At 44.8% G+C, this 142,714-nt stretch overlaps 5 protein-coding genes and 1 non-coding gene across 9 annotated transcripts in view; 5 read left to right on the forward strand and 1 right to left on the reverse strand.

The window, feature by feature from the left end:
• Rmi1 (RecQ mediated genome instability 1) overlaps window positions 1-1,992 on the reverse strand; it is a 5,064-nt gene extending 3,072 nt beyond the window's left edge. Inside the window, exon 1 of the mRNA XM_051194169.1 lies at window positions 1,912-1,992. The gene's annotated coding sequence lies outside the window, so the exon portion shown is untranslated. The remainder of the gene's footprint in view (window positions 1-1,911) is intronic.
• A 4,347-nt stretch (window positions 1,993-6,339) lies between these two features.
• On the forward strand, window positions 6,340-16,939 carry Hnrnpk (heterogeneous nuclear ribonucleoprotein K). Of its 4 annotated transcripts, none has more exons than XM_051194174.1 (15): window positions 6,340-6,362; window positions 8,080-8,164; window positions 8,327-8,424; window positions 9,071-9,127; window positions 10,492-10,535; window positions 11,389-11,461; window positions 12,683-12,796; window positions 13,071-13,199; window positions 13,528-13,835; window positions 13,927-13,981; window positions 14,093-14,176; window positions 14,381-14,396; window positions 14,475-14,557; window positions 14,815-14,984; window positions 15,761-16,939. In XM_051194174.1, exons 2-15 carry the CDS (start codon window positions 8,107-8,109, stop codon window positions 15,789-15,791), a joined length of 1,320 nt encoding a protein of 439 aa, XP_051050131.1. In that variant the 5' UTR covers window positions 6,340-6,362; window positions 8,080-8,106; the 3' UTR covers window positions 15,792-16,939. The 4 variants fall into 4 exon arrangements, 1 of the variants encoding a protein (XP_051050131.1); XR_007835114.1 differs by lacking the exon at window positions 14,381-14,396 and adding an exon at window positions 12,112-12,183 and having other exon boundaries at window positions 6,341-6,362; window positions 14,093-14,192; window positions 15,701-16,939; XR_007835116.1 differs by lacking the exon at window positions 14,381-14,396 and adding an exon at window positions 12,112-12,183 and having other exon boundaries at window positions 6,341-6,362; window positions 14,093-14,192.
• Window positions 16,940-23,785: 6,846 nt separating this feature from the next.
• Window positions 23,786-28,825, forward strand: Qng1 (Q-nucleotide N-glycosylase 1). The gene is made up of 4 exons (XM_051194175.1): window positions 23,786-24,116; window positions 25,338-25,597; window positions 27,253-27,448; window positions 28,493-28,825. The coding sequence occupies exons 1-4, from the start codon at window positions 23,786-23,788 to the stop codon at window positions 28,723-28,725; spliced, it is 1,020 nt and encodes a 339-aa protein (XP_051050132.1). The 3' UTR covers window positions 28,726-28,825.
• A 10,026-nt stretch (window positions 28,826-38,851) lies between these two features.
• On the forward strand, window positions 38,852-102,620 carry Kif27 (kinesin family member 27). Its single transcript, XM_051194179.1, has 17 exons — window positions 38,852-39,032; window positions 42,428-42,811; window positions 46,699-46,899; window positions 47,820-48,778; window positions 51,492-51,635; window positions 58,613-58,819; window positions 62,444-62,613; window positions 63,188-63,291; window positions 65,833-65,988; window positions 69,480-69,685; window positions 71,866-72,063; window positions 78,448-78,561; window positions 80,297-80,473; window positions 92,745-92,951; window positions 97,206-97,404; window positions 99,155-99,319; window positions 102,098-102,620. The coding sequence occupies exons 2-17, from the start codon at window positions 42,514-42,516 to the stop codon at window positions 102,556-102,558; spliced, it is 3,966 nt and encodes a 1,321-aa protein (XP_051050136.1). The 5' UTR covers window positions 38,852-39,032; window positions 42,428-42,513; the 3' UTR covers window positions 102,559-102,620.
• Trnak-cuu (transfer RNA lysine (anticodon CUU)) lies at window positions 94,013-94,085 on the forward strand. The gene has a single exon. It is a non-coding gene; the product is annotated as a tRNA-Lys (tRNA).
• A 25,234-nt stretch (window positions 102,621-127,854) lies between the features above and the next one.
• Window positions 127,855-142,714, forward strand: part of Gkap1 (G kinase anchoring protein 1) — a 23,594-nt gene continuing 8,734 nt past the window's right edge. The window contains exons 1-5 of the mRNA XM_051194184.1: window positions 127,855-128,104; window positions 128,563-128,706; window positions 131,506-131,583; window positions 133,418-133,541; window positions 138,402-138,424. Of these exons, the coding sequence (XP_051050141.1) occupies window positions 127,889-128,104; window positions 128,563-128,706; window positions 131,506-131,583; window positions 133,418-133,541; window positions 138,402-138,424 (585 nt within the window). The 5' untranslated portion in view covers window positions 127,855-127,888. The remainder of the gene's footprint in view (window positions 128,105-128,562; window positions 128,707-131,505; window positions 131,584-133,417; window positions 133,542-138,401; window positions 138,425-142,714) is intronic.

Here is a 142,714-nt window from a genome sequence, read left to right on the forward strand (position 1 = left end):
CATTTGAGAGACACTCAGTCACTACTATATCTTAAAATTTCCCAAAATAATGATCATTTTATTTTCTTACCCCTCACTTTAGTCCATACATCTTTACTTGCAAGTGTTCACTGCAATGAGTCACTGGTCTGGTTCAAGGCCTGTGGCTTCTGCTACACTGTCAATACTGGATCCTCATTCAGACTCATCTCAGACACTCTTTTTGCTGTGTCTTAGGGACCCTTTAGCCTTGGATCTGCAGGTCTGGCCCCTTCACATGCTCCAGCAGTTCACAGATGGGGGTGGATGTTGGGATGGGCTAACTCAGCCCTGGATCCAGACCTGGGTGGTAGCTTAGTTGCTCAGCCCACCAACTCTCCCACATCCTCACCGCCCAGCTAGCTCACCCAATGCAGGCAACCTGGGTGAGGCCAGAGTGCCCTCAGGCTGGCTCGCCAATACCCTCACCACCAGTGCCAGCTCTACTGTGTTGCCCAGGTAAGGTCATGACCCACTCTTCTGCTCTTAGGACTGCAGAGCCAGGTCTCCTGCCTGACACAGGGGCAAGGAGTGAGGGAAGCAACGTCCCTCCCTCGCCCCTACCACCGCGTGACAGACGAGCAGCAGGACCAGCAGGACGCACACGCACACCCCCACCCCCACCCCCAGGGTCTGTCCTAGTGAGAGCCCAGGTTGACAGGAGAGCGGGCATCACTCTCACCCCCACCACTAGGGCAGTAGCCCAGGCAGAGTTCAGGGCGCTCTCTGCAAGTGCTGCAGACAGTGAGGGGTGGAGCCAACTCTGTGCAGTCCTTGGATATCAACATGGCCTCAGGCAGCAGCCCAGACCAGGGACATCACACAGCCTTCGGTGGTGACATGGGCCACGGACATCGACACACACCCCTGTTGCTGCATGGCCGCAGACGCAGACATGTCCCTCAGCAGACTTCACAGGCTCCTCCTCTCCACCCTCATATCCCCTGATCTCCCTCTCTTCATAGTGCTCACGCTGTTGTGTTGAGTGAGGTCTCTAGGTGTCTTCTTCCTGACTCTGGGTGTCTTCAAGTGTTTGCGCTACCCAAAGCTTCCAAAGGAAGTAAATCTCTCGCCACAGTTAGATGCAGCACAGAAGAACTGTAATTCAATGGAGTTCTCCGGTCTCATAGTTGAACCAGCACCACAATCAATGGGAAGAAAACGTAGCAGGACATGTCTAGTCGGTGTGGGCCTCCATTCTGCAGTACTGCTCTTCTGCCTGGGCTACGATGCAGCTCTGGGACCTACAGCGACTCACGCAGTGGCCGGCTTTCTCAAAGGAAGGTGGCACAGGCCCTTGAGTTTGTTACTGGCTCTGTTGATGGGCAGTGAAGTTAATTCATCTGCCTCCAAGTCTCCTGTTCAGCTAACTTCACAGCACACAAACCGCCGTCTTCTGTTTCTCTACCACCTATTTGCTCCCTTCTCTCTCTCCCATCACGCCACCGTCGACTTACTCACTTCCTACCTCGTGGGGCCTCGGTGTTGTCTCGGTGCTGTCCAGGACAATCCCAGTCCTGTACCTGCCAGGAGCTAGCACTGCTCTCAAGCTGTTCCTCACAGCCAGGTCCTGCCTGACCAGGATGGAGAGGCACCAGAACTCTCATTCTTTGGAGACAGCAAGGCCCTGGCCAAAGCTACAGCAGCCTCAGCCAGTGCGGAAAGCCTGCAGCCTGGGGAGTCTGACATTCAGGTTGCAGCAGTCACTACCCCATTTTGATCCTAGCTCTGGGTTGGTACTGAGAAGTCTTACCTGTTTGCCTAACTATTCTCAACCGTGCTGTCAGGAATACTTAAACTTGACTCTCAGTATAGCAAAGCACAGCAAAGCACCAGGAGGGCACTGAAGACACAGAGCTTACTAAAGCTTAACATGTCCTTAAGAAAACTCACCACTTCACAGGACAGCATGCGGTCTGATGACAGTACTTCAAGCTGGTGGTCAGTGGAAAACTCAAAGCCTCTACTGCAGAGAGATGACCTTGAGAGGTAAGAGGCAGCAGTAAGTATATGAATGAAGCCTATTTCCACAAATATAAGAGTATGATTGTAAGGTTCTGGGGACTCCTTAACAGTTAAGATAAACTGGAAACAATATAGGCTAAAAATCTGGAGTATAGCCAAGGGGTGGTAGTACTCGCCTTTAATCCCAGCACTCTGAGAGGCAGAGGCAGAAGCAAGCGGATCTCTGTGAGTTCAAGGCCAGTCTGGTCTACAAAGTGTGTTTCAAGACAGCTAGGGATACACAGAGAAATGCTGGGGGGTGGGGGGGACAGCATAGAGTGAGATAAATAGAACTGTTGAGAGAAGGTTACTTTTTCTAAACCCATTTCCTTACTTCATTACTAAACTCACTGAGCTACTATAAAAACTAAGGTAGAATGGAATAAAGGTAAATTAATGTAGTGTGTGATGGCCCAGTTCAGAGGAAGCTCTGGTAACATATTACCATTACTTGTGTGTCTGCAGGAAACACATGCATATCACGGTACCCATGCAGAAGTTAGAGCACAACTTGCGGAGTTGGAACTCTCCTCTACCAGGTAGGTTCTGAGGTCAAAGCTACGGTTAAAGGCTTGGTGGCAAGTGCCCTTATCTGCTGAGCCACCTTGAGGAAGGCAAACATAGGAGATAGTTTAGCCTGGGATCCCACTTGCTTTTGTATTATCAAGTCACAACAGATATCAACAGCTCAGAAGGAAAGGTTAGCTAGGACAGAACAATTTCCCATTTGCTGACACACAAATAGCAGCCTTGGGGTTTCAAGAACTCCTCAGTACTAGAAGAAAAACAACTTTGAAAAGATATCTCTTAAACTGAACGTTAACCTGTAACACACATTTTTATTTTCAGGCATGGTGGCGCACACCTTTAATCTCAATACTCGGGAGGCAGAGGCAGAGGCAGAGGCAGAGGCAGAGGCAGAGGCAGAGGCAGAGGCAGGTGGCTCTCTGAGTTCCAGGACAGCAAGGGCTCTGTTACAGAAAAACAATCAGAAGGCAAGAACAAAGTGTAGCCCTGAGGCCCTGAATGCAATCTCTATGACTTAAGGGCAAAGGGAAGGGCAAGACGAAAAAGAAAAGATGTTAGAACATTCACATCAATATTTATCTGTTTTTATATTAGAGGGGTTTTGAATGTTATCTATAAAAGAGATCTACTTCAAGTCCATGAAATAGAAGGTTGTGTAATCTTGGAAGAGTTAAGTGTATCTGGGTATATGTACATGAGTGCAGGTACCCAAGGAGGTGAGGTGTCAGATCCCTTTGAGTTGTAGTTACATTTAGTTATGAGTTAAATTCCAGTCCTCTGAAAGAGCAATATATGTGCTGAGTCTCCAAACCATCCCTCCAGACCTTGAAGGGTTTTTATTTTCCTTTTTAATTATTTTTTTTTATTATTTTTGTTTTTGTGACAGGGTTTCTTTGTGAAACAGAGCCCTGGCTGTCTTAGGACTCTTTGTAGACCAGACTGGCCTCAAACTCAAGAGATTCTCCTGCTTCTACCTCCTAAGTGCTGGGATTTAAGGCGTGTGTCACCACATTCAGCTGTGAAGGTTTTTAGGGACTTTTTAATGATGGGAAAATATGTTCATCTTTTCTTAGTGTAAACTGCTTTTATGGTAAGAAAAGTATTTCCATCAGCCTTTGTGCCTGATAAGACTTGGCTGTTCACACAGATCTTAATTCTAAATCCCAGCTACTAACAAAGAAACAAGAGAACAATGTAGAAAAGTTCTATCACTTGTCACATATCTGCCCCAGTGATTAATCTTCAATCAGCCTCAAATGTTTTGATAGAGAAGTACCATCCCTAGATAGTCTATGTGACATCCAACCAATAGCTGAGATTCTAAAACACTGACAAAAAAATTATATCCATTTTATGTATATTATTTTCATCTAAAAAATAAAAGTTGGGCCAGCAAGATGACTCAGCAGTTAAAGGTGTTTGCCACTAAATGCAGTGAGTGAGTTCAACGCTACAGTCCCACATGGCAGAAGAGAGAACCAACTCTACAAGGCTGCCTTCTGATTCACACCTGAGCGCATTCAGTCACAGGCTCTCTCACAAAATCAAGTTCAGTTTAAAAGAATCTTGAGAAGGTAACCCCCCAAAAAAAAATCAGGGATGAAAAAATGTTATACAGCTGGGCAGTGGTGGCCCACAACTTTAGTCCCAGCACTCGGGGGACAGAGGCAGGTGGATCTCTGTGAGTTCAAGGCCAGCCTGCTCTACAAGAGAGTTCCAGGACAGACTCCAAAGCCACAGAGAAACCCTGTCTCAAAAAACGAAAAGGGAAGAAAAAATGTTCTATTATAGTTGACATAAAATAAGGAGTGTGTATTCTCCAAAACCTCATATAAGGAAAAGTGAGAGAAAACTCCATCTAGGAGTCTGCAAACCCAGCTTTGTAAGGTGGCCTTGGATCTGTGGAGATTAGGGAGGTCGATCTGTCAGCTCTCTCCCACCACAGGGTTCCAGTGATGGAATTTACATCAAGCCTGGCCTTGGCAGCAAGAACCTTTACCTACTGGACCATCACACCTGCTCCTCCCTTACCGTGTGTGTGTGTGTGTGTGTGTGTGTGTGTGTGTGTGTGTGTGTGTGTGTGTGTGTGTGTGTGTGTGTGTGTGTTTTGTTACTTGAGACAGTTTTACTATATAGCCTCTGGCTGTCTTTGAACTCACAAACCCACCTGCTTCTGCCTCCCAAGTGCTAGGATTAAAGCCATGAACAACCACACCCATAAAACAAAGATAATCACAACTTATTCAAAATATTGTAATAAGCATTAAATTGCCAGCACAAAGTGTGGCATGAAGTAGAGAACTCTGGAATACCTTCCGTATTTTAAATGTTATTCCAGCTAGCTACTGTACAGTTCCAATTATGTTAAACCTCAGTGAAGTAATACCGGCTCCAAACTGACACTAAGACATTAGACTATAACCATTAACTCGTGGTGTACCCGGGAGTCACTAAATGGAGCATCTGACACAGGCTTCATTGTGCCACCCATAGCCTAAGTGCCACACATCCACTCGGCTGAACACCCACTCCTGAGCAGAGGTTTTGATAATCAGCTGGAAATTTCCACCTTCAAATAGAAAATGAGGAGACAAACTTCCAGTTACTCAGAGGAAACCTAAAAGAAGACGAAACCTGGATCAACTCGAGAGAAAGTGACTTCACTGGAGTCTAGTCAAGACGGCTCCCACTCCCCACTGCTCACGAGGGGAAAGTTAGGCGACACTGACTTCAGCTGGGTGAGGTGGTGCTCGCCGTTAAGCCCAGCCCTGGGAGGCGGAGGCAGGCGGGTCTTTGTGAGCTACACAGTGAGACCCCGCTCCCAAAAGCCAAAGGGGTAGACTCTGGGCCAGGCCCGGAGGCATCCGAGAGGCCAGGCTCATCCGTGTGCACAGCCGTTTCCACTCAGCCAGCCCGGGCTACCGCGGGTCAAAGCGAACCATCCTGACACCAGCCTCAGTCCGTGCCTATCAGGCCCTCGTCCCGGTTTGGTCAAGTAAGTAAGACACCCCAACCGCCCTGTCACAGGCCCACGACGTTAGAGACCGCTGCAGTTAGGACACGGTGGACACCCTGGCGCTTCAGGAAGGTCGGGGCGGAGGACAGAGGGCTGAGGGCGAGTGAGCGGAGGCCTGGGCGGCCGGGCTGCTGAGAGCGGGAGGGGGAGGGCAGGGGCGGATGCCCACGGCCGCGCGCTGCGTTCGTTACCCTGGCAGAGCCTACGTCGAGTTCTGCGGTCCGCATTTACGGGACCCACAGGGGAGACTGCAAGTTTCTCTGAGGATAACTCACAGCGCTGGGCAGGCGCGCAGAGGGGGAGCGGGGCGGCTCTGAGCCTCTGAGCGCCCCGCTCCCCCCTCCCCTCCCCTCCCCTTCCCCCGTCCCGCGCGCCCTGGCACAGCGGGTCTCCCGGGCCGAGCGCAGGGGCGCCGACGGCGTGGGGAACCGGGCCGAGCACCGACCTGGCCCCCGGCCTCCCGCCTCGAGCCGGCGCCGCCTGCGGGCGTCCGTGCGTCCGCGTCCGCGCGTCCGTCCTGCCCTCCGCTTCCCGCCCCGCCCCGGGGCTCGCGGAGACCCTAGAGCCGCCCCGCGCCGCCGCACGCCGACTCCCGCCTCAAATCTCGCGAGAGGCGCGTCGCCCCCCCCCCCCCCGCTCCGGAGTGCGCGAACGAGAGAGGAGGAGGAGGAGGAGGAGGAGGGCGCTCCGGGCGACAGCGCTGCAGACGCCATTATCCTCTTCCCCGCTGCACGGACGTCGGCGTCGCGCTCGCCTCTCGCCTCTCGCCTCGCGCTCGCTCGCTCGCTCGCGGCCTGCAGGTACCGGGGCGGCCGGGCCCCGGGTGTGGCGGGTGCGGGCGGCGGGGCGGCGGCCCGAGCCGAGCCGGCCCGGGTTTCCTGCTCAGGCCGCGGCCCGCAGGGAGGGAGGGAGGGAGGGAGTCGCCGGCGGAAGGCGGGGTCCTCGGCGCCGTCACTGACGCGGCCTCGGGCCAATGGCGCGGGCCTGGCTCGGCCGCCGGGGCGCGGGCAGCCAATGGGCGCGGCGGCCGGGGGGACGGAGGGCGGGCCGGGCCGTCCTCGCTCGCTGTGGCAGCAGGGACCGGCGGCGGCGCGGCCGGGAGGCGACGGCGGACCCGCGGGCGCGGTGAGCGGGCCGGGCCGGGGCGGCGGGCGGGAGGCCGGGGGCCGCCGCCGGGGTCGTTGCTGCCCGGCCTCCCCTCCCCCCACCGCCGCCGCCATTTCCCCGAGCGTGCGGGCGCGGGGGCCGCGGGGCCCGGGACGGAGCGGGGGCCGGGGCCGGGGCGCTCGGGGTCCGCCCGCTCGCCCCGCCGCCGCCCGCACGCCCGTCCCCGGCGCGGGCTCCTCCGGGCAGGCCTGCGTGGCGCGGGCGGCGGGCGGGCGGCGGCGGCGGCGGCCGCTTTGTCTCGCGCGGTGGGGGTGGGGGAGGTGCGGGGCCCGAGCTCGCGGCCCGCGTGCTGGGCGCGGTGGGGGGAGGGGACGGGGCCTCGCGCGGCTCCGCCTCGGCGCACGTAGTCGCCATTACGCGGGCCGCCATTTCCTGTCGGATCCGGGTGAGGAGCGGCGGCGGCGCCGAGCGAGCGGGGCCCGGGCTCCCCCTGCGTGCGCCCCGCTGGCTGCGCGGGCGGGCGGGCGGGCGGCGGGGGCCGGGGCGGCGGGGCCCGGATGCCTTCCCCGGCTCCGGCCTGAGCCAGCCATTGGCTCGCAGCCGCCACGGGTTGGCCGCACCGGCTCCGCCGCTTTGCGTGCAGGCTTCGAGCGTGGCGCTGGCGGTGGATTTCTACGTACTTTTTTTTTCGTTTTTTTGTTTTTGAAGCACCATTTTAAAAGTCTAACGGTGCTGTTGGCGGTTGAAGGCGCCGCTAGCTGTGAGCTCTGCCGGACAATGGCGGTCGTCTGGGTCTGCGCCTCGGTTGGGGTTTTGGGTTTCTCCCCGTGGACGTTGAAAGCGGCTCGTGTGTGTTTGCCTTGGGGTCTGCGGGCTTGGCAGGGTTCGTGGAAGTGATGTTGTCGGGCGCGAGCGAGCAGGACGCCCTTCCAATTACACCGGTCTTACAATGGCACTGCTCTTGTGATAAGGTGCTTCTTTTCAAGAGTTAGCTTTGTGAGCGAAATTTTGGGTCGGCTGGCTTTTCAGTTGTGATTAAACGAAGTTGAGGATGGGATTGCTGACTCCTTGGGGGAAATAGGCTCTTCTTCATGGTAGGTAGCTGGGCCGTCGTGGTTCATTGAGACGTCTCAGTCTGAAAGCAATCCACCACACCTGGCTCTTCTGCTGAATTTTAGGCTTAAAACAGCCCGTTACCTCAAATCGGACCTGTCACCCAATATTAGTATTGAATAATAAAAAGGGAAACATAACTGGTTTGTGCTGGGCTTTATAGACTACTATAGCATTAGGGTGTCTGTCGGTTCTGTTCTGAAAGGATGTGTGTGAATGTTCTGGAAGCAGAGTCTCTTTAGAGATTTTAAGCAAAAATAGCCAAATGTACTAGCTTCTTTACTTTTTTACAGATTGGTGTATCCATTTAATTCAAGAAAATGGAGACCGAGCAGCCAGAAGAAACCTTCCCCAACACCGAAACCAATGGTGAATTTGGTGAGAAGATATTTCAATTATAAGTAATTTGTGTGTGTGTGTGTTGACTTCACAATACTTTTGGTTTATAATTATTTCATAATTATAAAATTCCATGGTCTGAGATTGTGTTCTTGGGTTTTATGAACAAGAAGTAACCTTGTATAATGGTTTAATTTCCAGGTAAGCGCCCTGCAGAGGACATGGAAGAGGAGCAAGCCTTTAAAAGATCTAGAAACACCGAGGAGATGGTGGAACTGCGCATTTTGCTTCAGAGCAAGGTACAAAGGCTGCTTTCTTGTCGTTAGAGTAAAATGTTTCACTTTAAGCCCGGATTTTGCTCCCTGGAAAGCTTTTAGAGTTTTGTGAAAGATTTGTTCTGAGACAGGCTCTCAGGTGCGGCCACTTGAATTCTGGATCAGTCCCCCCACCTCACCCCCCCCCCCTTAAGCCAGTAGTTGGCTTGATTCTTTATGAACAGATTCCTGAACTCCGGGTAGCCCTGGAGTGGAAAGGTGTGAAAGCCCTATTACCAATGTCTCCAAATATAAATCAGAAGAGTGAGCAGCACTCTAGGCTTTGATGGGTTTTAGATATTGGTTAGTGTTTTATTTACCCATGGAACTAGTTTGCTTATGTTTACCTCATAACCTTGTTCAAATCATTAAGATATTTGCTGCATAGATTTTGCTTGGTTTTCACAAGAGGGTACTTGTAGAAGCATCTATACTTTTTAGGAATTTAGGTGGTCTAAATATTCTGAAGATTATTATAAAATTATTCATACTCAGTAAGTAAAATCTTGGTTTCCCCTCATTCTTAAGTAAATTCCAACTCCTGTGAAGACTTTGTTGTTAAAGGTTAAAAAATACAGGTAGAACTGTTAATTTTATATGGAAATGCAAAGTAATTTTTTTTCTATTCTAGAATGCTGGGGCAGTGATAGGAAAAGGAGGCAAGAATATTAAGGCACTCCGTACAGACGTAAGTATTAAACTACTGAACAAGTGAATTCGTTGTTATGTTTCTAGATTTTTTTTTTAAAGGTTCACATCTTAGAAATCACTGAATGTAACTACAAACCATTTGTAATGATTAATGGTTCTATAGATGGTTCCTGCTTCTTTTTTTTTTTTTAATCCCTGATTAAGGTGGAACTATATAATTAAATCTTTCTTTTCCGATAAGACCCTTCAAATAAGATAAAACATCTTAATTAGAAATAAGAGACAAAGTGTAAAAGCCCTTAATTGCATCATTCCTCTTGTGTGTATGTGTGAGAGAGAATCAGGCATTACTGACAGCCATTGAGGATGGCTGATTAAAAAAAAAAAAACCAACCTTTATTTTCAAAGTTCATCTGTTCCACAGCTTTCAACATGGAGCTAATGCCGATTTTTAAACGTGGATAAAAAATAGCTTAATCTTGGCGATCGGGGCTATCTGCCTAGAATTTGAGTCTTCATAATTTATAGTGGGTTGACTCTTGTGATTAGACACATTAAATGTTGGCAGTGCCAGAAGTGTGTGTGTTATTTCTAGTACTTGACTACACCAAAATTTCTCAATGTTTATCTTGGTAAAATTGAGGCAAATAACTGTGTTAAGTACCTAACAGTATTTCATTTCTCTCGGTAACAGATCTTTGTGTTTCTCTTGATTGCTACAAACTTTAATTTTTAATATTTACAAACCTGCTTATGAGATACAGGAACGTGTTTTACACCTCATGAAACCAAATCAGTCTTACTATTTGGGTTTGGTGTGGGAATTTTTGTTTTGTCTTTGAACCTCTTTTTCCTTCTAATCCAGATGTTCTGTATAATTATCTGGGTTATTTCCCCGTTTTCCTCAAGGATTTCAGTAAACTTTTGAGTCACGACAGGTTTTGTGTCTACCCTCACGAGCCAGCCTGCTACTGAAACATTAAAAAAAAACAAACAAAACAAAAAAACAAAACTAGAACCATCATTTAAGGTCCTTAAATGTTAAGCCACAGTCAGATATAGAGAAGTCCATTATTGTGTTAGTCTTCAGAGCAACTTAAGCTTGTTTCATTAATTGAGAGTATGAGTATAGTCTGTATTAAATTAAAATTTATTGCTTTTCCCCCTTTTCCCTCTCCTTGTTTTTTTGGCCATATATCTCCGTTGCCCATGTACTGGATCGACTTACCCCTGCGTTGCCCACCATGACGTTGGCCCATCCGCCCCTGAACGCCCATGTGAAAACCCTGGTTGGCTATGCCCAAAAATGTGCTCGTTGCCAAACGGGTACAATACTTGACAACTTCTGATTGAATGCCCATGCCCAATGCCAACATCCACGAACGCCAATGACCAATGCAGTACAATGCCAGTGTTTCAGTCCCAGACAGCAGTGGCCCCGAGCGGTATGTCCCAACAGTTTATGCCTCACTGCCTGATTAGAAAGAGAGAAATGTATTTTATTACCTGCCTTTTATATAATTAAATAGTATCCCCTTTAGACGGTGTATTGTTTTTCAAGTTTCTGTCTTATTTTCCCCATTAAGTCCTTTTGTCACTGAACTTTTACCGTGAGTTGCCCACCCAAACGATCCACTAATTTTATTTCAATGGAAGGAGCACAGCTTCAAGTGTTGCATATTTGCTGCATTGTAAATCAGACTGTTACCAGATAGTCTCTCGCTCTGTCTTTGTGGCCCACCTTGCTTCCCAACATTGTCTGTTCATAATTTTTTCTGAGAAACGCTAACTGGTTCACTTTCCTTCACTTCTCATTTGTATTGTCTTTGTTTTGTCTTGCATTTGTATTTGTTTTCTTGCAGAGCCCATTAGTAGTCTAATTTCTAACTGGTATCCATAACCTTACTCCAGATACGATGTTCACCACTTGCATATTCCCCCACTTTACCCAAGAGAAGGTGTGCCAGTATTGCCAATGTAACAGCGAGGGTGTCCTTAACTTGGTGGCGGGGAACATGAGAATTCAACTCTGCTTCAATTCTGGTCGATTATTGCCACTTAATCTGAGCCCTTCCAACAGCCCATTCTCTCTGTCTCTCTCTCTCAAAGTCTTCTAATAATGTTATGTCTGTATTGGGCATAAAATAAAATGCATGTATGACATTCATAAATAGGCTACTTTAAATGGGGACTATTAAGTGATTGTGATGTTACTTCTCTAAAAGTTGATGCTGGCTGATGACAAAACTCACTTTTCTTTTCCACCTTTTGTATTATGTGGTATTTGATGTTTGGCAGCATACTGAGTATCAGTGCTGATATTGAAACGATTGGAGAGATTCTGAAGAAAATCATCCCTACCTTGGAAGAGGTAGGTTTCTTTTTTGTTTGCTTTTTAATAAAATTTGGCAAGATGGGTGTACTTCGGGAGGGGACAGAAATGTGACAATTTTGTAGCAGCAAAATCTTCATAGTGTATTGCATCTCGTATTTGTCTTTAAAATTTATGCTGGCCACTCCTGAGATCATAAATATCTGTGGTCTTGTATCATAATTTAGTGTGTATTTTAAAGGTCTTGGTTTTAGAGTCTCCTTTCTTAAACTAACAATGTTCATATATAAGGGGTAATTTAGATATAATTAGGACAGGTTAAAATTTTACTTTTTTTCCCCCCCAAGTAGAGAGACTGGGTTTGTTTATAGTTCATTTCCAGGTGACAGTCTTAAAGAAGTTACAGCTGCAGGAATCTGTCATAGTGCTTCTGTAAACAGGAAGCAATGGACCCATGGGTGCTGCTGATTGGTTCGCTTTCTGTACTATTGACAATAAGGGTCTGTGTAAACGTTGATTTACTGCCTTTTGGAAAGGTGATTTTATGTTGACTTACTGTTAAATAAGCTGTTTTCTGGATTAATAATAGATTTGTTTTAAAATATGTTGTAGTAGCTTTACCAATATATGCGACAATAGCCTGATCACGCTAGACACTTAACCTATTATTCTTATTTTTCTACTTTCAGGGCCTGCAGTTGCCATCACCCACTGCAACCAGCCAGCTCCCGCTCGAATCTGATGCTGTGGAATGCTTAAATGTATGTCATAGTGCCATTGAACCCCACTGAAGTATGGAGCCTGGCCCATAGGATCGATTTATTCTTAACATAGTGTGCTTTTCCCATCTCTATAGAAAAAGGCTTAAAACTATGATAATGAATGGTCTTACAACTCACTGTTGACCCTGCTCCATGCTGCAGTGGGAACTAACTACATTTGCAAAGTGCTTTGCAGTCATTTTTATTATGGTGTTATTTGAATGTTAATAATTTTGTGGTAACAGCGACATGCTAAATGGCTGCAGTGTGGGTATGGTGTTGCAGGACCTGAAAATAAAATAGTTTTTTAAGGTGGTGCAGATTGTCCTTTTTGGGCCTGGCTATTGAGGATAATAAGCACATAACTGGTAAAGTTATTGAGATATAAATTCAGGTTGCTTACTGCAACAGTGCATTATATTGTGCTTAAACATAAGCTGATAGTGTGTTGGGAAGGTACTTAACAAGAGAGTAAAATTGTGTGTTTTCCCTTCCACAGTACCAACACTATAAAGGAAGTGACTTTGACTGCGAGTTGAGACTGTTGATTCATCAAAGTCTGGCAGGAGGAATTATTGGTGTCAAAGGTGCTAAAATTAAAGAACTTCGAGAGGTAAGGCATTATTTTGTTATTTTGTTCTTTGCTGGATTTAATAATTTTCTGTACAGAGATGGCTCTGGGCTAGTCTCTTAAGATAAACCCATCACTATTTAGTTGGGTCTTAAAGTAACAAAACTAAGTTTTGTTTAACTTAATGCCATTTCTAGGCCCTGTATAGTTGGCCACATTTTTCCTATTGGGTTCATGTGTCTGAACTAGAGGGCCTGGACTTCATTTAATGTGTTAACGTCCTCTAATGAATTTTCTTCTTGTGAATGTGTTGTAGAACACTCAGACAACAATCAAGCTTTTCCAGGAATGCTGTCCTCACTCTACTGACAGAGTTGTTCTTATTGGAGGAAAGCCTGACAGGGTTGTAGAGTGCATCAAGATCATCCTTGACCTTATATCTGAGGTATCTTTAAGATGGTTTTGTTTGTATTTCATCAGACAGAAATGTGGCTGTATTCAGTTTTGATATTTCCCTGGGAGTTTTGAGTTGCCTGCTTTGATATTGAGAGCCCTTGGTCATTTATGCAAATGTCCTTACAGTTCTGCATTGCTTGCTTCTTTCAGACATACCTGGGGTAATGATCTCCTTTGTCAGTGTTTGTAAATCCTTTCCACCATTGCCTCTTCCTGTCTCTGCCTCTCTTACCTTTTGAGATTAGTAATTGTTGGAATGTGTAAATCAGACCAAGGCTCTTACTTCCATCTTTAAAGTGCTGTGTTTTTGTTTTTAGTCTCCCATTAAAGGACGTGCACAGCCTTATGATCCCAACTTTTATGATGAAACCTATGACTATGGTGGTTTCACAATGATGTTTGATGACCGCCGTGGACGTCCTGTGGGATTTCCCATGCGAGGAAGAGGTGGTTTTGACAGAATGCCTCCTGGTCGGGCTGGGCGCCCCATGCCTCCTGCTAGAAGAGATTATGACGATATGAGCCCTCGTCGAGGACCTCCACCACCACCTCCTGGTCGAGGTGGCCGGGGTGGCAGCAGAGCTCGGAATCTTCCTCTTCCTCCTCCTCCACCACCCAGAGGAGGGTAAGTTTTTAGCTAAGCATTAATATAAGCAGTCAATGGTGTGATCTTGATGTGAGTATATAAACATTACAACACATGTTTATGCTTGCAGAGATCTAATGGCTTACGACAGAAGAGGAAGGCCTGGGGACCGCTATGATGGCATGGTAAGAATTTTGATTTATTGAGGGGGTGTTGTAAGAGACCTTATCATCAAGCATTTTGTGCAAGATTACACAGCTGTCTGAATAGTTTGGTGTTTCTGTCTCTTAATACAGGTTGGGTTCAGTGCTGATGAAACTTGGGACTCTGCAATTGACACATGGAGCCCGTCAGAATGGCAGATGGCTTATGAACCACAGGTTGGGTATTAATAGTGTTAATGTAATTATCAGCAATCTAACTTGCCTACTAATAATTGGTCTCACCCAAATCTTCAGTTTGCTTACTGTAATAAACTGGGTGTGGGTGGACAGGGAGCTTCACCACCACCCCCAACTAAGCTCTGGGATTCCCCCTTTCCTTGGAATATTAAAATAAGTAATTTTGTTTTTCTTTGTTTTTAGGGTGGTTCTGGATATGGTAAGTTTCTTCTTTGTGAAATCAAACATTAATTTGTACATATTTTTACATGAACTTACTGCTCATTATTTAAATCAGATTATTCCTATGCAGGGGGCCGTGGCTCATATGGTGATCTTGGTGGACCTATTATTACTACACAAGTAACTATTCCCAAAGATGTAAGTATTTTTAATTCAGGGAACTTTTAATTTTTTAATTTCTTGTTAATTGCTGCTTCTGTAAACTGGGCAGACTTTCTAATTTATGATTGAGATAATGTTTAAGGGCTTATGGGGAGTGTGGTAAATCTCACATCAGATGGTGGTTTGGGGTTCTTAATTAGTATGTTCTATAAAGTTACTACTTTTGGTCATTGATAACAGATACAAGTTTTCCTTAGAGTTGTCATTAAGCTTCTATTTAAAACTCTTTTCAGTTGGCTGGATCTATTATTGGCAAAGGCGGTCAGCGGATCAAACAAATCCGTCATGAGTCGGGAGCATCAATCAAAATTGATGAGCCTTTAGAAGGATCTGAAGATCGGATCATTACCATTACAGGAACACAGGACCAGATACAGAATGCACAGTATTTGCTGCAGAACAGGTCAGTTTAAGCTTAGCTTTGTGTTAGCATATACATACTAAAACCTTTTTTAAAAAAACCTTTTCTTCCCAATTGATTTTTCTTTTAGAAACCATGGTGTTTCCGTCACTTGGGGATTCTAACTTCTTAAACATCCTAATTAATAGCTCTGCCTTGATTTTCTTCTGTTTTCTTACTAAAAAATGAAGATATTCAATACTAATCTTGCTGGAAGAAGCCTTAACCAAGCAAACTTCTCATTTCTCTGGTGAAAACTGCTGCCAAAACCACCACTTGTAATAAATTATACAGAGCCTGTAGAAAGTGTAGAAGAGTCATTGGATGTTGGCCTAGTTCTGTGTGGAAGACTAGTGATTTTGTTGTTTTTAGATAACCAAAACGACAACAAATCACAGTCTGCCATATGGCACAGGCCACCTCTACAGGACAGTAATGATGGTGCTGTAACACGCAGCATTTCACACCTTCCTCGCATTCCTTTGTCTTTTCTACCAAGTATTAACACTTCTAGTTTCATTTTCTTAACCCTGCACTACTACTGACATTTCTTGAGTTTTACATTGCTTTTAATTCATAGTTGCTAGTGCTCTTTAAAGTTCTTCTAATTATAATGGACGTGATTATCATTTTAATTTAGCATTGAAATTGTCTTAATGTTGATTAAGATGTTTCGAACAAAAATTCTAATTCGCACTTTTTTTTCTTTTCTTTTATAGTGTGAAGCAGTATGCAGATGTTGAAGGATTCTAATGCAAGATATTTTTTCTTTTTTATAGTGTGAAGCAGTATTCTGGAAAGTTTTTCTAAGACTAGTGAAGAACTGAAGGAGTCCTGCATCTTTTTTTTTTTATCTGCTTCTGTTTAAAAAGCCAACATTCCTCTGCTTCATAGGTGTTCTGCATTTGAGGTGTAGTGAAATCTTTGCTGTTCACCAGATGTAATGTTTTAGTTCCTTACAAACAGGGTTGGGGGGAGGGCATGCAAAAACTAACATTGAAATTTTGAAACAGCAGCAGAGTGAGTGAATTTTATTTTTTGTTCATTGTTGGTGGTTTTAAAAATTACCCCCGTGTAATTATTGTGAACCCTTGCTTTGTGGTCACTGTAACATTGGGGGTGGGACAGGGAGGAAAGTAATAGTCCACGTGTCCCTGGCATTTGTTCAGAGCAGTGTGCAGAATGTAACGCTCTTTTGTAAGAAACGTTTTATGATTTTTAAAATAAATTTAGTGAATCTATTTTTGGTGGTCTTTTTTTTTTTTTTTTTTTTTTTAAAGACAATTTTCAAATGGTGGTTTGAGTTTTCCAGCCCACCCCTAAACTAAACACTAAGTTTGATTTTCAGCTCCTCTGTTGGATATGAGTGCACCTCTTGGACATAGGCAAAACACATGGGCAATTTAAGTTTGGGTGGTTTCTTCATGGTTGGAAAGATGTGGCTTGATAAATTTCCATCACATAGTCATGCTTATAATAAGCTTGGGATTTTGTTTTTGCAAATGTTTGCCACTACTTTTCAACAGTTTTCTATGTTAGTTGTGGAGAACTAAGGTGGGGAGCAATATTAGAAGTTAACCATCTTAAGTATATGCCAGAATCCTGATGGGCAATGAGCTTTATTAATCAGAATAACACTTGGTTATGGAAGTGGCTGATGCTGAGTAAATCCTGGTTATTTTTGTTAGATAACCTCTCACCTATAGACAAACTGTCAACCTGCTAGTGTCTTGTTAGTTGAACTTTGTAAAAATATATATATACTTGTTTTACCATTGTATGCACAATGAAAGAAAAAAAGATGTACCATTTCTCTGTTGTGTGTTGAATTATGTAGGAAATGTTTGTGAACGATTCAAAAAAATGGAAAAAAAGTTCCTGTGGCTGTTTTGTGTAGTAATTTGGCATCTGTATTGATAGTTAAAAATACGCATCTAAATAAAACTTCCATGATGTTAGTTTTGATGTGTGCCCAGTTTGAAAGGGGGTTGACTGATACATGTAAAGTTTGTTGACATGTTCCTCTTGTAAGGAAATATAGTAATCTTAAATTATGTGGGCTTTGGTGTGAAATGTTTTCTAGCACATAGAGACAATGTGTGGTTAAATATAGCACATAGAAAATTCAGGAAGCTACTGATGCTAATTGGCCTTAGTGCTTAGAAATTTTGAATGAATTGAGCCTCAAATGTGTAATTTATTGGAGATGCTATAAAATGACTGCAGTAGCAAAGTTTAGCTGGTTCATAACTATCCTCAGTACTTGATTTTAGCTCCAGTAAGTTTGAAAGTGTTGGTGTTAAGAATGTGAAATGGGCAGGTTTTGGTTGTGACTCAAGTTGAGTAGTGCTTGCCAAGGGATTTTTAACAGGATGAGGTGCTTAGTTTGTAAAAGGACATACAGTTTTGTTAGGGAGCCATTAAATGAATCCCTCCTTTAAACCAGCAACCTGAGCTTTTCCCAGAAGGCTAAGGCTTGGCTGACTGCATTGTACCCTAGGCAAAGCCTGGCCTAAGCATTTAAGTGAATTGAGGGTTGGTTTTTGGATGGAGCAAAAAAGCTCCTAAGAGGAAAGAGTTCTACTAGAGGGAAGCGTTCCTTAAGACTGTCTCTGCTTTCACAAAGTCACTGGGAGAATATGACATAAGTAACAATACCCGGATGCCTAGAGAGTTACTCTTGCATAGTTTTGGAAAGGTAGGGTTTTTGCCTAATGGTATAACCTAAGAACTAGGAAGTCTACAGGGTTAAAGAAGTGGCTTAGCTGAGGGCTTGAGGCCCTTAGGATCTGTCCCCAGTACCACTAAACTAGGCAACATTGGGCATACCTATAGTCCCAGGACAGCAGAGGGAGATGGATTGCTGAAGGTTTAGCCCAGCCAAGGGTTACATAGCAAGACTTGGACAGAAATGAAACTGAGATAATCCCTTAAATTGTATATGGAAGTTTTCCAGGAAGCAACTGGTGTATAAGATTTGAAGCTTGTACACGTGTCTGTTCATGAGGGTTGTTACATGGGGTTTGGGCCAGAGGATTTCCTGACTTCACTTTACTTGAAACTGGTTGCCCATTGAATCAATTCAACAGTTGGCCTCCTCTTCTGCCCGCAGCACAGCTTTCAGGCTTCTGCCCTGGCTTTCGATGGTGTTCGGGGAACCCTAACTCAGTTGTACAAGCATTTTCACCAACTGAACTGTGTCTAGCCCCTCAAAACTAGGCTTAAAAACTCAAATCACAAGTTTTACTATATTATTTGTGTGTGTGTGTAGGTCAGAGAATAAATTGAAAGAATGAATTCTCTATGGGAGACCATGGATGAAACTGGTCAGAAATGGCACCTTTAACCCATGAGCCCAAATGAACTTCTAATGTGACTTTGGTGGTTTGCTGTAGACAGGCTAGCTGTGTGCCCTGCAGTCTGACTGGCCTTCAACTGTGGCTCTTCCTGAGCCTCCTCAGTGTAGGGATTATAATCTTGAACCACCACACCAAGACTGACATAGCAGAATTCTTAGCAATATTGCCGTGTTTCTCAAATTGCATTATTAGAACCAACAAAGACACCAAGGGTACTGGTTAATCAAATCCAGGGGCCAGTCGACACTTGTCACACAAGCCTTGTGACCTAAATTCAATGCCCACAACTCACAAAGCTGTCCTCTGATCTTGCAGAAAGGATCAGAGAGCCTACCCATGTCATACACACTGAAAAAAAAAAAAAAATGAAATTTAAATGTTCGTTTAAGGAGGTATTAAACCTGGGGTGGTGGTGTATTCCTTTAACCCAGCACTTGGGAGGCAGAGGCAGTTGTGGGTGTGAGTTAGGGAAAGCCAGAGCAACACACACAAAGTCTCAAAAAAACCCCAAGGTTTTAATGCAAATTAACAGCAAGAGAGAAGCTGCTGGAACAGGAAGAACTCAAAAAAACCAGCCATGGCTGTGTGAGACTATCTGGAGGATACTCCTTGGTGGTGAATATTGCCTATGAGAGATGATCTAGATTCAGTTAATTGAGGTGAGGTGCGACCTTTCTGTGGACTAGGTACTGAGATTGAATAAAAGAAAGTGAGCTAAGCTCAGCTTCAGGACTGCAAATTGTGACTAGCACAAGCTCCTGCTGTCATGGTAATGGCCAAAATAAATAGACTCAGGTTTCCTTGTCAGGTGTTTCTGTGACTCCTATAGGGACAAGTAACTAATACTAGGTTACTCAACCTTGTCCTCAGTGGGAATGAGTGTAGGCGTTAGGGGCTCCAAAGGAGGGGGCTGGGACTATTTCAAAGTCATTTCTCTCTTTCCACCTTGATTTTGAGGCAAGGTCTTCCTGTCTATATGTTGCGTATATGTATATGTGACAAGTTACATGTGAAGATGCATTCTCAAGCATGTTGGGACCCCAAACTGGGGTCTCCTTTTAGTAGATCCATAAAAGTAAGCATTGTTAGTTTGTGTGCACAAATGGATATGATTCCTCCAAGTTTAGTAAATTCCATTTGAGAAAGAAGTCTGGCGGAAGGAAAAGTTCAGACACTAAGTCTGAGGACTAGGCCCTTGAACACACGGAACCCTTTGTTCTGTAGTGTATCTGACTTAGACTATTGCTTTATGTTTCCTTGTTACTTTACAGTGTAAAATGAAGTGTAGTACTAACGTTTTTAAAATGGGGAACTTATCTGAGTTGCGGTCCTATATGCAAATACAATGGAAAATATAAAATGTTAATTATTGATGTTTAATAAGGATCAGGATAAACAAATAGGCCGAATAGATGTTTATTCAGGGAGAAATAACTTACAACATAGACAGATGAACACCAGCAGGTTCCTGGTCCCAAGGATGCCTCCGGATGTACCCCTGTCCCCGTGCTGCAAGCAAGAGAGCTCTCCGAGCCTCTCCTCAGCCTTAGTTCCCCCAGGTCACGACCGGCCCTGTCTCCACCCCCCAATGGGCGTGGTCTATTCCAAGGTGCCCACTACAGTTAATAGTGATGACTTATTTTCTTCAATTGGATAAAGAGAAGTCTAGGTGGGTATGAATAGACATGGACAGTGATAAGACTGGAAGATACCTAAGTGGCGAAAGTTGACCACCTTGGGGGAAAGAATATGCATGCAGGCCTTTGAACTTAGTTTGTAACTAAGGATGACCTTGGTTAGCCTACCTCTGCCTCCTATTAAACTGCTTCTTTTAGTCTCTTCTGTTTGTTTTGCTTTGTGAGATAGGGTCTCTACATACCCCTGGCTGTCCTGAAACTATGCAGACCACCAGGCTGGCCTTGAAGCCACAGACATGCACCTGCCTTTCTCTAGTTCTGGGAGTAAAGTCAACACTGCCACACCCAGGCGCTCAACTATTTAAGTACTTGTCATAGTCTATCATTGCTGAAAATAGAAACAACAGCAAAAGTTGTTATCAAGAGATAGATATGTAGTGCTTCAGAATTGTGATTGTCACTGAGCTAAATAGCAAGACCCTTTCTCAAAAACCAAGTCATCTATGGCAGATAAACGTCTTGGTCAACTGTAGTTAACCCTGTGTGCGCCGGGTGCCCTCCCACCTGTAACCCTGGAACTCAAGTTACAAACAATTGTGAGCCACCCTATGGATGCTGGAAAACGAACCCAGGTCCTCTAGAAGAGCAGCCAGTGCTCTTAAGTGCTGAGCCATCTATCTCTGTAGTCACCTCTCAGATTATTTTAATGTACACTCATGTTATATAAACTTAGGAGGGCTGTCGTGGCTGTGCTCCAGAGGTTCTAACAGGCTGTGTCCTCTTCATTTGACTCTTTTATAAAACGTCCTTTGATTTCCTGGACGATTCACTGTTCAATACGTATTGTGTAATCTTAATTTTGTTGTGAGTCTTTGTGTCCTGTGATATTATTTTTGGAGATTTCAAGTTTCAGTGAGGAAAAAAAAAGTGTATTTGATATCTGGGGTGGGGGGCGGTGTTCTAATTGATCCATAGTGCAATTTAGCTCTGGTCTTTATTTGCTTAGTTTTAATGTGAGAGACCTATTTAAATATAAGAGTGTAAGGAGTACGGTTTTTCCGCCTGCCGCCACTGGTCTTGTCCCGCCGCCGCGCCAGCCCCAAATAATACACAGACTCTGTATTTGATACAATGCTATTGGCCAGGTGCTAGTTTCTTATCGGCTAGCTCTGTCTTAAGTATTAACCCATTTCTATGTATTTCCACGTGGTCTTACCGAGAGCAATGGTGGTTCTGCTTTCTCCAGTCTCTCCATCTTGACTCCTCCTTACTACTTCCTATTTCCTCCTTGTCTCCTAGTCCCTCCTGTCTTCCTTTCCTATTGGCCAACAGTGCTTTATTCATTAACCAGTATGAGAAACACATACAGAATGACATCTCCCATCATAAGAGTCGGGTATTCAAGCCCCCCACTATTCCTGTGTGAGGACCTGTGAAACATTGTATGCCTCAAATTAGTGTGTTTTAGTATGAAATCGGGGGCTCCAATATTCAGTGTGTGGAATATTTTTCTTGAATTGTTCCTTTAGTAATATGTGGTATCCATTTTTATATTTTTTCATATTTATTTATGAATATAAGTGCATGACAGAAGAGGGTGTCAGACCCCACTATATAGATGGTTGTGAGCCACCGTGTGGTTACTGGGAATTGAACTCAGATCTCTGGAAGAGCAACCATTGCTTTTAACAGCCAAATCATCTCTCCAGCACTCCTTTTTATATTTTCTAATTAGCTTTGGTATGACATTTACTTTATCTGATACTTGCTTGGTAAATTCTTTTCCGTTTTTTGATAGTTTTTTCCTTTGCTAGTTGAATGTGTTTTAGGAGACACCATATTATTGACTCTTGTATTCACTACTGAATTCTATTAAATTTTCAAGGAAGATCTCATACCAATTCGTAACTTGCTCCACAAAATAGAAAGGAAAACAGCATTTCATACCCAAACCAGGGAAAAGCAGAGCAACTGAAAACTACAGGTAAATTTCTTCTTTTTTAATGGCTACAGACAAAAATTTCAACAAAATGCTTACAAATTGGGGTCTGGACAGATAGTTTGGTGGTTAAGAACAGGAGCTGGTCTTCCAGAGGTCCTGAGTTCAAGTCCAGGATCCACCTGTAATGGCTCACAACCATCTGTAATGAGATCTGGCGCCCTCTTCTGGCCTGCAGGGATACATGCAGACAGAACACTGTAGACACAATAAATAAATAAATCTTTCAAAAAAAAAATTTGCAAACTAAATTTAGGAACACGTTAAGATCATACATTATGAGCAACTGGGCTTCATTCTGGAGTGGTAAGTTTAGCTCAACATAGATAATCAAAAATATAATATACTATATAAACAAACTTAAAGGCAGAAACCACATAATGTCAAAAAGGCTTTGATAAAGTTCAACACGCCTTTGTTCTGGAGATGTTAGGAATAGATGGATTGGATCGTACCTTAAAATAATAGGGGCTAGAAACAAAACTATAGCCTGTGTCTGGCCCCTGGCCTCGTTCTCTCCTTTTCTTGATCCTTGCTTGCTCTTTCTCTAGCCTAGACTTCTACTATTTATTCTCTCTGCCTGGCAGCCCCCTATTTCTCTCTCCTGCCTTGTTATTGGCCATTTGGCTCTTTATTAGACCAATCACGTTTTAGATAAGCAAAGTAACATGCCTTTACAGAATTAAACAAATACTACATAAAAGAATGCAACATAATTTTCTACCATTAAACAAATATTCCACTGCATAAATGAATGTAACACATCTTAAAATAATATTCCACAACAAAATCGATATTTAAAAGAATACAAAGCCAGGCATGGTGCCCCAAGCACACCTTCTTCTATCCCAGTACTCAGGAGGCAGAGGCATGCAGAGCTATGTGTTCATGGCCAGTCTGATCTACATAGTAAATTCCAGGTGATCCAAGTCTACCCAGCCTTGCCTCAATAAATAAACAAAAATAAAAAAGTGTGCATCCCCAGGCCACTTTGGATCACCTCTAACTTGACCAATGTATCTACTTTAATAAGTCTGTTAAAGTTTGGTGGAAAGTGGGGTGCTATTGCATTTCCTATTTATAGTTGCTATTTTGTTCTGGCTACCTCACTAGAGATGACCACTTAAAAGTTTTAGTGAGTTGAAAGTCTTTATTTCAGCCCCCTGGGTCCACACCCAGGCATTTAGGGACCTGGGTGTATTCCTGAGTGTCCAGATCACCAGATTTTTAAAGGCAGCAACCGGGTCACCTCGCTCAACAGCTTCAGCCAAGTTTTGGAGCAGCAGAAGAGCAGTTAGCTGGAGGGGTTTCTGCACCAACAGGCAGTTTAACAGAAGCCAAGCTTGTTGACCTCTGGATCCTGATCAGAGTAGGTGATCTCCTGTGAGATCCTCCACCCATGGCCTCAGCAAGAGTTCATCAATTTCAGCCTAGGTCATGGCTGGGGGTGGGGAGCTTCATCACTGAGGTCCCTTTATTTGCAACCCCGGGGGTCACCACCACTCCCGCCACATGCACGAAATTCAGTGACTGAGCACAAGGTCAGACGCAAGGTTCCAACTACACGTGCGGGGCTCCCGCCGACGCCCTGACCACACCCGCCCCGGGCGGCGCCGGGCAGCAGCCGTGGTCCCCAGGGCCCGCGCGACCCCAAGTCGTCCTCGGAGACCCCCGGCGTGCGATGGGCCGGGAGCCCGAGGCCGGCCGGAAGCGGCCCGGGGCGACTTCCGGACTTCAGACCCGGAAGTGGGCGCGGCCCGGGCGGGCGGGCGGGCGGGCGGGCGTGGCCGCAGGGCTCCGAGCTCCCGCATGGACGCGCCGCTGCCGCCGCGCGAGTCGGCGAGGCTCGTGGCGGAGAAGAGCCGCGACGTGCGCGTGGCCCCCGAGGGCGTGCGCCGGGCGGCCGAGCTGCTGCTGCCCGCCGCCTCGGCCTGGCGCGTGCAGCACTGGCGGGCCCTGCACGAGCTCAACCCGCGCGGGGCCGACGAGGCCGCGCTCGCCTGGGTCTTCGTGGTGGACTCGCTCAACTTCTCCTTCTGGGCCGAGCAGGAGGAGCGCGGGTGTGAGGTGCGCTACGGCGGCACCGCCTACACCGGCTACTGGGCCCTGTGCGCGGCCGTCAACCGCGCGCTCGACCGAGGTGGGTGTGGCCCGCCCGCCCCTGCCGCCCCTGCCGCCCCTGCCGCCCCGCCCCGCCCCTGCCGCCCTGTGCGCGGCCCCAGGAGCCCCACCCGAGGGAGGAAGCAGCAAGTCACTCAGCAGAGGTGACAAAGCCAGAGCCGAGGAGGGAGGGAGGAAAGGAAGGAAGGAAGGAAGGAAAAAGGAACTCAGTTTAGAAAGAAAGGAAGGAAGGAAGGAAGAAGAGAGAAGGAAGGAAAGAAGAAGAGAGAAGGAAGGAAGGAACTCAGTTTAGAAAGAAAGGAAGGAAGGAATGAGGAAGAGAGAAGGAAGGAAAGAAGAAGAGAGAAGGAAGGAAAAAGGAACTCAGTTTAGAAAGAAAGGAAGGAATGAGGAAGAGAGAAGGAAGGAAGGAAGGAACTCAGTTTAGAAAGAAAGGAAGGAAGGAAGGAAGAAGAGAGAAGGAAGGAAAGAAGAAGAGAGAAGGAAGGAAAAAGGAACTCAGTTTAGAAAGAAAGGAAGGAAGGAATGAGGAAGAGAGAAGGAAGGAAGGAAGGAACTCAGTTTAAGTTGGACGCACTGGATCCTGTCTGCAGTCCCAGCACTCCGGCCCTCAGCAGAACGGATCGCTACGGTGTCTAACCCAGCCTGACCAAACGTAGGTAGTTTCAGGCCACTCAGAGAGCGAGACCCTGTCACAGAAAAACAAATGAAAAATGAATGCCGCCCGAAGGAGAAAAGGACAGATTATAGGACGTTTTATGCAAGGAAAGTACACGTGTCACATGGCTACTCTAAGTGCACAGCCAGGGCTGGCATCCCCCCAGATTGTTCCTTGTGCACCTCTGATTCGTGTCTGGAGCACTCGTTTGGTTATTCGTTTTAGAGTTATTTATTTTGTTTGTATTTCTTTGTTTTTTTTTTTTGTTTGTTTGTTTTCGCCTGCATGCACGTCTGCACCGTGTGCATGCAGTGGGCATCGATCCCCTTAAACTTCAGTTACAGAGGGTCTTGAAGCACCATGTGGGTGCTGGGAATTGAACTCTGGTCCTCCGAAAGAAAGGCAAAGAGGATCTGTCTCACTGAGTAGCCCTGGCTTGTATAGAATAGACTACTCCCACCCTGCTTCCTCTCTACCTCTGAATGCTCGGATTAGGCCAGCGCCACCACACCCCGTCTTTAACACACATTTGATTCCATGTGATTTGCAACTTCTAGAAATCTGTGCATTTCCTCTTTAAAGGGATACCAGTAACCAGCGCCTCCTACTACGCCACGGTAACTCTTGATGAAGTTCAGGATATATTTCGTTCAGACACGGCCGTGCCCATGCCTTTAATAGAAGAGAGGCATCGCATTCTCAACGAAACTGGGAAAATTCTGCTGGAGAAGTTTGGAGGCTCCTTTCTTAATTGTGTCCAAAAGAGCAAAAAAAGCGCACAGAAGCTAATGCACCTGGTTGTTGAAAATTTTCCTTCTTACAGAGACGAGACAGAATTTGAGGTGAGTTTGTTTGATTTTAGAATTAATAATAATTCCGAGTTAATGCTTTTTTCTCCAGAACTTTTTTACAGGGTTTCTCTTGTGTCCAAAATTTGAAGCTTGTTTACTGTGGACCAGGAGAAATAACAAAATTTGCATTATGTTGTGTTTTCCAGTCAGAGATTTCCTTTCTTTTGTCTTTTATTCCTTTACAATGTTTTGATGCAAGCAAGCCTTTAATCCCAGCATTTGGGAGGCAAAGGCAGGCAGATCTCTGTGAGTTAGATACCAGCCTGGTCTACTAGCTAGTTCCAGAACAGCCTCCAAAGCCACACAGGGAAACCCTGCCTCGAAAAACAAAACAAACAAAAAAAAAAATTTCAACCCTCAACACAGTGCTGTCACTTGATGACAAAGAAGCACTTTCAGTCACTTATAAAGTTCACGGAGCTGTGTGAAAATCAGAACGTGGAAAGTATAGGTTTTTCTCTTTGAAAAAGTATTTCTTGAAAAGCTTGGTTTGTTTTTGTTTTTTTCCTTACACACTGTTCTTCTATAATAGTTTGTTCTGCAATAGAAAACAATGCACATTTGCTTTATGCCCCCCCCAGTACACAGCTAGGTTTCATGTTTGTAAAGTCCCTTTGGGGTCCCCGTCACTGCACACTTTCTGATTTATGTTTTATGTGTGTGACCTGTGAACTCAGCTTCCTGTGCTCTGCCATCCGCCATGCCCTGTCGCATGTGTCCACTCCCCTCCGCCTCCCAGAGACTTTCCGTCTCTTCTTTCTACACTGCTCCAGGCCATGGTGCAGCTTAGAAAGACGCCACACAAAAGAATTAAATGTTCCGCCCCCACAAGTGCCTTCTCTGTTTTGGGTGTGTTTATTTTGTGTGTGGATGTTTTACTTGCCTGTGTATATGTGTGCCGTGTGCATGCCTAGTACCCAGGGAGTTCAGAAGAGGGTGCTGGGTCCCCAGGAACAGGTTTTAGGAATGGTTATGAACCATCACATGGTTGCAGGGAACCAGCCTCCTCCTGTCCCAAAGTCCTTAATAGCGGCTTTAGAAATGTTTACTTCATGAAAGTAGGTAAACCGTGAGGGTTATTTATTTATTATGTTTTCAGGTCAGGGTTGTATGCTGTAATGCACAGTGTGAGTGTGGAAGTCAGAGAACATTTGGGGTTCCATTTTACCATGTGGGTCCCGGGAACTGAATTCAGGTCATCAGGCTTGGCAGCACCGACCTTAGCTTGCTGAGCCATCTTGCTGTTAGTTAGGTCCTTTTATTTTCTGTAAAAGGTTTATAAAATCTTTGTACAGATTAAGATACATGGGACAAGGATAAAACATGGGTTATATAGTTTATTCTGGGAGAAGTCACTTAGAGGAGAAACCAAGGACCACAAGTTCCCATTCCAGGGGTCCACACTCAGGCTGCTCTCTGTGACCTGGCCAGAACTAAGCCTGTCCTGGACCCCACACGCTCCCCGTGTACCTGTTTGGGCATGGTCAGTGCCACAGGTGCAGCTGGGTGGCCTCTCAGTACATAGCTTAAGAGGAGGACCGTTGCACCCTTGATTTGTTTTTTGAGACAGTCTATGTCTCTGTTGAGTGTCCTTTTCAAATGCTCTCAGAAGGCACTGTGGGTGATATGTATCCTCCAATCACCAGGGCAAAAGGATATCTTTTTACAAACGGGCCCAGATCCTTGTGGCGGACACGTGGAGTGTGTTGGAAGGGAGGGGTGACGGCTGCTTTGAGGACATTTCCAGCATCACCATGTTTGCTGACTACAGACTGCCTCAGATCCTCGTGCACCTTGGCGCCCTGAAATACTCGGATGCACTGCTAAAGAGGCTCCTCAGAGGTACGCGGCCTACACCCTTGCCTGCTTGCTCTTGTTTACAAACAGCACTGTGTGCCGGGGCAGGCAGGGGCTTTCTTCACTCTGGAGGTAGAAACGCAACAGTGTGTGTTCCACAGCAGCCTGGGCTACAGGGGGAGACCCTTTGTTGAGTGGGACATGGTAACTCACACCTTTAATCCCAGTACTCAGGAGGCAGAGGCAGGCGGCTGTCTGTAAGTGCAAAGCCAGCCTGGTCTGCAGAGCGAGTTCCTGGACAGGTTCCAAAGCCAGGGAGAAACCCTGTCTTGAAAAACCAAAAATAAATAAATAAATAATAAAATTGTAATGCTCATGTCTAATAAATGATTAATTATTGGACACCTTAAGTTTTTAAACAGTGCCCAGTATAGCAGAAGGTGCTCTGCTTTGAAATTTAGCTGAAGAACAAAAACAGAAATTAATTTCAATCAATACCACCGGTCACTCTAAGAAAAAGGATGAACAGAGTGACTGAGTCAGGGCGATGTTGAGACTGAGCAGTTCAGCGGTTTACCCCGATGGAACACTACAGAATCAGACAATGAATGAAAGGTAACGTGTTCATAAAGATGCCGTGGTTACTTTAGGTTCAGGGCTGTGCTCGTGGTTGTGAAGGACTCCAGCAGGCCCAAGCATAGCAAACATGGTGCCAGCAGGTTTTACCTCTTCCCCCCCTTGGTAAAAACCATTAGATTATTCCAGGTGGTGGTGGTACACACCTTTAGTCCCAATACTCAGGAGGCAGACACAGGTGGATGTCTGTGAGTTCAAGGCCAGCCTGGTCTACAGAGTGAGTTCCAAGACAGCCAGGACTGCACAGAGAAACCCTGCTGGGGGGGGGGGGGAGCCCTTTAAATTTATGACTACAAATTTACTTGAGGAACTAGTAAGTGCCAAGTGTAATGCTCCATCCTGCGGGTACTGAGATAAGCCAGGCAGAGCCTGTGTCACTGAATTTAACTTGTCATCTTACATCAGTGCCTGGGTTTACAAATGATTCTTCTTTCCCTCCTTTAACCCTTGCAGGAGAAATGCTCTCAAATGGAGAGAAACACGAGGTGGAAATTCGAGGCTGCTCGATTTGGTGTGTGGAGTTGATCCGGGACTGTCTTCTGGAGCTTCTGGAAAAAAGGGGCGAGAAACCTCAGGGTGAGATCAACTCCATCCTTGTGGATTATTACCTGTGGGACTACGCCCGTGACCACAGGGACGACTTGAGAGGGGTCCCATTCCATCGCACACGCTGCATTTATTACTGACCCTGAATGTAAATGGATCCCCTGGAAATAATTGCACTTTTAGATCATACGGTCATTTGCACAATTTTGATTTGATATAAAGATTGAAATGATAAGCACAGGTAATTGATTATCCGGTCTTAGTTTCTTTTTCCTTGGTGTAGCGTTGTGCATCCCCACAATCTCATAGTCATACTGTGTAGTCTTCAACGATAATACCCATTAATACCCATGCCTTTCGTTGGTAGCTTTTCTCAGCTTGTAGTCATCTTCTTCCCTTAACCTTTTTTGTCCTTTTATGGTCCTGGGGATCAAGCTGATGGCTTTGTGTGCTAGGCAAGTGCTCTACCACTGACTCACACCCAGCTTAGTTATTTTCTGCGTGCTATAACAGTTTAACACTAGATGGAGATAGTCTTTGGAGTGCTGCTTTTACTAAGATAACTTGCTGTACGTGGTTTGACTGCACATACACGTAAACCCAGTTCTCAGAAGGTGGAAGCCGAGGGATCGGGAGTTCTAGGCCATCCTGGACTGTCTGAAAAACCAAAAGTAAGTGCTAGAGAGGCAACTCCCCAGTTGTGGACATTTGCATCTCTTGTAATTTGCATCTCTTATAGAGGACCTGAATTCGGTTCCCAGACATACACTGGGCACTAACTTCCAGGAACTCTAGTTCCAAGAGATCCAGTGCCCTCTGCTGGCCTATACTGTACATACACGTTAAAAAAAAAAAAAAAAAAAAAAAAAACACCTGGATGGAGTACAGTGAGTGCCTATCATGAGCAAGGCCCTGGTTCAAGTCCTAGCACTAAGCCTAACCTAGAATACTTAAGAACTTGTATTTTTAATACAGCATTTTAATTAATCCTGAGAATTTCATATCATGTACTTTAATCATATTTACCCCCTCAATCCTCTCCTAACAACCTCAACACCCCCAAGACCTTGTCTTAGAAAAAAATTAAAAAGGTCAAGCTTGGCGTTTTATTCTGGGCTTATTATTGGTAATACTGGTGGGTTTTGGACATAGTGGCTTTTCAGTTTTGAATATCTGTTTGCCTAAGTTTGTTTTCGGAGTTCACTGGAATTGAGATCTTTGAAACTTTTCTTAAGCCTGGAGTGGAATATTATTAAGATACTTTTCAGGTGTGATTTTAGGAGACTTATGGTGGGATGCTTTCCTGTCACAGAGATGAGTGCTGAAGCTCCAGTAGTGCACGGAGATGAATGCCTTCCCAGTCTTTATTTTACAAACCAATCCCAGTTCCCACTTTCTTCCCCTTCCACCCTCCCATCCCGCCACAACCCCCAACCCTAACCCTCACTGTAACCACATAAATCAGGGGTGCTCTGCACCCAGGCACCTTACTGCCATCTGCTGGACACGTGACCGACCGTGACTGCCTGTGGGAGGGTCTCCTGACTTGAGCAGTACACAGCTTACACGCCTGTCCCTCCTTGTGTGATTGGGGCCGTGACCCTGTGCCCACCCAGGGGTAGGTTCAGTCAGCCACTGTCACGGTCTCCTTGCTTGTGATCAGGAAGGACACAGGGAAGCCCCTCTTCTTGGAGAGTCTGTCAAAGCATGGCAGCTGAGACAATAGTAGCCTTTGTTTTTGTTCTATTCAGGGTTGGGAATGTGACAGGGGCCTCTGTATTCTGTAGGCAAGCATGTTACCACAGAGCCACACCCTCCCCCACAGCAGCCATATTGAGGACACAGAGCTCTGCGGCACCTTCGTCTGTGTGTGAGCTCCGTGAGAGATAAAACACATCTTCAGTTTGTTTCTTGCTCTGCTGTTTGCTGTGTATGCACATGCATGTGCTTGCCATGGCACATGTGTGGGATTCAGAGGGTGGCGTGTAGGTGTTGAGTGCCACTGCCACCATGTGGGGTCCCAGTGACCCAGTGCCTGTCACCTGCCGAGCCATCTTTACCGACCCTCAATTAGTGTTCTGTAACTTATACTCAAAACCATGGTAACCGATAGTTTTCACCTTAATCTTTATACTACTGCCACCGTCTGTACAGGACCTGCACACCTCAGACAGGGTCTCATTACTCAGCCCTGGCTGGCAACTCATGTAGAGAAGGCTGGCTTCACACTCACAGAAATCCACCTGCCTCTGCCTTCTGAGTGCTGGGATTAAAGGTGTGAACCTTCATACCCAGTATAACTATTTTTAAAAGATTTAATGACTGTGTGTATGTGTGCACGCGTGTGAGCCTGTGTGTGCGCGCACATGCATGTGCGTGTGTGCATGTGTGTGCCTGTGTGTGCACTCCTGATGGGTCTGTGTGCACCATATGCACACAGGTGCCCTTAGAGGCCAGAGTCATCAGATGTCTGTGTAATTAAAGTCACGGGTTTCACTAATGCCTCTGCCTGCCTGCCAAGCTCCATCAGAGCAGAGGGCACTGTCCAAGCTACTTTCAGACACTGTTTTCTCTATGTTACAAACACACTTGTGCATTTGGAAGCCAGGCCACCGCACATCTCTAGTAGCTTTACACATTTTCTGTGGCAGAGCTCAGTCTGTGGACAAGAACATCTGTAGTCTCAGAACTCTAGAGGCAGAGGCAGGAGGATGGCTGTGAGTTTCAGGCCAGTGTGTGCTATAATGAATTCTACCACAGTCCACCCTGAGCCATAATATAAGGCCCCATCCAAACAGTAACAACAAAAACCTCAGTCAGTCAGCATATGGGGAACAAAAATTTCATATTCAGGTGGTGACCTCCAAGTTTCTCTTGATTTTTATAATCTAAAGAGCAGCTGTTACAGACCCCATCACTCTCTGCCCATTTCACTGTCCTCAGGGTGGACTAACCAGTATCTGTGTTGTAGGGCTGAAATTCAGTTTTTAAAATTGGATTAAGTTGCAATTTTTTAACTTTCATGTGTATGAGTGTTTTGCCTGTGTGTAGATGTATGGACCATGTGTGGTGCCCAGGGCCTGCAGAGGTCAGCAAAGGGCATCAATCTCCTGGAGCTAGAGTTGCGAACCGTTGAGAGCCATTGTGTGGGTGCTGCGAACCGTACTCAGGTCCTCTGTGAGAACAAGTGCGCTTAGCTGCTGAGCCACCTCTCCTAGTTAATTAAGTTCCATGAAGCCTGGGTTAGGATGAAGTGAAGTAATGGGTGATGAGGCTGGAGAGAGATGGCTATGAGTCAGGAGCGCCGGCTGCCCCTGCACAGGACCCGGGCTCTATTCCCAGCACCCACGTGGCAGCTTACAACCCTCTGTGACCCCAGTTCTAGATCTGATGTCTTCTGCAGGCTTCCTCAGGCACAAGACATACATGTGGTACATAAAGATACACGCAGACAAACATACAGACATATAAAAATAAATCTTTTTAAAAATAATAGGTGATAATGGTATCTGAGAAGCCTAGAAACTCTTTAAGAACTGGATATAGTATTCAGTATAAATGAATAACTGCACATAGTCTAAGGAAAGGAACTATATTTGGTTTGGGGATGTTGGTAGGGACCAATTAATTCATCACTGTCAAAACTGACAAGTAAGAAGGGGAAAGCTTTTATCCCTGCACAAACACCGTTTCAGGGAGACGGGGGTGGGGGGGTGGGAAAGCCTTCATCGTAGAGTAATCTGAGCTAATGGATGTAAAATGACTATTACTGAGCACTACTGTTCTGCAATCTAATGTACTTAACATAATTGAACGATTATCAGTGACCACTAAAGACGCTAGCTGAAATATTGATGAGGGCTGGGGAGGTGGCTCAGAGGTTGAGAGCACTGTCTGCTCTTCCAGAGGACCAGGGTTCGATTCCCAGCTCCCACATGGGATCTCACAACCATAGGAATCTCCACTTCCAAGGAACCCAGTGCCCTCTTCTGACACAGGCACACATGTGCATGGACATACATGCAGGCAAAACACCTGCCCACGTAAGTGTCTTTAAAAGCAGGTTGTGCGACACCAGCCATCTGGTATGCTGCAGCAGGGGTGCACAGCCACCCCAATGTTGCCATGAGCTCTGGGCGTGGCTCTAATAAAGACCGTAGTTTACAAAAGATGCAGGCCCTAAAAGAAGTGAAACGAAAACACAGATACGCTGGACCAACTCTAGTTTAAGAGATTCTGCTGGGCAGTGGTAGCACATTCCTTTAATCCCAGCACTCTGAAGAGAGAGGCAGGCAGATCTCTTGAGAGTTTTGTCAAGAGTTCCAGGACAGCCAGGGCTATAGAGAAACCCTGTCTCAAAAAAAAAAAAAAAAAAAAAAAAAAAAAAAAAGGGGGGGGGGGGAGAAAGAAATTCTGTAATAAATGATGTACCTTCTTCCCTCACCCTCCTCTCTTCCCTTTAACGGGCTCTAATGACATATCCAAATCCGTCCTCATACTTGTGATCCTCCTGCCTCAGCGTTTCCAGTGCTGGATTACATTTCACCAGACACAACATAAGATTCCATTTAACAAACAAATGGCAAAACAAACAACCCATAAAGAAAGTAGGAGCATTTGGGAGATTGTCCACAAATATCCTAAATTTCTGGAGTTTGGGAGATTGTCCACAAATATCCTAAATTTCTGGTCTCCCATTAAATCCCTTTCATCAGGGAAAACATAAATTCTGCCAGGTGGTCAAGAAGAACCTGGGTAACAACTAGTGAAAAAGAGTAACTGAAGCGTATCTAACTATTCTTTTATCAATTATAAAACCTGGGAGTCAGATGTCGGGGTAAAAACCTGAATGATGAGAGAAGCCATAGAGAAGCAGTCACCTGAGCCTGGGCCCTGCTTTCCCCAGGAGAAGTTAACCACAGGCTCTGCTCTGCTTGCTCCTGAAGGAGTGGTTAACGCAGCCCCAGCCCCAGCTCTACCAGCTGGAGAGAGAGACCCCTGAAGCACAAGCTCCGCCTCTGCCGATTAGAGGAAGAGATGCATAGACACCAAGGTAAGAGCACACTCAACAGCATAAAGAGCAGTAAGGCACCACTAGAAACTATGGTGCTACTCCAGCAATACCTGAACATCCCAACACAGATGAAGCAGAAGAAAATAACCTAAAAATAACTTAATTGAGATGATTGGGGCCCTTAAGGGGGAAATTAAAAATTCCCTTAAAGAAATGGAGGAAAAGACAAGCAAGAAATTGGAAGAAATCGACAAACCTCTTAAAGAAAACCGAGAAAGCTTTAATCCCAGCACTCAGGAGGCAGAGGCAGATGGATCTCTGTGAGTTTGAGGCCAGCCTGGTCTACAAAGCAAGTGCCAGGATAGGCTCAAAAGCTACATAGAGGAACCCTGTCTCAAGAAAGGAAGGGAGGGAGGGAGGAAGGAAGGAAAGTAGGAAAAAAAAGCGTAAACCAAGAAAAAAACAAGTGAAGGAAATGATTCAAGACTTAAAACCTGAAATAGGTAGAGGAAATAAAGAAAACAACCCAAGGGAATTCTGGAAATGAAAAATCTGTGTAAACAACCAGGAACCACAAATGCAAGCATAAACAACAGAATACAAGAGACGGAAGAGAGAATTTCCAGGCATTGAAGATATGATAGAGGAAATAGATTGATTCATCAATCAAAGAAAAATTTAAATCCAACAGATCTTTAACATAAAACATGCAGGAAATCTGGAACACCATGAAAAGACTGAACCTAAGAATAATAGGGAGAGAAGAAGGAGAGGTTCAGATCAAAGGAACAGAAAATATATTCACCACAATCATAGAAGAAAACTTTCCCAACCTAAAGGACATACTTATGAAAGTACAAGAAGCTTACAGAACACCAAATAGACTGGACTGAAAAAGAAAAGTCCCATCACCACATAATAATCAAAACAATAAGCATATAGAACATAGAAGTAATATTAAGAGTTGCAAAGGAGAAAAGCCAGGTAACATATAAAGGCAGACCTATCAGAATTACACCTGACTTTTCAATGGAAACAATGAAAGCCAGAAGGTCCTGGACAGAGGTTATGCAGATAATAAAGGATTCACAGAAGCCAGCCCAGACTACCCAGCAAAGCTGTCAATAACCATAGATGGAGAAAACAAGATGTTCCATGATAAAGCCAGATTTAAACAATATCCACAGATCCAGCCCTACAGAAAGTACTAGAAGGAAAACACTAACCCAAAGCTACATCCACAAGAACAGGCAATTGATGAGCTGTTTACAGCAGCAAATCCCAAAGAAGGGAATTGAATACATAATGCCATCACCACTAACAAAAACAAAAATAACAGGAACTAGCAATCACTGGTCATTGACATCCATTAATATAGATAATCTCAATTCATCTATAAAAAGACAGAGGTAATTGTATATGAAAACAGAATCCATCCTTCTGCTGCATACAAGAAACACATCTCAGCTGGGCGTTAGTTGCACACACCTTTAGTCCCAGGACTTGGGAGGCAGAGGCAGGCCTGGTCAGGTATACAAAGCTAGTTCCAGGACAGGCTCCAAAACAATACAGAGAAACCTTGTCTCAAAAAACAAAAAGAAAAAAAGAAAAAGAAACACACCTCAACCTCACAGACAGACATTACCTCAGAGTAAAGGGTTGGGAAAATTTTTTCCAATCAAATGGACCCAAGAAACAAGCTTATGTAGCTATCCTAATATTTAACAAAATAGATTTCAAACTAAAATCAATCAGAAAAGATAAGGGCATTTCATATACATCACAGGAAAAATACACCAAGAATAAATCTCAAATCTGAACATCTATCCCCCACACACAAGGGCTCCTGCATTTGGAAAAGAAATATTACTAAAGCTTAAATCACAAATCAAGCCCCACACACTAATAGTGGAGACTTCAACACCTCATGCTCACTGCTGAACAGGCAGGCCTGCAGACAGAAGCCTAACACAGAAATGAGTGAATTAATAGATGTTATGACTCAAATGGACTTAACAGACATCTATAGAACATTCCACCCAAACGCAAAAGAATATACTTTATTTTCAACACCTCATGGAACCATCTTAAAAATAGACCACATACTCGGTAACAAAGCAAGCCTCAGCAGATACAAAAGAAAACCCAAAACAACAAACACATTGGAATAACCCATGTAGTCTATTGCACCGCCACTAGAATTCAACAGCTAGAATTCAACAGCAGCATGGACTTCAGAAAGCCCAACAAGCACTGGAAATTGAACAGGGTCAAGGGAGAAATGAAGAAATTAAAGACTTCCTAAAATGTAATGAAGATGACCACACAACAAACCCAAACTCATGGGCCACAACGAGAGCAGTGCTGAGAGGAAAGTTCACACACTAAACGTCTGCACAAAGAAGCTGGGAAATCCCACACTAGTGAGTTAACAGAACAGCTGAAAGCGCTAGAACAAAACGCAGCAAACTCACCAAGGAGTAGACGGCAAGAAACAGTCAAACTGAGGGCTGACATCAATAAAATAGAAACAAAACAATGCAAAGAATCAATGATGAGACAAAGTGTTGGTTCTTTGAGAAATTCAACAAAATAGACAAACCATTATCCAAAATAACCAAAAGAGAGTGTCCAAGTTAGCAAAGTTAGAATGGGAGGTGGGGAGACATAACAACAGATACTGAGGAAATCCAGAGAATCATCACGTCATATTTCAAAAACCTGTACTCCACAAAACTGGAAAACTTTAAGGAGATGAACAATTTTTTAGATAAGTACCACATACTAAAATTAAATCAAGAACAAATAAACAACTTAAATATACCTATAACCCCTAAGGAAATAGAAACAGTTTATCAATAGTCTCCCAACAAAAAAGCCCAGGCCCAGATGGATTCAGTGCAGAATTCTATCATATCTTTAAAGATCTAATACCAATTCTCCTCAAATTATTCCACACAATAGAAACAGAAGGGACATTGCCAAACTCTTTATGAGGCTACAATTACCCTGATACCCAAACTACACAGAGACACAACTAAGATGGAGAATTACAGACCAATCCCTCATGAACATAGATGCAAAAATACTCAATAAAATACTGGTAAACCAAATCTAAGAATACATCAGAAAAATCATCCACCATGACCAAGTAGGATTTATCCCAAAGATGTATGAATGGTTCACCATATGAAAACCCATCAATGTAATCCACCATATTTTTTTTAAATGAAAGAAAAAAACCCACGTGATCATCTCACTAGATGCTGAAAAAGTCTTCAACAAAATTAACTCCCTTCACAATAAAAGTCTTGGAGAGAGCAGGGATACAAGGAACATAAAGGCAATATGAAGTAAGCCAACAGCCAACATCAAACTAAATGGAGAGAAACTCAAAGCGATCCCACTGCAATCAGGAACAAGACAAGGCTGTCCACTCTCTCCATATCTATTCAACACAGTAGTCTAAGTTCTAGCTAGAGCAGTAAGACAACAAATGGAGATCAAAGGGATACAAATTGGAAACGAAGTCAAATTGTCACTATTTGCTGATGACATGATAGTATACATACAGTACACCTTCAGCACAGTGACAGGATACAAGATAGACTCAAAAAATCAGTAGCCCCACTATATACAGATGACAAACGGGCTGAGAAGGAAATCAGAGAAGCATCACCCATCACAATAGCCACAAATAATAACATAAAACATCTGGGGTAACTCTAAGTAAACAAGTGAAAGAACTTTAAGTCTTAAAGAAATTAAAGAAGATATCAGAAAAAGGAAAGATGTCCCACACACATATGGACACCTAATTTTTGACAATTGCCTGTAACTCCACTTCTGGCGGACCAACATTCCCACACAGACATACATGAAGGCAAAATACCAAAGCACATATAATAAAATTTAAAAAAGAAAACTTAGAATATGATCAGAGCTAACTCTTGTTTCACGAAAGCTGTTTTTGTCTATGAACTTACCCATATGTATTGAGTCATGTGGCAGATTTCTTTTTTTTCATACTGCTTCAGTATATTGGGTTATCAAATTTATCTCTGTGAATGGAACAGGTCAAAGTGACAGCCATTGTTCCACCCCCCCCCCTTTATTTGTTTTATTCCTGAGGGGACATCATTAGTAGACCAGGCTGACTTTGAACTCAGTGGTGTGCACCACGCCTCGCATAGACGGAGCCCTCGGTTTCAGGTCCCTGCACGCTACAAGCAAAGGCAGGGGGTAGCCTGGGCTGCCTAAGACCGTGTCTCAAAAGCAGACTACTGAGATAGTGGCTGCCCGCTCAAACCCAGCGTGGACCCCGGGTCTTTCATTCCAAGCCTGGCTGGGCGGTGTAAACTGGGATGCGAAGAGAACGTTCCTGGGCCGAGGCAGCTGGGCGTCCCCGAGGGCGGGGCTTTGTGAACCTGGCGGGGGCGGGGCCGAGGGCGGGGCCGAGGGCGGTGCCGAGGGCGGGGCTTTGTGAACCTGGCGGGGGCGGGGGCCGAGGGCGGGGCTTTGTGAACCTGGCGGGGGCGGGGGCGGGGCCGAGGGCGGGGCTTTGTGAACCTGGCGGGGCGGGGGCGGGGCCGAGGGCGGAGCTTTGTGTGAACCTGGCGGGGCCGGCGGGGTTGGGGGCGGGATTGAGGGCGGGGTTGGGGGCGGGATTGAGGGCGGGGCGGGGCGGCGTGCGGCGGGCCGCGCCGTTGCTGTGAGAACTGTTGACAACAAAAGACGAGGGCGCGGCGGGCGGAGGAGGGCGGCTCAGTGGGCGCTGGCCTGCGCAGACCTGGGCGGCCCGGAGCCCCCACGCTGTACGGCGGCCCCGCTGAGAGCCGCGGCGGGCGGCGGGCGGAGGACGGAGGACGGAGCAGGGTCCTGCGGTAGCAGCGGGGCCGCGGCGCGGGCCGGAGGGCGGGGCGGCGCGCGGGGTGAGGTGGGCGGCGTGAGGTGGGCGCCCCGCGTGCGCGGCCGTCGCGAGGGGCGGGGCGGGGCCGGGGGCGGAGGGGTGGGGGCGGGGCGACGAGGGCCGGGTGGGCGGGGCGCTGAGGGCCGGGGGCGGGGCGGCGCGCGGGCGTGAGGTGGGCGCCCCGCGTGCGCGGCAGTCGCGAGGGGCGGGAGCGGAGGGGCGGAGCTTCGAGGGCCTGGGGGCGGGGCGCCGAGGGCCGGGGGCGGGGCGGAGGGCCGGGGGGCGGGGCGTCGAGGGCAGGTGCCCGCCGCTCGCCCAGTCCCCTTTATGCCGTCGTGGTCCTGCGAGCCCCGTCATCGGCCAGGACGCTTCCCGCCGAGAGCTGGTGACCCGCGGCCCACAGCGTCTGCGCTCCCGAGCGGGCGCCACGTCCGCAGAAGCCGGTATTGAGACCCCGTTCCCGGCCGATGACAGGGCACGAGGCCCAGCGCTTCCCTTGCCTTTGGTCACTTTTCAGAAATCCAGTGGGTGTCCCCAAATGTTAGCGGCCCGTTCGGTTTCCCTGCTGTTTTCTGTTTTTGTTTTTCTGTTTCTGTCTGACAGTGTGTAGGTTTCCTAGGACTAAACTGAATCTGAAAAATAACTTACATACAGGCTTTAAAAAAACTTGACTGAGCATTGTTTATGAGCCATTTGCTTATGCGTCTTTTTATGATTAGAGTGAGTGTGTTTCAACCGCATAGGGTCACACTGCTTATTTCAAAAGTGCCTTCAGAAGAAAACAGGGAGGTCAGAGTGCCCCAGTAACAGCTGGTGTTTTATTTGTTTGGTTGGTTTTTCGAGAGAGAGTTTCTCTGTGTATCTCTGTCCTGGAACTGACTCTAGACCAGGCTGGCCTGTAATTTGGAGATCCGCCTGCTACTGCCTCCCAGGCGCTGGGATTAAAGGTGTGTGCCATCACTGCACAGTTAAAAAATACAGTTGACTTTTATTTTTAATTAGAAATTCCACCGAAAGAAGTTCTTTTGCTTTAACTGAGACTGTAACTGTGTTTGTGTTTGTGTGTGTGTGTGAGAGAGAGAGAGAATGTGGGCATGAGGAAGTCAGAAGACAACTTAAAACTGTCAGTGCTTTACTTCTGTGTGGGGTTCCAGAGGCTGAATTCGGGTTATTAGACATGTGGCCACAACTGCCTTTGCTGGCTGAGCCATCACGCTGGCCCAGACCTTGACTTTTGCCTTATTGAAATGACATTTTTAAAATAGTAATTACTCTGTATGATGGCTGTTGGAAGACTTACGATCGCTGCACCCCTGGCTTTTGAGAATGCTTAGTCTGAGTGCTGCTTTTTTGTTGTTATTGTTGAAGGTTTGATTAGAATCATTGTTCTCCACTCCACCTCACTAGATTGTTGACTCTGGGATGCTGACGCCCAGGGGACCTGAGTTTTTAGTAGTGTGACATAAAAGGTTTCTGTTGTGATCCTCTTGGGACGTTTATTTGTACTGTTGCTCAATTTGTCTTTTAAGGGTTAATTAGTATTCGTTTATCGTGATTAACATTTCCATAGCTGTTAGCTGTTGTGGTTCACACCTGTAATGTCCATGCTGGGGATAAGTGGGGGCAGCAGGATTGCTCTGAGTTCCAGATCATTCTTGGCTACAGAGTGAAACCTGTATAAAATCAAGGTATCATTTGTTGTCCAGTGGTCTTCTAGGTTGGTGATATCTTAAGAACCATTTTTCCAAAGAATATGCCCCATTCCAGGTTGGTGACTTTTGCTCACACTCCTAAAACTAAGTGCTCTGAAAACCAAGAGAGAGATGTCCAAACAAAGCAGGGTCCAACAGCCAGCTCAGAACAAACCAGTGCCCCAGAAAGAGCTCTCCGACACACTTGAGGGGCCACTGCCTGAACATTGGGCATAAGAGGTACCCAGGGCCAAACTGGATGTCTCTTCCTGTGAAAGTAGATCATCCCTGGGGCCCCATATTAAGGCATCGGAAACTATTAATACAAAGTGTCACCGCAAAAAGGAGTAAGAAACAGTTTATCCTGGAGCCAAATATGTGTGATCATGCTGTAGTTCCAGAGTCTGGGCCTGTAGGAGTTTTTTTGTTTTGTTTTGTTTTGTTTTGTTTTTTTGGTTTTTCAAGGCAGGGTTTCTCTGTATTGTTTTGGAGCCTGTCCTGGAACTAGCTCTTGTAGACCAGGTTGGCCTCAGATTCACAGAGATCTGCCCGGCTCTGCCTCCCAAGTACTGGGATTAAAAGCATGAGCCACCAACGCCCTGCTTGTAGGAGGTTATCTTATGTTAGTTATGTTAGTTGGTGTAAGAAGAGTCATTTTATTATTATTATTTTTTTTACATTGTGTGGGTGTGTGAACACGTTTATGATGATCAGAGGACATCTGTGGAAGCCTGTTCTTCCCCATGAGGGTTCAGGGGTCACTCAGGTGCTCAGGCTTGGTGGCAAGTACCTTTACAATCTGAACCATTTTGCTGTCCCGGGAGACATATCTTTATTTTGGGAAGGACCATCTCCTGGGCAGGGAAACCTGGCCCAAAGAAACTGTAGAAGGCAAGCCCAGCACTAGCTTGCATGCATGCATTGTTCTTTGGTGGCTGTGGGATAACGTGACCAATGTCTTCAGGCTGCTACCTAGATGTCCCTGCCAGGGTATTCTGCACCTTTACAGTTGCTATTGATGGCATGTTTCCATCCCGGCACAGGAGAAGAAACTAAGGCAATGTTTGGAGATAGAAAGACATTTTCCTATTAGGGTCTCTCAGAGTTAAATTCAGTGTGTGTGTTGGGGTCAGGTCATGGAGTTAGAGTGGGTCATGGAGCATAACTCTAGAGTTTTCTCATTTCAGCTGTACATATGTTCCAAGGCTTGTGTGTCAAGTGCTCATAGCTTATAGCTTTGATTACTGTTAGACTAATTATTTTAAATGACACTGACACAGAATAACCCTTAAACCGCTTTCATGGTTCAATTCTGATGTTTGTGAGATGAAGTGCCCTTTTTCAATACCTGCAAATATAATGCAAATAATTTACTTTAAAATTTATTTATTTATTTTGGTGTTTCAAGACAGGGTTTTCAGTATAGGCCTGGCTGTCCTGGAACTCACTCTGTAGAGCAGGCTGGCCTCACACTTGCAACTCTGCCTGCCTCTGCCTCCTCAGTGGTGTGCCTGTCTAGTACTTATTTATGTGGATATGCGTGTACCACACGTGTGCAGGAGCTGGCGTTACTGGCAGCTGTGAGTCCCCTGGTGTGGGTGCTGGGAATTAAATCAGGTCCTCCGGAAGAGCAGGGAGTGCTCCCTGGATGCTTCGCAAACATCTCCCTTTAATCGTTTTAGAACTCCTCAGTTACTTCCTTGCATAAGTTTCCTTTTTTAATTTTATTTTTATCTTATGTGCATTGGTGTTTTGCCATGGATGTCAGGTCCCCTGACACTGGAGTTATAGACAGTTGTGAGCTGCTGTGTGGGTGCTGGGAATTGAACCCTGGTCCTGTGGAAGAGCAGCCAGTGCTCTTAACTGCTGAGCCATCTCTCCAGCCCCTTGCCTGATTTTTCTAACTCTGTTAGAAATTATCCACTATTTAGATTACTGAACTAGAAAACATTACCACTTTATAAATGGAGTCCTTTGTATTTACCCCTTAACTTTATAATTAACTGATTCATGGTCCCCAGTCCCCTCAACTATTTTGAAGCAAACCTAAATGCTGAATTGTTTCATTATTAAATTAAGCACTTTATGAGTCAGATCAACTCTTCTTAATTTAATTTGTACTGGTAAAGAATCTGTTCTAAATGACTTTGCTTTGAGACGTGTGGTTTTATTTTCATAAGTGGAGCCAGTAATTGAACTATACCTTTTTTTTTTTTTTTTTTATGCAGGAGACCAGATCTTCCATAAAATGGATGTTTCTCACACTGTTACTGAACATTAAGTAGATGATCTGTTCAGTGAAACCCAAGCTGCCATGGAGGAAATACCAGTGAAAGTGGCCGTAAGAATCAGGCCTCTACTTTGTAAAGAGGTTCTTCACAATCATCAAGTGTGTGTGAGGGATGTCCCAAACACCAAGCAGATCATCATTGGCAGAGACAGAGTCTTTACTTTTGATTTTGTTTTTGGCAAAAACTCCACTCAAGATGAAGTATACAATATATGCATAAAACCCCTGGTGCTGTCACTCATTGAGGGCTACAATGCAACAGTTTTTGCATATGGACAAACTGGATCTGGGAAGACATACACCATCGGAGGAGGCCACGTTGGTAAGATCCTCAGACTCTTAAACTTAGCATTTTATAGCACGTACCTATGGACTGAGCACTGTGTTGTTGGGTGTGTTTCATTTAACGTTAACCTTGGCTTGTCTCCTGTTCTAGATGCTGCAAACACTGGTATACATCTATCTGTTTGAGTCCATAATAGACCTTAAACTTTTAATTTGTTTTGTTTCTATGGTACTGGAAATAGAGGGAGGTGGTTGTGCTTGCTGGCTAAGCACTGTGCCCCTGGGCTGCATCCCCAAGCCTTCTTTTTACGTTTTTGTTTCGAGGGAGTCACTCAGTTGCCCCTGCTGGCCTTAAACTCAATCTGTAGCTCATATAGTCCTTGAAATTACAATTCTCCTGGCTCAGCTGTCACCAGAGTTGGGTTTGCAAGTATGTGTCACTAAGACCCTGTCATAGTCTTTTAAAATTAATGTAATAGGTTTCCTCAGACACGTTTGTATGCATAAGTCATACTTTCTCCTCCGTCACTGGCTTCCCTGCCCACCCTCTCAATGCCCCCATGCTTTGCATCGTTTCCCTCCCTTCCTTTAGGTAACTCCCATTTCTGCTGCTTACTACATGTTTCATTACATTATTTCCCAACTCCTCTAGGGCCTCTCCCTTCTCATGATCCCCTCTCTGGTTTTGTGACCACACATATGTACATATACATGCTTATATATGATATATACATATAATTTTAAAGCTAGGTGTCATGTGAGAGAAAACATGGTGTTTGTCTTCCCGAGTCTGGCTTATTTTGCTTTAACGAGATGACTTCCAGCTCTACCTATTCCCTGCCCCTATCATGGTTTCATTTTCTGCATGGTTGTATGAATTCCACTGTGTATATGTACCCCGTTTATCTGTTGATGGGCATGTAGGCTGGTTCCATTTCCCGGCTGTTGTGAATAGTGCACTAATCACAGATGTACCAGTGTCTGTGGTGTGCTAGAGTCCTGTGGGCATAAAATAAGATAGCCAAGGCCAGAGAGATGACTTGGTGAATAACATCCCGTTTTTCTGATCCCCATAGTGGTTAGGCCGGTTTGCTTCCCACCAGCAGCGACTCTGTAATCTGCATCTCTGCCTGCATTTGCTGTTTCCTTGACGACGGCTACTCCATCAGTCTTCTTTTGAGAACTGTCTGTCCCATTCATAGTCCATTTTTGATGGGATAGTTTTTTATATTCAATTTTTGAAGCTCTTCGTCCATCCTAGAGATTAATACCTGTGTGTTGTATAGTTGAGGAAGATATTTTCTAGTCATGCATCTGTTCTCTCACGTGATTGTTTTCTTTGCTGTCCGGTACAAATTTTAACTTTATGTGGTTTGTCAGTTTGGGGGATAATTTTCTATAATGCTTTAGTTCTTTACAGAACAACCATGTCTGTTTATCTTTTTTTTATTATTGGGGGAGCATGCCATGGAATATGAATGGAGGTCAGAGGACAAATTTCAAGAATGACGGTTTTGTTTTGTTTTTATTGGTTTGGTTTGTGTTTTCAGATATAGTTTCTAGCCCAAGCTGGCTTGAACTCAGTGTGTAGCCAACCTTTGACCTCGTAACCCTTTTGCCCCACTTCCGGGGTACCGAGGTTACAGATACACACCACTGTGTCTGGAGCGCAAACCCAAGGCTTCTTCACGAACTCTGGGCAAACACCACCAAGTGAGCTACAATCCCCAGTCCCTTAATTAATTTGCATCGTGCATCTTGACCTGAAATTTCCTCCCCTATTCTTTTTTGTTTGTTTGTTTTTTGAAACAGGGTTTCTCTGTGTAGCTCTGTAGACCAGTCTGGCCTCGAACTCACAGAGATCCGCCTGTGTCTGCCTCCCAAGTGCTGGGATTAAAGCTGTGTGCCACCAACACCGCCCAGTTCTTTATTTTATGTACTTGTGCTCTGCCTGTACATCTGCGTGCCAGAAGAGGGCATCAAGTCCTGTTACAGACAGTTGGGAGCCACCTTGTGGGTGCTGGGAATTGAACTCAGGACCTCTAGAAGAACAGCCAGTGCTCTCAACCACCGGGCCATCTCTTTAGTGCCCCCCCCATGCTTTTTTAAAACTCAGTCTATCCCAACTTTACAGCCATTGGGATTTCACCTGCTGAGATTATTCTACGTGACATCCACGCTGCTAAGTTCAGTGGTCAGTTCATTTCTTACCTTACTGCGCATGTAGCACATTGTGCACGTGGCTTCCATGTGACTGGCACACTCTTGGTTGCTGTACTTTCCCGCCCCTTTTCGGTGCTCTGGCAAGCGGACTAAAAGTGCTCCAAAGCTCTGTTTTTGCTCCCTCCACCCCTTTCTCTCTTAAAGATTCTTGTCCTTTGTGGTCACAGCCAGCTTTGTTGCATTCCATGCTGTCGTTCCATCCTGAGATCGTATCAGAACCCACTAGATTTATCTTGAAAGTCCCTCAGTTACCACAGTGCTGCCCTGAAGTGGTCTCTCCACGCACACTCCTGCAAAAGACAGCAGTGACAGTCGTGAAATTTCAGACAGTAGGGCAGGCAGTGGTGGCGCATGCACTCGGGAGGCAGAGGCAGGCAGATCTCTGTGAGTTCGAGGCCAGCCTGGTCTACAGAGGGAGCCCTAAGACAGACTCCAAAGCTACACAGAGAAACCCTGTCTCGAAAAAACAAAATTCAGACAGTAACGTTACTGTCCTACCCTGGTGGCTGTGACCTCAGTCAGAATGACTCCATGTGTACAGCAGTGACAAGGACTTCCATGATGTCGTGTGTCACCCCCCTGACCTCATCTCTCTTCCTCTCTCCTTGTTCCCTGTGTTCTGACTGTGCTGACCTTGTTTGTGGTCACATCAGGTAGTACCTTCGACATTCACCCTTCCAGTCTCCAGTCTCTGCTCATGGCCTTCTTATTTAAAGTTGCAGTTAGAGTCACACTCCAGTCTCTTTACCCTGCCCTCCAAACACTCCCGGTTCCTATTTGTTTACCTTTGAGACAGTTTTGCTCTCTAGCCAGGCTGTCTGTGAACTCCCATCCCAGCACCCAGTGGAATGCTAGGTGTATACCTGTGTGTGTGGCCAGCATTTTAACATACCATACAGCCTACAGATTTCCCTTATTCTCAGGAGAATCCCACAATATTAGAGATTCCCCCTTGTTTTGGTGATTAAGTCTTCCCAGAGCCCTAGACTATTGCATGGCATGTAGTAGATACTAAATTTGTTATGAATAAATTCTGCATGAGGGATACATGTGAAAATGTTTGCCCTGATTTTTTTTTTTTTTTTGTATAGACATATGTGCATGGTATGTGTGCATGGTATGTGTACACACGGGTATGTCTTCATGCCTGTGTATCACTCTCAAGTCTGTTCCCTTGAGGCAGGGCCTTTCGCTGAATCTGGAGCCAGGCTGCTGATCGTCAGGCCCTAGTGATCCTCCTGCTCTGCCCTCTGGAGTTACATAGACTTGTGCCATGCCTGACTGTTTACAAGACTGCTGGGCCTCTTTCCGCAGGTACTTGTGCCTGTGCAGCAAATGCTCTTTCTTGCCCAGTGAATCATGCCCCAACGCTTAGCCCTGGGTTTTATGGTTGTATGAGTTAGCCCTGGAAGGCCTTGGACTTGCTATACAGACCAGACTGGCCTTGTATTCACTAATTCAATTCATTTCTATACATTTTGAGACTATATCTTGCTATATACCCTAGGCTAGAACTCTGTCTGTAGGCCAGTCAGACTGTCTCTGCCTCGAGTGCAGGGATTAAAGGTGTGAGCCACCATGCCTGCCCAGTTTTGAATTTTTATAATAGAAATGTGAAGGAAGATGTTAAGCCTAAGTTTTGGAGTATAGTTTTTCTTATATTTCAAGTCTCAGATATGCTTTCTATTTCTAAATTTTCAGCGTCAGTTGTGGAGGGTCAAAAGGGTATCATTCCTCGAGCTATCCAAGAGATATTTCAGAGCATCTCTGAGAACACCAGCATTGACTTTAAAATCAAAGTGTCGTATATAGAAGTGTATAAGGAAGACCTAAGAGATCTTCTAGAGTTGGAGACATCCATGAAGGACCTTCACATCCGAGAAGATGACAAGGGAAACACAGGTGAAGTAGCTCCGGGAAATTATTGAAGGCCCTCAGTGGCATCAGCATTCCAAGAATTAAAAAATATGTGCACAGTGAATTTGCTTTTACTTTTTGTTCATGTACTTGCCTTGCCATGCTGGAAGTCATCTAGCCAGGGACGTGCTATGCCACCAGCCTTCTTTTCTCATGTTAATTTTAAAAGATTTTGGGACAGAGTTCCATAAAATTCACCTATGCTGGCCTTGAACTCAGAATTTCCCAGGCTGGCTTTGAACTTTAATCCTTCTGCCTCAGCCATATGAGTAAATGGCACCTGTTTGTGCCACCAGGCATGGCTCCTGTTTTCTTGTAATAATTATAATCAAAATATTGAAACAAAGTATTCTGTCTGGGTTTTTGTTTGCTTGTTTGTTTGTTTTGTTTGTTTGTTTGTATTAATTCTAGAGCTTGAACCCAGGGCCTCCAATGTTCTTTGTATAACTCTCCTACTGAGTTCTATAAGCCCAGCTCCAGAGGTTTTGATTGTCAGTCATTTAAAGACATAAGCATGATGTTTGACCTAAAGCAACCATTGGATCTTAACAAATAAAGTACATCTTTTAGAGTTTAGACATAATACTGTTTGTTTTTCTTTTTTGAAACAGCGTTTCTCTGTGGCTTTGGAGCCTGTTCTGGAACTCACTCTGAGACTAGGCTGGCCTCAAACTCACAGAGATCCGCCTGCCCATGCCTCCCAAATGCTGGGATTAAAGGTGTGTGCCACCACCACCCAACTGTGAAATTATTTAATGATACTGACTGATGCTGGTACTTGAAACAACATCACTACTTTTTTTTAAGGGACTATCTTTTTGGGTTGCATAGCAAAGGGTAAGTGTTGTATGGTTAATTGTACTGAATTGTGATGAAAACGTGGTTTTAAAACTTTCTGTTTTAAGTGATTGTTGGGGCCAAAGAATGCCACGTAGAGAGCGTGGATGAAGTGATGAGCCTGCTGGAGGCAGGGAATGCGGCCAGGCACACAAGCACCACCCAGATGAACGAACACTCCAGTAGATCCCATGCAATTTTCACAATAAGCATTTGCCAAGTTGAAAAAAACACAGAGGCAGCTGAGAATGGGGAGTGGTACCCACATCGGCACATTGTCTCCAAATTCCATTTTGTGGATTTGGCCGGATCAGAAAGAGTGACCAAAACGGGGAACACAGGTGAACGATTCAAGGAGTCCATTCAAATCAACAGTGGGCTGCTTGCCTTAGGAAACGTAATAAGTGCCCTTGGGGACCCACGCAGGAAGAGCTCTCACATTCCATATAGGGATGCCAAAATTACCCGGCTTCTGAAAGACTCCCTGGGAGGCAGTGCCAAGACCGTCATGATCACTTGCGTCAGCCCCTCCTCCTCAGATTTTGACGAGTCCTTAAATTCTCTCAAATATGCCAACAGAGCACGGAACATTAGAAACAAGCCTACTTTAAACTTTAGCCCTGAATCAGACCGGATGGATGAGATGGAATTTGAGATTAAGTTGCTTCGAGAAGCTTTGCAGAGCCATCAAGCCAGTATCAGTCAAACTAGCCAGACCCCCTCCGAGGGCGCTTCTGACCAGAATCGGATCCATTCTCTAGAGGAGCAGGTAGCTCAGCTACAGGAGGAATGTCTGGGCTACCAGGACTGCATAGAGCAAGCATTCGCCTTCCTCGTGGACCTAAAAGATGCTGTCAGGCTAAACCAGAAACAGCAGCACAAGCTACAGGAATGGTTTAGCAGGACCCAGGAGGTCAGGAAGGCTGTCCTCACCCCGTTCCCAGGACACCAGGGTGTTGGGAATCTGGAAGAGGGACCCCAGCATGTGACAATTCTCCAGCTGAAGAGAGAACTTAAGAAATACCAGGTACTTAGACACTAATTGATGTGTGTTTGAGATGGTGTCTTGCTTTTAACCCTTTGTAATCAGTGTATAGACTAGCCAGGCTGGCCAGAGCTCTTTCCTCTGTTTGTTGTGTTCTGGGATTATAGTGTGTGGTCCCGCCTGACTAATAGAACACTCTTATCTACTCTAGTAATAATGGGAATTGAACACAGCCTTGCATATTGCTAGAAAAGTACTGTGCCTTCTGAGACACATTCCCAGACCTATCGTATCTTCTTTGAAATAAGGTCTTACTCAATTGTCCAGGCTGGCCTTGAACTCAGGGCAGTTCTCTTACCTCTGCTTCCCGAGTGCTGGGTGGGTTATGGGTGTGAGCTCTCACACCTGGATCATAGACAGAACTTGTTTAAGGACGTTATTTATTTGGACAAGTAAATTCTAACAGTCATTTCTGAATTTCAGAAGTTTTATATTTTAAAAAATCTTTTATTTATTACTGTGTGGGTGGTGTGTGAATGGTATATGAGGAGTGCCAAGAGTAATTTGTAAAGGTGAAGTTTTATTTGGGTCACAGTTTGGAAGTACAGCCCATCATGGCAGGAAAGCCATGGCAGCAGGACCAGAGGTCTGCTGGGCACACACATCTCCCACCACCAGGAAGCCTAGAGAGGTCAATGCTGCTGCGATACTCACTGGGCTTTTTATTCATTCTGGGATGGGGCTTCCCTCTTCAGCTAAAACTTTATCTAATACCTGCATAGACACACCTGCAGCTGGATGTTTCCATGGTGATTATAAAGCTGGTCTAGTTGATAATGAAGGTCAACCATCACAATTCCACCCCTTATCAATTTGACACCCATTCTTTTAGGTCATACCACTTCCTGTCTCTAGGTCTCATGATTCCATCTCAGAACACAAAATGCACTTAGTTAATCTCTAAATATCCCCATAGCCTAACAGTTCCAAGACTGCTCAAAAATCTGAAGTATCTTCTGAGACTCGGACTTAACGTTGGGTCCCTGTCATTCCAGTGTGTGACGGCACCGTATCAACATATACATTACAGGAGGGACTAACGGGGCGTGTGAGGGAGTGGGACCAAGGCGGGACTGAAACCCAGCAAGGGGAACACGAACTGTGCAGCGTCAACCCAGCTTTCTGCCCATTTCTTCCCCTGCTAAACAGTACATTTTTCTGATAAGTGTATGCTCTGCTCCGTGTTTTCTCCATCACTATAGATCTGTGTAAGAGCAGTGAGTAGTATCTATTCCATACCCTGAATGCTATCCTGTTTTGAAGTTTTCTTCACCAAACAATTAGTCAGGAGAATTCTTTGTATTCTGTGTCACTCAAGTTCTCAGGGACAGACTGGAGCCTAAGTCTCTGTCAGCCTGTAGCAGTTCCCATTAGAGCCCTTGCTTCCCTCTGACGCCTCATTAACCGAGTCTCCGCTGTCCACTTTTCTTTTGGGGTTCTGGTCTACCAAACTGCTGCAGAATGGCCCATTAAGCTCTGTGCATAGCATTCTAGGCTTTTTCTTTTTTCTGTTTTGGTTTTTTGAAACAGTGTTTCTCTGTAGCTTTGGACCCTGTCCTGGAACTCACTCTGTAGATCAGGCTGGCCTCAAATTCACAGAGATCCACCTGCCTCTGCCTCCTGAGTGCTGGGATTAAAGGTGTGTGTCACTATTTCTCATCTTATTCTACTGTTTTTCTACATTAATTTTCAAAACTCTTTCGTAGTCCTCTGGCAAACCAGGTCATGTGATTGAGGTTCATCTCAACAGTGGTCCCACATCTTAGTAACAATTCTTTCTGTTACTTATTGCTGTGACAAAATACCTGACAAAAGCAGCCTGGAGGGGGGGGGAGAGAGAGGGAGGAGAGAGAGAAAGAGAGGAGAGAGGGAGAGAGAGAGGAGAGGGTGGAGGGAGGGAGAGAGAGAGAGAGAGAGAGAGAGGGAGAGAGAGAGGGAGAGGGAGAGGAGAGAGCACTCCATTATGACAAAGCAGCCATGACGGCAGGGACATATGGCTGCTAGTCATGTTACACCTGCTGTCTGGAAGAAGACAGGTGAACGCTGATGTCTAGGTCCTTCCCCGTTTTTACTCCCATGGAATGGTACCATTCACATTTACAGTGGGTTTCCCTCTATTAAGTCTCTATACAAACAACCTTAAAGACTTAAAACCAATCAGCCTGGCTGACAGATTTCTTTGTGTTTATTTAGTTTGAAATCTGTTTACTATGTATCTTAAGTTTATGTTAAACCTAACAAAATTAGTCAGAAATCAGTAAAGACATTAAACTTTATTTCCAGGCGTTAGAATCTGCTTCTGCTAGTGAAAGTGTTAAAAAAAAAATCTACAGGGGAACTTTATTTAAATGTCCAACTGGGTTTCTGTCTTATAGGTCCTATAGGAAAGCATGAGAGCTTTGATTATTAAAAACCCACATTAAAATCCCATGACAAGTGTAGCAACGTTACAAAAATCTTACTGATTGCCCTCTGGAGCCTAGGTAACTAATTTTTTACTGAGAGAATCTTGTTTTCATGGTAACTAATTCTCAAGGAGTCACAGCAATAAGCCCCTGTTTCTGTCTTCCTCAGAAAGGATCCGGAAAAGGTGAAGGGAAAGGGTGAGGAGCCGCTGGCGACACTGTGATGCTGTCGCTTTATGCCATTCTGCACTTGAGGGAGTAATTCTGTCCCTGCCTTCTCCCCCTCCCAGTGTGCCTTGGCTGCTGATCAAGTGCTGCTCACTCAGAAGGAGCTGGAGGTGGAGGAGCTCAGGAGCCGGGTGCAGCTGATGGTGCAGGAGAGCAAAGGACATGCCGTATCCCTGAAAGAAGCACAGAAAGCCAACAGATTGCAGGTAGGGCTCACCACACGCATGCACGGTACTCTGCATGGGGTAGGGCGAACGCATCATACAGAGGTGTGTCTCAGGTGGTGGCTGTGGACACTGGCAGCTGAAGACACTGTTGTTTAAACCTAAACCTTAAGGGGAAAGCATTTTTGTTGTTAGCCTGGCATCTATTTCGTAGACAAAGGAAACACCTGTGGACTTGATTTACGAATCATGCACTAACTGTCTTCTCTCCAGACTTTGGCGACTCACGTTTGCCAGGTTACTAGGCAATGTGGTATTAAGAACTGCAAGGCAGGACTGGTTGTGTGATGCAGTGATAACCTACCTAGTTTATGTAAGACCACGGGCTCAGTCTCTCATGACATATACGCTCTCTCCTCTCCTCAAACCCCAATGCAGAAGATAATCATAAAACTTAACTTTTATAATTCATGAGGTTATCTTCTCACACTACATGAGTGATTTGCTCTTTTATTTAAACCTTTCAAGTTCTCTAATTTTTGCAAGAGTAGTGAGCACTCTTAACTAATGGCTGAGCCGTCTCTCCAGCCCTATAATCTTATTTAAAACAAACAAAATACTCCACCAAAAAAAACTTTTTAAAATGATGATGAACTCATCAGGGTTCGCAGAATTCAAATCAACTTGTAAAAACTAGTAGAGCTTTCAAATACGAATAACAGAATTCTTGAAAATGGAACTCAAGAAAATAACCTCATTCATAGTTAACTATTAATTAAAAATTACCAAAAAGTAAATAACCCCACAGTGAAAATTGTAAGATCCTAATGAAAGAAACTAAAAGGGAAAGCCACCGGTGGACTGTTCGTGGACTGGAAGAATAGTTAAATTAATACTCCACAGTACCCAAAGCGTCTATAGATTCAGCGTAGTTCCTATCCCAGTAGCAGTGGTATTCTTCATAGAGGCAGAAGAAACGCGACTAACCTGTACAGGACTACAAAGTAATTCTGAGCACAGAGACAAAACGGGAGCATTAAAAACCCCAACTTCAATCCAAACAGCGTGCTACATGCATAAAAGCACAGAATGCACGTTTATTTAAACCATGGGGTGTGTGAGTTACACAGGACAATGGAACAGAGTTCTTAACAGCCAGGGTGTTTACAGCCAACTGATTTTTTTACAAAGACCATGTGTTGGCTAATCGTATGTCAATTTGACACAAGCTAAAGTTACCTTTTAGGAAGGGAACTCAATTGAGAAAACGCCACTATAAGATCTAGCTGTAGGCCATTTTCTGAATTAGTGACTGATGGCAGACAAGCAGTGGTGGTACACCCTTCAATCCCAGCACTTGGGAGGCAGAGGCAGGTGGATCTGTGAGTTCAAGTCCAGCTTGGTCTACAGAGTGAGTTCCAGGACAGCCAGAGAAAACTCATCTCAGAAAAACAAAATAAACAAATAAATTAGTGATTGATAAAGGGCTCAGCCTATTGTGGGTGGGGCCATCCCTGGGATGGTGAGTAAGCCATGAGGAGCAAGCCAGTAAGCAGCACCCCTGCATGGCCTGTTGCAGGATATTTGGTCACACTATAAACACGAAAATTGTGTTATTTACTGGAAAAAACTCTTTCTCGTTTCTAATCTTTAATCCAAGAGCTTTATGCTTGAATGTTGTAAACAGGATTAAATAACAAACACATAAACTCTATCTTGAGATTTTTTTTATGAGTAACACAGATATGCCTATTTATTCATTTATTTATTTATTTTTCCCAAAGCCAAGTATGGTGGCTCATACCCTTAACCTCAGCACTCGGGAGACAGATGCAAAGTGATCTCAGTGAGTTAGAGGCCAGTCTTGTCTACATAGGAAGTTCTAGACCGTCCAGGGAGTATTTTGTTTGTTTTAAATAAGATCATAGGGCTGGAGAGATGGCTCGACCATTAGTTAAGAGTGCTCACTACTCTTGCCCACATCAGGCAGGTGCCTGACTCCAGCTCCAGGGGATCTGACACCCTCTGGCCTCTACGGGCACCTGAGTACACAGTACATGAACTCATGCAAGAACACATACATGTGTATAAATCTTTAAAAGATCACAGTATCTACAAACAGGACTAACTTGATCTCTCCATTTTCCCCTTTAAAAGTTTTTGATTTTTTTTACAATTATGTGTAGGTATAGAATGTACTGTGATCATATTGTGTCTACAACCCTCTTACCCCTTTCCACTCTTCCTGACACCCTCCCTCTCAACTAGCCTGCCTCCTCTCTCTCTGTCTCTCTGTATCTATGTCTGTCTCTCTCTCGTGCGTGCGCGTGCGTGCGCGTGTGTGTGTGTGTGTTCGTGCGCGCGCGCGTGTGCGTGTGCGTGTGTGTGTGTGTGCGCGTGAGCGTGCGTGCATGCCCGCGTATGCACTTGTGCGGGTAGCCACAGCTGCTATGAGTTTGTGTCTTTAACGTGACACAGTATTTCATAGTACCCCTCTCCATTCTCTGCCTCTTGTGATCTTGCTCACCCCTCATCTGATCTGTGATGTCCCTGAGCCTTGGAGGGGGTGATGAAGACGCCACGTTTACGGCTGAGCACTTAGCACTCACTAATTCTTGGCATTTTGAGCACTGTGAGCCTCTACATTGGCCGCCATCTTCCGTCGAAAGAAACTACTGTTTATAAAACGGAATTGTCCACTTAGCAGAGAGAGCATCAGTAGCATATTCTCTCCTAAGGCCTTCAGCCTCCCCAGCCATAGGCTGGTGACCAAGTTGGCAATGCTAAGTATGAATTTCTTCCTGTGGGGGGGGGTGTGCCTCAAATCCACTTGTGAAGTAACTGGTTGACCCCAAAACATATTTGCTTGGAAAGTCAGATTGTAGCACCAATGGCACACAGCCAGGAAAGACCAGTGTTGCCTCTTCTCTCCTAGCAGTGTGCAGAGCACCTGGACCCTGTGAGAACAAGGCCACAGGGCAAAGGTCCGCGTCACTTCTAGCTTGAGGTCTCTGTTTTGCAACCAGAGTATGGTGCCTTCAGCTTTAGGCTCTTCATCTAGTATTAGTGAGCAACCAAGAACACTAGCAGTGAGCGGTGTGTTGGAGAGGCCCCCAAGGGCTCTCTTGTTAACAGCTCCGTGGGAAGCTCTCACTCTGGGGACCAGACCCTTAACATGAAAAATAAAAACCCAGAGACAGAAGTTGGGGTTCAAGCGTCAAGCTGAAGATTAGAAAAGCAAAGCAGCCGGCCACTAGCTCTCACCTCTACCTCAGCTCAGACCAAAGGGGCCATCCTCAGACTGCTCCTGACGTCACTGCTCCTCAGGTTCACGCAGACTGCCATGCTCTCCTCAATGAGGCTGGAGACTAATCTCTCAGATTTAATGCCAGCTCTGAGACCCTGGTCCTATCTTAGATACCTCCCTAATGCTGGGATTAAAGGTGTGTGATCACAGGTGCTGAGATCATCTTTGTGTGAGCTGTTTCTTTTAGGACTGGATAAATTTTGTGTAGTCAGTGTGGCCTTGAACTAACAGAAATCCATTTACCTCTTAATCCTGAGTCCTGGGATTAAAGATATGTATCACCACTGCCTGGCCTCTATAGCTTGAGGCTGGCTTTGCTTTCAGACTCCTCAGGCAAGCTTTAATAAATCATAAATAATACATCATCACAGGTAGCTATTGTGACAAGGGTAAGATGCTATCTCAAAGTAGATTTAGTTTTCCCTTTCTTGATGATAGGTGATTTTTAAATGCTTTTAAACTTCACAAGGTTAGTCATTTCTCTGTTCAGAATCATGGCCCTGTTTTTTAAGTAATATTTAGTTTTAGTTTCTTTGTGTATTCTGGCTACTAATTCTCTATCAGATATGTAGCTGTCAAAGATTTTCCCATTAGTAGGCTGCCTTTGCTTGGCTGACAGTTTCCTTAGCTTTACAGAGGTGTTTTAATTTCATTCGAACCCGTTTGCTGATTAGTGGTCCTATTTCTAACTTAGAAAGTCCATATCTGTACCTGTATCTTTTGGTAGCTTTGGTGTGTGTGTGTTTTATATGAAGGTCCTGGATCCATTTGGAGTTGATTTTTGTGGAGGGTGAGAGATAAGGATCTAGTTTCATTCTCCATGTAGAAACCCAATTTTCCCAACATTTGTTAAAAGGGCTGTTTTTCCAACAATGGGTTTCGTTGTTATTGTTTGGGGTTTTGGGGGTTTTGAACATCTTTCTCAAAAGTTAGGTGGATTACTGACTGTGCCTAACTTGGGAAGGAGAGTCAGGATCTCCGAGTTTGAGGCCAGCCTGGTCTACATAGTGAGTTCCGGGCTAGCCAGTGATATACATAGAGAGACTCAGTCTCAAAAGAAAACGTCAGGTGGATGAGTTGGGTGGCCTTAAATCTAGGTCCCCTGTTGAAGTCCACTGACCCGGCATCTGGGTTTGGCTGGTGCCATATTGTTCTTTGTGACTATGGCTCTGTGCCATACTTTCAAACCAAGCATGATACTTAATCGTGAATGTATTCTCTTTGCTCAGAATCTTTGGCCCTCTAGGTATTTAATGTTCCATATGAATTTTCAGACTTCTTTTCTGCTTCTGTGAACAGTGTCATTGAAGTTTTTATTGGGATTGCACTGAATCTGTAGATTGCTTTTGGTACGATGGGCATTTCCCCAATATTAACCATTCCAGCCATGGCGTGAGAGTCTTGCCATCTTTTAGTGTCTTCCACAGTTATTTTCTTTGGACTTTAAAGTTTTCCCTATGGAAGCCTCTCACACCCTGGGTTAGGTTTATTCCAAGGAATTTTGTTTTGGTTTCAGGCTGTTGTGAGCAGGAATTTTCCTTCCTTTCTTTCTTAGTACAGCTGACAAAGGTGTGCAAGAAAGCTGATGTTTCTCGTTGCTGTGTTGTTTTTTGTTGTTGTTTTGTTTTGTTTTTGTTTTTGTTTTGTGAGACAGAGTCTCTCTGTGTGGCTTTGGAGGCTGTCTTGGAACTTGCCTGTAGACCACACTGGCCTCAAACAGAGATCCCCCTGCCTCTGCCTCCCGAGTGCTGGGATTAAAGGCGTGCGCCACCACCGCCCAGCACGCTAAGGATTTTTTATGCTAATTGTGTCACATTCTTTGCTGAGTACCAGCTCTGAGAATTTCTGCTGGCGTCCTTAGACTCGCAGGTTTAGCATCTGCCAAGGAGGACACTTAGACTTCTTCCTTTCCATTATTATTATCTTTTAAGACAGGGTCTCATTTTGTAGCCCTGACAGGCCTGGGCCTGGATTTGTAGGACAGACTAGTCTTATACTCACAGAGATTTGCCTCCTGAGTCTGCGTTCCTTGCACTTGCCTTGCCTCTGCTGGGATTAAAGGCATGGACTACCATGCCTGGCCACAAGAAACATCTTTTGATCTATAAGCACAATACATTATTCCATTTATTTATATTATGTTTCTTTTTTCCCAATAATTTATTTTGTGTATTAAACATATTTTGCTGATTTTAGTCTTATTTTGTTGGGATGGTTCCTGTTCTTTGGGATGGGACCTTACTATGCTGCCCTAGCTGCTCTAGAAGGTACTGTGTAGACCAGGCTAGTTTAGAATTCAGGAATCTTCTTGCTTCTGACTTCTGAGTACTGGCATTATAGATGTGATCGACCACACCTTGCTAGCTCTATTCTTAAGTGCTTTTTTAAATCGTAGCTGCCAATGTAATCTTACAAAAAAAAAATCATCTTTCTGATTATTCATTGGTATGTGGAACTGTGTTGATTTTCATGTATTTATACACACCCAGCAACCTGAACAGGGCCTCATGAATGCTAGACAACCACTCTATACATTTGCACATGAATCCCCCAGCTCCCTCCTTTCCCCCTCCCTCCCGTCTCCTGTGTGTGTGTCTGTGTCTGTGTTAGTGGGAACTGAACCTACACCTAGCATGTTTACATGCTAGATAAACACTAATATTGAGGAGCTATACTCCTCAATCATCTTTTTAACATTTTATTTTAGTAAATTGTGTGTAGATTTTGTCTGCATGCATGTCTCTGGCTGACCTGAAACCTGCTATGTTGACCAGATGTACACCAGGCTGGCCTCTAGAGAGATCCACCTGCCTCTGCCTCTCATGTGCTGGGATTAAAGGCGTGCACCATCATTCCTAGCCCTAATGTTGCATAGTTCAGTGATCCTACAAGGTGATTTTAAAATAAGATTGTACTTTATTATTGTATAGCAACACAATGAAATCATATTTTCTCCCTATTTAAACTTCATAGTACATGTGAAGTTGAGATGAATGACATTTTTTTTTATCTGTTTTGCTTTTTGCTACCAGATCACACAGTGTGAGGCTGGCTTCAAACATGGGCTTCCTCTTCCTTCCTCAGACCACAGACCCCACCACACCTAGCTGTTCTTCGATTCAGGTGTTTGAGACTGGGTCTCATACAGCCTGGTCTGGCCTCACACTCATTACTTGGTCAAGGGTGACCCTGAATTTCTGTCTCCATGGCCCAAATTAGGGGTTATGGGCAGGAGCTACTGGGCCTGGTGTACGTGGCCCTGGGATTGAACCCACCACGGCTTTGTATGTGCTTAGAAGTCCCACCACTGAACCACATCCCCAGCCTTGCCTAGGAAGTTTTTGTTTGCGTACTTTCTGTGTTTCTGTTGTTTTTTTAGACAGGGTCTCACTGACCAGAAATTTAGTAGACTCTTAGAATCACAGTGTCCAGTTACCCAATCACAGTTAATGGGACATTATTATTCTGTAGTAGTTTATATTTTGCCTATTTCTGCTTACTATTTGCTAACTTTCTATGGGGATACGGCTCGATGGCAGGGTCCTTCCTCGTGTACATGGGGCACTGCATTTGACGCCAGCACTAGTCACCGGTACGCACAGAGGGAAGGGTGAGGTGCCATTCAGGCGCTGTGATTTTGGCCAGGGTAACTTAATTCATGATTACATGTATAGTGAGGGTCTCTGCTTTTCGTTATCTCTCTTCTACAAAGAATGAAAAGTTAATCAAACAGCAACTTCTTGTGGATCAGCTGAGTGAAGAACTCGCAAAATTTAACCTGTCAGTGACATCTTCAGTTAAAGAAAATTGTGGAGATGGGCCTGATGCCAGGATCACCGAAAACAGACCTCACACGGTACCATTTGATAGTCACTGGGGACATCATGTTTACATCCCATCAAGGCAGGATTCCAAGCAGGTGAGTCAAGCGTGAGTGTCAGAGTGTAAAGTCTCGGGAGATCTTTTTTTTTTTCCTTTTGGTTTCATGGACACTTCTGTATATACATTTCTTTTTAAGATAAACATTAGTAAACAGGAAGATTCCTGGTGGGCTGACACCTTGAATAATCGCCCATTTCTATGTTGTCATGGCTCTCAGTATTTTTGCTTCCTTGTTCTAATTTGTCTGCCTTTGTTTTCAAAGTCAAACTTTTGCATCATTTGCCATTATGAAGCTGACCGTCAAGATGGCATAAGCATCACATGAAACTTAGTTTTAACTTTTGTTTGTAAAGATGTAGGTAGCAAATATATGTCTGTATGGAATGATTATCTTTTAGCATTTGTATTTTATGTGCATGGGAGTTTTGCCTGCATATGTGCATCATACGCTTTCCCGGTATTGCATGGGCTGGAAGAGGGAAGGTCTTCCAGGAAGATTCCCTGGAACTGGGGTTGCTGAATTGGTTGTGAGCTGCAATGCAGGTGCTGGGAGCCAAATCCAGGTCATCTGCAAGAGCAGTCAGTGCTCTAACCGCTGAGCATCTCTCCCGCCCAGTGCAGGCTTAACCTTAAATAAAGCTTCAAACAGTTTACCATGAAGAAGATGCAATTGTCAGATTGAGTTTTTGTTCCTACTAATTTTATGAATGGAAATAACTTGAGATCTGTACAGTAAGTTGACCAGGAGGGTAAGAAGTAGGTGAAGCAGCAAGGTAAGGGCTGGACTTTGTGTCAGGCAGGGTTAGATGTCACTAAACCCAGTGATCGCAGCTTCCTTGGAGCAAGCGAGGGGACCCTGGTGGGGTGTCCAGAGTTTATGAGGGTGTGACTGACCCTGTACTGTCACCATACACGTATGGTATCTGTTATGTCCCAGGCTTGGGTGCTTCGGGTTTTCAAGACAAATGTGAGCCTTACCTGTAGTTTCTCAGGTTTAAGCTCGTGGGCTTTGTCTTTTGAACCGTTTTAATTACTCATGGCAGTTCCTTTGTGGTTGACTATGTGGTGGTTTCCATAGACTATTATAGCAGAGTATCGGGCTTCTGCATCACATTGTCTTGGCTCACGGGGCCAGGGCTATGGCCCTTGATTGCTTGCCTTCCTGTTTACAGGGCCACATGGCCTAGGGAGCATGGGCAGCGGCTGTGAAACAGAGAAGGGAGCTGTAGGGAAGGGCCAGGGTGCCTGCCCTCTCTCTCTCTCTCTCTCTGTCTCTCTCTCTCTCTCTCTCGTGCCTCAGTCCTCGGGACTGGGGAGCCAGGTAGCACACTTTATTTCCTGTCCACCTCATTGTTGACAGCCTCACTAGGTGACCAACCACAGGGACACACAAATGAGATGCAGGAGGGCCAGTGACAAGCACATGCTCTTGTCTCACGGAATGAGGTCCGTGAGGGCCCTACTGCCAGCTAATGAATGTTTAGATTTTCATTTGCTATTTGAATTTTTCACACACGAATATAATGATACTCACCCCTTCTCTCCCTTTTCAACTCCCCACAGGACCCCTGTCCCATCTCCTTCCCAAGTGCATGTCCCTCTTTTATCATTATTTACTTATTTAATCCATCCACTGAGTCCAGTCAGTGCTACTCGTGTGTGTGTGTGTGTGTGTGTGTGTGTGTGTGTGGACATGGGGTCATGCCCGTGTGTGTGGATATGGAGTCATACTCATGTGTGTGTGGACATGGGGTCATGCCTGTGTGTGTGTGGACATGGGGTCATGCTCATGTGTGTGTGGACATGGGGTCATGCCCGTGTGTGGACATGGGGTCATGCTCGTGTGTGTGTGGACATGGGGTCATGCTCATGTGTGTGTGGACATGGGGTCATGCTCATGTGTGTGTGGACATGGGGTCATGCTCATGTGTGTGTGGACATGGGGTCATGCCCGTGTGTGTGTGGACATGGGGTCATGCTCGTGTGTGTGTGGACATGGGGTCATGCTCATGTGTGTGTGGACATGGGGTCATGCTCATGTGTGTGGACATGGGGTCATGCCCGTGTGTGTGGACATGGGGTCATGCCTGTGTGTGTGTGGACATGGGGTCATGCCTGTGTGTGTGTGGACATGGGGTCATGCTCATGTGTGTGTGGACATGGGGTCATGCCCGTGTGTGGACATGGGGTCATGCTCGTGTGTGTGTGGACATGGGGTCATGCTCATGTGTGTGTGGACATGGGGTCATGCTCATGTGTGTGTGGACATGGGGTCATGCTCATGTGTGTGTGGACATGGGGTCATGCCCGTGTGTGTGTGGACATGGGGTCATGCTCATGTGTGTGTGGACATGGGGTCATGCCCGTGTGTGTGGACATGGGGTCATGCCTGTGTGTGTGTGGACATGGGGTCATGCCTGTGTGTGTGTGTGGACATGGGGTCATGCCTGTGTGTGTGTGGACATGGGGTCATGCTCGTGTGTGTGTGGACATGGGGTCATGCCTGTGTGTGTGTGGACATGGGGTCATGCCTGTGTGTGTGTGGACATGGGGTCATGCCCGTGTGTGTGGCCATGGGGTCATGCCTGTGTGTGTGTGGACATGGGGTCATGTCCGTGTGTGTGGCCACACTCCTAAAGGAAAGTGACTTTCCCTTCCCAGCGTCTGTCCCCTGCCAGGAAACCCGCAGCTAGAGGGAACTACTTGAATGCCTGGGATACACACATCCTACTGTACATTACATTACAGCTTTAATAGCTTGGGCAGTGACTGTCTCCTTAAGATTTCATTATCTCCTCTCTTTTTGAGAAGTCGCTCTGTTGTTTAGTTGTTGAGGGGGGCTTGGGCAGTCTATGGGGTCTCTGGCAGTGGAACCAGTATGCATCTGTAGTGCACTCATTCCCTATGGAGGGACACTCTCTCAGCCTAGATACACGGGGGAGGGCCTAGGACCTGCCCCATATTCTGTGACAGACTGATGACTCCCCATGGGAGACCCCACCCTCTCTGGGGAGTGGATGAGGGATGGTGGGGGAACTGGGATTGGTATGTAAAATAAGATTGTTTTTAATTTAAATAAAAAGTACATTTACAGTAGAAACATCATAATATTGAAGATTTCTAGCTGTCCCATAAATTTATTTATTGTATGATATACATTAAATGTATCATTTGGAACATTAATTCAGTGATTTCTATCCTCTGCATATATCAAGGATACATGAATGTGTTCTAGTTTCCAGCTCTGGAATGTTATCATAGCAGGAAGAGAGCATTGATGTGAGATTTGCCCTGTGTTGGTGCGCAGGAGCTGTGTATCCTACAGCAGCCCCACACTCCCTAAGAGCTTCAGACTGTGACAGCACTTGTGCTGGGGAGCATGAGCTATACCATATAGTGGGATTGTCACCATGTTTCTCTTTGGCTTTATTTTTGAATACTATTATCACTGAAAATAGAAGAAGGAGCTGTATAGTATCAAAAAGAAATTTGTGTCTGTGAAGCATAATAGTTTTGTGGAATTAATTTACAGGTAGCATATTCTCAGTGACTAGCTACCCGAGAGTGCCTGTGTGTATCCCCTCTAAACCATTTTGAGTCCTAGGATAAACGCTGACTTACAGAATCACCTCTTTTGTTGTTGGGTGTGGTCATTTGAAAGGTCTACTCAAGTCCTCCTATATACACTCTGGATCAAGTATTCGATGAGTTCCGGACACGAAGCCAGATGCTCATGGGTCACTTAGAAGAACAAGACGAAGTTGTCCACTGCCAGTTTTCTGACAACAGTGACGATGAAGAGTCAGAAGGCCGAGATAAATCTAGAATTAGGTATGTCGCATAGAAACCCTTTAGTAACCATTATTATAATTGTTAATGGTTTGATTTGTTTTAGTGTCTTTTTCATTTAATAAAGCAGTAGGTAGTTTCTGCTAAATCTGCTATCTCATTTATTAAGAAAATAGTATTTGAACAGAAGTCACTTTTTTAATTTAAAATAATTATTTACTTTATTGTTTATGAGTATTTTCCCGGTGCCCGAGGAGGCCAGAAGAGGGCTTCAGATTTCCTGGGACTGGAGTTACAGATGGTAACCATTGCTAGCAGCAGCCGTGTGGGTGCTGGGAATCTTGCAGAGCCTGGATCCTCTGCAAGAGCAACAAGGACTCTGAGCCACGACACTTAGCATTTGGACGTTTTTATTTTGTTTTCCTTAATTTTTGCATTCTGTTACAATGGTTGCAAACATTGGATGCAAGATGGAGGTAATCTCTATTTTAAAGAGTATTAGTAAAATCTGCTTGTTCCATACAATTACCTTTTTAGAACATTGTGTTACCTTTTGGAGGATTTGAGAGTCTAGGATATGCCTTTAATCTGAATCATTTAAAATATTCTCTTTTAGATCTAGAAGTCACTCATGGGTCAAAGAGCCAGGCTCTGTTTGTTCTCTTGTCGAACTAAGTGATACTCCGGATGAAACACAGAAGTCCTATTTGGAAAATGGAGGTGTGTGTCTTTCTCAGACTGTGTAGATATATGGTGCTTGTTTTTCCAGGCCATTTAGAAGCATCTGTGCACTCCCAGCACCAGCAGATAGCAGAGTTCTCTGTGTTGATAGAGCTAATTCTACGTTCTCAGTCAGCCTCTGTCTTTTCAAGATATTTATTCCTTAATGTTTCTTTATTTTTGGCTTTTCTAGACTCACTCTGTAGACTAGGCTGGCCTCAAACTCACAGAGATCTTCCTGCCTCTGCTCCTGAGTGCTATGGTTACAGGCATGCACCACCACCACCTGGCACCTTAATAATGTTTTAAACATAGGTGTACTAGAACACCTGAAGTCTCAGCACTCAGGCCCCTGAGGCAGGAGATTAAGAATTTGAAGTAACCCTGGATTACCTTATGAGCTCCTGTCTCAAAACAAAACAACCCCCCCACAAAAAAAAAAAAAAGTTTCTATCAACCAGTTCTGAGTTCTGGCTGGAGGCAGAACCTCTTCAGAACAGAAGTTTAAATCCTGACCTGTTCTGTGTTACACTGTTGATTACCCTGAAGGGCACTGTAAGCAAGCTGCCAGGAGTCTGTCCACTTGGCATTCTGGTAGCAATCCATCATGCTTTGAAGCCTAATTAGTGTCCTAGTAATGTTTTAGAACAAGTTGCAAGTTGATAGAATTTTATGCATCAAACAGCAGTATTAAAAGCAGTTATGTAGTGTGTGTGTGTGTGTGTGTGTGTGTGTACGTGTACAGTAATAATCAAAGAAAAAGAAACCATGAATTTGAGAAGCAATGCAAGGCCATGGAAGGGGTTGAAGTAAGGGAGGGGAAGGGGGAATATGTAATTATATGTTAATTTAAAAAGTTTTAATGAAAATTTATATAGCAAAAATTTTAATAGAATTAAAAAGAACGAACCTCTGTGTGTCTGTGTGTGGGTTTGTACACATATGTAGAAATAAATACCTATAGAGATGAGAAGTGTCAAATCCTCTGGAGCTGAAGTTACAGTTGTGAGCCACCAGTGTGGATGCTGGAAACCAAACTCAGGTCTTCTTCCAGAGCAGCATGAGCTCTTAACTTCTAAGCATCTCTCCAGTTACAAAATAAGATTTTAACTTATCTCATTTTGAACTGTAAGTGGGTTAATACAGAAAGTAAGATTATAGAGAATTTAACATGATGAGTGTCCAATTGTGAAAACAGCATCTTTTCAAGAGTCTGGACTTGAAATACTTAGCAGAATTAGACTATGAGTAAAACTGATGATAACTTAAAATGTAGAAGCAGTGAAGATGGGTGCTAGTCAGGTACCCGTCCTTGAGTTGTTTGTTACTGGTCTGCAGAGCCAAGAGGAACTCAGGCCAGAATGTACGAGTGCATGCACTTTGCTCTCTGAAAGCCAGGTTATGACAAGGACAGTGTGCTCTGCACTCTGCGTGGGGTGCCTGGGATGCTCGCATACTGCACTGGGGCACACTCTTGAAGAGCAACGCAGGCTTTTCTCTGTCCCTCCTGCCAGCTCCCAAATCATCCCAAATCATGGCATGGAGACTTCTTACTAATGATGGAAGCTCAGCCGGTAGCTTAGGCTTGTTTCTAACAGCTCCTATGACTTCAATGGGCCCATTTCTATTAATAGACTCTGCCTCGTGGCCTCATACCTTCACCCTGTACGGCCCCTCCTGCTGTCCTGCCTCCTCCATCTCGGGCTCATGACTCTGTGTCTCTACCCTTCTTCTTCCCAGCATCCTCTCTGCTCTCAAATCCTGCCTATCCATTGGTCATTTAGCTTTTTATTAATAAACCAATCTTCATGGTGTACTAAAGGTTATTCCATGACAGAGCAAGCTAAAGACTACATTCTCTGCTTACAGCAAAATAGGTTAATAGGTCAGCACTCACCTTTCTTCTCACTCAGAGGTGTTATCTCTAATCAAATAACTCTAGTTAAAGGGGGTACAAACCATTTCCACCCTAATGGCATACAATAAAAGCATGCATAGCTATGTGTATATGTGTATAAGGGTGTGAATCTTAACGTAAACACTTCTGAACCACAAGCTTCCTGTAAGCCACAGCTTAGATCTCAATTGTGTACATTGTTCCTGTTTTCATTCTCTTTTTGTTCACCCTTCTGCTACCTCCGTGTGATGGTGTAGATGACAACAGCCCCCGTAGGCTGATTTGAACACTTGGTCCCCATGGGTGGAACTCTTTGGGAAGGATTAGGAAGTGTGACCCTGCTGTAGAAGGCGTGTCACTGAGGACAGGTTTTGAGGTTTGAAAAGACTCACACCCTTCCAACATGCTCTCTCTGCCTCATTGTTGTGGGTCAGGATGTGAGATCTTAGTTATTCCTTCCTCCATGTCTTTGCTCTACCTTAATGGGCTCCAACCCTCTGAAACCGTTAGCGAAATTAAGTACTATCTTTTATAAATTAATTGCCTTGGTCATAGAAACGCAACTAAGACACTCTAAATTGCTTTTGTTCTGTTTTGTTTTAAAATTCTACTTCAGTTGAATTTTTGTGTCTTTGATTTTAAAGATTTGAAGATGGAATGTCTCCAGGAGAGTCAAGAGATAAATATGCAAAAATTAAGGACTTCAGAACTCATACTTAATAAAGCTAAACAAAAAATGAGAGAACTTACGATTAACATCAGGATGAAAGAAGATCTGATCAAAGAGTTAATAAAAACAGGTAATAACAGCATCTCGTGCTTGTGGGAGGAGCAGCTGTGGCGTGGTGAGATGGGGGTCACAGCTGCCCTCTGCTGCCCTCTGCTGCTCGGGTGTGCCTCAGCAGTGTGTGCACAGTGTGGGAGGCTGGGGCTCACCTTTGAACTGTTCTACTAGTGTTAGCTCTGTGTTGGATGGAACTTCATGGTACTTAATGTGTGTACCTAAAAGGGACATATTTATCTTACTTTTCTTTCTATAGAGCAGGGGCTTGAACCCGGATCTTAACTGGGCCTCACTTCTATAATCCTGGCACTTTAGAAGCTGAGTTCAGGGCCAGTGCGGCCTCGTTAGTGACTTCAGGCCGACCTGGCCTACAAAGTGACATTCCCTCTGAAATAAAACAACAGTATTAGCAAAACCAAAGCAAAAGCAGCTTAAGTGTTTGCATGCACTGGGCAACTGTTAAAATAAGCTATGTCTTAACAGTAATTATTTTTAATTATTAGTCACCATTGACTTGGAGACAGTTCACGTTTAATTTTCTTTTTTGAATTGGGGGTTGAACCCAGGGCATTGAACATACTACACAAGTACTCTACCCATGAGCTGTATCCCGAGTCTGGTAGTTTATATTGCTCACATTAAATATTGTACTTTGAATGTAGATAATTTTTATTTGTCTGAAATGTAAAGATTGGTTCTTAAGAGTTACTGTCTTTGGTGAGCCAAGCTTTTAGCTCTTGTTCACTGTGTGGCTTTTGTCAGGTTAGGGTGGGTACTATACCCATCATCAGGCAGTTCGGACTCTATGGTCGTTTTTCCCCTGAACAGTCAGCTGTGACTACTCTGAACTGCAGGAAAGAATTGGAGTTGTAAGAGACACACACCAGCATTTATTCCTAACTCTGATGTAAAACAACTCTGGTCTCATTTAAGGGAACTAGAGAAAACGTTCATTTGTGAGGGAGCCGGGTACAGAGCTGTGCGAGCCTATGGGGGCCAGAGGGGAGGGCAGCCATGGGTGTTGTTCAGGCATCTCTGCCTGTTCTTGAGAGTAGGCTAGGCTGGCGCAGGTGAGTGCCACAGTAGCAGCTGTTCACCCATGGGCTCTGGAGGCTGAGGCCCTCTGTGCAGGGCAGCACTTTAATCAACGGCATAGGCTATGCTGAATCTCAGATGTGCTCCAGCAAGGGAAGCATGGCCTCCCCATGTCCATGTCCTCCTCACAATTGGTCCTTCTTTGTGCTTTCCAAAGTCTGTTCCCTCCCTCATTGTTAGTGACAGTCATGCTCTGTGTCACCCTCACTCCAGTGATCGCAGATGGTTCATTAAGTGACTGTTCCCTTGTGACATGGAGTCGGATACCCCCTTAGGAGTGTGGGAGCCGTGGAGACACCTACTACCTCCCGGAATAGATGCTCTTCAGAGAGGGCACTCACCCTGGAGCTCACAGTGCTTTTGTAGACCCTAAAGATGTTCAGATATGGAGATTAGAAGTGAATGGTGCATGTTTACTCTTCGCTAGTCATTAGCAAAGACAGGGACATGGATACTGTGTCTCATCTACTCCAATATGCTTTTCATGCCTTAGATTCTTACGAAATCACTGTGCGTGTCTCTTCATTTTTGAGCAAGGTCCCACTATGTAGACTCGTAGGGATCTGCCTGTCTCTGTTACTTTTCTGTTGCTGTGAAGAGACACCGTGACCGAGGTAACTCAGAAGAAACTGTTTAATGCAGGCTTACACTTTCAGATGGTGAGCCCACGGCTGTCATGGCGGGGAGCATGGTATCATTTAGGCATGCATGGTGCTGAAATAGCAGCTGAGAGCTCACACTAGACTCAAAAGCACAAGACAGAAAACTCTGCAAACAGGGAATGGTGAGGGTTTGAAACCTCAAAGCCCCGCCCCACCCCTCCTCCCAGAGATACCTCCTCCAATAAGGCTATCTTCTAATTCTTTCCAGTGCTGCCAGCTGCAAACCCAACATTCAAATGCATGAGCCTATGGGGCTGTACATTCAAATCTCTCCAGTGCAGGAGGGAAGGTCCCCACACCTCCTCCCCAGTGCAGGAGTGAGGGTGTGCACCCCCCATGCTTGGCCAATGTGTCATAAATTCATAGTAGCTCTGTTACAAGTAAGGTTTTTCCCCTGCTGTCCTGGACCCACCGCGGCAGCAGCCCCAATTAACACACCAAGACTCTGTATTTGATATAATGCTGTTGGCCTGTTACTTGTTTCTTATCAGCTAGCTCTGTCTTAAGTATTAACCCATTTCTATTAATCTAAGCATTTCCACATGGAGCCGGCTGGCGTCCAGCTCTCTCCAGACTCTCCATCTTGACTCCTCCTTACTCCTTCCTCTTTCCTCCTTGTCTCCTAGCCCCGCCTATCTTGCTTTCCTATTGGCCAACAGTGCTTTATTCATTAACCAGTATGAGAAACATATATACATAATGACATCAGTAGCTCAGCATCTGTTCATGAGAAAATTGGCCCTATGACTTTTTTGATTAGTAGTTCATAAAACATTAGTCTTTTAATAATTGATTGACAACCAATCTGTTTGCTAATACTATGCAGTAGCTGTGTGTAGTTTCTTTACTTGGGCATGTAGTGATTGAACCTAGAGCCTCATGCACAATAGATACACGCTATTGCTTAGCTAGACTGCCAGCCCTCTAGTTGTTCTGTCTCCTGAGTGCTGGGATCGAAGGTGTTTGCCATCCTGCCTGGCATTTAAAAAGTTTCTTAAAAATATTTCGTAGTAATTGTTCTTAAACTAAGAAGACAGATCATGGACAGCAAAAAAGTCCAAGCATCTAAAATGAGAGAACAAGCACCTCCTGATAGCTTTTATTCTTTCATGTATGAGGATGTTTCGCCTGCGCGCATGTGTGTGTACTACACGTGTACCTGGTAGACATGAAGGCCAGACGCGGGCCTTGGGGCTCCTGGAACTGGAGTTTGTGGATGGTTGTGAGCCCCCATGTGGTTGCTGGGAAATGAACTCAGATCTTCTGGAAAAGCAGCCAATGCCCTTAACTTCTGAACTACCTTTCTGGCCTTCTCTTAATTGAAGCGTGATGCAAACAAACCTCAATTGCAAATTCAGAAGAATAAAAACAGCTCAATGTGGCTGGAGATGCCTGGATTTGCTTCCTAGCATCACACTGGGTGACTCAGAACCGTTTGTAACTCCAGTTGCAGACAATCGGCCAGCCTCTTCTGTCCCCTAGTGGGTGTCACAAACATGAGCATCTGCATATAAAATGCACATTCATACGCTCAAAATGGATCTCACATATAGCACTGAAACACAAAGAATAGAACAGTGAAGAGATGCTAGAAACAAATGGGAACAGTCATCAAGAGATCTGCTCACAAGCTGGGCTGCTGGAGTGCTTGAAGGTCAAGCTGGGTGTTTAATGTCATACCTTAGTTGTAACTGCCTGCGGTTTTGGGGTTGTCGTTTGTAATTGTTCTTACTGCTGTGTTTTGGTGAAGGTAACAACGCCAAGTCTGTGAGCAGACAGTATTCTTTGAAGGTAACAAAACTGGAGCATGAAACTGAGCAAGCAAAAGTAGAACTCACAGAAACCCGGAAGCAGCTGCAGGAGCTGGAGAGCAAAGACCTTTCTGACGTTGCTTTGAAGGTCAAATTACAGAAGGAGTTCCGGAGAAAGATGGATGCTGCAAAGCTTCGCGTTCAGGTAAATCATGCAACTTCATAAAGCCATCCTTCCCTTTGTTTACTTTTGTGTTTTTGAAACAGACTCGTGTGTGGTCCCTGCTGTCCTAGAACTCACTTTGTAGACCAGGCTGGCCTTGAGCTCAGTGATCTGCCTGCCTGTTTGCTGAGTGCTGAGGTTAAAGGTGTGCACCAGCATGCCTGGCCAAGCCATCCTTTCTTAACTCTGAATCTTTCTGGCTGGGGATGAAGCTCAGGGGTAGAGCCCTTATCTACTATGTGTGAGACCCTGGTTTTGATCCTCAGCATCACAAAAAGGATTGATTCTTGTACTGAGGGAAACAGGGTTCAATGTTTAGTCATTAGAACTGTATCATATTCCCTATTGCCTAGTGTGTCTATTATTTTGTGTATTTGCAGTCTGGGTGGTATATTTCTTTATTTCTGTAAACATTAAAAGTATTGGCATAAAATTATATATGATAAGACAAAAAGGTAACAAACTGCATCCCTTACTGAAGGACAAAAGATTGATAGTTAAGCGCTGATCAGGTGCCAGAGAGACACTTTGTAGTCAGCCTGCAAATACGAACTATTTCAGTTTTTGAGACCATAGTTGATTGTTTTTAAAAGGTTAGTAACTTTGAGTACTACAACTCAGACTTCATTTCCAAATGCTTTGGACTTAGCTACAACTTTAGGAAGAGTTAAGCTTCTTTTCCGGGGTTAGATGTGTTGCTCAGTGAATGTGTGAGGCTCTAAGTTCAGTTCCCAGAGGAAAACACACACACACACACACACACACACACAGACATACACACACACACTCACACACACAGACATACACACACTCACACACACACACACTCTCACACACACACTCACACACCAGCACTATAGAGACCATTAATTTGAGAGAGATCAGGAGGAGTGCAGAGGAGGTGAGGGAGGAAATGATGTAATGAAGCCTGGTAAATAAGAACCTGGCAAATGATAGACTGATGGATATTTATTCAGGGAGAAATCACTGACACCAGAAACAGATGACCATTGCAGGTTCCTGTCCCAAGGATGCCTCCAGATGCTCTCTGTCTCTGACCAGGAAGTAAGAGAGAGAGCTGGGGTCCAGGACCCCAGACTGAGTTCCCCCAGGTCACGCCCGCCCTGTCCCCACACCCCAATGGGCGTGGTCAGTGCAACAGGTGCGGGCGGGGTAGATAGCTCACTACAATGTAATTACATTTTTCATTTAAAAAGTCTTTAAGGAGCTGGTCAGATAGCACACTCATATACCCCAGCCAGATGCTGAGGGTTATGAGTTCAAGCCCAATCTGGTCTATTCTCTGTCTGAAGTAAACAACATGTCTTGCGTGGAAGTAATATTGTCTCAGTCTAGTAGTATGCTTTGCAGTGCTGGCAACAGTCTGACTAGCAATTCCTTATGACTTGCATAATTTATTAATAATTTCCTTAATTTTTGTCGGTTTGTTTATGAGGTAGAGTCTTGCTTTGTAGCCTTGGGTAGCCTGGAACTTCCTATATAGAACAGGCTGGATTTGAACTTGTGATCAGCCTTTTGGTTTTGCCTTCTGAAGCTAGGATACCTGAGCTTTTGAGATTATAGGTATGAGCCACTATGTCTGGGGTGTGTGTGTGTGTGCCTGTGTGTATGTGTGTGTGTGGTCTGTATGTGGTGTGTGTGTATACCTCTGTGTGATGTGTGGTGTGTGTGTGTATATATATGTGTATGTGTGGTCTGTGTATGTGTGTGGTATGTGTGTATACCTCTGTGTGATGTGTGCACGTGTGTGCATGTGTGTAATATAGTTTACTGAGTACATTGCAAGAGCTTGCAGACCAGGCAGGAACTATAATACTTTATGCCATATACATTTTAAATTAGAATTCTTCATAAAAAAGCAAAAGAGGTTGTTTCCTCTGATTGTCAACGCAAATTTCATCATTCTTTGTGTGTCTGGTAAAAGTATAATGTTTTCTTCAATTACGGAATTAGAGGTGAGAGATCCTATCTCAAAAAGAATTTAAAAATAAGTGTACATAAGTGAGCATGTGTCGATGAGCCTATCAAAAATAAAGTAGATCCAAGAAAATGGCAGCCCTTACCACTGAGTGAAAATATTGTGTCATTAGGAAATGAGAGAAATATTCCTTCTCAGTCTGGAATATTCTGTGTGGCCCCAGGTTTTACAGAAGAAGCAGCAAGATAGTAAGAAGTTGGCATCACTGTCCATGCAGAGTGAGAAGCGTGCCAGCGAGCTGGAGCAGAACGTGGGGCACCTGAAGCACCAGAAGGTGCAGCTCCAGAGACGGCTGCGGGAAGAGAGCGAGAAAAAGAAGCACCTGGATGCAGAGGTTAAGAGAGACCAGCAAAAACTCAAAGTAATACTGTCCATACTTCCTGCTTAGCATTGTATGACATGGTGGAGGCTCGGGCTCTTGCAGCCCAGGCCTCACTCAGCTGCTCTGTGCAGTGTCTGGCCAGATCTGTGTCTCAGGACTATCCTTATTCCTGCCAAGCTTTGCTTGGCCACATAGTAAAACCTGTTTACTCAACTCTGAGCACTTTCTTGAAGGTTATGACATCACAAATAAGTCACAATGCTGGAAACTCAGGTCTTTAATTAAGGATGTCAAAGAGTTAAGCGTATAAAGGTCACTTTCTACACGGTGTCATTTGTTGCTGGCTGTCCCTGCTGCTATATGGGAGAAGTTCCCGGTGAAGGGCTAGCATCCCCGTCAGAGTGCGGTGCAGTCTGTGCAGGAGTGGGTAGCAGAAAGGAGCATGGTCAGCCTGCGATCTGGAGCCAGGCTGGCACTGGGTTCAACCCCAGCTTCCTCTGTCCCTGCATGGGATGTTTGGGGAAAAGCCTTAGCCCTCTTTGAGTTCCTTTATTCTTATCTAAAGTTGCCTTCAGCGGACTGAGCTCCAGGCTCTTTGGAAAGGAAGCAGACAGTCCTAAAAATCCTTCCTAGCTCTGGGCCAGGCTTTGTTCAGTTGAAACAGCAAACAGAACCCAAGATCACAACACAATTAGAAACTCCCTAGGATTTTTTTAAATAAAGACTTCTTTCTTGAGTGGTTTTGGAGTCTTTGGAAACAAAAGACACCATCTGTTCCTGCAACACACGTCTTTCTCCATTGTCAGCATCCCCAGATTAGAGGCATTGTAACATTAGCTTTAATCTGCTTTCACACCACTTACAGAATTTAGGAAGCATTTGCCCGTTCTTAAATTTTTTTGTTATGGTAAAAATTTTGTTCACTAAATTTTAATTTTATTATAATTTAAGTCATCATTTTTGTGCTTATTTTTCTGCATGTGTGTCTGTGTGAGTGTGCGTGTGGCAGAGTGCATGAGTGGAGGTCAGAGGACAAGGTCCAGGCTTCTGTTCTTTCCCGCTACTTCTCACGTGTGTTCTGTGAATCACGCTACTCTCCTTACTGAGCCAACTTCTTAGCCCTGTCAGTCTAATGAAGTGTGACAAAATATGTATAACCCTATTCATGTTTAATTCTATGGCATTAATTATATTCACAGTGAAGTACAGGCCATCATAGTTGTTTTAGAATGTTTTCAAGACTTCAAAGAGAAACTCTGTAACTATTAATAACAATTCTCTGTGACCACTTTCCTTCAGCTTCTGATAAGCTCTGATATATCATATCTCTGTGAATTTGCACTTTCTATGTATTTCTTGTAAGTGGGAAAATCCATCCCTTGGCGTCTGGCTTGCTTACGCAGCATGTTTTCTGGTTTCGTTGGTGTTGTGGGGTTTGTCAGAGCCTCACTCTCTGTGACACTAGCTGCAGTAACATCTCTGTATGGTCCAGCTTCTGAAGCTGACACAGGGTGCTTTCTTGCCAGTGTGAATCCAGCCTTGGCAACATAGCAAGGCTCAATCTTTGTTTTCTGCCTGATAGGGTTTCTCTATGTAGTCCTGGCTGTCCTGGAACTCGCTTTGTAGACCAGACTTGCCTGGAACTCACAGAGATCCACCTGTCACTGCTTCCCGAGGGCTGAGATTAAAGGTGCCATCATGCCCAGCCATTTTTACTCTTTTTTTTTTTTTTTTTTTTTTAGTTTTATCCATCAGTGGATGTTAGGTTGTACTTTTTACTATTGTATATAATCCAATAAGAACTATGATATGGTATTTGCTGCCTTTTCAATTTACAAGTGTTTACTATATTCTTTTAACTTTTAAAGGAGTGGCCAGTGGTTGGTTTCCCATAACAATAGCAGCATCATTTTGCATTCCTACCACTAATATAGAATAGATTTTACTATGACATTTTTAAAAATTTATTTTTATCTTTTACATTACATCCCAAGTGCAATTTCTCCTCCCTTTATTTCCTCCACCAACTCCCCCTCTCCCCTCATCCACTCCTCCTTCAGAAAATCCACCCCTCCCAGGGATGTCAGCAGAACATCTTAATTACAATAAGGCTGTATGGGGCAATACAGGAGGAGGAAAATGGTCCCCAAAGCAGGCAAAGGTCAGAGAGAGCCCCCACTCCCACATATGCAGAGCACCTAGGTTCAACCCACATAGGCCCCATGATGGTTGCTCCAGCCTCTGTGAGCCCCTGTGAGCCCCTGTGAGTCCTGACTAGCTGATGCTCTGGGCCATGTTCTTGTGTCCTTGACCCCTCTGGCTCCTACAATCCTTCCTTGACACCCTTCACAGGGAGCCTCTGCCTCTGCCTAATGTTTGGTTGTGGCTCCTTGGATCTGTTCCCATCAGTTGCTGGATGAAGTCTCTCTGATAATGATTGTGCTAGGCACCAATCTGTGAGCATAAGAGAATCATTAGGACTCATTTCATTGACTTCTTTTTTGGTAGTGTTTGGTTCTATCAGGTCTCCGGGCCATCCAGCCTGGCCCTCCAGGCAGTCCAGGCATGGAGCATGGATGGGCTCCCTCCTGTGGAGTGGGGCTCCAGTTGGACCACTCATTGGTTGGCCACTCCCACAAGTTTGGAACACCATGACCCTTGCAGGCAAGACAAGTTGTAGGTTGAAGGTTTTGTGGGTGTGTTGAAGTCCCAGTCCTGCCTTTGCCTGGTTAGAGAAGACCACCTGTTCAAGCTCCATGTCCCCCATTACTAGGAGTCTTCGATAAGGTCAGCCTCATAGATTGCAGGGAGTTCCCACTGCTGGAGGTTTCCACATTGCTGTCCCAAGTGCCCCCACCCTAGTTCCAGTGTCTCTCTCAGCCCCATCCCCTCACCTGACCCCCTGTTCCCATCCCCAGCAGCCCCAGCCCACCCTCCTTACCTCTCCCCTTTCCCCTTCTCAGGGAGGTCCATGCGTCTCCCTTGAGCCCTCCTTGTTACCTAGACTCTCTGGGTCTGTGGACTGGAGCATGGTTATCCTTTACTTTACAGCTAATGTCCACGTAGAAGTGAGTACATACTATGTTTGTCTTTCTAGGTCTGGGTTACTTCACTCAAGATGATTTTTTTTTTTTCTAGTTCCATCCATTTGCCTGCAAATTTCATGTTACCATTGTTCTTAACAGCTAATACTCCATTGTGTAAATGTGCCACATTTTCTTTATCTGTTCTTCATTTGAGGGACATCTAGGTTGTTTCCAGTTTCTTGCTATCATGAATAAACTGCTATGAACACAGTTGAGCAAGTGTCATCCTGGTAGGATGGGAGCGTCCTTTGGGTGTATTCCCAAGAGTCTTGAGGCAGACCGATTACTAATTTTCTGAGGAGCCGCTATACTGATTTCCAAAGTAGCTGAGCAAGTTTGCTCTACCCCCACCAGCAGTGGAGGAGTGTCCCCTTTATTCCACATCCTCTCCAGCATGAGCTGTCACTTGTGTTTTTATCTTAGCCATCCTGACAGGTATGAGATGGAATCTCAGAGTTGTTTTGATTTGCATTACCTGGTGGCTAAGAATGTTGAACATTTCAGTGTTTCGTGGTCACTTTGAGATTCCTCTGTGGAGAGGTCTCTGTTCAGATCTGTACCTCATTTTTAAATTGAATTATTTGGTGTTTTGTTGATTAGTTTCTTGAGTTCTTCATATATTTTGGAGATCGTCTGTCAGATGTGGGGATGGTGAATATTATGACGGTTTTCCTACTTTTTTTTGCTGTGTCTGCCCTTCCCCCTGCTACCCTCTTTCACCCCATCTCCCATGAATCCTCTTCCCTTCCCCTCACCTCACTCCACTCCAGTTTCCACGCCTTTTCCTTTTGCTGTTGTTGTTACTCAGTGTCTCACTTGGGTTGTGTGCAGGAGCATGCACTCATCACCAATGGCTACACCACTGAAGAAAGGGTTTACCCTCCCTTGTAAACTATTAGCTGCTGCTAAGTCCTTGTTGAGGGGCGGGGTCTATGAGTCCCTCCCCTTTCCATGGGACGGTGTTGAAAGGCCCAATCATATGGGGTCCAGTGTTACTCTTTGTTTTCTTTTAAGACAAGGCCTCCAACTCACTATGTAACCAAAGATGGCCCTGGTGAACCCCTGACCACATAGGCTCCACTCCCTGACCACTGGGATTGCAAGTGTGCACCGCCATGCTCAGTACATGTGGTGCTGGGAACTGAACCCAGGACTTCCTTCATCCTAGGCAGGCCAGTCCAGCTACACCCTCATTAACTCCCTGTAATGTTTTTGATGCACAAAAGCTTTAAAACTTGAGTTTCACTTTATATATTGCTTTTGACTTTTGGTGTTAAGTCCAAGGTAGTGAAGAACTTGCCTGTATTTGTTCACAGAATTTATGTGGTTGTCGCTTATACAGTCAGGTTGTTAATCTTCGGTGTCAGTTTTCATATATGATGTGGCACACAGGCCTGGCTTTATTCTTTTGTGTGTAGAATTGCGGTTGTACCAGCACCATCTGTTGGGGACACCGTTCTTTCTTCCTGATGGAACTGATGAGGGCGTGGTCAAAACTGACTGTGGACTGGGAAATAGGGGTATGTTGGGTAAAGGGTAAAAGGCTGGATGAGTAAGTCCAGACATCCAGTGGGTAGACAACTGACAACAGTCAAAGAATGTTGTATTTAAGTAAGCTGGATCTGAGGACTCAGACTTGGAATTCCCACATCCAAGAGTCTGAGGCAGGAGGATTGCAAGTTCAAGGTCAAAATAGGCTACAGATTGAGATCCTGCTTCAGAAAGCTTGACTCTCCAACTCCAGGGATTTGGAAGAGTAACGGAACAAGGTAGCAGATACTCATGCTGGTTCTCAGGGTTAGGAAGGCCAGCGTCAGAGCAGAGGAGAGCACACAGATGGAGGTGTAGAAAGAAGGGGGGGGGGACGTGACATGAGGCAGCTAACGTAGGGCAGGCGGAGGCCAGACACCCAGGACAGCCAGCACCAGGGAGGCGACGCCTGTGGGTAAAGAAGGCAGAAATGAAGTGAATTTTACTAATAAAAGCCCCCCACACACACACTTTCAATTGCTTTCTCTACTTGTTTGTGTTTGCAACAGGGTCTTAGACTGATCTCAAATCATGGTTGAGGGTTAGGGGACAGGTGTGTGTTGCTACTATGCCCAGTGCTTTTCATACACAGTGTCTTACTATGTAGCCCTGGCTGTCCTGGAATTCACTATGTATAAACCAGGTTGGATTCACTCAGAGATCTGCCTGCCTCTGCCTCCCCAGAGCTGGTATTATAGGTTCACTTAAACTGAATACACATCCTCTCTCCCTCCCTCTCCCTCCCCCTCTCTCTCACTATTGTTGTTTGGGTTGGCCTTAAACGTGAGTCTCCTAGTTGAGCCTCCCAGGCAGCATGATTGCAGGTGTAGGTGATGCTCAGCTAAGTACAGATTGAACTGATGAGTTAGAGTTGCTGCAGGAGTAACTAAATACTCTCATCCTCGGTACTTGTCCACCACAGGTCAGCAGGAAACACATTTAACCAATACCTGTTCGGACCTGACTCTCGGAACATTGGAATAATCCATAGGTCTCTTAAACTAGAAGGCCAGGTCCCTCAGTCTCTTCCTCCCTTAATTTCCTTCCTGATTCAGGTGTCCGTAGTGGGAAAACCCCATGAGTATTGGGCTTCTTGATTTGGCCCTTAAGATATAAAGGGAAGGAAGTTAAAGGAGTTGGAGACTGCTCTTTTCGAGGCTTTGTTCTGCCTGATCTCATAAGGCTGTTGTTAAGCTGCAGGCTCCCATTTTCAGAAATACTTGTTCCTTTGACTTTTGCACTTGTGGGCATGTATGTGCATATGAGGTCAGGTCCTGCAGAGGTTGGAGACATCTGATCCCCCAGAGCTTGAGTTATAGTTATAGTGGTTGTGAGCCACCTGCCATGGGCTCTGGGAACTCAGTTCGGGTCTTCTGTAAGATGAGCGCCCACTCCTAACTACCAAGGCACTGCTGCAGCCCGAAAGTCACCCTGCACTGGAAACCCACCCTGTACTGTGAGCACACACGCCCGTGGCCACAGCCTCAGCAAGGCAGGAAAACACGTGGGGATTAGGGACGCAGACAGTGAGGAGGGCCAGTTTTGTTAGTAACCCTGCCGTCACGGCATGAAGTTAAAGTAGCCCCACTGTTCATCTCATGTTGTCCCCTGTAACTGGGAGAGTGAGTGCGAGGAGGTTAGAGCGATGGCGCGTGGCCCACGCGTGGCTCTGGGGTCTGACCTAGCATTGAAAAGGGATGAGGCGGTGGGGGATGGGAAGAGGAGAGAACAGAGAAAGTGTGTGTCTGTGTATTAAGTGAGAGATGGGTGGTACAGTGAGTAAGGCATTTTTAATTTCTCTGTACAGGAGCTGCAGTTAAAAAAAGGACAAGGAGACGGTCAGAGCACAAAGGCCGAGGGCCTGGGTGGGTTTGACTCGAACAGAAGAACAGGTCCTTTCAGAAGCGTGGAACAACTCCAGGTCGGTCAGCTCTGTTCACTGTTTCTAATTCTCTTCAGTTTTTATGAGAGTCTAACTATAGGTTAAAGAGTAGCAGATTCTGAATAAAATCGTAAAATATTAGATTTTTTTGTTGCTTCTTTGTAAAATGCCCTGTATTTTTTTCAAAAATTTTTATGAAATGATTTCTTACACAGAAATGTGAAATGTGTTATCTTCTTATGTTGGCAGAAGTTATTTATCTGAATATTGTGTGAAATCCATGTTCACTAGACTTATTCCCATTGTAGAGAGATTTACTCTCAGAGAGACAGATATATTTTTGAACTCCAGAGCCCTACATCCAGCAGAACCACACTGTTTGTGTACTAAACATACTCAAAAGCATTCTGGTGTCATATTCTAAATAAAACCACAACCATAAACTAATTTTGGAGGTCAAAGATATTGAGGTATTTAAGAAAAACTGTATTTAAAATTACAAAATTACAATCATATTCAGAATACAAACACATTTATTGAGATTTTTAAAATATTTACATTTTACATATTTTCATAGTGACATTTAGAGTATGGATGTATTACCACACAGACCATCTGCATTCACAAATATCTTCAATTGCCTTGTTTCACCTGGAAACCCACTCACTGTAATATGAACTGAATTGTGGGCTTCCTGAGGCCCTCTCCCAGGTCTGGGCTGCACTGAAGCGTTTGAACACTACTCCCCACTTGTGGGAATTGCAGGGCAGCTGCTGCTTTGGGCGTCAGTGTAGCGTGGGTTGATAGTGCCTGCAGGGCCACACACGGTAGGTCTGCTGTAAAGTCGGCTGGCCTTGCATCTTCCTCTTTTCGCATGCATTTTTATTACTTTCATCTTCTTGTTGTAGCTTTGTGACAAGGTCTCAGGTAAACACAGATTACTCAAACTTTCCTGTGTAGTTGGATGACCCTGAACTTCTGATCCTGCTTCTACCTTTGGAGTGCAGGCTTGGGACACCATGTCTGGCTCCTTACTGTCTTAATATAGATTTCTAGGTCTTTCTTTGGGGCCTATTGATGGACTGGAAAATAATACCATTCTGACTATTCTATTTATTTGTTGTTTTAGTGGCTTTAATGACATTTCAGTGTGCTTATGATAGAATGTATTTTAGTCATGTTTTATTTATATTTGTACTTTTTCTGGTTGTGTTATCAGAAAACGAACAGATTTTGTATATCCTTCTACCCTTTCATTTAATTTTGTAGCATTTGAAGTTGACACTCTACAAAGTAGTTTTTTTTTTTTTTTTCAGGGACTATTTATTCCATTGGTTGATTACATCTGTTTAGTTACTCGTTTGACGTTTTGTCAGATGCTGTCTGCAGGCCAAGCAGTAATCAGGGATCGGGAGCTGAAAATGCTGCCCTTGCAGCCTATCCCACAGCTCAGGTGGGAGGGGCGAGCAACTGTCAGTGAAGCATGTGGAGGCATGACCTCCACGACGTGTGACAATACCCAGTCTGATTTTAATAGATGTGAATTGCGATGCCTTGGTCAGGCAAAATTAGCTTGAGTGCAACACTGTAGGATCATAAATTTTAACTTCCCACAAAACAGCAAGAACAGCATGTTAACCAGAATCTGGGGAGCCAAATGGGAGTGTGAATTGCTCTGATAATTTTGGTGTTCATTTTAAAAATTTCAGAGACTTAAATGATATAATTTTATGGTAGTGGGGAGAAACAAACCATAGTGTCTCTTTTAACTTAGAAATTTGATGAGCAGAAGAAATGGTTGGATGAAGAGGTAGAGAAAGTTCTGAGCCAGCGCCAAGAACTGGAGATGTTGGAAGAAGATCTGAAGAAGCGAGAAGCCATCGTCTCCAAGAAGGAGGCCCTCCTACAGGAGAAGAGCCACCTGGAGCACAGGAAGCTGCGGTCCAGCCAGGTACCCACTTTTAGCTTATGCACTTGTGGGGCATGTTCTCTCTAACAGGTAAACTCAGAGCTGGGGAGATGGCTCAATGATGAAGCACTGGCTGCCCCTCCAGAGCCTAGGTTTGACCCCTGCGCGCACACACACACACAACTGACAGCTTACAACCATTAATACTCAACTCCTGTCCTAGGGGACCCTCTTCTGGCCTCTTTGGGCACCAGATACAGAAATGGGACACAGACACACATTATTACACCCATAAACAAAAATTAGAAAAATTAAAAGATAACCCACAAGCTTAGTAATTTGCTTTCCATTCTCGGGTGAGGACCTGAGTTCAGATGTCTGGAAGCGTTCACTTGTACTTTCTGTATCTGGAGGGTGGGGATGGGGTCCTGGGCTGGGCTGCTGGTTCACTGAGCTCCAGGCTGAGAGACCCCGCCTCAAAACATGTGAGCAGGCCATTGAGGAAGACACCTGGTGCTGACCTCTGGCCTAAAACACATGCTCACATATGTGTACACAGACACACATACACGTAAAGATAAACTCATGCTCACGTATGTGTACACAGACACATACACATAAACTCATGCTCACGTATGTAAACATAGACACACACGTAAAGATAAATACATGCTCACGTATGTGTACACAGACACATATACTCATAAAGATGAACTGTAGTTGAAAGCCACAGGAAGATTGTCATTCTCAGTATATTCTGCTACTTAAAATCAAGTGATGTCACCAAAGCATTGCTGCTCTCAAGTGACAGGCCACTGTTCTCCAAGTGTAAAATATGCAGAGCATAAAAGCTGCCTTTGCCCAGTGAAGCCTGGTCTGACCCTGAGCATCTGCCTCAGTGTCTGGTGCTAGGATTATAGGAATATGCCTACTACCTATGGTCATGGTCAGCTCAAATTTTACTTCAAAATGCACTTTTTGAATTTATAATTCAGTGGCATTAATTCCTATAATGTTGTTTACCTGTCACAACTATATCTCTCCCCCAAGTAGAAGCCCTGCACCCTTCCACAGAGCTTTCCTTTACCTCCCTCCTGGCTGCCTTGCATTAGTAATGTCACAGGAAATTTTAAACAAATTGTTCTGTATGGTATTTTATAGTGGGCATTGGTAATTTGGAAAATGTTTTCTGTGTCACTACCACATTAGGGGCTTACAAGACTCATATAAAAGAGAAAAAGGATTGTAGAATGGTGGTTTGTATTTTATTAGTTATAAAGACTTGAGAAATGTCATACGTTTCCTATGTGACTTAGTAGTTATATGAACAGGTCTGCCTCAGTCCCAGATTTTCAAGAGAATGATTGCACAGGTAAAAGCAGCAAGAACTATTTCTTGGCTTATCTGCATGTATTTTTGCTGATAGCATCTGAGTTGCTCAGATTTGAAAATGTAACTTCACTTAGAGCTGGTACTGGGTCCTGACACACACATCAGTAAGCATGTAGCCCTGAGGGTCTGAGTTGATGGAGCTATGGTCTTAACATTGCCACATCAGGACCTGTATTTGACTCTGCCGTGTCACCCATTACGCAGTCGGGTTGGTCACTGAACCTGTACAGGGTTTGGCTGGCCCCTCTGCCAAACATGATTCCCGATGGGACATCTAGGTAACCTGCTAACTGTCAAGGCCAGGTTATAAAACCAGTCCTTCAAAATATGTAAAATAGCAGCAAAAGATTAACAAATCAAAATTGTAAGTGAATGATAGAAGAAAATTATCTAGATCTTTAAGATATGTTCTGTTCACAAAAGAGAGAAGAAAATAAATGAATGTGGAGAAAATATTTTCTTAAGATGAGTTTAGGAGTTGAAAAAAGAAAAAGCATCAAACAGCTGTTTCCTGATTTTAGAGAGTTGTAGGTTTTTTTTTTTTTTTTTTTTTAAGATTTTGCTTTTTAAAACTAAGTGCATATATGTATGTCTGTGTGAGGGGTATGTGCAGGTGTCCTAAATAAAGAGTGTAGCACATAATATGTGTGTCTGTGTGAGGGATGTGTGCAGCTGTCCTAAGTAAAGGGTGTCAGATTCCCTTGGGGCTGGAGTTACAGGTGGTTGTGATCTGGGTGTTCAAAAACACACTTTGTTCTTCTGCCAGAACAGCACATGCTGTTAACTACAGAGCATCCCTCCAGCTTTTAAACATGTAATTTTAAAAAGCAGGGACTCGTTGAGACAAACAGGAGGTATAAATGAATGAAAGCCACCTTGATTCTTTGAAAATTTTAATCTTTTCAGAAAAAAAAAAGATTTGATTTTTTGTAGTTTTTGAGGAATATTTACAAGGCTTCAAATTATGCATTTCCGACAAGGTCCATGGTAGGTTGAATGCAAAGCAAAGCGCATTGTATACAGCTAACTCAAGCCGAGCATGTTTTTTAGCACCTGTTAACCTAGCATTCCTGAGGTAAGATAAGAAGATGAGTTCTGGGCCCATTTGGGCTGTATGTCATGTTCAAGGCTAACCTGGGCTACACAGGAATACCCTGCCACAAAACAAAAAATTAAAATATATCACTGACTTGCAAATAAGAGCTAAAACTATAAAACTGTTAAAAGAACACATAGTCTGGACTGCAATCATTATAAAATATTTTTTAAGATTTATTTTTAATTATGTGTATATTTCTACATACATGTGCCCACAGAAGCGAGAAGGGAGTGTAACACCCATGGAGTTGAAGTCACAGGAGGTTGTGAGCCACCGTGTGGGTGTGGGGAGCAAACCCTGGGTCCCGCGTGAGAACAGTGAATGCTCTAACTGCTCAGTCGCCCCTCTGCCCGTCTTGGTGGCTTTTGAGTGGTGTTGTCTTGGATGTTACATCTAAATCACAGCAGGGAAAGAAAAAACAAACTGGACTTAATAGTAAAAATAGTTGAGATTTAAAAGACACAACCGGGAAAGTAAAAGCATGGCTTACAGAATATAGGAAAAGCATTTACAAATTCTTGATCAGCAGCTTTGGTAATAAAAGGGTGACCCACCTGCTGTGCAAGCACTTGACCTGAAGGAAAAGTGAACTAGGGGACACTAGGAATAGAAGGAGAAGCTGAAAAACTTCAGGAAAGACTCATCTTCAATGCGGTTAAAAAAAAAAAAAAAAAAAAAAAAAAAAAAAAAGAATTCTGTAGCCATAAAACAGTACAGGTCATTGAAGACATGAAGGAACCATTAGGAATTGGAAGGGTAAACAGAAAGGGCTGGAAACATTTGAAAGTGAATTAGAAGAAAAATCATTAGAAAATAAAGAGGGAAATTTTCAGATAAATACAGGAAACCCAGCACTGAAGTAACAGGGAATCCAAAGAGACGAATCAGAGAAAACACACAATGTCGGGGAAGAAATGGCTCAGGGTCAGAGCCCTGGCTGCTCTTGCAGGGACTCGGGTTCTGTTCCCAGCAGCCTCATGGTGGTTCACAAAGCATCTGTCTGTAACTCCAGTTCCAGGGGATCCCATGCCCTTCCTAACCTCCTCAGGTCCGGCCCCCAAAGGGAGTGGTGCTGTTAGGAGGTGTGGCCTTGTCAGAGGCTGTGTGTCACAGTGGGGTGTCCTTTGCTCAGTGTGCTACTAGTATCACAGTTCACGCCCAGTTGCCTTGAGATCAAGATGTAGAATTCTACAGCACTTGGCTGCCTGCACACTGCCATATTCCCCGCCATGATGATAAATAATTGTCTAAACCTCAATGAAATGTCTTCCTTTATGAGAGTTGCCATGGTCAAGGTGTCTCTTCATAGCAATAGAAACCCTAAGACAGTGCATATACATACATGCAGGCAAAAATTCATATAAATTAAAAAGAAAGGTTTTCCAACATACTATGAGGTTCTAAAATAAACAAGCCCATTAAGGGCTCAGCACGAAAGTGTCCAGAGCTAAGCTTTGTGGAAAGCCTTATGTGAATTGAGGAAAAACAAATATTCCAACTAGAAAAAAACTAGTCACTTGTCAATCTTAGAAGCCAGGATGGCAGTGGCCTCTCCACTTCCTTCATTGGAAGTTAAAACATCTGAAGCGGTCTTCAGATTCATGAGGAAAATGATCTCAACTAAGAGTCCGCTTCTCAGCCTCAGTTCCTAATGAGTGTGAAGATGGAGTGTCTCCCCTCAAACCTGCTGGGGCATGGATTCATGAATGTCAGGGCTTCACTTACGGAAAGGCAGCGCTGTGTCTGAAGACATTACTCAACCTGGGCTCCAAAGGAATGGGAGGGATTGGCCCAGTGGCTGAGGGAGCAGCCATCAGACTGATCCCCAGAGCTCGCGTGGCAGAAGGAACGAGCTGATTCCCTTCGCCTGTCCTCTGACTCTCACACTTGTGCTATCACACACACTCACACACGTGCACACACGCGCATGTACACAGTGAGTAAAAATAAATGTAGAAATAAAAGATAACATTGAATACAATTCTTAGAGACTGATTAAATGAAAGTGAGATTTTACAATTTTGTTGAAGAATTAGTTATAAGGTACAAAAATATCAAATGTAAGTACCATTTTTTACAGACATAGTCGTAAGTTTATAATGAGGAACATGAAGCTCTGATATGACTTACAGTGGGAAAATAGACTAAAAGGACTCAGGAAGACTTATTTTGGAAAATGGTTCTGCTTTTTATTATGATATGGCAAACTTTATGATAATTTACATGTATGTTGGAAACCATATGGAAATATATAATACAATCTTTACAAATTATTTTAATAATGGACATATCCATATGTGAACACATTCTTAGATTTTTCTTACTGTAATAAGAATAAAAAGTATGCTGAAACACACCAAATATAAGCCTCTTAAGAAACTAGCAGTTTTACCACGTAATGAGCTAAGGAATAAGATAATGAAAAAGAGAATACTGCTTCTCAAAACCTCTGACTTTTTTTTTTAACTGAGTCTGAGTGTTTTGCCTGTCTATATACTGCACGATGTGTGTGCACTGTGTGTATGTGCATGAAGTGTGTGCAGTGCCCAGGGAGGCCAGGAGAGGGCACCAGATCCCCTGGAACTGGAGTTACAGACATTGTTAGCCGTCAAGTGAGTGCTGGGAACTGAACCTTGATCCTCTGCAAGAGCAGCCAGTGCTCTTAACCACCGAGACACCTCTCCAGCCCCCATAACTTCACACGTCAAACCCATATATTTTTAAAGAACCATTAAATTTAAGATTTTAGTTGATGTACCCCTTTAGAAAGTTGATGGAAGAAAATAAGAGATAAAAATAGAACCGTTTAGTATCCTGTTGATGTCCTTCCTGTTTTCTAAGCTGTCTGGGTTTCTTGTAACTTTTTCGATGCGGTGGGTTTGTCTTTTAGGACTTAAGCACAGATAGTCTGAAAATATCGGCTCGTCTGAACTTGCTGGAGCAAGAGTTGTCGGAAAAAAGTTTGCAGCTTGAAAGCAGCACAACGGAGGAGAAACTGAAGATTTCTGAGCAGGTTCAGGCTCTGCAGAAAGAGAAGGACCAGCTGCAGAGACAGCGAAGCAGTGCGGATGAGAGGCTTAAGAGTGGCGGAGCGCTGTCCCCCAGAGTAAGTCAGTATTCTTTGGAACTGGAGTTGTTGTATGATGGGTGATGTGGGCGATTTTCTTGCAAACGATCATAAACCTGATAAACCATTTCAAGACTGTGTCCGCTAATGCATTCATCTGGGATCTGCTTGGTGGTGTAAGCCGTGCTTTGATGAGACAGATGTCCACAGAACAGCGCCTACATGGACTCCCTGGCATCACCAGGCACGAGGGAGCCACCGCAGCCCCTGAGCGTGGTCTCCTCAGCTCTGTCTCACCTGGCGTCACAGAGCACAGAAAATCACTGGAAAGCCTTTCTATTTATCTTTCCAGGAGAGCACATAGCTTGTTTTCTCTTTCTCACATATGCACATACAATGGTGTGTCTGTAAGGTCAGGCGACAACACGGAGGAGTCAGCCTCCCCCTTTACCATGTGGTCCTCACGGGCAGACTTGGCCCTCAGGTCTGTCATCTTTGATAATTCTGGTAGGTAGTTCACTACATAAAACATTCCTGTGGCGTTAGGAGTTAATTCTTTCCATGGAAATTTCACTGAAAAGGGGCTGGTTTTTCAGAGGAAATTCTCCAACACTCAAACAAAATACAGATGCCAATAAAATAGCTTTTTAGTTACAGTTTCATTTCATAGGGCTAATAGCTGGTTTTCTTTTGTTTGTTTGTTTTGTTTTTGTTTGGTTTGGTTTGGTTTGGTTTGGTTTGGTTTTGTTTGGTTTTGGTTTTGGTTTGGTCTTTCAAGACAGGGTTTCTCTGTGTATCCTTGGCTGTCCTGGAACTTACAGACATCCTCTTGCCTCTGCCTCCCAGTGCTGGGATTAAAAACATGTGTCATCACTACCCGGCCTGTTTTTGATTTTTGTTTTTTAACATGTGAGAGATGATTCATTCATTGGCTTTCAAAGTGCCCCAGACTTAGTCTTTTCCGTGGAAAATGATCCCAAGGCCCTCTTTCACGTCAGTTTTTTTAACCTGAAATTTCTCTCCAAATATTTAGTTAGGGCCTGTCATTCCAAAGCATGGGCAAGGACTGGAAAATGGTGTGCTACAGGCCTTGTGTCTTGCTGAATCCTGTTTTAGGTTGGGCGAGATGTTAGAGGGCTCGTGAAGAAATGGCAGAAAGGGTGTCCTGTAAGTCTATTGTGAATCTGCTGTGGCGTGAACTGATGAAAGGAATCAGGACTACATTAGATGACTGTGTCGTCTGCTGAAGGGACATTTCACATACTGGTTACCCTATTTTATGACGACTTAAATTGTTTGGCTGTGCAGAGGCACCAGAACTGGACTTCTAGGTTGGAAGGGATAAACACCTAAAACACAGCAAGCTTAAACTAAGGGGTCTGTCTTCTCAGGACTGTTAGTAGGCCATAAAGAAGTAAACTGCTAAATTATGTATTCTAACTGGGAAGGTGGAACTATAAGGAAATGTAGTAAAGCTGAACTTACTACAGAATAACACTTTACACAACATAGTGCAGAGCTCCTGGGGAAAGCTGGGTCAAAGCTGCCAGGGCAGATAGCAATCAGGAGTTGGATTTTGAAAAAAGCATGGTAAGACATTACTAGGTAGAGCAGACAGAAGAGTGAGAAAACCATTTGCAGAGGGAGATGCCCATTATTAATGAACAGTGAAGCCACGGTAGCATGCACCCCCATTATTAATGAACAGTGAAGCCACGGTAGCATGCACCCCCATTATTAATGAACAGTGAAGCCACGGTAGCATGCACCTGTATCCTGACACTTGGGAGGCTGAGGTAGACAGATGGCTGCAGATTCAAGGCCAGTTCTAGGCCAACTACATGGTGAGGTGGAGTCCTGTGGCAGGTATCATCGGCAACACTCCCTAACAATACTGTCCCAGGAGGAACTCAGCTGTGTCCCATTCAGCCCTGTAAGCTTCTCTCTGGCTTTCTGTAGTGTGGTTTTGAAGTATATTTGGCTCTCACTGCTGTGTTTTAAAGCCGAGATTAATGTTCTCAGATAGGCCTGCCAGCAGCCAGCTAATGGAGGGAGACTCTAACGTGACCCAAGGCATGAATACTTATGGGATAACTTGCTATTTTGATATCTTTAAACTTGCTTAAAATTATTTTCATTTTACAGCAATTATTTTTCTGATTATATTGTTTATAAGAAGTGATAAACTTTAGATCATTTTAGTAGCAAATTGTCTAACAACTGAAAACTCCCATTTTTTGATGAAATCCAAAAATTAAAAATTATATATTTGAGTCTGGGCAGAGGTGGTGCATATCTTTAATCCCAGCACTCAGGAAGCAGAGGCAGGTGGATCTCTGTGAGTTCAAACTCAGCCTGGTCTACAGAGCTAGTTCCAGGACAGCCAGGGCTACGCAGAGAAACCAAAGGGGGTAAAAAAGAAGTTAAAAGTCTCTTAGTGCTGGAAAGATGGCCCAGTGGTTCAGAGCACTGGCTGCTCTTCCAGAGGTCCTGGGTTCAGTTCCCAGCACCACATGGTGGCTCCCAACTACTCGTCACTTCAGTTCCAGGGAACCTTGTGTCATCTTCCAGCCTCTGTGAGCACCTGCACACACACACATGCACACACACACGCATGCATTCACACACACGCACGCATTCTCACACACACGCATTCTCGCACACACACATTCTCATATACACGCATTCTAGCACACACGCGTATTCTTGCGTGCACGCGCGCGCGCGCGCGCGCACACACACACACACACACACACACACACAGAAATTAAAATGAAAATACAGTGTCTGACTCCACAAGGCTTGCAGTCTGGTTTTATCATCTTTGCCATCCGCTCCGCACAGTGTGTCTTAACCACTGTCCTTGGCAGCCACCCCAGTCCTGGCACCCTAATGTTCTCCACTACACTGAGGATGCTCCTCACCGGTGGGCTCTCCTGGCCTTTCTGTCCCTGCCACATGGCACCACGCTTCATCCACTCTGAGTCCTGAAGTCTTGCATTGTCCGTGCTTTCCAAACCTGTACTTAGTGGAGCTCTTACAAATTGCTAAGTTTGGCCGCCAATTGAGACACAGTATCTGCCGCTTGGACTAGAGCTTCTGTGTGCTGACCCTGAACAGATGCTTCCTGCTTCTTCCATGGGACATGCTTCACAGCTGATTCTCAGCCCTGTGTCTCACAGAGGCCCCATCCCAAGTCTGACCCTCATAGCCCAGGCCGTCGTCGTCTGCATTTCTCCTAGAATTCTTATCTTCCTTGCCCACGATGTGGCAATATGTTCTTATGAAGCTCTGAGCACCCGGCAGCTCTTTAGTCCACAGTTGAGGGTCTACATTCTTCCTGAAACTGAGTGCTCAGGTTCACCATGGCAACACCCCACTTCTCTGGTTGCTGGGATGAAGTAATCAGAGTGAAAGCAGCTCAGGGAAGGGAAAGGGTTCTGTCGGCCCACAGGTCACAGCCCACCACTGAAGGAAGCCCCAGCAGGAGTATGAGCAAGGACTTGAAACAAACCGTGGAGGACACTGCTTGTTGGAATGTTTGCTGGCTCGTGCTTAGCTTGCTTTTGAATACATTCCAGAACAGTCCGCTGGGCCTTCCTGTACCAGTCAGACAGCATGCAAGACAGTCCCACACAGATCACAGCTCTGTCCACAGGTCAGTCTTGAACCCTCCATTGAGACGCTAGTCTCCGGTGACTGGCTGAGTGAGGTTGACAGTTAAATCTGGCGGGGATACCTCTCTGCTGTGGACATGAGAACTAGACCTCCAACTGTGCTGTGTGCCTGTTCACCTGCTACGATCCTCTCTTACCAGTTTCTGCCGACTGCTTTCTACTCCCCAGTTCTGGCTTATTTTATTAACGTAATTCTTTCCATTTCTATCCACACGCTGCAGATGACACAGTCAACACTGTAGTTTGTTAATTCAGGGTTGTTCTCTAGTAAGTGGTACACAGGCATAAAATATGAAAACCTCTGTCTATTCTGTCTTTTAAATTTTAGTCCCGCCTTTCATGTTTAAACATCCATTTACCCAAAATGTACACAAAACACAGTACTTGCATGACAGCTTTTGTTAGTCTTTTGTTTACTTCTTTACCAAAGACCGCAGCTTTAGGCCCTTGTTCTCTAGGACTCACCAAGACCTGCTATCTCAGAATGTTTGCCAACAACCTCAGTTCAAATGAGAGTTTAAAAGCAATGGTAATGTGCAGTGACATTTTAACACAGCCACTTACCTCGAATTGGAGGACCCACAGCTATGTGCAGTGGTTCATTTTATTTTTAACTGTAACAGGGACAAATAAGAGACCCAGAGATTGATATTGGAGTTCACACTTGAAGCTGAATATCAAAAGAGCAAAGCAGCCAGCCACTAGCTCTCGCCTCTAGCTCGGGTCAAAAGGGTCGATCCACACAGGAGCTCTTCCCCAAGCCTCAGACTGCCGCCTCTCCTCAGTGTGGCTGGAGAACGGAGGCCTCTCTGAGGCCTTGATTCTGTCTTACATACTTCCCTAATGTTGGGATCAAAGGTGTGAGCTATGATTCTCTTTTAGACGGATTCAATCTTGTGTAGATCTGGGTGGTCTTGGACTCACAGAGATCCATCTACCTCTTAATTCTGAATCCTGGGATTAAAGGTGTGTGCCTGGCTTCTGGCTGCTGGGATTAGAGGTGTGTGCCTGGCTTCTATGGATTGTAGCTGATTTTGCTTTCTGAACCCTCAGGCAAGCTTTAATAAATCATAAATAATATATCAATACATTTAACTTTTCACTCTTAAAATTTCAATGTGTGGTTGCAATGTGTGTGTACAAATGTATACTTGCACATGTGTGCATGCAATGCATGTATGCCATAGCACATGTATGGAGGTCAGTGGACAACTGGGGAGTTGGCTCTTCTGTCATGTGGGTCCCAGAGAATAAACTTAGGTAGTAAGGCTTGGCAGCAAGAGATTTACCCACTGAGCTGTATTTGAAGTGGGTAACCCTCAGAGTCCTATAGTTAGGTACCAAACTTTCTTAGTAGCTCCTTAACTTATACCCAACATTATGGAAACTAAGATCACACTAAATAGTTCTCAGCAAATCTTTCATATTTATTTTTGATAAAATATAATCTGAATGGCAACTGAAAAGTAAGATGTTTTCTCTATAAGACAGTTCACTAGTATTTCTGGGTTCCTTTTATTCATTCATACACTTAAGTGCCTTTCAAAAGTATTTAAAGGTGCTTGTTTCCTCTTAAAAGTGTGATTGTTGGAGCTTACAAGATAGCTTCAGTGGCTAGAACTGAGTTCAGTTCCCAGCACCCACATTGGGCAACTCAGAGCTACCTGTAACTCCAGCTCCAAGACAGCCAGTACCCCTTTCTAGATTCTAGACAGCCAGGGCCCTTTTCTAGATTCTAGACAGCCAGGGCCCTTTTCTAGATTCTGAAGGGCACTGGCATTCACATGTACAGACAATATACATATATACACAATTAGAAAATCTTTCAAAATATGACTATTTTGTTTATTTTGGAACAATTACCATATAATCAAAGGATGGTTAGTTACCACACAGGGAAATGGCCATTGAATGCTTTCCCCAAATTGTTCTTCCAGAAGGTTTTATAAGATGGCTTTCTAAAGTAAGTATTGAACTTCCTACTAGATGAAGTCATTATCTATTCTTAAGGTGGAAAAAACAGAGGTCTAGGAGTCACTAACAACTCTTAGGAATGGTGGAAGAAATAATCAGCATATGAAAATGCTTTTTTAAGTTTTCATTAACTCACTAAACAAATGCTAGGTTTAAACTGTGTGATAAATGCTGTCCTCAGCAAGGATGAGAGTATGGGCAAAGCAGTCTTCCTGGGGAAACCTGCCCAGTGACCTCAACACAGACATAGGAGCAGAGAGACAGCCACACCCTTGTTGCCAAGGATCTGGGTTCCCACCTGCCCCACACTTCTCCCAGATAGCATGAATTTGGACAACTCAGAGAACTAGTTTGCCTTGGAGCACAAGCAGAATATTAACAGATGTTATATTGCCATCATTTAAATAAGGTTTCATAGGAATCGTTTTCTGAAGGGGTTAAAACAGGGTCTTGTTAGTGCAGCATTGTTGAACTGACGATTCTCCTGCCTTGGCCTTCCAAGTACTAGAAGTTTAGGCATTCTGTGGCTGTTTCATGTCATGGGAATCTCAGGATTCCTGGAACCCTGTCTACTTCCGTCACCTACGCTGCATTTTCCTCCAGAGACGCAGTTCTTTCTCATCACTGGTTCTGAGTGCAGCTGCCCCTTTCCTGTGTCCCTGCACTGGCCTGCTTTGCCTGTCTTTGGAAGGACAGCAGACCTGCTAGGTCTCACCAGTGGGGAGTCTCCATTTCCATGCACTGGAGGGAGATGTCAGTCTTGCAGTTTGTGAGCAGAGGCCATGTTGAAGTGTACCCTTTGGATTAGATAATCAGTGTTTGCTTCCAATCCTTGGAACACCATGGAACTCACTTAGCTTCTCCATCTTCCATTTTGTCATGTAATGTTTACAATGACAACTTGGTGAGTCTGCTTCATACACTGGCATGTTGTACATCCTTCAGCTTAGCCAGATCTCAAACACTGAACCCTTAACATTAGTGAGACTCTAAGGGACTAGTCCCTTAAACAGAGGCTCCACCACATGGTAAGATCTGAGGTAAGCATGAGACAGAGTTCAGGTTATAACTTTTTTTAAGACGAATGCTCTCTGTGGTTTCTAGGAAGAACATCTTCTTTTCCAACTTGAAGAAGGAATAGAAGCTTTGGAAGCTGCGATTGAATTCAAGAACGAAGCCATCCGGAGTCGCCAGAACTCACTCAGAGCATCATTCCAGAGTCTCTCTCAGAGTGAAGCAAATGTTTTGGGAAAACTAGTTTGCCTGAATCTTACTGAGATTAGAGCTATTCTTTTCAAATATTTCAATAAGGTATATTTCCAAGGAACAACACTTTAATTACAAGAAGGGTCAAGGCTGAAAGATTTGGTGGTCTAACCAAATTGAAGCACTGTTTTTCTTTATGGTACTGTTATCAGAAAGTTTTGTGAATTATCCAAATAAGCCTGACTTTATGAGGTGGTTAAAGCTGAAGGTTCCCTTGATAGGAGATCTTATTTTAGACAGTAATTTAATTTATACCCTCCCTTATTAGTTCTTGAGTCTAAATTTAAATGCTATTCATGAAAAGTCTAGGAGCAAATTTTCTTTCCCCATTGCTGTGGATAGACTCAGCTTGTGCATTTCTCATAGTAAGCTGCAAGACAGCGAGAACTACATAGTGAGTGAGACCCTGTTTCCAAAAAAAAAAAAAGTGAGTGAAAATAGTGAGCACAGGCTCTTGAGGTGTGTGTAAGGAAGGAGTCAGGGGTCAGTAGCAATTTCTGATGAGCCCAGATTTTGCTGGCACGTGGCCTATGCTGGGAGACAGAGTCGCTGATGGCACTCAGAGGGCTGTAGCCAAAGCCACTGTGTGGAGGTTGTCTGCACAGACACTGTCCACAGCAATCTGCTTCCTACAGCACAGCAGACCTCGACAGACACACACATGGCCTCAGTGAAACCTCTGTGTCAAAATATTCTTTAACTTAAAACAGGGTATCCATGTGGTTGAGAGAAACAGAGTTACAGGTTATAGCCAGGCATGGTAGCACATGTCTATACATTCCTAGCACTTAAGAGTCAAGTTCAAGGCCAGCAGGGCTATATAGTAAAAACCATGTCTCCAAAAGATAAAGCAAGCAAGCAAGAGAATCATAAAATCTGAACTACAGAGATCTTACCTAAGAAGTTTTAGAGGGGTAAATCAGTGCAATCTTGTATTGAAATTGAAAATGGTGGTCCCCCGCTCCCGGGAGATCACCATATTGATGCCAAACTTAATGTGGACACCAATCAGCATAGCACACTATAGCCCAGAACTCCTGTACTCAAGCGATCCTTCTGATGTCTCAGCCTCCCGAGTAGCTGGAACTACAGGCATGCACCACTGCGCCCAGCTAGCTCAGTTGGTAGAGCATGAAACTCTTAATCTCAGGGTCGTGGGTTTAAGCCCCACGTTGGGTGCCATATGTTACGAGTAGTTTTTCCCCTGCTGGTCTGTCTGGTCCCACCACCACGCCAGCCCCAATAACACACAGAGACGCTGTATTAGATATAATGCTGTTGGCCAGGTACTAGTTTCTTATTGGCTAGCTCTGCCTTAAGTATTAACCCATTTCTATTAATCTAAGTATTTCCACGTGGTCTCATCTTACCAGAGAGTGGGGCCGGCATCTGCTCTCTCCAGTCTCCCCATGCTGACTCCTCCCTACTACTTCCTCGAATCTTCCTCATCTCCTAGTCCCGCCTATCTTGCTTTCCTATCGGCCAACAGTGCTTTATTCATTAACCAGTATGAGAAACATTTACAGAATGACATCTCCCATCATCTCCTCTTTTCTGTCTAAATAAAAAGAAGGGGTTTAACCTTAACATAGCAAAATATATCACACAACAGTTATCAAATAAGAATCACAGTTAACAATATTTAGTCCATTAACATTTAGTAAGATTTAAGAAAATATTCCATCATCTATTCTATCTTTGTGAGTATAAAGTCCTAAATGTAACTTATCTTTAAGTCTAACTAAGGAAAACTATAACCATAACTATCTGTCTTCAACTCCATCAAAGACCACAGAAGGATAGTATATAAACTCTAGAAATGACAGACATCTTGCCTTTTCAGTCACCTGAAGTTCTTCTGTAATCTTCCATCTTCAGCCTATAGGCCATAGTGTGTTTGGCAGACTCTTCAGCAAAGCAGGAAACTTTAAACTGTATTCTTGTATTGGCAGTTTGTCAGTCAATTTTCTCTGTGTCCTGCAGAATGTCTGGCAGACTCTCCCATGAAGCAGGAACCCTGTAGCAATATCCATCTTGAATCAGCAGTCACTTTCCTGTGGGTCCCACCTTTAATCCTAGTACTTGGAAGACAGAGGCAAGCAGATCTCTGTGATTGCAAAGTAAACCTGGTATGCAGAGTGAATTCCAGGCCAGATAAAAGTTACACAGAGAAACCCTGTCTCAAAAAATGAAAAAATAAAAAGTAAAAGAAACAGAGTAATAAAAAAGCCACATAAAGATGGAGAGAATCTGGATACTGTACGGTTTTATATATATATTGTCTTTGTATCGTTTGACTGCTGAGGAAATAACTGTTAAAACAAATGCTGCTGGATCAATCCAATTTATATATTTTAAAAATGCTTTGACTTCAAAATTTAAGTCTTAAGAGCAGATTACTGGGGAAAAGGATTTCTAATTTTGTTTCCACAGAAAATGAAAAGCTGTGGATTCCTTCCAGATTATTGTGGTTTGATCAAGCAAGACCCCCTGAAACAGCATCCCAGGTGATCCAACGTTCAAAACAGTTGGGACAAGGCATCTTCTTAGAATCCCCATGACAGCGCCCCCTACCAGCAGGAAGTAGTTTGGAAAGAACGACACCCAAATTCCCAAATATTGTTTATAAATGTTTGTTTTTACTTAAGTGGGCTTGGTTATAAATTGTTAATGACCACAACCAAATCTTTTTAAAGGTAAGAAGGGGATTATGGTATAGATATGAATACTTTGTTTTGGAATGGATTTTCATTTATTGATACAAATTTAATGTCAATTTTGTGATATGTATATTTCTCCTCTTATTTAGATATTGTGTTTTTATAGCTCACTTAGAAACGTAATGTATAATTTAGTACAGATAGTTACCTATAATAGTCAAAACTTAAGTTAGGTTTTACCTATAATAGTCAAAACTTATAGTTAGGTGAGTTAGGTTTTCTAGATATACAGAGATGTATTTGAGATAAATAGGCATTCTTCAAACCTTTCAAAGACCTACAGAATATGGCATTTAAGATGGTTTAGGGTTTTTCTTAACAGTGAGACTTAACTGCTCCTGGCAACACCTCCTGCATCAGAAAGAAGGATGGACATTGAAGAAACTCATTATGGAGTTTACTTCCAATATGGCAAGACTAGCCATTTGGACAAGATACTGCTCTTGTCTGGACTGTTTGCCTTCATGATGTATAAACTGGATATGCAGGACCCACAGGAAAGTGACTGCTGATTCAAGATGGACATTGCTACAGAGTTCCTGCTTCATGGGAGAGTCTGCCAGACATTCTGCAGGACACAGAGAAAATTGACTGACAAACTGCCAATACAAGAAGACAGTTTAAAGTTTCCTGCTTTGCTGAAGAGTCTGCCAAACACACTATGGCCTATAGGCTGAAGATGGAAGATTACAGAAGAACTTCAGGTGACTGAAAAGGCAAGATGTCTGTCATTTCTAGAGTTTATATACTATCCTTCTGTGGTCTTTGATGGAGTTGAAGACAGATAGTTATGGTTATAGTTTTCCTTAGTTAGACTTAAAGATAAGTTACATTTAGGACTTTATACTCACAAAGATAGAATAGATGATGGAATATTTTCTTAAATCTTACTAAATGTTAATGGACTAAATATTGTTAACTGTGATTCTTATTTGATAACTGTTGTGTGATATATTTTGCTATGTTAAGGTTAAAACCTTTCTTTTTATTTAGACAGAAAAGAGGAGATGATGGGAGATGTCATTCTGTAAGTATGTTTCTCATACTGGTTAATGAATAAAGCACTGTTGGCCGATAGGAAAGCAAGATAGGCGGGACTAGGAGATGAGGAGGATTCGAGGAAGTAGTAAGGAGGAGTCAGCATGTAGAGACTGGAGAGAGCAGATGCCAGCCCCACTCTCTGGTAAGATGAGACCACATGGAAATACTTAGATTAATAGAAATGGGTTAATACTTAGGCAGAGCTAGCCGATAAGAAACAAGTACCTGGCCAACAGCATTATATCTAATACAGCGTCTCTGTGTTATTGGGGCTGGAGTGGTGGTGGGTGGGACCAGACGGGGAAAAACTGCTCATAACATGAAAATATTACCAATTCAGAACTCCATCAAATTCAAAAGGTTAGGGTACCTTTTACATTTATGTCTTAAAGCATGCGCCTAGGCATCCAACACCTTTTAAGGCGCTGAAGATGCTGCCGAGGTTAAGTAGCTTCATCCTCATATACAAGAAAACTGGACTGGTCTGTTATGTTAGGCTATGTAAAGTATACTTAAAAGTCAAAAATGTTTTTGACAGGTGATTAATTTGCGAGAAGCTGAACGTAAACAACAGTTGCAGAATAAAGAGATGAAGATGAAGGTTCTGGAACGGGATAACATGGTCCATGAGTTAGAGTCTGCATTGGAGCATCTGAGACTACAGTGTGACCGGAGACTAACCCTCCAGCAAAAGGAGCATGAACAGAAGATGCAGCTGTTGTTACATCATTTCAAAGGTGACCCCTGGCCCTGGGTGTCAGCTGGGGCAGGGATGTGCTGAGGAAGGAAGCCAGTCCAGAATGTGCTCTCCTGGGGGTGTGCATGCTTACTCCTTACGTGTGGCTACCTTACATTTGTGTAACCTTGGGGTCAGATGGCGTACACTTGAGGCTGTCCCTCTCCGCTCTCCAGCACTCAGGAATTCCTGTCACCCTGTTGGTTTGCTGTTGGTCTGGCTTTATGTGGAAATATAAGACAACTTCTGGCTGTCCCATGTACACATGAAGTGACAGGTCCTGTTGTAATTCCTGGTTATAGTTCTTGTTACATTTTTAGTTGATAATAAAATTTTATGCATTGAGGTTATATCACAGGTCAAATTTGATGGGCACATAATATAATAATATTATTAGTGACTGGCAGCAGTTCACCAATAGATTGTGGTGTGGAAAGAGAGCTGCCATGGCGGATGGCCTCCCATTACCTGCATACGTGGCTGCTATCCGAACAGACGCTGTGGCAACACAGTCCTTGCTAGCTGAGCCTGCTGCAGCCGCAGTTCAGGCTGCTTAGCCCTGGTGTTCACCAATACAGAGCTGCAATGGGGTGGAGGGGCTTGAAAGAAGCAGAAAATTGGAAAACATGAATTTAGGTCTCGAGGAAACAACAGTAAATTAGTTTTACAATGTTAACTAGCAACCACTTTGCCTAAGGAATAGGATTTTCCTCGACAGGGTCTCTTTGTATAGCTGCAATTGAATAGGCATTTTGTGTGCTTTGTTGAGGTGACTAGGGTTACACAGCTAGTTCATAGCTCGTGGGTACGAAGCACCCCTTATTCTCATGATACTGTGTCTCAAAAAACAAAGAAAAATCAACTTGTTTCTATAGCTACACATGCGGATTATACACGGTAGCCATCATTAAAAGTATTAACAATTTGAGAATTTTCTAACTTCAGCTGTGTCCTATGGGAAACAAAGCTGATGAGCTGTGGCTTTTGGTTGGTTGGCCTTTTTGGTGTTGGTGCTGAAGACCAGGGCCTGAGGCCTTGCATGCAAGTCGTGCATTCTCCTATTGGAATGTTGCTGATTTTAAGTAATTTTTAAAGCTAGGTGATGGTTGAGTAAGATACAAGAATAGCAGAAGAAGACTGAAAACCAATCCAGCTATTTTTATGTGTGCTGTATGAAGGGGGGCATAGGTTAGAACAATGGTACATGTTCACAGATATTAACTAGAAGTCTCCGGTACCTGGGACAGCCACCCAAAGCTCCCCGCCCCCCATTCTATAGTTTTCCTTGTTATTTGCTCTTCTAGGCTCATTTTTAATAGCTTTTCTTTTCTTTCTTTCATTGTACATTTCTTGGGCCTATAAACCCAGGCATATAACTTACCATATATCCACAGTCCCTAATGCAAGCTTGAAGTAATATATCACGTAGATGGCTGGTAGAGTTGTTTGTAAGAGGAGATACCCATTCCGGTTGTTCTTGATAAGCCTTCTCAGTAGCAGTGGCAAAAATGTTGAGTAGTGAACAGGCAGTGGCTGGTCCAGTAGGTAGAGAGGGAAATGAAGGGACTGACCCTCTGGAAAAAGTTTTATAGCCAAAAGAATCCGTACGGTGTTTGAACAAACCCCTTCAGGTAACAGACACTCGTAATGTACTTTTCTCCGACCTGTACAGTGAGTCTGAAGCTATGTTAAACTGTAATTTTGAATAATTTATTTAAAGCTAAGGTTAAATGTAAATTTTTGCTTTGTAGAGCAAGATGGAGAAGGCATTATAGAAACCTTAAAAAAATATGAAGATAAAATTCAGCAGCTGGAAAAAGATCTTTACTTCTATAAGAAAACCAGCAGAGATCTTAAGAAGAAACTGAGAGGAACTGCCCTAGGAGCATCGCCATGGCAACTGTCACTAGCAGATCGTAAGGCTTTGAGTGTTACTTGCCATCTTAACCTGCTCCCTTCCCAGACATCTGCCTAGTGCAGCCCTGGCTGTCCTGGAACTCACAGAGATCGCCTGCCTCTGCCTCCTGAGCGCTGGGATTGAAGAGTTGCACCCCCAGTGATATTTTTTTCCCTTATGGTCAAGGTTTTAATCATTATGAAAAATACTAAAATCAAATTTGAAAATGAAAATATAATATGCCCAAAGTATTGTTTTAAAAGAATATTTGAAGTCCAAATAAAGGTTGTTTCAAGTGCTATCTTGTGATAGTATAAATGTTGGGCTTAATTCTTCCTTGTGCAGTAAATTAATGAGTTGAACCTCTCCCCTTTTGTACTGGGAGTGTCGCACCTCACATGTGCTCAGCAAGTATATACTCTTGAGGATTAGCCTCAGCTCAGACTTGTGAATGTGCCCTGGAATTTATCAATATGAACGTAGCTACAAAACTGTTCATTTCACCTCAATACTAGTCATGGTTGTGGCTACAGCCTTGTTAACGCCTTCTTATTAACCAGGGAAGGAGTGTACTTGACCCTCAAACGTTAAAAAAACATGAATTTAAATACATAAGCTATGTTAAAGTAGTACATAAATTGTAGGGATGATTATTTTTATTAATTGCCTGCTATGTGGCATTGGCTTTTGCTGTTCCTGACGCTTAGCCCTTAGGGCCATGCTATCATGTAACTGTTACTTTCCTATATTATAACAAAGTAAGCCGGACAGTGATGGTGCATGCCTTTAATCCCAGCACTCAGGAGGCAGAGGCAAGAGGATCTCTGTGAGTTCAAGGCCAGCCTGGTCTACAAGAGCTAGCTAGCTCCAGGTCAGGTTCCAAAGCTACACAGAAAAACCTTGTCTCAAAAACAAACAAACAAACAAAAAAGTGAGCTTTCTGGTTACCATAAGCAACTGTACAAAGGAGGTGCAGGGTTAAGAAACCTGGCTGCTCGTGCTGTGGACCTAGGGTTCACACAGCAGCCCACGGCCACCTGGAACTCTGGCCTCACACAGACATACATGCAAACATATGTTAATAAAAAAAATTTTAAACAAGATTTTAAAGAATTTTCCAAAAGAGAATAATATAGATGAAAGTAAAAGCATGTCTCCCTAAGGTCAGTCCTAAGACATTTTAAAGACAGACCAAACTCAAAGGTATTTTCTTGTATAATAATTAAATGTACATATGTAAAATTAGCTCTTTCACAACAGAACAGTTACCATGTTCTACAAAAGCCAAAAGCTCCTGGAAGGTAATATATTGTTTTTTTTTTTTTTTAATAAGACCTCAAAATAGGGGGGCAATCAACATTTCTGAAATAAGGACCCCAAATTTCAAAGTTAGGAAGTTTGTAAAAGAAGCACTTTAGCTGATTTTTTTAAACAATAATTTGTGACTAAAGATGATATTAGACAACCGTGTTCTAGTTTATAACCCAGGGTTTAAAACAACTGATTTTGCAAAGCTTTGAGCTTCTTCTCTGGCACTACGGAAACATTGCAGAATTTATTGTCTGCCCTTTCAACCCCTCCAGACCAGCAAACAGATCTTCACATGGAATCGGGACACTAAGTCCACCCTGAGTGGTGGCTCCTAAAGTTCTGTGCGACCATTCTAATCACCTGGGCGCTTTAACAGTGGTGCCCCGCAGCGTCTGGTGAATGGAGCCAGCTCTCTTAGCAATCAGACAGACTCACAGCCAAAGCTGGGACAATCCCACGTGGCCTCCCCCATGATCATTTATTGTGTGTGCACGCGTGTGTGTGAGCGTGTGGGTCCAAGCTTGCAGCAGCAGCCAGTCAGCTCTCTCCTCCAGTAATGCAGGTCACTCTAAAGCAAGCTGCAGGTTGAGGGAGAAGCCAGATAAAGCCTGTGGGGGCTCGAGTGCCTCCAGGGCACAACCTGTGTTTAAGCTTGACTTGGCAGGACTCAAAAGTGTACTAACCCCTTGACAACACATGTTAACGTTAGCGGTGTTATCACTGCTGACTATATGGACTCCCATAGGTTTTAATATTAGATCTGTTACAACTGAAGGCTTCTGAGGTCTCAACTCTCCATTCACTAAAGGGCTGTACTCATGAAGGTGTATGTCCTGACTTCCACTCTTAACACTGGAAGCTGATGCATGTCAGACTGAAGAAAGGGGCAGAACCAGCTGGAATTAACCAGTACCAGGCCAAGCGGAAGACAGATGTGACAGGTGTCAGAGGTGGAGAGATGGCTCACGGGTCGTGCAGAGGACCCAAAGTTCAGTTCCCAGCTCGGTCATTCACCACTGCTTGTAAGTGCAGCTTCAGGGAATCTGACATTGTTGCCCCGGTGATACCCAGACAGACATGCAGGCAAAACTCTCATGCGTGAAAACGACTGACTTAACCGTTAAAAGCACCGCCTGCTCTTCCAGAGAGCCCAGGTGTGGTTCCCAGTAACCACGTGGTGGCTCACGGTCGTTTCTAACTCTTCTGTTCTCCACAGGCATCATACATACACGTTAGGTATACTCTAGAGAGTACCAAAATCATGACATGATTTTCAACGTTAGTGAGTTTAAAAAAAAAAAATCTATTACTCACATTTTAACATGTTTATAAGTAAGTCTAGATAGATTCTATTTGAAATCATTAAGCAAAAGTCTGAAAGCATTGTGTGTGTTCAGTTATATGATGTAGCTTGTTAGGATGTTGTAGTAAAAGTACCTGGCTCTGAGATGTTTGCTTTGCTTTGTTCTGTGTGGATCCTCCTTAGCTCGTGATGCTGGAGATGGCGTCTTGAACCCAGAAGAGGCGACGGGGCTTTGTGAAGAACCGAAGTGGGCATCTAGAACTGAAAATGCAAAGTTGAATGGAAGAGAAAAAGAAGTGGAGGATTCTTCAAACAGCTTAAAGACCGCAGCGCTGCCCCAGATTCTGGAAGGCAGCCCAGACTCACGTCCACTCCGGGGCTCATTAGCACCCTCCAGTGGCCAACTGTTGAGCAATGCCGATAAACCAGAGGATCATCCCTTCATACAATCTCAGAGTCCACCACCGTCCCCATTTCAGCCTGGGAAAAATACGGGGCAGCTTCAGGGTATCAAGCCTGTCAAACTGTGTCGCAGAGAATTACGCCAGATCTCTGCCTTGGAGCTGTCATTACGACGCTCCAGCCTCAGCCCAGGGGTCCGGTCGGTGACTGCTGATTCTCTTGAAGTACCTGAGGAAATCTAGTGACTTCAAAGCATAGGCATTGGACAATAAAACTTTTAATTTAGCAAATATGTAAAAAGATCGCTTTTTCTAACCAGCGTCTTCCCAGGGTACAGGAAAGGGGGGATGGTGGTACTTTTGTGTACTATAGTGTATTTTAGGGTTTATTATATAAATACATGTTTGAATGCTTGGTACACTGAACTATTTCTACTTATGTAAGTGTACTTAAGTTATTTTCTAGGCATATTTGCTTTACTTTTTAAAAGTACACCTGGAGAACAAACCAAAGACAAAAACACTCTCAAATGTATATTATTCTGTATAATATGAAGGCACGCCGTAGAAGTACATTATAGCCCTATGGATTGGAATGTTAAAGCATACCCATGTGCTGTTTTTAAGATAAACCCCCGTTATGCCAGAGTGGCCTACCCACTGTGTTTGTTCGCCAGGGTTAAGCCTGTGGGCCACGGGTGCATGGCCGTTGTTAGGACCCTCAGAGGGTTAAGTCTTAGCATGGTACCTCAGTTTCCATACTTATTTTATATTTGATAACATAACAGAATGCAGATTTTCATCGTTATCCTGCCTTACACATTTCACATTCCCTCTCATATGAAGTCAGAATTGTGAGAAATGGCTGCCGCTTCCTGAACGGGACAGGGAATGACCACAGAGTAATATGAAACATCCCAGCATTCTAAGGAAGATGCCACTCATGAGCGGTGTGGCCTCGTGAGCACATGCATCCATCGAGAGGCTGAAAGCTGAGACATGACAGCCGTGGTGTCCAGCTCAGCAGGCTTGATGGCACTGGGGTGCAAATATGCACATGAAATCTTGTTAACCCTTTAAGTTTTCCTGATTCAAATAAATGAGCAATTAGTTCTTTCCTACCATATTTGTCTATGATGGCCACCATCTCATTATACTGCCCTGAAGTATTTCTTTTCCAAACTTTCACATGTAAGCCAGAGTTCTTTTTTGGTTTTGGTTTTGGTTTTTTTGTTGTTGGTTTTTGGGTTTTGGTTTTTTGTTTGTTTTTTGTTTTTTTGTTGTTGTTTTGTTTTGGACTAATTAAAGTTATATGGAGCAAGTAGAAAAACACCTTACAGATGCTTACTGAGACCCCACTAAATCTCTCCCCACCTACTACTCCCTTGCTTAGTTTTTAAAGTGTCTGTCTATCTGTCTGTGCACACACACACACACACACACACACATACAGACACACACACACACACACACACACGTGCGCATACACTATATCATATATTAGTCTCATGGCAAAAAGTCAGTGCCTTCATCTGAACGTAAATTGTATATTAAACTGGGTGTGGGCACACTTTACTCCCAGGACTCTGGAGGCTGAGGCAGGGGGATCTCAGTCTACCTGGTGGACAACATGAACTGTAGGACAGCCGACACTACATAGAGAGACCCTGTTTCAACAAACAAAATTATGTATTAGTAAACGTCTTCATTAACGAAGTTGCTAATTGTAAATCCCTTTAAGATTAAGTAACGTGCTGTGCCTTAGTAATTCATACAATTGTATTTTGATGCAAGAATCCCTTGCATTTACTTTACCTGTGGAAATATAAACCCTGTTTTCACTAACAAAGCAATAGAAGTTACATAAAACTACAGTGATTCCGTCAGATAATACCAATGTGAATTGATCGCCAAGTAACGAAAATGTGTGATGTGATGGGAGATGTCATTCTGTAAATATGTTTCTCTTATTGTTTAATGAATAAAGCACTGTTGGCCAATAGGAAAGGAAGATAGGCGGGACTAGGAGACGAGGAGGAAAGAGGAAGTAACTGGGAGGAGTCAGCATGGAGAGACTGGAGAGAGCAGAGCCGGCCCCTTTCCTGGTAAGATAAGACCACGTGGAAATACATAGATTAATAGAAATGGGTTAATATTTAAGACAGAGCTAGCCAACAAGAAACTAGTAACTGGCCAACAGCATTATATCAAATGCAGAGTCTCGGTGTGTTATTTGGGGCTGGCGTGGTGGCGGGGTCAGACCGGCGGGGGGAAAACCTACTCATAACAGGTTTGCTTCCCCCATTTTTGTTAAACATTTAATTTGTATCTTGTATGTGCTTTGACAGATTTGATTCACATACTCAGGCATATGTAAGTAATGTCCCAAACATGTAATTTATGTGTGAGCAATCCATTCTAGTTGGGTTAGTATGCTTATAGAGTACATCCTCCCCAGTGCAAACCCAACTCCTTTCCCCCTGGGGTGTGTGCACACATTCACTATGTATGCGCCTGTGGAGGCCAGAGAACCAAGTTGGTACTTTCCACATAATTTTTGGAAAAGGGTTTCTCATGGAACCTAGTCACTATTTAGACTAGGCTGGCTAGCCATCAAGATCTCAAGAGCATAGGTTTCTCTGCCCACCCTTTCCCCCAAAGTACTGGGTTAAAGTGAGGTGCCACACCCCTGGCTTTACGTGGCTGTTTGGGATCTGAACTCTGGTTCTCACATGTAAACAGCAAGCGCTTTACCCCTGAGCACCTCCCCAGCCTGGCTTTCTTGGTAGAAAATGGGTTTGGGTTTTTTGTTGTTGTTGTTTCTTTTTGTTGTTGTTGTTGTTGTTTTGTTTGTTTTCAAGACAGGGTTTCTCTGTGTAGCCCTGGCTGTCCTGGGACTCACTCTGTAAACCAGGCTGGCCTCAAACTCAGAGATCCACCTGCCTCCCTACCTGGATTAAGGGCATGCACCACCACTGCCCGTCTATACAAAACAGGTTGTTGTTGTTCATTTTATTCTTACATTTTCCACATGCAACAGAGTATTTAAAGGGACTCGGTCTGTCTCTGAGTGTTCTTCCCTTCCCTAACCAGAGTGTTACTAGGAGAGGGTTGTAAGTCTGGAGCCATGGGTAATAACAGCACTGATGAAGGGATTTTCACACCCGGTCCTGTGCTGGGGTCACCGCAGGGCTGCGGGCACGCTGTGCTCACAGCCACCCATGCTGCTCCGGTTTGATTTCTACCTGATGTGAGTCCTTGGGTCCCTCACTCACTCATTCGCTTATGAACTTGGGGTTCAAAGAGTCAGCAGACACATACCATGACTTTCAGGGACATGGACTTTAACTTCTTTAGCTATTGCAGTATTTATAATACCCATGGCAATAAAGGTTCGCTTTCATTTAAGAACAGGTGCCTTGGGTGACTGGTTATAATGGAACCCGACCGCCAGTGAGGGCCTTCCTGGCACAGGTCCTCAAACACGCAGGGATAACACGCAGGGGTCCAAGTAGAAGGTCATTCATATGACAATTCTTAAAACACCATGTGCGTTTTACATTAAAACTGTAAGAAGCCATGGACTGTCTTCATTTTGATGACCGTCTCTCGAGCACTGAGTACGCACTGGTTTTGAGCCTGTACGGACTGTAGTTTACAAGTTCGAGCACATCTACCCCACGTACCCAGCAGACAGTGTTTCACAGTGTGCTGCTGTAACAACTGACTGTTCAAATTCTCTACAGAAATCCATGCCTCACACACGCAGGGGCCCCTCCTTATTACCGTCTCAGGATGAGCTGCTCACGCCCACCAGATACTTACCAAAAACGCTGTTTATGGTTATGCCATGCTTTGAATTGAACCCAGCATGAGAGGAATCAGAACAAAGGAAGATATAAAAAAAGAAAACCTTACATTACTGTGTCAGCTTTTAATGTCTCCAGTAGTTTTCATTTGCCCCCACTCCAGACAATTTTATTAGAACTTAAAAGAAACTCCCCCCTCCAGGACAGGAAAGCTGAAGTGTGTCTTTTAATATTTGTTATAGGGATGCCTTTGGAATGGGGCCCCAGACCTTAGCACCACTGACTCTGTGATGGACGTGCCATTCGGGCTGTAAGACTTAGCACGCAGACAGCACTACCAGCAAAAATTTGTCAAAGGTCTAATCACCAGAATCCACAGTTGTAGGATGCAACTCTCTAAATGTAATGTACTAACCCTTGCTTTTGACTTCTGCAGTTAGCTCCGCTTCTGGCTAACTCTTCTTGTTATCTGAAGCGTGACAACCCACCATATGGTTTTTGTGCCTCAAAGCTCGACCTGAGAAAGGCTCGGGGTTACACTAGGATCCCAAACCCCCAGTGCAGTCACCAGCCAGCTAACAAAGACTTTCTGTTGGCTTAAACCCATGTCTGAGCAGTCTTCTCTGGTGGATCCCGAACAACAGTCCTCAATGACAGAGCTGCCTTTATCTGGAGTGGTGGCAATATAATCTGAACCCAGAGATACTAAAGTAGAAGTAGGCGCTATATTCTGCTGGCTAATTTTAACACAGAGGTCTCTAATGGGTCATCACTACGTTGCTTTAAGAGAGACAGAACCATTTCATAGACGTCATTCTAATGTGTAAGATCCATTATGCTCAAGCACTAGAGCCACAGTAAGAGGTTAAAAACCTTTTAAAACTGCTTGTCATTAAAGCAGAACTCAGGGAACTGCCTTAAAACCACTCGTTTTATGTTCTAAGTGTGTTACAGTATATATCAGGAGCGGTCTTTGCGGGGCTGCAATCGGAGCCAGCCGAGCGGCCCCAAGTCCGTACCTGAGTGGGGGAGTGTGGATGAGGGAAAGGCTATAGATAATAAAGAGAGAGAGACAGAATAAAGGTCAGGAGGGCAGATCAGTCAATACTGAAATGCCACGAGTTTATTTTTCACCACTCTTATATACCTTAACCAAAAAGGGGAACACAGTATCATGTATACAGAACAAACAGACTTTTCTTCCTCCCTTATTCTAAGGGTTCAGTAACCACACCTTAGCTCCAACTTCTTGTTCCCTGGCCTTGAGATCAGGAGTAGCCACACCTCAGATTCAGGTCTGTTGTTATTTAGACTAAGATGGAGGAAACTTCCTTCTGTAGCCACACCTTTGACCTTTAGGTCTTGTGACTTGCTGACAGCTTTGAACTCTCTGTCCTTGTGCCAAGATGGAGCACAGCCATCTTTATGGGCACCCACAAGTGTATACAAAATATATACGCTTTTTTCAAATCCAGATAGGTAAATATTGTTCATTTGATTTGATTTGAGGCGTCTGATTTTTACAGTGTGGAGACTCAAATCCAAGGCCTTGCGTGTGCTACACAAGCACACAACACTGAGCTTAAAATGTCTTTTTAAAAATCTGCACATATGGCAGGCGCCCAAGTCCGCCAGAGGGCTCTGCAGCCACAGGCAGGTGTGAGCTGCCTGGTTCGGACACTGGAAACTGACCTGGGTCTGAAAAAGCTGCAAGCATTGCTAACAACCGAAGCATCTCTGCAGCCCCAGAAGCACCCATGCATTCCCCTTCCCCTTCCCCTCCTCCCCCACCCCTCCCCTTCACTCTGCCCCTCCTCTCCTCCCCTCCCCACCCTCTTCTCTCCTTCCCTCCCCTCTCTTCCCCTCTATCTTGCATCCCATCCTCTCCTCTGTATCCTCTCTCCTTCCCTCCCCTCTCCTCTCCTAAGCCTAACCCCCAATCTCTACCCCCACCCTTTCTTCCTTCTTCTGGCAAGTTTTGCCTCAAGCTCTTAACTCTGCTCTCCAGGCCTCTGGAGTGATGGGATTGCAGGTAGTGTCACTGCACCAGCCTAAGAGCACCTTACACATTGTTTTAGAACAGTCACCACTCGGACCCCAATTACCAACCGCAAATTATGGGCAGGTGGTACCTTACCCTGGATCTCCACTGGGAGCCAGGTGAGCAGAGAAGGCATGTAACCAAGGACAGGAATGGAGGGAACAGGACAGAAAGGTTTGCTGAAAACTACTTCATAAAAGAGCAAAGAAAAATTATAAGTATTTGGAGAGGATTTATTTTTTCTGGCAAAAACCAGGAACTTAATATTAACATCCAGGTGTCTCTAAGCCTACAGAAGATTCCTTTAGAAAGGCCTTCTGCAGAAGACAGACACACAGCACCCCTCCTGCAGAAGACAGACACGCAGCACAAGTTTTAAACTTGTCAGTTTTTTTTTTTTTCTTTGTTTTGTTTTGGATTTTTTTTTTTTTATCGTGGCTGCATTCTCTATTTGGAAAGAATGGGAAACTAGAAAACGTTTGTGCAGAAACCAACCTCTTTTTGAAGTTACCGTCATCTCAAGGCTGGGCAGCATCTGAATTGTTAGTTCTCGGCCTCAGCCTAAGAGCAGCTTTGTCACCGGATATTCCCTCGAGTGGCTCTGGGTATCACCAGTTACCACGGCCCCCATTATAACCAGGAGAGTGCATTAGTGGTGTCTTCTTAACCACCAGTAAGCCTCCCTAGAAATAAAAAAGGCCACTCCTTTATGATGACATTTAGATGACATTTCAAATGCAACATTTAATAACTTTGAGAAGAATAGCGGCCATTTTTAATTACATGCATAGCAGTCTGTTGCTTTACCAGAGAAATACACAGAAGCAGTTTCTCAAGTATGGCACTGTGTGTTTAGGATGAGATTATCCATAGTTTCCCAAAGTTGGCTGTGTACGCAGAACAACGTAGTAGGGCGTTTTCTAAGTGAGCCGACCCCCACTTTAGTTGTGTATCTTAACAATAGTAGCTACCACATTCTCATGTGACCTCTGTCAGGAAAGTAGTTTAAAACTCTCTGAATCCATTTTCATAGGCATAAGTCATACTTTGTCACTACCCCTAACCTATGAGTGAAAAACTACATGTTTTGGTTATTTGTTATTTCTTCCTTTAACAACAGTTGCTTCAGAGTAACTGAACCGTAGCTGGAAAACGACATTTCTTGAAGCTGAAGAAACCTGCTTCATCTGGCAGCTCACTTCATAGATGGGTAATAAGACTGCCAAACAGCCTTCGTGTGACGTATCGTCCTGATCTATGCTACCACATACGGAAGTAATCAGATAAATTTGACATTACCGGGCCAGCCTGTCCGGCATGGGTTTCCAGAGGGAGCGCCTTCCCATTAGTTTATGCGTATCTAGAACGTTAAGAAATGCTTCATCTCTAGACTGGAGTGTCTGCGGCCTGCTGAGACAAACAGGGAAGACAAGACCCGAGGGAGTAGAACCTATAGTCTGAAGAGTTCTGTGGGATTGTGAACCAATAGGAGGGAAGGACGACTTCCACACACTTCCTGCGTGAGGGCCAGAGGGCTTGCCTAGCATGTGTGAGGCCCTGAGTTAAATTCCCAGCATCTAAAAGTAGAAAATGTAGTGTCTCCCCATGAGCAAGGAAGCTAGATATTAAAGATTTGACTGATTTTAATTGGCCAAGTGATAGCAAACCTGTAGTCTGTGGGAATGGAGACTGCTTAAGTTTTGGCTTGTGTTGTTGATACCATCTCTGTGTATCCCTGGCTGTCCTGGAACTCACTGTAGACCAGGCTGGCCTTGAACACACAGAGATCCTCTTGCCTCTGCCTCCTGAGTGCTGGGATTAAAGGCACCATAGTGACAACCACAGGCCCCCTCCCCCAATTCCACTGTTACTAGATCAGCTTCGCACAATAGCGGGTCCCCTCAGTTCCGCCTTATGCTCAGCAGCCTCACAACTGCAGGCAGCTCTGCTCCGTGAGGCCTGCACTCCTGAGCAGCCTCTGAGCAGAACCATGAGAGTAGCACCCTTCTGCCTCAGCTCCCTCGGCTAACAGGCGAACCTGATATCCTGGAGCAGGCGACTTGGAAACGTCTGTTTCCTTGGCATTTATAACCGCCACCCCTGTCCCCCCTTTTTAGTTTGCTTCGTTTTCTCCACACCTGTCAGCATTTCCTCTGTGTGTGGCACCAGAGTTGGAAAGTTCCACTCACATGGTTTAAACACACTGCTACCCCACACTGGGGACAGAGAGCCCTCCGCCCCACAGCATCAGGACGGGCCAGCACACACCCCCTTTTTTAGCTTCTATTTATCAGATGCTCATGTTTTTTTGTTTCTTCATCTGCACCCTTATTCGTATGGAGTAGTTTGTGTCCGCTTGACACGTTAGAATCATTCCTCCAGTAAGACTGGGCTGTAGATAAGCCTGTAGGGAATTTTCTTAATTAGTGATTGTTGGGGGGAGGGTCTGGCATATTGTAGGTGGGGCCATCCTTGGGCTGGTGAGCCTGGGTTCTATAAGAAGGTGGGTTGAGCTAGCCATCAGGGACAAGACAGTAAACAGCACCTCCATGGCCTCTGCTGCAGCTCCTGCCCTCAGATTCCTGCCTTCTTTGAGTTCCTGTCCTGACTCCCTTCAGTGTAAGTAAGGTACACCCTCCCCTCCCCAGGTAGCTTTGGTCAGGTAGCATCACAGCAGTTGCAAGTCTAACCAGGACACTGCCCTACCAGACCACATTCCAATTCTCAGCACCCTCGAGGCAGCTCTCAACCATCTCTAACTCTGGTTCCGGGGATCCAGTGCCCTGTTATGGGCTCTGAGGGCACTGCATGTGCATGGAGCACAGACTTAGACACAAGCCAAACACCATATACATGAAACACTGTTGTTTTTTAACCCTTTATTATCTGTGCACTGGTTTATATGCCCCCCATCTTATTCCTATAAAATTTCATCATAGTTCATTTAGGCTGGTCTTTCATGCAAGGGGTGTCTGCAAATATACACATATCCTAAATTATTTACCTACATGTAGGAGCCAGTGATTAAAAAAAAAAAAACTAATGAAATCTCTGATAGTGTGGATGGCTTCACTGTAAGAGATTTTAAAATTCACACGCCTCCTCACTATAGTGGGCAAACGTCGAAATAGCTGGTTCCCGAAGCATGCTAATAGCTTTGCGTTGTGGTAATAAGTACCTAACGGGGGCAGCTTGCAGGGAGAAGGGTGATTTTGGCTTGGTCTTGGAGCCCCACCCCCCCCCCCCGACTGTGACTGACTGGCCCCACTGCATTTGGACAGGAGCTCTTATGAAGTGAAAACAGTCATTTCATTGCCGGGGATTAAATGGGGAAGGTGTGGAGTTCTACCACGCTCTTCAGGCACTGCCCCCACCGACCCACCAGGGCCCACCCCTATCGTGGCTCTGCTTTGGCAACCAAGCCCTCAGCACCGGGCCTTCGTGGGAACGAAGGGGAGCTCTTTCATACAGACACGCGTGAGGGACAGTCAGGTGTGTGATACTGTATGACGGTGGGCATGTTCTGAGAGAGTCCGTAGAGGTGATTCAGCCATTACACAGCACAGAGGGCCATGCACACAGGCGAACATGGCTACATGTCACTGGCAAACGTTCCCTTGGCTGGCTGTCCTTTGCTTGTGGTTTTATGTCTTTGAGATGGGCTCTGCTTGCCTCCAACTCTTTGCAGCTTAGGCTGGGAGCAAACTTGTGATCTCCTTGCCTCCACCCCAGGAGCAGCGGAAATGCAGCTGCGCTTCACCATGCACTCCGATCTCGCCCGACACCACTGCTGTGTGAGTGTTAGCAGCCGAGACATCACGTGACTATGTATGAACAGTAAACCGTGCATAACCAAGACAACCCATGACTATGTGCAATAAAGCATGGAAATTTTTTGTGGAATATTCCTTTACACTGTGTGAGGATGTGTGGCTATATTGCTTTAATGAGGAGCTAGGCGGGAGGTATTCCCGGGACTTCTGGACAGAGAGAACTATGGGAGGAAGAGAGGAGGAGAGGCAGAGGATGAAAAACATGCAGGAGAAGACGGGAAAAAAAAAATCGAGTCATGTGGCAACATGTAGATGAATAGAAATGGGTTGATTTAAGTTACAAGAGCAAGTTTGAAACAAGCCCAAGCTATAGGCTGAACTTTCATAATTAATATGTCTCTGTGCTATGATTTGGGGGCTGGCGGTCCAAAAACCCTGCTACTGACAATAGACAATCCTTTTAAGTCTTCCTGCCTCTTGATTCTTTGACCCTTTCATTTCTTTGAAGGATCAGCTAGTATGAGAAAATACCTGATAGCTTTTAAAGAGAAAATACTAATGCCAGCTCAGTTTTGTGTGCTCCAATACATATACACGTCCCCTGCGCCCCGATATTACTAGTAACTGCAGATCTGCTGGAGAATATTTGTAAAGATGTCTCTGCCTAAGGCACCTTCTAATTGATTAAACAAATAAAGATCTGGATGGTGTAACGTGGATAATAAAAACCCAGAGACAGATACTGCGGTTCAAGCTGAAAAGTCAGAGAAACAAAGCAGCCTGGGCACTAGCTCTTACCTCTACCTCAGACAGACATGGGCCATCCTGTCTCCAGGAATCCTCAGAGTACAGGGCAGACTGCAGCGATCTCCCCATTTCCTGTCCCCTCCCGCCTTATTTTCTGCTCCCCGCCCAGCCATACCCTCCTGTCTCCACCTCCCTAGTGCTGGGGTTAAAGACCTGTGATCGCAAGTGCTGAGATCTCCTTTGGGGCTGCTTCACTCATGTAGCCCAGGGCGGTGTGGGAGCCCATAAAGACGGCTGTACTCCACCTCGGCACAAGGACAGACAGTTCAAAACTGTCCTCAGCAAGTCACAAGACCTGAGGGTCAAAGGTGTGGCTGCAGAAGGATGTTTGACTGTCTTACTAATAAATAACAACAGACTTGAATCTGAGGTGTGGCCACTCCTGACGGCAAGGCCAGGGAAGGAGAAGTCAGAGCTAAGGTGTGGTTGGTTACTGAACCCTTAGAATAAGCGAGGGAGGAAAGTCTGTTTGTTCCGTACACGTGATCCTGTGTCCCCCCCTTTCTGGATAAGGTATGTAAGAGTGGTGAAAAATAAACTCGTGGCATTTCAGTATTGCCTGATCTGCCCCCCTGACCTTTATTCTGTCTATAGCTAGCCTTTCCCTCATCCACACTCCCCCACTCAGGTATGAACTTGGGGCCGCTCAGCTGGTTCCAGTTGCAGCCCCACAAAGACCGCTCCCGACAAATGGCGCCCAACTCAGAACTGAATACAGGACAGAAGTGATGAACACAGCACAGGAATAGACACCATAGGTGTGCAAGCGTGGAGACAGCGCTTGGATAAAAGAAGAAAGCGTGGCGAGTGAACGTCGGGGTAAAACTGTATAGAATCGTAGATTTGAAGCAGGAAAACATTAGTCCGACGATAAAGAGTGCAGTATGGTTAGTTAACCTTGACAGTGAAAATGTGTATAATTTTAGATGTGGAACAGAAAGGTCTTAGACGATAAAGAAGTGAAATGTGGTGATTTAGCCTTCGGAGTAAAAGTGCACATAATTGTAGATGTGAAACTGGGAAATATCAGCCAGATAATAAAGAAGTGAGTTAGTTAACTTCGAGGGTAGAGGTGTATGGAATTAGAGATACGAGGCGGAGAAATGTTACTCAGATGATTGTGTACTTACTTGGGTATATTTTAGTGGCCAGGAGAGCTGGAGTAAAGCAGGAGCAAGTACAGAAATGTTTAGAATTTGAAAGTTTTGTCACCGCTGTCACAGCTGTCAGAGCTAGCTGCTCCTGGGCTTGGGGAAGCAAAGGTACCGCCACATACCGCCGCATACAGGAGGACCTGTGGGTGCCAAGAACTCAGAGTTGCTACAATGGTGGTTGTTGATTTCTCAAGCAGCTACAGTCACAGCCGCAGCGGGCCAGCCCAGGTCCAGAGAGCAAAGGCAGGATGGGACCCTGAATCCTGCAGCCTAAGAGCTGCTGCCGTGGCTAATGCCCAGCCAAGTGTCTGGAAAAATTAATGCAACCTCACAGAAACTGTTTTAAGACCTCATAGGAAAAGAAGTGACACAGATTTAATTGGGATTTGTTCAGGTTTTGGATGCTCATAATTCAAAGGTTAGCTATAGCAACTGCATTACAAGAGATTTGAATTAAGGATGGTTCATTTCAACAATCATGGCCTAGGGAAAAGGAGCTGAAAGATGTATGTATGTTCTGTGTGTATGGTGTGGCCACACATGCGTGCCTGAAGTGTGATTGTGAATGTGTGCATCCTAACAAAAGGTACTCTTTGAATTGCTTGGGATATAGTAAAAAAGACATCAGGTCAGGGTCTTAAATGGAAGGGTTAGTGATCTGCGCCTCCCACAGCTGGCCCCCAGAGGGGGTCAGCGGGAAATGGTCAAAGCCAGCATGGCCTGAGAGCCAGAGGAATCGGTATGGATGGTTCAATAGAGTTTAGCAGAGGATACAGAAATCCTCCTAAATCTTGGTGGTTAAAAAAGAAATTGAGAGAATGGAGATCAATAGAAGATGTGAGAAAAAGCCTCAGGGAATTGTAGCCCTTTTAGAAAGGTGTCTGTGTAGATGCAAATGAGACCATGTCAGCTAATGAAAGCTTTACAGGTCAGATTAGAAAAAGAATTTTCAAAAGTATTTGGGACATATGTTACATCCTAAAGAAAGTAGGCCTAAAAATTAGAAACTAGAAAAGATAGCTTGTGATCGTTGAATGATTTTCAGAAGTTGTTGGGAAATATCCAATGGTTACGTCCTTTTTTAAATGCACCTACTGATGATTTGAAACCTTTAAGCAATATCCTGAAAGGAGATAGTGATCCCAATTCACCTAGACAGCTAATTAAAGAGGGTAGACAAGTTCTGCTACAGTTGGAGAATGCAATCCAGCATCAGCAGATATGCTATATTGACTATGCAAAACCATGGGAGGCTTATGTGCTTCCTACATAGCACAGTCTGACTTCTGTCTTATGGCAAAGGGGACCATTGTTATGGTTGCACTTACCTGTTTCCCCAGCCAAAGTGTTAAATCCTTATTTTGAAGCAGTAGCTTATATGGTACAGAAATGCCGTATGGAGTCTAGGAGCTATTTTGTCAGGGAACCAAGCGTAATACATGTTCCCTATACCTAGCAGCAAGTTGATTGGTTATTTCAAAACAGTGATTCATGGACAATTGCTTTTGCTCAACTTTTGGGAAAAATTGATAATCAGTTTCCAGCTCATAGACTGTTGCAATTTGTGTTAATGCATCCTTTTATATTTCCTGAGATTGTAAGGAGTAATCCTGTAAAAACTGCTATGTTGGTTTTTACTGATGGCTCTTCTAATGGAAAAGCAGCTTATGTAGTACAAGACATATGTAGTACAGACAGATCCAGCTTCTGCTCAGATAGTTGAGTTATGAGCTGCTGCAATAGCTTTTCAGTGTCTAATGACTCATCTAACTTATATATTGATAGTCCTTATGTTTTTAGAGCTCTTCAAGTTATAGAGACAGTTCCATACACTGGAACTAGTAATAATCAGGTTTGAGCAAATTCAGAGTTCCATTCATCAAAGAAAGCACTGTGCTCATTCAAACCTTCCCTGCCCACTGGCTGAAGGTAATGAGTCAGCTGATAGATTAACAAAAATGGTCGCTTTATCTCAGGAGGAATTGGCTCAGCAGTCACATAGCTTTCATCATCAGAACAGTAACAGTTGAAGAAAGCAATTTGGTTTAACTAAGAGAAGACTGCTATTGTCAAACAATGTGATGTGTGTCCACAGTATTTACCTATAACTAATGTAGGAGGAAATCCTCGAGGCCTGCTTCCTAATCATTTTGATAAATGGATGTTACTCATATTGCAGAATTTGGCATATTAAAATATGTGCATGTGGCATTCAGGCTTCTTAATGGCCACTGAGCAAACTGGAGAAGCCCCTAAGCACGTGATAAGTCAGTATTTGAGCGGACAGTGGACAAAAGTCTTGCAGTTAATATTTAGTACTCAAAGCTCATCTTTGGAAATACAAGCAGCAGTGCATTGGACTTAGAGAGGGAAAAGAAAAGGTTCACCGGAGTTATTCATACTTCATTCACCATGAGAACATTATTGTCCTTTGAATTGAAATTATGAAAATTGTAATTTAGTCAATTATGTGTCAGTTGTTAATAGGCTATACTAGGTAACTGTTTATGGATGAAAAAGTCAGAGTTTACTGTTAGGAATTAGACACGATGCTTATGAATTGTTAGAGATAATATAATTGACTAGGCAGATTTAGATTTTGATGTAGCTAAAGCCACTCGGGACATCCCAGACCACTTTTAAAAGGCCGTTTTATCTTGATTCACCCTCTCCTTTTGCAGGAGATGCTGTAGCCACAAAAGCAAATACATTATCGCACTTGCTTGTGAACTCTTGATGAAAAGATGGCTCAGAGGTGTGTAGCATCGAGCTATGCACAATCCCTTAATGTTCTTTGTTACAGAGGCTGGTAGTCAGAGACACGTAAGGTCTTTTTACCTCCAGGCAACCCAAGGCAGGACACACATGATGGAATGTGTTTCCCATGATGAGTAAAGCTGTAAGGTGGAAGACGACTACCTAAGACAGACACAGCCATCTGTCCTGTGACAGAAGCACCGGTATTATTATATTAAGAAGGGGGATTTGTGGGTGCCCATGAAGATGGCTGCACTCCGACAGGGTGGCCTTGAACTAACAGAGATCCATCTGCCTCTGTCTCCCGAGTCCTGGAGTTAAAGGTGTGTGCCACCACTGCCTGGCCTCTATGGCTCTGGATAGCTTTGCAATCTGATCTCCAGTGGCTTTATTAGATCATAAATAATATATCAGTATAGGATGGCCAATAGCTAGACAGAAGACAATAGGTGGGACTTCCAGGGAGAGGGAACTCTGGGAAGAGCGATGGGGACACACCAGTGAGACTTGGACCAAGTCAGACACACAGAATAGAGGCGAGGCAAATAAGTAAAAGCCACGTGGGAAATCATAGATGAATACAAGCAGGTTACTTTTAAGTTGTAACAGCTAGTTGTGGACAAGCCTAAGGGTTCATAATTAATAAGAATCCTGTCACTATTTGGGAGTTGGCATTACAAAGGATTCGATACACAGATCCCCTTTTAATTTTAATGTGCAGATTCTACTCTTCAACTGTGTTGCTTGTGGGTCATTCCCCATAGGACCTTTTCGTAGGGACTTATTAATTATAAATGCTCAGCCGGTAGCTCAGGCTTATTACTAACTGGCTCTTACAACTTAACACACTTCTGTCTATGTGCTGCCCCGAGGTGTTTTACCTCCCCTGCACGCCCTGCTTCCTTTCCCTCTGGCTGGCAGCGACCCCTCTGACTCCACCCACTTTCTTCCCAGCATTCTCTGCCCCAATTCCTGCCTAGCCATTGGCCAATCAGCTTTTTATTAATATTGAAAGCAATACATATAGTGTACAAAGATTGTTCCATAGTAGCCAAATTCTAAAAATTATTTAACATGACCAAACACACAAGTTTAGAAACCTTATTTTATTTTTCAAATGTTTTCAGATGTTCTCCTCCATGTATATCTGTGCACCACACTCATGCCAGGTGCCTGTGGAGGCCAGAAGATCTCCTGGGAATGGAGTTACAGATGTTTGTGAGCCACCGTGTGGATGCTGGGAATCAGACCTACCCACCCTTCGGGAGAGCAGCCGGAGCTCCTAACCACTGAGCCACCTCTCCAGCCCCAACCTTACCTTATTTGTAGCCACTCCTTCCCTCCTCCCATGCCTGACATAACAAGGCTTCCTTTGCTTCTGCCTTCAAGTACTGCGTCCTTGTCCTTCCCTATTGTGCTCCTGGCCAGCTCCGTCTTGCTGTGTCCTCAGTGTCTGCACGCGGGACTGGCTGAGCTGCCTCACTATGAATTCGTGAAGGGGTTGGTGGTGTCTGGAGAGCTCAGTCTGATGACTTTTCTCCATTCAGACATGCCGGCTTCTGTTCCTCCTTTCTGAGTTTTAGGTAATGCCACGTTAAGCAGAGGAGGCCAAACGGCTACAATGAATGGACCCAAGTCCAGGTCCATTCCTATAACTGGGTGTTCTGGGTCAAGCTCTCCTTCATCCTGGCACTTTCTTGTGACCCTGCCAATCCCAGGTGCTTGAGAAATTCTAGGTAGCTGAAGCAGAGCTGCTGTGTGCAGGGTCCAGTTGGCAGAAGAGGAAACCCGGGCTGAAGTACACCGCTCACCTGAGGCTCCAGTCTGACTGTGGCAGGCGGGGACCCACCCTAGGCGTACTCGCTGAAACCGGCAGAGAAATCAGTCTGTTGGGGACATGAGCGTGACAGACAAAAGATGACCTTGTTTCTCACTCTGCTGAGAAAGCAGAAGCGACCCTTCTCTGTTCTCCACCTATCAGCCCACCCACTGACTTCGCCCTGTCCCCAGTGTGTGCACCTGGCAAGGACGGTCTCTAGGCCATCCCAGTCAGAAAGTAAGCGTCCCTAAGCTTCCATCGGGGGTATGGCTGGTGTGGTGCTCACAGCACGGAATCTCACACCATAAGCATGGCTGCCCCGTCCTGCCCTGCACTCCTGCGTGCCCCTGCTTGGAGCTCTGGCCTACAGGTGGTCCTCTCCCTCCTGCGATGCTGCTGACTTTTCTGTGTCCAGGTCCCCAAAGCTGATGCTGATCACTGCCCGGGATAGCTCCGAAGCTGAGGGTGTGGCTTGGCGGGTCTGTGCCGGGGGGCTAATGCCCCCACATTTCTCACAGACTTGCTGGGGACACAGATGCCCCCAGGCTCTGAGTCTACCCCCTTCTGTCACAGCAATACACTGCTAGGCTGAGGGGTTTCTGATCTGTTTCTTGTGTGTGTGCATGTGTGTAGGTGTTCATGTACTTGCAGGTGGAGTGTGTGTGTGTGTGTACATGGGTGTGTGGAGGTTAGTGGGACAGCTTTGTTTATTATTCCTCAAGGTTTTTGTTTTGTTGTTGTTTGGAGACAGGCTGCCTAGCGAGGCCCAGGGATCCTCCCGTCCCTGCCTGCTCATCTTTGGGACAAGAGCACGCTGGCATGCTGGGAGATTTCACATTCCACTGAACTATTTCCCCAGCCCCCAGTGTATTTTACAGTTTGGCTCTGCCTATTTCAGAACTTTTCCCTCTAACTTCTTAGTGACCACATCTGTATGGCTGTCTTCAACCCCTCTGAATGTCCAAATCTAAACTGATCATCTGTTCTTAAAAAGTAGCTGCCTGTGGGCTGGAGAGGTGGCTCAGCAGTTTTGAGTACTGTCTGCGTTTCCAGGGGACCAGGGTTCAATTCCCAGCACCCACATGGCAGCTCACACCTGTCTCTAACTCCAGTTCCTGGGCTTCTGACTCCCTCACACAGAAATGCATGCAGGCGCATTTTGTAAAACGTAGCTGTCTGCAGGGGCTGTCTCTGACTCTTAGTGGCCTTTGGGACCCTGCTCTACTGTGTCACCTTGCCCAGCTTTAATACACGGGGAGGTGCATAGCCTTATGGCAAGTTGTATGATATCCATGGAAAGAAGACATGACCTTTGGAGAACAGAGGGCGTGGTGGTGGGAGGGGCAGGGAGGAGAGGAGGGAAGGGAAACTAAAATAAAGAAATGTAAAAGTAGCTGTCTCCTTTCTCTTCTAAGCATTATTTTCACTCTTACAATCATCCTATTTTTTCTCTCTGTCAAATCCCGTAAACTCTGCCTCCACATCATTTCTCCACCATTTAAAACTCTTTCTGCCCCCCCCCAGTCTTACTCCCCTCTTATCCCCAATCTCTCTGTGTACGCACTGGCCTTGAACTCACTTTTTTGGGTCAGCCTCCCAGGTGTTGGGATCACAGGTGTGTGTGATCACAGCTCTGCAGCTGTCACAGCTCGCCATTACCTTCTCCCTGGTCTACAGGGCTGCCCGTTCCCCATCCCTAGCGTTTGCTTTCCTTCAGACAGCGCTCACAAGGCAAAGTCCTTCTTTCCTTCCTCCAAACTTCCGACCCTGGGAAAAGCAAGACAAAACCCTGCCTTGCATCAAATCCTTCCACTTGGAACTAACCACGGCCCCATTTCCAGCTGTCCCTGCCACTTGTCAACACGCCCCAACCCCCGGCGCCTTCACTTGGCGGCGTGGAGCGGGGCGCAGCGTCCAATGGCCTCGGTCTAGGGCCCCAGGTCTCCCTGCAAAACCCCACCTCTTCCCAGGCCAACTCCAAAAGCCTCCTCCCTCGCGCTGCCCCGCAGACGCTGGCTCGCAGTGCTCGGTCCCGTGCAGCGGTCTGTATTTTTCCAGCAGGCCCCCGCCGGGGCTCGGCGTCGCTGCTCCGGTGAGGGCGAGGGTGACTCGGGCTCCCGCCGGTGTCGCTGCAGCGTGTATCCCCCACCCCCGGGAGAGGGTGGTGTGGGCCAGCGTCGGGCCGCACGGCTCCAGCTCCGCCGCCAGCCGCGGGCTCAGGGTAAGCCGCTTAACTTTGCAAAACTACCGACGCCCCGTAGAGTCCCGGGCGGCGCGCAGGCTGCCCCGTGCTCTTTCTTGCCGGGGAAGCGCCGGGCGCCCTCCCGCAGCCCCTGGGGGTCCGCCTCCGCCCCCGGGCCTGGGAGAGCCCGGCGATCCCGCCGCGCTGCGCGGGCGGCGGCCTGAGCCTCGGTCCCGGAAGGCCTCCCCCTTCCCGGCCCGGCCCGGCCCGGCGACCCCGGGGACCGCGGAGCCGCCGCGGACGCGAGCCGTTTGGACCCTGCGCGGCCCCCGTAGCGCGGCTCCTCCAGCAGGTGGTTCTGGTCCTCCGCGGTCCGTCACCCGCGGACCTCTGCTCGGCGCCGGCGTCCGCGTCCGCCGCATCGCGCCCCTGGGCGAAGGAGCCCCGCGCGCCGCTGCGGGCGAGCGCCAGGCCCGCCGCTCCGCTGCGCTCCGCCCCGCCCGGCCGCGCGCCCGCCGCCCGGCCGCGGGCCCGTTACTGCCCAACGCCCGGGGCTGCGCGGGAGCGGCGGGGAGAGGAGAGCGGCCGCGCCGCGGCGAGGCCCGGTGAGTCGGTCCGCGGAGCCCCGCAGCTCGCGGCTGAGGCGACGCGGGCGAGTGCGGCCTGAGGCGGGGCCGGGCGGGCGGCGGCGGCGGCGGCGGGAAGGGGAGGGCAGGGCCGCGGAGGTGCGGGCGAGCGCGGCCCGCAGGCCTCGTCCGCCGGGCCGCGCTGACAGGTGCCGCCCGCTGACGCCGCCTCGCTCGCAGGCTTGGACGCCGCGTCTCGGCTGCAGCTGGGCTCGCCCACCCTGCGCTCGTTCTCCGGCACTCGGCGAACAAGTTTTGGAGCTCCCGGGACCGCTCGCGCGTGAGGTTTTGGCTCGGGTTCCCCGAGGAGGAGGGACAGCGAGGAGGGCCCGGCACGCCGCCCTCCTCCCGGCAGGCGCAGGTAGGCAGACCCGCGCCGGGCGCCCGCCCGCCCGCCCGCTCCTAACGACAGCCGACCGCCCGGGCAAAAGTTTATCCCATTGTCTGCCGCCCCCGCCCGCCCGCCCGGGCCGTGGGGTGGGTGGGGGCGGAAAGACCCGCGCCCCGGGCCCGAAAACGCACCGCCCCGCGCCCTGCGCGCTTTGCAAGAGCACGTTGGCACCTGTGGCCGCAATGAAGTTGAGCTGTGGCTCCAGAAATATTTGGGAAGCTATCGAGAGACCGTGATGCTGCTGTCTTGAAAAATCTTTCTAGGAATCTAGAGTTTTCCTACACTAGTTTATGCCACTGAAATTGACGAGTAGTGGTTAAAGCCTGTTTGGTGAGACTCTCATTAAAGATCAAAATACACTTTACCTGTACGAACCCAGGGGCTTCTGGCAAACACGTGGACCGGAGGGATGTTGTGAAAATTCTTCATGACCGAATTCCTTAGTACATTGTTTGGATCTCTCTCTCTCTCTCTCTCTCTCTCTCTCTCTCTCTCTCTCTCTGTCTCTCTGTCTCTCTGTCTCTCTGTCTCTCGTTTTCAACCCATAGAAATTGGGAGCTGCAGCTCAGAGAAGGGAGGCTGTACTAAAGTGTGTGTGGGGGGGGGGAGTCTGGGTATACCCTTAAGTTTGTCATTTGCAATAAGTGCATTGGAAGCAAAAGCTGCACAATAAACTTGGCCCTTGATGCCTGTGAACCTTAAGTTTTAAGTCAGAACGATAGGTACACAGATTCTTTTCATGCTCATTTGTAGTTTGGGGGAAGGGTGCTTGTCATCAAACCCAGGACCTTTAATGTGTAATTCATCCATTTGTTGTTTTTAACCCATTAGATTTCACCAAGGCCTCTAGCTGGATGTGGTGATGTACACCAGTATTCCCAGGACTCAGGAGGCTGGGACAGGAGGATTCAGAGTTTGGTCCCTGTCTAGGCTACTCAGTGAGATCCTGTCTCAAAGCATACAGGCACATCTGTTGATGGCATTTCTTTCCATGGCGAATTCTTTTTGGATCAGGCTAACTAGTTGAGAGTATTAATAGACAATAACTACTGTTCATCTTAAGAAGGGATAAAATTGGTTGTTCCTGAATGAAAATTATGTAATAGCTTTCTTTCCTGACTCCAGTGAGGTCATAGAGGAAGGAGGTCATAATGGCTGTGACCCTTCACAGACACCAAGAAGATAGATAGAACATTTATAAATCTTGCTGGTTGCAGCTTAGCCTACTGTTTACTAGAAACAGTTTATCTTGAACCCGCACCTTTTAAAAATCAATACTTGACACAAAACAGAAAGCTTCCTACAAAAACAAGATGCCTAGAAAAACAGTTGTGGGAAGAATTGGTTGTGATGGTGCTTTGAGTGCAACAGTTTTGTTCCTGTACCTGCGCCTCCTGTACCTGCGCCTTGCGCCCTCATGTTCCTAGTTCGGAAGGTCACTTCTCAGGGCACAGCTGGAGTAGCACTCGGTACCTGGGAATTGTAGTTAGGTCCCAACCAGTAAGGTTGATGTCATTATTATTTACTTCCTTTTGATGAGACAATTTCCTACTGTGTAGCCCAGGCTAGCCTTGAACATTTGACCTTCCTGCCTTAGCCCTTCTAGTACTGAGACTGCTGGTATACACATTACCACTGACTAATTTATCTGTCAGAGTGTGTGCCCAGTCCCGTATGTTTTGGGGAAACTCAGGGAAGAGATCCATGTTCAGCATTTTGAAATCAGGACAGTAGGGAGCTAGGTACAATGACAGCTATTTTAAGGAGTTCGTTGAATAAGACGAGTGAATGTAAGTGTAGGAATGGTTAGCTTGAGGGCAGATGGAGTTGACTTGCAACAGGACAATCTGAGGAGTGGAGAGGTTTTATGTGGAGGGGACATTCTAGAGCAAAAGAACAGTAGAGGTAAAGCAGGGACAAGTAAACAAGCCGTCTGTGTCGTGAAGAACATGGACAATCTGAGGATCACTGTGAAATCTAACAGTTGTAATGTTGGGAAGCAGCTAGTTGGGTTTTGCAGTGTGGAGTACAGTGGAGTGTCGCTCTGCACCTGGGTTAAAGCAATGGAGTTATGAGATGGTTTGCATGTGATAAATCGTCTGCATTTCTTATTGTAAAGTTAGGGCTCTTTCCACTTTTCCCTACAACATTCTTAAATTTCCTTGTGGACTCCTTTTTCTTTCATCAACCCCTCCCACTAGCTTTACAGTTTTATTTTGTAGCAGAAAAGTTTACGATTTATGTTAGTAGTACTGAAAAGCAAAGCCGTTGTCCTATACTAAGCTACCCCCAGCACCAAAGTTATTTTCAGTGGAAGACCCAAAGGGTCAGGAGGAAAACTATACTTAGATTTAAAACTTGACTTTGTAGTATTTTAGTAATATGTAAATGTCAGTATAGTAAGCACTGTTTTTATAGTCTACCTTAGAGGAGGCCATTGTTCCATTTAAAGTGTGTGCCTTATGTTGTGTGTGTGTAGATGAGCATTTAAGTGTCTGCATTTAAAGACTATGCTTGAGAGAGGACGGGGAGGAAGTGATGCTGTCTCACTCTCAGATGTGGTGGAGGGGGGGGACAGGAGACTAAAGGAGCACAGACCCCAGCCACACCCTGCAGGAAGAGCGCTAACCCTGGCTGTCTGTGTGCGCCGTGGGACCCTGGGCTGTATGAGTGTGAGTGGCTGAGCTCCAGGTTGTGTCACTGTTGGTCTTGAATACAGAGTCATACAACACCTCATGCCAGTGCCTGGAGGCCAGCCGGGGCCTCAGAGTGACCTCTGGGCTTGCCTGGGTTAGTTACTAGACAACCCTGGTTTTCAGAAGGAACAGGGGCCACTTAGTGTGGGAAGACTAAGTACTTAAGAGCAGTTTTTTTGCCTTAAATATATTTACTATATTAAGTATCTAGCATATTTAAAGTCATTTGTTATATTATTATTCAGGTGACTGTCACTGCCCTGTCCTTTTTTGCACCCTTAACCTTGAGCAAACAAGGAGTCACCGTTACTCATGAACTTCTCTCTCTTTGCCCCTCCCCTCGTAGAATGACTTCACCATGTGAGCAGCGCTGTAGCCTTCTTACAGTGCCTCGTCTCATGGACAGTTACTGTTGGCTCTTCTCGGTCGGGAAATTTATCCTGATGTCCCCTTTGCGCTTTGCCTTTTGTTATTGTCACTCATTCGGGAAATACTTCTGTGTGTCCAGTTTTAAAGACCTAGTCCCACTGGGCAGTGGTGGTGCACGTCTTTAACCCCAGCACTGGGGAGGCAGAGGCAGGCGGACCTCTCTGAGTTGAGGCTAGCCTGGTCTACAGAGTGAGTTCCAGGACAGCCAGGGCTGCATAGTGAACCCTGTCTCAGGGGGTGGGGTGGGGTAAAGACATAGTCCAGCTGTAGCTGTTGGTCTCAGGTAGACCTGTGCTCATGTCCTACAACACTCACTGGTGCACTTGACGGAGCTTCGTGACTGTCCAATTCCTACTTGATGCCTTTGGTTTCAAAGGTTAAAGCCTTAGTTTCTAGATAGGGCACATGTTGGTTTGAATTTGAGAACATAATATGTAGTGCAATCGTCATGCATAGTCACGTTTTAGTTGTGCCAGATCCTAACTCCTTCCAGAGGAGTTTTAGAATAGACATTTACGAGCATTTAACTCATTACGAGGCATCACAGTCAGGTATACAGTAAGTGCCAGCATTGAGTGCATGTGCTGCCTCTGTACACAGTTGACACATGCTGACCTCCTGAGCCTGGGCAGCAACACCGTGAGTCAGTGCTGCTATCCCTGTTTCACAGAGGAGGAAGCTAGAGGGTTGCCTGCAGGTACACACTCAGGAGCAGCTCAGGCTTGACTAGGCTCCCTGGCCTCCAGGCTGAGCTCTTGGCTTAGGACCCTGTGCTGCTTGACGCCTGCGTTTCTAACACAAAGGAAAAAGACATCTTACAACCTCAGACTGGAAAGAGACCTTTGAGTGTACATGTAAAGCTAATGGAAGACATATGTTCACATTTTTTTAAAAAGAATGTTATCAGGAGAAATAAAATATTAAGTTACCAGGACAGGCACTAAATACTAAATGTGTATAAATTCAATAATTTAAATTTGATCAGAGTTTCTAACATCAAGTGTTTTAAACTGATGACAAAGCCTTGGTTGACAGACTATGTTTGCTTTGTCTAAGCATGGCCTTGTAGATTTTTGTGCTGTTAGGAGGGCATGTTAATAGCTAGCAAAGGAGGGGGAAATATAAGTGTATAGTTATAACACAAATGATAAAAACCCAGAGACTGATATTGGGGTTCAAGCTGAAGATCAGAAAAGCAAAGCAGCTGGGCCACTAGCTCTCACCTCTACCTCAGGCTGAAATGGGTGACCCTGTCTCCACCAATCCTCAGAGGACAATGCAGACTGCACTGCTCTCCCGCAAGCCTCAGACTGCAATCCTCTCCATCTAGAAACTAAATCTTCCTTTTTTTCCTCCCTAGTGCTGGGATTAAAGGCCTGTGATCCCAAGTGCTGAGATCTCCTTTATGTGAACACTTTGTCTTTTTAAACTGATTCACTCTTGTGTAGCCCTGGGTGTAGCCATCTACCTCTGTCTCCTCTGAGTGTGGGATTGAAGGTGTGTACCACCACTGCCTGATCTCTATGACTTGTGGCTAGCTTTGCATTGTGAACCCTCAGGCAAGCTTTGTTAAATCATAAACAACATATCACCACATAGAGGTTTGAGGCCGTTGTGGAGAATCTGCTATAGGAGGCCGTTGTGTAGAATCTGCTGTAAGAGATGGGGTTTCCACTCCGGCTGCTCTTTCTGTGCTGTGTGATCTGTCCTCGGGAGCCTCAGCATAGCAGCATCAGCTCTCAGTAGCTCCATGGCTCAGCCCAGGGCCTGCAGTGATGCCAGCTGCCACATCAGGCACCTTTCCAAGGTCACAGGACAGCACGTGTAGGAGCAACCATCCAACACCCACCACCAGGTGAGGCTCTATGCATCTGAAGGTGACGTCCCAGAGGTTGGTACTTCCTTAGGGCTTTCTTGGTCTCTCAGAGATTGAAAGAAACTTTATCTGAAGATAAACTGGAAACTGCTTTATGCCACAGAAATTCTCTGAGCCTTGAAGAAACATTTTAGAATAAACATTTGTAAACACTTAACTCGTATAGAACAATTCAAGCACAAAATGTGTGGTTTTGCTGTCAGTTCTAGAATGGAAAGGAAATGCCTTTAAAATATGTCACCATGAAGCTAGGTTATATTGCAGTAACAGTCGGGAAATCCCAGGAGCTTGAAGCGGCACAACTGTGAGGTCAGGGCGCGTGCCTCGTGCAGGTTATTAAAGGGTTAGCTCAGGGTGGCTTCAGGTTTCTGAAATCTGGCTAGAGAGCAAGCCCCATCCCAGTGTGGCATGTGCTTCCGGGAATTTAGGAGAAGGGGAAGGAGAACATGGCATGGCTTAAAGCTGGTATTCCAGGCTAAAGAAGAACCCAGTGGGTGATAGCGCATCACAGCAGCATGGCGTCACAGCCGGTGCAGAGGACCCAGGGGCTCACAACCCTGTACAGCAGTCCCTAGGGGATGCAGTGCCCTTTTCTGGCCTCTGAGGGCTCGGCTCCTGCATGTAGCGAGCATGCAAGTCACTTATTCTCAGCATTTTGGCCAGTTACTTTTACCTGCACTCCATAAACAAAAGATTCCCTCAGCGGGCTAAGAGCAGCATTGATCAAGGTGGTTTGGTTTGCCTTTTCAGCAAAACAATGGTAGTAAGTACCCCTACCTAGGGCCTGTGATCTCATCAGCCTAGGCTTTGGCCAAAGTTGACAGTACAGACATGACTGTGTCTGAGGGAGTGTGAGCTCTTTATTTTTCAGTTAGTTGTCAGGCCTCAGTCTTTATAGTCTGGGCATTTTGAATGTAAGAATGTTCTTTTCTATTCTTTTGGTTTTTTTCTTGGAAGTCTAGGATAAACATAGCTGCAGTACGGGGTCTCTGTGTATAATGGAAAGTTCTGTTCCTCCTCTTCCAGCAGCCCATCATGCTTTGGACTTTCCCGCGAGTGTGTACAAACACACCACAGAAGCGTTTATAGAGATACAAATCCAAATAGTAAACGCGATGTCAGGAGAAATGTGTTGTACACGCCTGACGGTCGTCATCCACCTCCTCTCGCCCACAGGGATCCCTGCTGCTGGTGTTAAACCGCGGCCTCCGCCATGGCTTCAGCGGTCCTTAGCTCCGTCCTCACTACTGCCTCTCGGTTTGCCCTGCTACAAGTTGATAGTGGCAGTGGCTCTGATTCTGAGCCCGGAAAAGGCAAAGGCCGGAATAATGGCAAGTCTCAAACTTTGGGAAACAAATCAACTACAAATGAAAAAAAGAGAGAGAAGAGAAGAAAAAAGAAGGAACAGCAGCAGAGTGAAGCAAATGAGGTAGCTGTTGAGGTCCTTGTCTGTGTCCCCAAGACTGGTCCATCATGTGAGCCACACCGGAGCCACTGGCCATTGTGCCCCGTCTCTGGAGCAGAGCTGCTGGAGCACACACTTACCTGAGCCCAATGTGGTCCCCACCTACCCCCCCCCCCAGCAGCTTGTGTGTTCCTGCTCTTCACTTAAAACAGAGAAGTCTCAGAAGGAGGCAGCCCGTGCCTATAGCCCAGCTTTTCAGGAGACTGAGCTGACTGGGGAACTTGAGCCAGCCTGGACAGCATAGTGAGGTGTTGTGAAATGAACAAATTAATAGATTTACAAGTAAACATAAATAAAACCCATAAATAACTTTTATTTAAACTTTACAAGTTAATATAATGAGTATTTAGATGAGTAATTTTAAAATTAAAGTCATTAGTATTGATGCGCTGAATTTAATATATTTTGTGCTTATTTCATAGCTCAGGAATCTTGCTTTTAAGAAAATTCCCCAGAAATCCTCTCATGCCATTTGCAATGTTCAGCATGAGCTTTCCTTGCCAACCCCAGCACAGAAGGAGTCACGGGAAGAAAATTGGCAAGAGTGGAGACAGAGAGATGAACAGGTATGGCGAAGTAAACCACACTGCCTCACTTTGTTTTTGAGTTTGTGGAACTTTAAGATGCAGCACACCTGAGTCCTGTAACTGTCGTTCTAAAGGGCAGTTAGTGTTGATGATTCATGTGTGCGGCTTTGATGAGAGGCTGTGGCTAGTGTGTATTGTGTGTTAGAACTGTTGAGGCAAAGCAGTTGGCTGTTCCTTTGTGGGTTCTGGGAATCAAACCCAGGCCTTGGGCATGCATAGCATGTGCTCTGCTCTTGCGCTACAACCCTAGTCCAGGTTTTTGTGTTTTCTTGTTTTGTTTTTTAATTCGTCTGTTTACAAACGAAAAGAGTGTGAGGAGCATAGAGACATATAATTAACTTATTTCAAGTTTTGGAGAGCTGGAGAACTATCTTTGCCTCTTATCATACTTAGGCCTATTAGTTGCCAGCCCCACGAGAAAGTCAGGCAGATTTCAGAGAGAGCTGAGGTTTTGTTTTCTTTGTTGTGTTTGTTTGTGTTTTTCACTTTTAAGTTTCATTTCTATGCCAAGACCAATCTGGTCTATGTAGTGAGTTCTGGAACACAAGAAATGACATGGAGACTTGTTATTACTGATGAAAGCTTGGCCTTTAGCTGAGGCTTGTCTCATTAGTGCTTATGACTTAAATTAACCCATTTCCGTTTGTCTACATGCTGTGGCGTTTACCTCTCCTCCTGCACGTCTTCCTCCCTCTGTGTCTGGCTGGCAACCCCGCCTTTCTTCTCCTGGAGGCCTCTCTGTCTGAAGTCCCGCCTGTACCTCCTGGCTAGCGTTGGCCATTTAGCTTTTTAGTAAACCAATCACAGTGGCATATCTCCACACGGTGTAAAGGAGTATTCCACAACATGGTGAGACCATCTCAAAAAAAACCAAAACAAAACAAATTTTGATTTCATTCATATTTTGTTGTTGTTCTTCTTCTTTTATCAGAGTGCCTTTAACACATCCTAGTGTCTTGCAAGACTTAAAGCTTCCTAATCTGTTCTGCTGCCTGGCTCATTGGGATATCAGACTAAATATATGATATATTAGAAATAACCACAAATTTTCTTTTCATAATTAAATGTTAAAAATAGGATTTTTAATGGCAAATTGATCAGCTTTGTTCAGAGTAAACTAAGATTTGTTATTTTTTTGTTAAGATCATCTTATTTTTAATTCATGAACAAATATTTTGTACTCATATGTTTTCTTTTTATGTGACTAACATACATATATCCTATTTTTACTTTATTTTTTCATTATATAATGATTTAGGTTTTTTTTTTTTAATGTTTATGGCAGTTTTCCCTGTGCATGTATGTATGTGTGCCACAGACGTACCTAGTGCTTGCAGAAGCCAGAAGAGGGTGTTGGATCCCCTGGAACCGGAGTTGAGATGGTTGTGAGCAGCCATGTGACTACTGAGAATGGGCCCTCTGCAAGAGCAGCCAGTGCTTACTGAGCTGCTTCTCCATCTCCTGTAATTAAATTGTAAAGTGCTGTTTCCTGCTAACAGTTCATTTGAATTGAGTTAATCCTCAGTTTTTATAGATCATTGTTTAGAAGTTGTAGTTTACTATAACTTATTTAGATCTTCAAAAGTACTCTGTGTGTCACTTGTGTGTATGATCTAACAAAGAAAGCTGGCCTGAAGATCAGAGTGCAAAGCCATAGAGGCCAGGCAGTGGTGTTGCACACCTTTAATCCCAGCACTTGGCAGACAGAGGCAGATGGGTCTCTGTTAGTTCAAGGCTACCCTGAGCTACACAAAAGTAATCCAGTCTAAAAGAGAAACAGCTCACACAAGGGAGATCTCGGCACCTTTAATCCCAGCACTAGAGAGGAATCCAAGGCCGGAGAGAACAGGCGCTCACTCCCACTGCAGTCTGAGTTAGCTGGAGACAGGTGCATTGTGGAGATGCAGTCTGAGGACAGCGCCGCCCTTTCCGTCTTTCCGTCTGCGAATTGGTAGGGGTGAGAGCTCTCGAGTGGCCGGCTGGCCATTTTTCTGATCTTCAGCTTTAACCCCAATAGCTGTCTCTGTTTTTTTATTATTATTAAGTAGAATTCTCACTACAACTCTCATTTATCGTTTTAATTCTCATTGTATTTTTTTCTGTTAGATCAGTGCTTTTCTATGTAAAGCTAACTTGTTTTGCTGTTTGTGTCTCAGTGTAAGATTGGATGAGATACTTTCAAAGGGGGAGGTTTTAGTGAGAAAGAAAAGTTTAATTTGTAGAGTTCAGTATTAACAGTTTTCTAGTTTTTAAGATACCCTTTTCCTTTTGACATTGGTCCAGGAGCACTGAGAGGCCAGAGCTAGCAGACACCACACTGAAGAGTGACAGCGGGTGCTTAGACCTCCCTTGAGATATCTGAAGGCAATGCCTAGAAGAGCAGAAAAGACCGGTCTCACTTCCCACGTTGCGGTGGCTCAGCTTGGGTGTTAGTGTGGTACTGTGTTAGGATGGTGGGGATGCTCAGGTGTCCTGTTGAATCAGGAGATATCAATAGTGTATTTCAAGTATTAAGTGAAGGGTTTTAGAGATGTCTGTAGCATGAATAGACACAGATATGAACTCAAATTAACAATGGAGGCGGAGATAGAAATTTCAAAAATAGGAGTTACGTTTTTGTACAATACAGAGTCCTAGGATAGCATGGTTAAATAAGTTTGGAGAACTGATAACTTTTCATTTAAAGTGCATTCTTTTTCTTTCCTGTATGTATTTTCATATATCATGGTTATTTTGAGAGTGTGGTATAAAACTGTTTGTTCTGAAACTTTTTTTTAGCTGACATCTGAAATGTTTGAAGCTGATCTTGAGAAGGCATTGCTGCTCAGTAAGTTAGAATATGAAGAGCATAAACAGGTACTTAGACATTTACCAATGTAAACATTTAAAACTTTTAAGTGGCCAAAGCTCAGGTCAGTCCTTCCTGGACTTATATAAAACTTATCCTCTAGGACTGGGATGTAACTTGGTGTTAGGCCCTGGGTTCATTCCCTAGTACACCTTAAAAATCCACGGTAGGATTCCCTCCTCAGATCCTGAGGGACAGAAAAAGAAAAAGTGAGCCACACCTTGTCTGATGACTTGGAATGTCCAGTTTCTCCAGCTAAGATGAAACAAACAAAAATGAAATTAATGCCAGGTGATTTATGTTCATTTTAAATGAGCATAAACTGTAAGTCCATTTAGGGAGCTCTGAGGGATGCTCAGTGGGCAAGTGTGATTACACACGAGGCCCTGGTCCAGCCATTAGTGCCGCTCGCTCCTCAACAGTCGACTTAACAGTAAAGGAGATGGGAGCGCTTCAGGGCCCTGGAGCCCACGGGAAGGCTGCCTGCTCTCCGGAGGCCCTCCCTATACATAGGAAACTAAACCAGAGAAAAATACCACCGCAACAAAAATGGTTAGGTGTTCACTTAGATAAAAATCAAGCTAGTATAAAAGTGAACACAACACACTTCACGGTGATTGAGCCATTTAAATGGACTTGGAGGTCCTCCTTTATTAATCAATGCATATGATTTTAACTTACAGAATGTTACCATACAGTAATGATTTCCTGTTGTTGTTCTGAAGCTAAAATGATTAGTGTTCAGGAGTGGAGCATATGGTATGGATGAAATGTCATGATCCCAGCCAGTTTTGTTGGACACTAATGAGCCTAAGAGAAATGTTACTTTCATATGTAAAGGCAGATTTATAGAATTGTGTTAGTGTGTTCATAGAGTTTATGAATCTATTTCAGTAAAATGTCAATAATCATGTGTGTTTGTGTATGTGTATATTCGCACGTATGTGTGTACATGCATGAGGCACACATACACGTGTGTATGACATATGTTATGTCGGTGCCCATAGGCAAGTGTGTAAAGGAGGATCAAGTAGGAAGTCAGGGCCATTGGTTGAAGAATGAGCAGTGTGCCAGAGGTGTTGAGCACTGGGGCTGCTGTCTGCACAAGGGGCAGTCATTAGTGAAAAAGTGGGAACTTGGCTATTGAAGCGCATATAAGAACAGGTTAAGGAAGGGCACACTGGATAACAGCCAAGCTCTTACTAGGAGGGTTGGGGAACAGAGGCAGCAATGGAGACTTGAGTCTTTACAGATGTTTGGAGAAACCGTTTTTTTAATGTGTGCAGTTAGGGGTTGGCTCAGTGGTTAAGAGGACTGGCTGCTCTTCCGGAGGACCAGTGTCCCATTCCCAGCACCCTCATGGCAGGCACAGCCACCTACCTGTAACTCTAGTTCCAAGGGACCTCCCCGGGCACCAGACATAGATTTAGGCAAAACAACCATACGTGTAAAATATTTTTAAAAAATAAGAGTTGGTTTAAAAAATATTGTCTTTTAGATTTGGTCATTAGGAGAAAGCTGATCTTAATGTTAGTGTCAGAATGACAGAATTCCCAGTTCAGGGAAAGAGACTGGAAACTGTAGATTATTCTCCTAATTTAGTCTTGAATAAGAAGTTGTCAGTGGGGGGGGAGGCTTATGAGTCAGTCTATATTTTTACTTTAATGTTTTCAGTTGAGAAAATGAGCAATAACTAAGTGAGAATTTTCATACAATTTGGCTGGCCTAAGTTTTCAGTCTTTTATTTGCCTTCAATCTTTAAAAGTAAAACAATAAGAAACATATTGAATTGATGTTATGCTTTATAAACTAAACTTAATTACTGTTGGTAATTCTTTTTAGGATTACGAAAATGCTGAAAATGCTTCAACTCAGTCAAAAGCTGTAAATAAAAAAGATAAAAGAAAGACCCAGCAGGGGAAAGACAAACCTCTCACAGTGTCCCTAAAAGACTTTCAGTGTGAAGGTAAAGTACGTGCCATACCCGCCTCACCAGAGCTGTGCCAGTGTGTTGTTTGTCTCTTCTCAGACATGGACGTGTGTGCCCAGGCTGGCCTCACACTCACTGTGCAGCCGAGGGTCCTCCTGCCCTTGCCTCCAGGTCACAGGCACGGGTGTTACCGTGTCCAGTTTATGTGGTGCTGGGGACCAGACTGGAAGCTTGCTTATGCTGCCCAAGAATCTACCAACCGAGTCTTTGATAATTGGGAGTGCTTTTGTGATTTTGGTTTGGTTTGTTTACATGTAGAGTATAAAGATACAACCCTGCGTTGTTAGTTCAGTACCGCTGTGCCAGGTTAATTCCACCAGACAAGTGTGCTGGCTCACAGTTCTGGAGGTGAGGGCGTTCAGTGTCGAGGTATCAGGGTCTGTCTGTCAGTGCCTGCAGCTCACGTGGTAGAAGACAAAAGGGCCGCAGAGAAAGTCCTGTGTGGGTAAGTGTTTGCTCAGTCAGGAGAGGGCGCCAGCAGCAGACCAGAAAGACAGCTGCTCCAAGTCTAGCTTGTTGCACCGGTGAGAAGCATGGGTGAGAGAGAGGTGGTCTATAGAAACACAGCTGTGTCACCACACCGCCCCCAGAATATCCCTGTCTGACTGCAGGCAGTTCTATCTAAGCCATCTCTGCTGCTTTTGCCATCTTAGGGACAGGCCTTGTGGGGCTTCCAGAACTGTAGGAGTCTTCCTCTTCCCTCCAGGGAATTTTTCCTTTACGTTACTGATTGTTTCATACACTCTGTAACTTTCTTGTCTAGCTGTTGAATTGATTCAATAATTTTCTTGTATAGGTCTTAAAGTCCTTTATCTCTTTATTTGGATTTTCTTTAGGGGTTGGTTTTTTAGCAGGGGTTCTGATGTATTTTTGGCAATTTGGGAACCCGGTCATCCTTGTTCTCTGTTACCAAGAAGCAGTCTGTTTGTGGCGGTGTCTAAGGGGTCGTCTGTTTGTGGCAGTGTCTAAGGGGTCGTCTGTTTGTGGTGGTGTCTAAGGGGTCGTCTGTTTGTGGCGGTGTCTAAGGGGTCGTCTGTTTGTGGCGGTGTCTAAGGGGTCGTCTGTTTGTGCCGGTGTCTAAGGGGTCGTCTGTTTGTGGCGGTGTCTAAGGGGTCGTCTGTTGTGTTTCTGCGACAGTGTGTGTGGCCTTCAGTTTTCAGTCTCTGTGCTCTCCATTGTTTTACACTTACTTTTGTGAGTCTTCTTTTGGGCTTATGGTTGGGGGAAGCAAGTTCCTTAAAGGGTGAATGGTGCACTGTGCTGACCTCCCTGTGCTTCCTCTGTAGATGCATCTGCCGCGTAGCTGCACCCCTGTGCTGGTGGATTCCAGTCCCACCTGCCCCTCTGGGCAGTAGCAAGGGAAAGGGAATTGTGCACTGTGGCTGTTTGTCAGTTTCAGATCCCTGTGCCCGTTGTAGCACGTGCTTGAGGTCTCCTGTGGTTTCGTTTCTTCCTTGGCATCGAGTTGACCCTCCTGTGGGCTCTGGCAGTGTACACATTCAGGGTGAGGGTCACGCTATTGCAGGTGCCCGGCATGGTGCTCCTGTGCTCCTGTGACAGCAGCCATCTTAGTTGGTGCTACTGGCTGTCTTGGCTGTCTCCTTTGTAGCTGAACTCTTTAGTTTCTCTCGGCACTCCTGTATTGTAACCATGCTGCACCCAAACCCCTGGGCTCGAAGGCACTCACCACCATCTTTGCACCCTTTTGGTGGAAGTTTCTTAGAACACAAAGTGCAGTGGGTTTCCAGAGCTGGAATTGTTCATGGCACGTTGTTAGATTGTTTCACAAGCAGGGCAGACACTAAAATCAAAGTCCCATTGCTTAATAATTTCCCAGTGATCATTGTATTTCAACATGAAGTTTCCAGTGGCAAAAATTTAAAGCAGAAATCTGTTTAGAAATAACTCTGAGGGCTTAAAAATTAAACAAGTCATTAAGACTCTATGAAACTTAGTGAAAATTGACCTTGTTATATTTCTGAATTTGTTCCTATGCTAAAAACTAAAAGTAAAATTTGACATTTTTACTTTTTGAGTAATTAAGTATGGTATTTCTAACTGTGATGGTGCATGCCTGTGATCCCAGAACATGGGAGGCTCAGGCAGGAAGATCATAAATTCCATGCTAGTTTGGGCTGCATTGCAAGACCTTCTTTCAAATAAAACAAATAAAAATGTGTTGCCATAGTACCTGGTTGAGTTTATAGTAGACTCTGAATAACTAATTTTTGTTTTAGAAATTTCATTTAGAAAATGAAAATACAAATTTTAGAATGAGGTAGTATTGTTGCAGTCACTGTCAAACAGCAAAGGTCATACTGGCCTCAAAGATCAAACAGCCTCAAAGATGTTTGTACTGTGGGAGCTGATATACAGCACAGTAGTGACTATCCATGCATGGTGATGAATACCCTACAAATACACTTTCTTAGTAGCATTAGGCATCTATCAGGTGCTCAGAAGGGCACATGTAACAGTGTCGTTTGTATTATTCTGTCTGTTGGGACTCACTTTTCTACAGGGAATCTTTATTAACCAGTGCCCTACCATACTAGTTAGAATCATGGCTGTCTGTGCACTGGTACAGTAGGAAGCCATTTGACTATGGGGCTTGACCCATTAGACTTTGAGCGTTTTTTCTGTGAGGATAAATGCTGCCATCGCTGATTGCAAAAATAAATGGGAAATCTAAATATAGTTTTGAGAAACTAGCTTTTCTGTGAAGCTGAGTAAACTCAGAGGGGTTTTGCTTTCATTTGAGGATGAAGAAAGGGCTGGAGCGATGGCTCGGATGTGGATGCTTGCTTCTCTTAGAGAGCAACTGCTCCAGCCCCTGCACCCCATGGCATGCAGCTCCCAACCGCTGTACCTCCAGGCCAGCTCTAACTCCCTCTTGTGTTCTCTGCTGGCACCTGCACACATGTGGACTGACACACACACACACACACACACACACACACACACGCACATACGCGCACACACATACACACATACGTGCATACACAAATCCTAAAAGGGAAGGAAGGTTTTCTAGCATCTAAGTAAGTTATTTGGTTTAGGGATGAACCATGCACATTAAAGTAAAATATCCAAGTTTATCAAAGAGAAGTTAATTTTTTGTTTGTTTGTTTGTTTTGTTTTGTTTGTAGACCGTGCTGGTCTTGAACTCACCTGCTTCTGCCTCCCAAGTGAAGGTATTAAAGGTGTGCCCCACCACTGCCTGACTCAAGAAGAATTTTTTACATGATCAGTTTTGGTTCTATGGAGATGGTTCAGCAGTTAAGTCAGCACCCATAACTGCCTGTCACTCCAGTTCAGGGAATTTGATGCCCTCTCCTGTCCTCATTATACGCCACTGAGACGTGGTGCACAGACACACGTGCAGGCTAACACCCACCCAACCCACCCATGCACGTAGAGTAAGATTATACATATATTTTATTGTAAGAATGTTTTTTCCTAGATGTGTATCTATTCACCACATGTGTGCTGGTCCCTAAGGAAGAGAGGAAAGGGCATCAGATTGCCTGGAACAGACATTACAGGCAGCTATGAGCCACCATGTGAGTGCTAAGAATCTAATCCAGGTCCTCTGTAAGAGCAGTCTTTGCTCTAAAGCAGTGGGCCATCTCTCCAGCCCAATTCAAAAAAAAAAAAAATGTTGTTGAAAGGTAGGCAGGCAGAAGCGTTCCTACCACGCACAGGCTAGGGAGGCAGGTCACTTGGTAGTGGGCTTGTCTACCGTGCAGGGAGCCTGAGTTTGGTTGCCAGACACACGCACTGAGCTCTGTGGGGTGATCCTGTAATCCTAGCATGGAGATGGAGGCGGGACGGTAAGAAGTTGGGTTTCACCCTCAATGGCATGCTGACTGGGAAGTTAGCCTGGGCTACAGGGTAGAGAATACATTCCCCTGTGTGCTTAATGTCTTGTGATGATCACAGTTGTGGGGTTTCCTTGTATTACGACATCGTGTCACTAAGTAGAACAGACTAGAATAATGACCATCTGGTAGTTAGATGTGAGTTAATAACTTTGACATTGATCATGTATTATACTTGTTCTGATGAACAAATGATGTAGAGAATGAGGCCAACTTTCAAATTGTTGATTATAAGGGAGTCAGTCCTGATCACCCTGACATAAATGCAAATACGTACTGTGCTGATCACCCCTAAATTTCAGTATTTAGTCCTGCTTGTACTTTAGAGTCACCGGTTCTCTCTCTTACCCTGCTATCAGTCACTCCTGGCTAGAAGCCATGTAGGAGTTTCTTATTCATGGTTTGTTTTATCTATAATCTGTTAATTGTTCCATTGTTAAATTCTATAAATACACATCTATAAATATGTATATAAATATGCTAAGGATTGTACAGCACAATTAAATCAATATGTTTATCTTAATTAAGAATATAAATTGCTATCATATTTTTTATTTCATTCATCAAAGACAGTAATCAGGACATTTTCTATTAATAGTCCTCTGTGATATGATTTTGGGCATAGATGTATCTCCTCAAATTTCTGTCTTCTGAAAAATAAATGAAGTCACATAACTGAGTCATGTATAAAACTCACATGTTTAAAATCTAGTAACATCCCTTGGTATGGTGGCATCTACTGGGATATAAGGTATAATTCCTGAGCTGAACAAACTAGCCCACCTGGATGGATTTTAACATCCTAAGCCTGAAAGTAAATCAGACGTGAATCTTAGGAAATTCTGTTTGTAACTCTACAATTTTAACATTCTTTCAGATATTTCTTATTTTACATGTTAAAATATTTCTATTTGATAATTCTTTCCAATAAAACTTTTCTTTTTTTCATTTACAGATCATACTAGTAAAAAGACAGAGGTAAGTTTTACTGTGATTGTCCTATAGTCTAGAAAATACTAAAGAATAGTACCATAATGATTAGCAGTAAGTCTTTTTCTAGAGACATGGTAATTAAAGGTTTGTCTTGACTAAACTCATTATATTTCTGGTATTATGAGGATATAAGTAGTAGAATAAAAGTGATTATTTTCATAAACTACAGTTTCATTTGGCATTACTAAACTAATTTGTGTCTTATAAACTTAAAATTCAAAGAAATAACTTAGTCTCCAAATCTGTATTTTAATTTTTGTATTATTATCATTATTTTTCGAGACAGGGTTTCTCTGTGTAGCCCTGGCCATCCTGGAACTCACTCTGTAGATCAGGCTGGCCTCGAACTCAGACCTGCCTGCCTCTGTCTCCCGAGTGCTGGGACTAAAGGTAGTGTACCACTACTGCCTGGTGCTAATTTTTGTACTTGTAATGAGTTCGTTATTTTGTGTTGGAGAACGCATGTATACACACAGGTGTGTATTCACAAGTGTGTGTGCATGGTTATGCATGCATGGGTATACATGGTTGTGTGTGCACGGGTGTTTGTGCATGTGTGTTCATGTATGTGTGTGCATGGTTGTATGTAGAGGACAGGAAACAAGAACAGATGATGTTCTTTAGGTGCTGTTCAATTTGGTAGAAGAGAACTGACCCTTACAGTTTTTGTTTGCCTTCTGCTTATGTCATGGTTCACATGCCACCCTGTATGTGGCACACAGAAAAAAAAAAATCTTTAAAAATGTTTATCCTTCTAGATGTGATGATACATGTTTACAAGTCTCACATTTGGGAGGCAAAGGCAGGAGATGTTGGTTCAAGGCAAGACCCTGTGGCTAAAAGTCAAAATAACAGAAAAACCCGGGGGAGGAGGGGACACAAACAACCAAAAAGGCTGACAAAATGGTTCAGCACATGAAGGTGCTTACTGTCAAGCCTGACAACCTGAATCCGATCCTTGAGACCAAGTGATGGAAGGAGAGAACTAACTAGTGTCATCTGTGATAGCTCATTTGAGGAGCACCCTTAAGTGGCTGCTTCTTGGAATACCTTACAAACACTTGTCTATTCAGGGGTGTGGGGTAGCATCTAGAACCATTGTGAAGAGTGATATTGTAGTGCATTAGGAGATCTTTAAGTTATAAAGCTGGACACTGAGAGTTTACATGGAGACCTTAGAAATGAGAAAATGTTAGGCTGGAGAATGTTCAGTGGTGGAGTGTTGCAGTGCAGTCATGGAGGCCAGAGTTGCTATGTCAGAAGCTGAGCCATGCTTATCCTATAGACCTAGCTCCGAGAGGGGCAGGAATAGGAGGGTTGGTGAGCCTGCTGCTAGGCAGCTGAGATGATACAAGCTCCAGGGTCAGAGCGATCCAGCCTTAAGGGTTAGGTGCTTAGCGACAAAGAAAGGTGCTCAACGTAAATATAAGTCAAGCCTTAAGAGGGTATCTATGCTACATGAGGTTCAGGACTCAGACGTGTACGTGAAACCATGCCTAAAGAAAGCATTGCGCAGCTGGAGATGTTGCTGATGGTGGAGCATTTGCCTGCTGTAAATAAGACCCTATATTGATTCCCAGAAAAACTGAGGGATGGATGTTTTGTTCAACAACTCACCTGGTCTACAGGAATGCGTGCAGAAAAAGTGGGTTGTGGAAAGGGTGTGTTCTAGACTAGCAGAGATCTGAGATCACCAGCTGTACTGTGCAGGTCTTACTCAGACTGTGCCATGGCATCTCTATTGCAAAATGCCTCAACCACGAAGTACACAGGTGACGTAAAACAAACAGAATGAAGTTATGTTGTTTAGTGCTGTTTGCTTAATAACCAGATGGAAGTGATAAACACTTAAGTCAGGGTCATGGCTACTTTGTGGAGCCAAGAAGCTGCGTGTGGGAGATGATAAAGGGTGCAGACACAGGTAGGTCATGCTCGGGTTTCAAGAGAAACAAGGTCACGGGTGGCTTTTTTACAAGCAGTTTACTAACTGGTCATGTGGCTCTAGCACTTGCTGTCAAGCCTGATGGTCCTAGTGCAATCCCTGGACCCACGTGATGGAAGGAGCATGAAGGCTTTCAGAGAACACACACACACACACTCACACACACACTGTCAGTAAACAGAACACAATTTCAAATGACAGCTTTATTGAGTTATACTTTGTATCACACTTAACATTGCCTGCATATAACTAAATGTGAACAAAGACATAGATATCAAGCCCAGGCTCTCAGGTGCAGTAAACAATGGTTTTACCACTGAGCTGAGCTCCCAGACCCACTTGTGTGCATTTAAGGAGTTATATGACCATAATCATAGTCTAGATTTAGAATCGTCTATTAATTCCTCAGGGTTCCCGTGTACTCCCCTCTTGAGTCACTGGCAATTTCTGGTAACGTATGAACAGACTGTGTGGTCTTTTATGACTGGCGTTTTCACTTGGCATAGTGTTTTTAGGTTGACTTGTGTTGTAGCATGTATTAGTTCATCCCAACACTGAGGAGGCGAGGCCATCCTGTGTACACAGTCCAGGCCAGCCTGGGCTACAGTGAGACCCTGTCTCAAACAAGCAAATAATAGTTCATTCATCTGTATTGCTGAATACTGTGGAAATGCTTTATATTCACTTGAAAACTATTGATCATATTTATGTGGTTGTGTGTTTAACTTCTTTCTGGGGCTGGAGTTGCTAGGTTGTATAGTATATTTTCTTTCTTTTTTGCAGAGGTAGGTATTGCGGTAAATAAGGGTCAGGATAAACAAATAGGCCGAATAGATGTTTATTCAGGTAGAAATAACTTACAACCTAGACAGATGAACACCAGGAAATTCAACCCGATCCTCTCCTGTCCGAGTCACGCCAGAAAGAGAGCGCCTTCCTGGCGCCCCTCCGACCTCCTTCCTCAGGTCCTCTCCGCCCATCGCTCCACCCCCCAATGGGCGTGGTCAGTGCTACAGAAGGACTACCTCACTACAATTCCCCTTTTAGTCTAAAGAAAAGATTTAGGCTTAATACAAAACTATATACAAAACAGTGAATAACAAGTGTGCTCTAAGAAAAGGAACATGAGTGGTCAGTGCTACAGAAGGACTACCTCACTACAGGTAGGGATTGAAAATGTTTGCCTCTTTGTAATGTTCTGGGGATTGAACCCAGGGCCTTGAGCAGGGCCATGCCTAGGTTTGAGCCCTAACACTACAGAGGTTTATCCACAAAGGTTGAAAGGGTTAGTTAGAGCTGGAATCTGGAAACGCTTAGAAGGAGACAGGAAGAAAAGCAGTGAAGTTCCCACCTCTAATGTTATCCTGAACGCAATCCCTAGGTTTAAAAAAAAGCAACTAACGCAGAGAGGGAGGAGTGATGAGCAAAGGGGAGGGGTCAAGACCAGGCTGGGAAAACCCACAGAGACAGCTGACCTGAACAAGGGGGATCTCATGGACCCCAGACTGACAGCTGGGAAACCAGCATAGGACCCACCCAGACCCCTGAACGTGGGTCTCAGTTAGAAGGCCTGGGCAGTCTAAGGGACCTCAGACAGTGGAACCAGGATGTATCCCTGGTGCCCAAAAGGACTTTGGGAACACACCCTCTATGGAGGGACACTTTTTTAACCTAGAGACATGGGAGAGGGCCTAGGCCCTACCCCCTACAGACTTGATGACCCCTCATGGAAGGCCTCACCCTCTCTGGGAAGTGGATGGGGGATGGGATGGGGGTCTGTAGGGGGCCTGGGAGGATGGGAGGGAGAGGGAACTGGGATGGATATGTAAAATAAAAAATAAAAATAAAAAGAGCAACTAAAACTTTTTGTGTTACAAAGAGGACATGAAAAACTTGCTAAGGCAATCCTTAGAGTGAACGAGAGGAAATAGTTGCAAATGATATTTGATGAGATATGTATGTAAAATGCATAAGTTTGTTTTGTGTGTGCATGTCCATGTTTGTGCATGTGTGTGTTTGTGGGGACCAAAGTCAGGGTCCAGTGTCTTCTTCAGTTGCTCTTCACCTCATTACTATATTGAGAGGTGTCAGACCATCTTACTCACAGACTTGAGGATGGGAGGGGAGAGAAGAAATTCACAAAGTACATGTCCTCAGCAGGACAGATCTTTCTGCCCCCCCCCCCATCACCAACTGGGATTATATGCGTTTGTCCCCATGCTCAGCTTGTTAGGATACAAAGATGATTTTCTTTTAGATCTTTTGTGTGTGTGTGTGTGTGTGTGTGTGTGTGTGTGTGTGTGTATCTGGGAAAACATGTTTAAGGAACAGGT

Source organism: Phodopus roborovskii, unplaced genomic scaffold, assembly GCF_943737965.1.
Source record: "Phodopus roborovskii unplaced genomic scaffold, PHOROB, whole genome shotgun sequence".
NCBI classification, from domain to species: domain Eukaryota; kingdom Metazoa; phylum Chordata; class Mammalia; order Rodentia; family Cricetidae; genus Phodopus; species Phodopus roborovskii.

What these genes read in the sequence shown, in the direction of transcription:
- Hnrnpk (XM_051194174.1), top strand. Translation starts at nt 8,107, where the DNA reads ATGGAGACCGAGCAGCCAGAAGAAACCTTCCCCAACACCGAAACCAAT. An exon ending in AAATTAAAGAACTTCGAGAG is followed by an intron (nt 12,797 to 13,070) that starts GTAAGGCATTAT and finishes AATGTGTTGTAG; the next exon opens with AACACTCAGACAACAATCAA. An exon ending in AAGTAACTATTCCCAAAGAT is followed by an intron (nt 14,558 to 14,814) that starts GTAAGTATTTTT and finishes AACTCTTTTCAG; the next exon opens with TTGGCTGGATCTATTATTGG.
- Qng1 (XM_051194175.1), top strand. Translation starts at nt 23,786, where the DNA reads ATGGACGCGCCGCTGCCGCCGCGCGAGTCGGCGAGGCTCGTGGCGGAG. An exon ending in CAACCGCGCGCTCGACCGAG is followed by an intron (nt 24,117 to 25,337) that starts GTGGGTGTGGCC and finishes TCCTCTTTAAAG; the next exon opens with GGATACCAGTAACCAGCGCC. An exon ending in GCTAAAGAGGCTCCTCAGAG is followed by an intron (nt 27,449 to 28,492) that starts GTACGCGGCCTA and finishes TAACCCTTGCAG; the next exon opens with GAGAAATGCTCTCAAATGGA.
- Kif27 (XM_051194179.1), top strand. Translation starts at nt 42,514, where the DNA reads ATGGAGGAAATACCAGTGAAAGTGGCCGTAAGAATCAGGCCTCTACTT. An exon ending in GGAAGCTGCGGTCCAGCCAG is followed by an intron (nt 80,474 to 92,744) that starts GTACCCACTTTT and finishes TGTGGTTTCTAG; the next exon opens with GAAGAACATCTTCTTTTCCA. An exon ending in TTTTCAAATATTTCAATAAG is followed by an intron (nt 92,952 to 97,205) that starts GTATATTTCCAA and finishes TGTTTTTGACAG; the next exon opens with GTGATTAATTTGCGAGAAGC.